Source organism: Mustela nivalis, assembly GCF_964662115.1.
Source record: "Mustela nivalis genome assembly, chromosome: 20".
Lineage (NCBI taxonomy): Eukaryota > Metazoa > Chordata > Mammalia > Carnivora > Mustelidae > Mustela > Mustela nivalis.
In genome coordinates, this window is record NC_139039.1 from 35,088,946 (window position 1) to 35,233,124 (window position 144,179).

General features: G+C 46.0%; 4 protein-coding genes across 4 annotated transcripts; 2 read left to right on the forward strand and 2 right to left on the reverse strand.

The window, feature by feature from the left end:
* Positions 1-18,039: 18,039 nt before the first annotated feature.
* Positions 18,040-19,614, forward strand: LOC309855508 (ubiquitin carboxyl-terminal hydrolase 17-like protein 6; the record flags this gene model as incomplete). The annotated part of the gene is made up of 1 exon (XM_082715867.1): positions 18,040-19,614. One exon carries the CDS (start codon positions 18,040-18,042, stop codon positions 19,612-19,614), a length of 1,575 nt encoding a protein of 524 aa, XP_082571993.1.
* Positions 19,615-26,619: 7,005 nt separating this feature from the next.
* Positions 26,620-77,302, reverse strand: LOC309855509 (ubiquitin carboxyl-terminal hydrolase 17-like protein 17; the record flags this gene model as incomplete). Its single annotated transcript, XM_082715868.1, has 9 exons — positions 26,620-26,712; positions 28,192-28,297; positions 28,743-28,942; positions 44,073-44,178; positions 44,624-44,823; positions 60,001-60,106; positions 60,533-60,732; positions 73,422-74,760; positions 77,271-77,302. The coding sequence occupies 9 exons, from the start codon at positions 77,300-77,302 to the stop codon at positions 26,620-26,622; spliced, it is 2,382 nt and encodes a 793-aa protein (XP_082571994.1).
* A 5,220-nt stretch (positions 77,303-82,522) lies between these two features.
* Positions 82,523-86,047, reverse strand: LOC309855510 (beta-defensin 13-like; the record flags this gene model as incomplete). Its single annotated transcript, XM_082715869.1, has 2 exons — positions 82,523-82,665; positions 85,978-86,047. The coding sequence occupies 2 exons, from the start codon at positions 86,045-86,047 to the stop codon at positions 82,523-82,525; spliced, it is 213 nt and encodes a 70-aa protein (XP_082571995.1).
* Positions 86,048-100,956: 14,909 nt separating this feature from the next.
* LOC309855511 (beta-defensin 15-like) lies at positions 100,957-105,520 on the forward strand (the record flags this gene model as incomplete). Its single annotated transcript, XM_082715870.1, has 2 exons — positions 100,957-100,969; positions 105,369-105,520. The coding sequence occupies 2 exons, from the start codon at positions 100,957-100,959 to the stop codon at positions 105,518-105,520; spliced, it is 165 nt and encodes a 54-aa protein (XP_082571996.1).
* Between the last annotated feature and the right edge of the window lie 38,659 nt (positions 105,521-144,179).

A 144,179-nucleotide genomic window follows, 5' to 3' on the forward strand; every position in this document is an offset into this window, starting at 1 on the left:
TTTCATCCTGTGACGTTCATCTTATCCCCATGCTAGGTGCTGTAAGAGAAGATACCACACATGGAATATACCTTAGTGCTGCTAAGATATATCCCAGCTTCATGGTAATCAACCACATTAAAAGGCATGGAGCATAGAAACTTTAATTCAACAGTAAAATGATTATAACTGCTCATTTTAATGTCAAAGAAACCCAACCCAGTGGCAGTAAGGTTAAATAAATCGCATTATCAAGCTATCACCAGATGGGGGCAATCAGAAGGTTTAAATACAGTCTTTTTTTTTTAAATTTATTTTTTATTTATTTTCAGCACAACAATATTCATTATTTTTGCCCCACCCCCTGTGCTCCATGCAATCTGTGCCCTCGATAATACCCACCACCTGGTACCCCAACCTCTTACCCCCTGCACCTTCAAAACCCTCAGATTATTTTTCAGAGTCCATAGTCTCTCATGGTTCACCTACCCTCCCCTACATTCTTTTAGTTAAGTTAGAAGAAGCAACTTCATTCTCTTTTCATTTCTCTTTCCCTTACTTTATTTTTCTTTTATTTTCCTTTCTTTTCTTTCCTTTCTTTTTTCTTTCTTCTGTTTAAGGTTAATTTTATTATATGCATGTTAATTTCAGAGTTTTGATAAGTATAGTCTAGTTACGTAAGATGTTAACACTGGAGAAAACTGAGTGACAGGTTTGCAATTCTAAATGCAAAACGACTATACCAGGCGTCTGGGTGGCTCGGTGGGTTAAATCCAAAACGACTACAAAATAAAAATTAGAAAATAGTCTTTATACAAAACATACATCTGACAATATGGACAGTTATGAATTATGGGCTATTCTCTTGCTGAGGGATGTTTTCTTTTTTTTTTTTTTAATTATGTTCAGTTAGCCAGTACATCCGACTTTTCAATATCAGTACATCCGACTTTTCAATATCAGTATAGATGATATTATTCCCAGAATTGTGAAATAGGACCCAGTGAGAACACTTGACTCTCATGAAGACCCTTTTGAGAAAAGAGGGAAATAGGTTTCCAGCTTTGCTGAGATTATAACTGTTAAATCAAATGTATCCAATGTGATAATTTGATAGATGTATACGTTGGGAAGTGATCACCACACTCAAATGCATGAACACATCCATCACCTTACATCGCCTAACACACCTCTGTGTGTGTGTGCCCGCACATGCACTGAGAAATCTTCACAAATTATACCTTAAAAGATGAAAAAACAATGGAACTATTAATAATTTTAAAAGGTCCAAAATTAGTATATGCAAATTTTAATTATAAAGAGAGTGAAAGGTATGTTATCCTCTGCCAAGCCCCATGCCGGTATATAGTTTATTATAATTGGAGTGTGGCCCTGAGGCACTGGTGCCACTGTGGCCAAATAGAAACAAAAGGCCAAGGTGTTGTTTGAGGCCAGGTGGGGAATAAGAGAATTGGGATAGGATGGGAATATGGGTGGGGCTGGGATCATGCTGATGGTCATGGGCTGGGGCTATGGCAAGGCCCCCATGAGAATGGGTGAGGCCAGGTGGAGGTTTGAAGGAGACTAATCAAGAAGAAAAGAGAAAAAAACCCAAATAAATAAAATCATGAATGAAAGGGGAGAGATCACAACCAACACCAAAGGAATACAAACAATTCTAAGAACATATTATGAGCAACTCTACGCCAACAAAGTTGACAATCTGGAAGAAATGGATGCATTCCTAGAGACATAGAAACTACCACACATGAACCAGGAAGAAATACAAAATCTGAACAGGCCCATGACCAGTAAGGAGATTAAAATAATCTCCTCAGTAATCTCCAAACAAACAAAAGCCCAGGCCCAAATTTTCCCAGGGAAATTCTACCAAACATTTAAAGAAGAATTAATTCCTATTCTCCTGAAACTGTTCCAAAAAATAGGAATGGAAGGAAGACTTCCAAACTCATTTTATGAGGCCAGCATCACTTTGATCCCAAAACAAGACAAGGATCCCATCAAAAAAGAGAATTACAAACCAATATCCCTGATGAACACAGATGTGAAATTCTCACCAAAATACTAGCCAATAGGATCCAACAGTCCATTAAAAGGATTATTCACCAGCACCATCTTCCTAGGAACATCACCAAAGGCAAGGGAAGCAAGGGCAAAAATGAACTATTGGGATTTCATCAAGATCAAAAGCATCTGCACAGCAAAGGAAACAGTGAACAAAATCAAAAGACAACTGACAGAATGGGAGAAGATATTTGCAAACGACATATGAGATAAAGGACTAGTGTCCAAAATCTATAAAGAACTTAGCAAACTCAACACCCAAAGAACAAATAATCCAATCAAGAAATGGGCAGAGGGGGCACCTGGGTGGCTCAGTGAGTTAAAGCCTCTGCCTTCAGCTCAGGTCATGATCCCAGGGTCCTGGGATCGAGCCCTGCATCGGGATCTCTGCTCAGAGGGGAGCCTGCTTTCTCCTCTCTCTGCCTCTGCCTGCCTCTCTGCCTACTTGTCTGTCAAATAAGTAAATAAAATCTTAAAAAAAAAAAAAAAGAAATGGGGAGGACATGAATAGACATTTCTATAAAGAAGCCTTCCAGGTGGCCAACAGACACATGAAAAAGTGCTCCACATCTCTTGGCATCAGGGAAGTACAACTTGAAAGCCCGATGAGATACCAAATCACACCCCTCAGAATGGCTAATTTTAACCAGTCAGGAAATGACAGATGCTGGCGAGGGTTCGGAGAAAGGGGAACCCTCCTACACTGTTGGTGGGAATGCGAGCTGGTGCAACCACTCTGGAAAACAGCATGGAGATTCCTCAAAAAGTTGAAAATAGAGCTACCCTATGACCCAGCAATTGCACTACTGGGTATTTACCCTAAAGATACAAACACAGTGATCCGAAGGGGCACGTGCACCCAAATGTTCATAGCAGCAATGTCCACAATAGCCAAACTATGGAAAGAACCTAGATGTCCATCAACAGATGAATGGATAAAGAAGAGGTGGTATATTTATACAATGGAATACTATGCAGTCATCAATAGAAATAAAATCTTGCCATTTGCGACGATGTGGTTGGAACTAGAGGGTATTGTGCTTAGCGAAATAAGTCAATCGGAGAAAGACAACTATCATATGATCTCCCTGATATGAGGAAGTGGAGATGCTACGTGGGGGGTTTGGAGGGTAGGAAGAGAATAAATGAAACGAGATGGGATTGGGAGGGAAGCAAACCATGAGAGACTTTTAATCTCACAAAACAAACTGAGGGTTCCTGGGGGGAGGGGGGTCGGGAGAGGGTGGTGGGGTTATGGACATTGGGGAGGGTATGTGCTATGGTGAGTGCTGTGAAGTGTGTAAACCTGGCGATTCACAGACCTGTACCCCTGGGGCTAATAATACACTATATATTTATAAAAAAAATTTAAAAATTAAAAAAAGAATCAAAAAGGAGGAGATAAAAAGACTTAGAGCTACACGGGTCCACATGGGGACTGGTCAGCACCCACGAATTAGGTCCCAACACAAAAGTCCAAAGAAGCCAGTTCCAGAAAGACATGGAGCAAAGGATGGCATTGCTCTGAATATCCAAGCACAGGCAAAATCCCAAGGACAGAAAGGAGAACTGGGAGGGCAACAGGTACAGTGAAGGGACCCTGGAAATATGTCCTGGATCCAGAGTTTCAGTTGGGAAAGTGAGGCGCTTGGACATGGAGGACACTGATGGGTCCACAACAGCGTTAATGTACTTGATGCCAGGAGAAAAGATGCCTCATAGGATCCGAACAGGAAAGTCTAGCTGAGGAGAGGAATAGGTATCCATGGGTACTGGACTCTTGATTTCAGCTCAGGACATGATCAGGCCCTGATCTGGAGCTGCACTGGACCTGGAGCCTATCTAAGATTTTCTCTCTGCCTCTGTCCCTCCTCCCCCAACCCATGCTTTCATTCTTTCTCTCTCTCTCTTTTTCTCTCTCTCTCTGGCTCTATAAAAAAGAAAAGAAAAGAAAAGAATAGAAAAAGATGGGGTCCCTGATCAAAGGAATGAGACTGATACAAAGCGAAGGTTAAGCAAAGCTTTATTTTTACACCTGGCATCAGAAATCAGATTGACTGGTCAGGGCTGCCTCGGAAGAGAGCGACCCCGCCCTGATCTTACAAGCTAGTTGTAGAGGGCATAACCGCAGACCTCAAGGTATGTGGCTTCTATTGTTAGGGGTTTATTCCCAGAATCGATTGCCAGAATCAATACGGAACCCATATCAGGAACTGCTGGGCTGTTTATTCCCCAAATGAAGTCCGTGGATGTAAACAACAATATGGCTACCTAGGCAATATGGAGTCGCTCTGGCTAAGCAGGCCCTAATAGTTAAACAGGTTGTAATATTAAATCGGCCCTAAGAGAGAAAAAAAGAAACAGGCAGACATTCAAAGCTTTGTTATTTGTACAAAATGTATGTATTCTGAAAAGCATATGCACACATACATATGGACTATAATGCATGAAAATGCTGGACAAGAAGGGATACTTCACTGGGTCCCGCCTACTGACAGGAAAGAGGATTGGATTGGTGGGTGTCAAGTGCCTGAAAGGTCACGTGATGTTGGGCCAGTAGAAAAGTCAGGGAGGGGAGGGAAGTGGCCATTTCTGACCATTCCTCGGGCACGCTGGACACAGAGGCTCCTCCAGCAGAGTCCCTCTGCAACCTTTTAAGCCTCTACTGGGAGACAGGAGGAGCACCGCTGCATTTCAGGTGGGTTTTGGGACAACTGGGTCCTCAGTTCAGCTGTCAGAGAAATGAGACAGGGAGGAAATTATGGAGGGATGTAGCTTACTTCATTGGGTTAAGCGCACTTTCATTGGAAAGCATTTTCTGAGAGGAGAGACTGGTCAAAAGCAGTCCTCGTGATTCCCTGAGGTTGTAATTCTAAGGGAAATTTGCCCCACAGTCTGAGGGGTGCGGGATCGTGGAAGTGCTGGGACAAAATCCTGTTCCATTTGGCTGTGGGCACTGAAAGCCTAAAGAAGGAACTTGTTCCCAAGATGTGGAAACATCCTCATTCCCAATGGATTAGAAGTTAGTTAAGAAAGGGACTCTGAGAAGAGAATATTAAAAAAGAGGTTACAGGGGTGCCTGGGGGCTCAGTGGTTAAGCTTCTGCCCTCGGCTCAGGTCATGATCCCAGGGCTCTGGGATCGAGCCTTGCATCAGGCTGTCTTCTTCTCCCTCTCTCTCTGCTTGTGTTCCCTCTCTCGCTGTGTCTCTCAAGAAGAGATTACAGAAACCCAGATGGGCAGCTTCCAATCTAGTAGAGGAGAAAGTAGGCTTTGTAAAATGACTTTGTAGTTGAAAATGGCTTCCTGGTGCGTCAAATGCGAAATACAGATTTTGAGAGGAAAGCATAGGTTCTTTCCCATTTTCAACTCTGTGTACCCCATGTTGTATTGCCATAGCATGGATTCTTGTGTGTTCATTGGGGCAGTGGCTGGTGCCACTGGATATGAGTTGAGGCCAGTTGGAGCATGAGAGGAAATGGAAGGCATGGGAGTCTGGGTGGGGCAGGGTAAGGATGAAGAAGAGCATACAGGTGGGGCAGTGGCAGGGGTCCCATGATACTGGGTGTGGCCAGGAGGAGGCTGGAGGAAGCTCTGGTAAGACTGAAAGTTGCCAGGCTGGGACTGGACCATGGCCTTAGAAAGGTCCATTCAAAATCCATTCTCTGTGCAAGACACACCAATCTTAGAGATGGGATCCGTGATCAAAGGAGCAAGACTGATACACAGTGAAGGTTAAGCAGAATTTTATTTTGCACCAAGTATTGAGAATTAAACCGACCGGTCAGGGCCGTCTCTTATGGAGACAGCGACCTCTTCCCAGCTTCACCGACTAACTTTTATAGAGCACAGGTGGCCAAGGAGATCGTAACCCACACAGAAAGTTGCGTAGTCGGGTTAGGCCACACACAGTTGGCCAATTGAATTACAATTTACCCTATAGCAGCTCTTTGAACTGGTCTAGCATTCTGGTCAGAACTGGCGCTCAAGTTTGGTGACCAAAGGGCAGGGTTTACATTCTTTGTTAGTTAGGGAGGTTGAGTTTCAGTTGAGTGCCCCTTATTGATGTTCCGGGAACTCTGAGTCATTAATTTTTTTTTGGTAAACAACAAAATGGCCGCTCGACCAATATGGAGTCTCTTCGGCCAATGGGGCCCCAACACTTGGAGTGGGAAACTGCCCAGAGGGCCAAAATGGAGGCCCTCCCCTTGGGCTAGTGGTGGTGGTACTTGTTGGACTGTTTTGGAAGAAAGATGCTCTCTTGCATTCCAGTCAGGAAGGCCCAGGTGATAGGAATCCAGCCTTCTATCCTCCACTCTCTTTAAAGAATCCCTAGGACAGGGGCACCTACGTGGCTCGTTTTCTTAAGTGGCTGACACTTCATTTCAGATCACTTCTTGATCTCGGGGTTCTGGGATCTGGCCCCACACTGGGCTCCAGGCTCAGGCTCAGAGATTCTATCTCTCCCTCTCCCTCTGCTCTCTCTCTCTCTCTCATTCAAAACAAAACAAAACAAAATGAAGCAGTCGTAGCCTCCAGTGTGTAATTTTCTTAGAGTAAAGAAGTATTCTGAAAAGATGATATGTGTATGACATGATATTACCATGCCTGAAAATGCTCTGCAAGAAGGCATTGTTGATTGGGTCTGCCCTATTAACAAGAAAGACGACCTTGGGGCTATAGAAAAGTCAGGGAGGGAAGGAAGTTGCCCTTTCTGACCATTCCTTTGGCATGTTAGACACGCAGTCTCCTCCAGTGGAATCTGTCTAGTACCTTCCTGAGCCTCTAATGAGAGACAGGAGGAGCACCATTGCATTTCTGGTGGGTTTTTGGACAGCTGCATCCTTATCTTAGGAGCTAGAGAAATAGGACAGTGAGGAAATTATGGGGTGATGTGCCTTTTCTCAATGCGCTAAAGACTGGTTCCATATTCTGGAATATTCAGAATATGAAACCATATTCTGAGAAGAGAGACTGATCAAAGGCATGACTGCCAATGCTCTTGACTCCCTGAGGTTCCACTTCCAAAGGAACTGACCCCAATAGTCTGATTGGAGTGGGCTCATGGAGGTGTTGTGACAGAATCTTGGTCCGTTTCTCTGTGGGACTGGGAGCCTAAAGAAGTCACAGGTTCAGGGCACCTGGCTGGCTGAGTTGGTTGTCTGACTTTGTCTCAGGTCATGATTCCAGGGTCCTATAATGGAGCCCCTCATTTGGCTCCCTGCTCAGCAGGTAGTCTGCTTGTCCTTCTGCCCTTACCCTACCTCGAGCTTTCTCTCTCTGTCTGTCTTAATAAAAAAAATATTAAAAATGAAAAAGAAGTCCCAGGTTCACATGAAGTTAAAAGCTATTCATTTCCCAAGGATTAGAAGAGAGTTAAGAATGGGGCACTAAAAGAAAACATGATATCAAAGAGTTGAGACCCTTAGATGGGCCACTTCCCTCATTCCATCAAGAGAAGTGATGTTTTTCCAAGGGATCTTATAGTTGAAAATGGCTTCCTCCGGTGTCAGTGGGGAAATGGAGAGTTTGGAGAGGAAAGGACACCTGCTTTTCCATTTTCAACTCTGAGTGTCCCATGGAGTATTGTCATAGCGTTGATTCTTGTGTAAATCAGGGGCAGTCCTGTCCCTGGTTTTGCTTCCAGAGTGCATTGTGAGAGAATTCACAAGCACCTCTCTGGTAAGTCATTCAAGGCAACTTCACCTGCGTTTCCTAAGGGCACCATCCTGGGGGTGGGTAGGCAGGAGAGTGTGGAGGACAGGAAGGGAGGAGAGGTCACAGGGTGACAACTGTGTTTGATCTGGTGGTCCTGAGGCCCCCTCATACCTACTTGGAGAAGAAGGGACAGGAAAGAGGGTTGCATCTCTGTGAATACGACTGTCCTTTTTTTTTTTTTTTTGACTCAGGAATTCCAGACACCCATCCCCGAGGCAGGCCGGCCAACTGCCATGTCCCTTAAGGAAGTAGGACAGATGGCGGGCAGACAGACCCAGCTTGAGCCCTACAGACCCTTGAAAGCCCAGAAAGGGAAGAGGCCACCGAGGGCATCCTTAGCACCCAGGGCTCCTGGGCCAGAGGAGGAGGATCCCAGGGTAAGCAGAGGCCGGCATGTGCTGTGAGGAGGGGGTCTGCCCTGACTGTGGAGACAGGCTTGGCACATGGAGAGTTCTGTGTCCATAACTCAGTTGTCCTTTCCTGGGCCAGGACCACCTGCCCTGGAGTCTCGTCACCAGACATAGTGGAGCATTCAGACACAGCGAGGGTCTACCTCAGGAGTGTACGGGCTCCGGTCCAGGCTGGTGTTTGTCCACGTCTCTCCAGAGGGCTCCTTCAGTTCAGCCTGACTCTTGCAATCCCTCCTCCATGTCCCTCCTGGAGAGGCTGGGGAAGCATCCCACGGTCTTCGGAAGGCTGGCACCTCACAAGCCGAGGTGATGCCCCCTGTCCAAAACCACTGATCCTTCTTTCTTCGTCCCCAGGTGAAGTGCAGGGACTGTGGATCTTTTGGGCACAAGGCATCCAGCAGCAGGTGCCCCATGAAGCACTGGGGCAGGGCCCTCGACCTCCAGGCCTTGGGCTCCAGGAAGCTGAAGGAGAACATAGAACCACGCAGTCAGCAGGACCAGCAGAACCCCGGGCCCTTGAAGGAGGCTGAGAGGGAGAAGGGAGAGGGACCAAGGTGAGGAACGTGGCTTGCTCCTGTCCCCAATCCCAGGGCTGATGTCTAAGGACACTGTGTCTCTGCCCCTGGACACTGTGTGCTGTGCTGTCCTCACGCACAGACAGGGCTGGGGAGGCCGACAAAGGAGCTGTCCATCCTCCAGGGTCCACACTTAGGCTACTGAGCTGCCCTTGCTGAATCGGCGAGAGTGTGTGAGTGGTGGGGTGGGTGTCCCCTTCCCAGGGGACATATGGGAACCTGGCTAATGCCAAGCAGACTTGCCAGAGCCCCCAAATGCTAGTAGCTCCTAGGCAAACCTGGAGGGCTCCCTGGAGGGCTTTCGGGAGTAGGGGGAAGAATGGCAGGGGAGGGAAAGGACGCTGCTGTCTGAGGCCTCAGGCTTGTGTCCCAGTTTGAAGACGTGAAACTGAGTTTCTTCCACTTCCCACGCTTTGTTGTGCAGGCCAGCCCGCCAGAGGGAGGCCCTGCTGCAGAGATTCCCCAGGCGACCCCAAGGCGGGCAGAAGCAAACCTGGAAGGATTGCACAGAATCCTGCAGCTACGTGAGGGTGAGTGTCCCCTGCGTCCTGGCTCCTGTTCTGTCTGGTGGACCCTGATGGGCTTCGTTACCTTCCTGGGTGAGGACCGTAGCCAGGTTCCCATATGTCCCCTGGTAAGGGGACACCCACCCCACTTCCGTTCTGAGCCGTGTGAGCTCAGGGGGGCATCCTCCTCCCCCATTTCCCTTGCTGTCCAACATGGTGCCTTATTCCAGGGATGTGTGTGCACAGTGGGTGTGTGGGAGGGAAAGCACTGGAGGACACTCTTCTCACACATAGAACCCTCGATGGAAGAGCAGGGAACTTTGCTTTGGGACACATTCTCCCACATCGTCCATCAAATCTCAGTAGCCTCTGCAGTGGCTCCACAGCGGCAGGATTCCTGTGCTCTCCGGAGCCCAGTAGATGGTCCGCTGGAGGAACCGTAGATGTTTTTGCGGAAGCGTTCTCGGTTCATTCCGGATAGAAAAATCGTGTCCAGGAGATCCTGTCGAGTATTTATTCCTGACCACCCCTGAGCTGTGGTCCCACCTCCTGTGTACACAGAACCTTTCCTGTCATCCACTGCTGAACTGAACATACTAAGGTCTTGGGGTTTTGTGAGTTTCTTGGTTTTCCTTCGTGGCGATGTTGTCTTGGTGGTGAGGGAAAACTAATGCGCATTTCCGTGTGTTCCTTTTCCCACAGCGTCCACACACACCGATGACGGTCTATACCACCAAGAGAGCGTCTGTCCTGGAGCCTCCCCTCCCATGGGAGCCGTCTACCCAAACCGCTGACATGAGAGTCGGGTACCACTCAGCTGCTCTCCTCAGAAGCCCTTCAGGGAGCGTCTTCCCCCCTGGTGCACGACATGAGGCACAGAGAGTGGTGACGCCTGACAGACCCCTGGCATGCCAACCCTATGCCAAGGAGGGTGGCCCGGTTGTCCATCTGTCAGGAAAGAGGCCCCGAGGAGAATCCCCTGAAGTTCCCCAGGCTGTGTCCAAGGTAGATGGCGTGCACCATGTCCAGGCACCAGCCAAGGTTCCTGAGGAGAATGCACGTCCTAACGCAAGCCACGGTATGGTTCAGAATTTCCAAAACTACCTCAAGACAGCAGGCAAGAGAGGCGTCCAGATCTCTCTAGAGACGGGCCTGAACCCCCGAAAGAAAGCACGCTGGAGCCCCTTCCAGCACCACCACAAGAGCATACAGGAAAGCCATCTGGGGGCTTCGGAGAGTCTGTGTCCTCCTGCAAAGAGAAGTGCATGTGGACCCCCTGCGGCACCCCTACTGACCGGGAAGACACCTGCCCCAGTGCAAGTCATCGACCTGCAGCCTGCACACCCCCGACCTCTCCTGGAAACGGTCCAGGCATGCATCGAAACCCCACGTCCACATTCCAAGCCCGCCCCTGGCACGCCTCTGAGAATGGTCTTCACGAGATTGGACAAAGCCTGCTGGAGCTCCAGGTTCCTAACACCTCCCTTGCTCCATCCCGCTGAGAAGTCAGCCCCTTCGGGTCAGGGCCCTGCTGTCATTCAGAAATCCCAGGGATCCTTTGGTCACGTCCCTGTGAGTGTCCTCCATGAGGACCTGCAGGTGTCCTCGTCCTCGGAAGACAGTGATAGAGAGTGAGACAGCGCATGGCCTCAGAGACTTGTCCTCCAGCCCAGGGGATCCCGAGGAGGTGTCTGTTGAATGGAGGACAAGTCATAGTCCTGGGCTGATGTGTGGAATCAGCACTTCCTCAGCTGCAGTGGATAGAAATGGAGGAGTCTTCATCATGTTGGGTATCCTGCTTTTGGGGAGCGTGCACATGCAAACCGAACACACACACACACACACACACACACACTCATCATGTAAATAGATGTGACCTTTCACAAGGTGCTTACCCACTGGGATGTCAAGCTTGCTTTACTTAAAGACATTCTCTATGAAATTGAGTGAAATGATGCTGATAAATGGTAAATACAAATGTAAATTTAACCTAGGACCTAAACCTGTATTTGGTTTACAAATATCTGAATTGGGAGATTCTGGGTGAAGGCCCCACCTGCAAAGGGTGCTCTGCAAAGAGTGACACAGTGTTTTCTCCGGAGATGAGATTTTCTTGACTCTGTGATGTGATTATTGTGGAAATTGTCCTGGGGAATATTTGACCTGGTCTGCTTCTTTTCATGATCAAATATTATTCCAAAATTGTGTGTAGCTGATGTACCCTTAATAAATTTTCCCCAGCTATGACTTAGTGTGCATGTTTTTTTTTTCCCTTTAGCATTTCAGATCCTTTCTGTAACGCTTTTAATTCCTCAAAGCTTGATTACCTAAGAGGAAAGAGGATGTTGGTAGGATCTAGGGCTTCTTAGACACTGAGGATCGCAGGCACACCCTGCTCTCCTGCATGAATGGATGCCTAGAGCACATAGCTCCCCTTGCTTCCTGTGCATGTGCCACATGCACTGCATGAGGCCTCAGTCCCACTTTAGTGTCTCATGGGATCAGGCGGTCAGTTTTCCTGTATTCATATTCTGGCTTCACCCTTGCGGTAATGGAGACTATTGCCGCCTTTCTGAAGCCTGGACATTGGGATTTACTGCCCTTCAGATGATTTCCCAAGGCAAGAACATTTGACACTCGGGTAGGTGGTGGTCCAAATATCACCAGTCCCAGGCTCTGTTTCCTCTCTCCCTCAGGAGAATCTCTGATGAGGAACAAGGGAAAAACCCCACAGATCTGTAGAGAGATTTCTTTCTTGGGAAGAGCCACTGAGTGCTCCTGCGTCCCTACAGAGCACCTGTTTGGGGAATGCTGCCCCCTCTCTCTGCAGATCTCTGCAGTTGGAATGCAGGGGAACTACTGGTTGAGCACACAATGTTTGACACACTGGTATGGGATTTGGAAATACCAGCAGGGTGCCCTCACGCGAAGTCGTCCTGGAGTCATTTTGGTGGCAGGGATAGTAGGATTGTCATTAATGCAATTGAAAGGCAGTGTATCCTTTTTTTGACATTTAATAGATTTTTTGCCTATACGACATCATGTGCATGGGTTTTATTTCCTAGCATTGAAGATGCTTTAGATATTTATTTTATTTCCTTACAGATTAATTATCTCAGAGGAGAATGATAGGATCTAGCCGTTCTTAGACATTCAGAATCTCAGGCATTATCGGCTCTCGTGCCTAAATACATAATAAATTGCATATTAAATTGCATATTAAAAATATTCCCATGAACACCCTGTATGTCTCACTGTGTAAGGCATGCAGCTTGCATTTCACTTTGGCCCATATTGGGATTAGTTATCGAGTTTTAATATATCTGTATGCTGGACTTCTACTTGAAGAAATGGACATGTTGTTGTCTTTCTGAGACATGAGCATTTGGATGTACTGTCCTGCAGGTGACTTTGTAAAGCAAAAATGTTTGACAGTCTGGACAAGTGGTGGTCAAAATTCGACCTTAGTCCCAAGTTATGGTTCTTTTCTCACCCAGGTAATACCCAAAGCTCACAGAGGGAATTTCGTAAGAAGAACAAATGAGTGCTCCTTCCTCCCTGCAGAGCATCTGTTTGGGAATGCTTCCTTCTCTCTCTGGAGCTCCCTGTAGTTGGAGTGCCGGGGGTACTGGTTGAGCACACAAAGTCATTAAAAGTAAGAGAGAAGAACAGAAGCCATGCGGTGGGACTCCCCCACACCCTCTGTAACTCCCATCCATGCATTCTTTGTATGGGAGGCTGCTCCCTTCTCCCCTAGGTTCCTGAACGGTGTCTTGCCCACTGCCCCATTAGTGTCTTATGCCTTCTGACAAAAACACAGTAAAAGAGTTCTTTATGTAATATTGATTTTGTATGTCATCTTGTCACTGTTTATTTTTTATTTTATTTTTCTTGTTTTATGCCTATGTTTTACAAAGTTAACCTCACTGACATTTTATAATGTACTTATTCTGTATTTATAATGTATTGATTATTAACCATAATCAATTTTGTAAGTTTCCTCAAAGGGATTGATATATACACAATGCCTAATATCTTCTGTAAGACACTATGAAAGATCAACCATTATGACAAAGATATTTTGAGTTTACGATGCTCATAGAAGCTGTTAGACAATATTAATATCTTATTTAATATCATACACTAGACAAGGAAACATTCAGGGGAGCAAGAAATCTCATGGCACTCCTAATTTCTGTCCAACTCGGGGAGTCATATTTGGAATGATGAAACTGAATGTAGAAAACTTTTCTTGCTTGAATTTTTTGAAGACAAAATGATGCATTATATGATAACTGAAACTTTTGTTTTTTGAAAAAAGGATGTTCTAGCATAGCCGATCATTTTGTTATCCTGAGTAATCCACACACGTTAAAGAAACTAATCTCACATCAAAAACCTATGAAGTACTGAGACACCTGGGTGGCTCAGTGGGTTAAAACCTCTGCCTTCAGCTCAGGTCATGATTCCAGGGTCCTGGGATCGAGCCCAGCATCGGGCTCTCTGCTAAGCAGAGAGTTTGCTTCCCCCGACACCCCCTCGCCCCAGCCTGCCTCTCTGCCTGCTTGTGATCTCTGTCTGTCAAATAAATAAATAAAATCAAAAAAACAAAAACAAAAAACCTTACGAAGTACTATATGCTGACTAACTGAATATATTTTATTTTATTAATTTTTAAAAATTTTTAAATTTCTTTTCAGCATAACAGTATTCATTGTTTTTGCACCACACCCAGTGCTCCATGCAATCCGTGCCCTCTCTAATACCCTCCACCTGGTTCCCCCAACCTCCAACCCCCCACCCCTTCAAAACACTCAGATTGTTTTTCAGAGTCCATAGTCTCTCATGGTTCACCTCCCCTCCCAATTTCCCTCAACTCCCTTCTCCTCTCCATCTCCCTACGTCATCCATGCTATATGTTATGTTCCACAACTAAGTGAAACCATATGATAAATGACTCTCTCTGCTTGACTTATTTCACTCAGCATCATCTCTTCCAGTCCCATCCATGTTGCTACAAAAGTTGGGTATTCATCCTTTCTGATGGAGGCATCATACTGCATAGTGTATATGGACCACATCTTCCTTATCCATTCGTCCGTTGAAGGGCATCTTAGTTCTTTCCACAGTTTGACGACCGTGGCCATTGCTGCTATAAGCATTGGGGTACAGATGGCTCTTCTTTTCACGACATCTGTATCTTTGGGGTAAATACCCAGGAGTGCAATGGCAGGCTCATAGGGATGCTCTATTTTTAATTTCTTGAGGAATCTCCACACTGTTTTCTAAAGTGGCTGCACCAACTTGCATTCCCACCAACAGTGGAAGAGGGTTCCCCTTTCTCCACATCCTCTTCAACACATGTTGTTTCCTGTCTTGCTAATTTTGGCCATTCTAACTGGGGTAAGGTGGAATCTCAATGTGGTTTTAATTTGAATCTCCCTGATGGCTAGTGATGATGAATATTTTTTCATGTGTCTGATAGCCATTTGTATGTCTTCATTGGTGAAGTGTCTGTTCATATCTTCTGCCCATTTTTTTATATGGTTGTCTGTTCTGTGTGTGTTGAGTTTCAGGAGTTCCTTATAGATCCTGGATATCATATTAAAAAAAAAAGAAATTAACCTCTTGTCCTTTTCTTTAAATGTAAATAAAATATATATTATTGGCTACAAAATTGAAGGAGTAGGAAAAAATTCTGGAAAACCATTTGTCTTTTTTTTTTTTTTAAATTTTAAAGATTTTTTTAAAAAGATTTAAAGGCCTGGACAGTCAGCAGATGAATTCTCTGGTGGGGTGTGTGGAGGTCAATGCCCAGTCTCTGACCAGGGATCCTCTGGGCACTTGTTCTGTTTGTCATGAGGACAGACTGAAGACTTTGTGTAACCTCCCAGAACAGAGCCCTGAGGGTTTTCCTGGGAGTCTGACTACGCCAACCCAGGATGGAGTTCTATGCAGACCTCATTAATGGTGACAGGATACAGAATTAGGATTCCGGGCTCTATTATATATGGCAGGATGTGAGCTTGGCATTGATTTCGCAATAGGGTACTTGGCTTGAACCTCGGGGCTGGCGCCAGCACCAAGGCAAGATCCCATGGTGGCACCTGGAGGTTTATCCTGTGATGCACCTGTGATCAGATCTGTGGTCAGATCCTGCGATCAGATTTGTGGTGAGCTTTACAATGAGCATACATCCTTGCCACAGTCCGTGAACATAGGCTGAGGGATTCCCCGACTTCCCTTCCCTGGCTTGTGTTTTGTCCGACAGGTGAAAACAAGGTCAGTACTCTTCAGAGGGAACAGTCCAGGGCACGTGTATCTCATGGCAGTTTGGAACCCAGGCAGAAGAGTTGTGGACTCTGAAAAACAATCTGAGGGTTTTGAAGGGGTGGGGGGGTTGGAGGTTGGGGGAACCAGGTGGAGGGTATTAGAGAGGGCACGGATTGCATGGAGCACTGGGTGTGGTGCAAAAACAATGAATACTGTTATGCTGAAAAGAAATTAAAAAATTTTTAAAAATTAAAAAAAAAAATAAAATAAAATATATTCAGTTAGTCAGCATATAGTACTTCGTAAGGTTTTAGCCAGCCATGCCGTACTGGCTACCCGCAGACCTCGTCCATGCCGTAGGGCTCCACTGCTGGGAAGTGTATGCAAGTTCCTTAGTTCACGCATGGCCTGACCTTATTGGCTCGGCTTTCTAGATCATAGGCTGCCTGTTTTGGCCTATGGGGTAGTTTTCTCAGTAAAAACCTAGGGCTCAGAGTCTGAGATACTGAGGAAGATGGTCCTGGTACCTTGTCATTTGACAAGGAATTTGAGGACTCTGTACCTGAATCTCCCACCTCCTTAGGTTTGTCGTAGTCATAGTGACAGTCCTAAGAGTTTTAATAGCATTCAAGTTGTTGTGATCATCCTCTGGTCATTACATTGCTGTTGATTATTACTTTGATTGTTATGTTTCTTATATGGATTGTTCACAGGTAGTTGTTACAAACCATTGAGTACAGGTCCCATTCATGAGGGGTGTCTGGATTTTGGAGACCATTTCTGATGGTTAGGAAAGACCCTCACACACTGAGGCTACAGTTCTCCTGCTCCACTGCTTGATCTCCTCTCATGTTCCTCTTGACATGTTCATGTCCACTTCCTGGAGCACATACACACCCATGCTGGCAGGGAAGCCATGTGGATAATGTCCCCAGGTTGGCCGAGCCTGGAAACATATACATGTTCCCTGCAGATATCAGACCCATATCCTGTACAGCTGGAAGAAGCAGGCAGGCCTCCTTGGCTCACTAGAGCTAGGACAATCTTTCTAATGCCACTTGGGTGCCCTGGAACGGCTCTTGCCATCCTACAATCCTGGAAAACATATTACCGATTGCCTGAGCAACCTCAAAATTCTCTCTTAGCTCAGAGCTCAGGGTCCAGGAGTACTAACATTAGAGTCACAGGGAGGGTATCCTAGGTCCCAGGACCTTCTGTGATTATTCATTGTCCCCCTTAGGGCCCTAGGAAATGCCTGGGCTGCAGCTGCAAGGCATGGCAATGCAGACCAGCCAGCCTGAGCACCTGCACAATGTCAAGTCTCATTGGGAGCCTAGGAAAAGCTTCTATTGACCAGCGTGGCCCCCTGTTGATTGGAGAACGCCATGCAGGACTCCCTCTTCTGACCTCCCCTGTGGATTGCAAAGCCAGGTGTGTGGACTTCCTCAGGTGGGTGTGGACCACACAGCAGAAAGTCATCCAGGAGGTGTTTACCGCTGTCTTGTAGGGAACTGAATGGATGCTTCTGGGTGCTTTCACAATATCCATTTCAAACTGTGTATGTGTGTGTGCCAATGTATCTATGTCTGTTAGTGTGTGTGTATCTGTGTGAATGCTTATGTAAATCCAGAGAGAGAAGGTTGAATACCAAGATTCCTTCAGGCTGAGCTATATTTATTGATTTTCCTGTGGCTTTTTCCCTTATGTAATTCCCAGAGGTAAAGCATAATAGTTCGTAAAATGAGCACTGGAGATTTGATAGGTACTCATATAGGGATGGAGCTTAAGGGGGAAAAAAAGCGCGTTTTCCAAAGAAGCACGAAGCCAGCCACAGGATCTATCGTTACACTTTCTGGGCCACCTCTAGACAGACTAACACATTTATAAAGGTCTCCATGATCCCTGAATGCGTGAATCATATTAGAGAGTGTGATGGAATTTAGAGGCAAAACATCTGCCAGTAAACATTCTAAAAACAGGATGATTCTACATATATTCTGGCTGGTGGGGAGGACTGTCTTCCTGTGCAATCCCTGAGCTCCTTTGGGAAAATGATGCTCCCTATCTTAGAAAACTAATGTCTCACACTTCTCAGCCCACTTGATATTACTGGGAAAGCGAAGTATGTATTCATAAAGGGTTTCCTCTGAACTCGGAAACTCTCAAGAAAATCTGCCCAGAAGGCTGTGATGGAAGGTAGGGAGGTAGAGAAAGGGCTGAAATGTGTGTCTGTCCTTTGCAGGAGGGAGGGGAAAGAGGTGGGCTGGCCTGATGCATTTCTCTCTGCCTAAGGAGAGTGACCACACCCTAAATCCCTTATTCCAGCCAAGTGATTGGATAATCTTGTGCCTAATCTAATCATGTGGGTGGAGAGAGACTTAAAAAGCTGAGAAGAGGGCCATACTTGTCATTGGGAGAGTGGCTCAGTGAGAGAAGCATCCTTCTGCACCAGAGGCTCCACACTGGGAATCTCCTGAACACTGTTTCTGGGGACATGGAAGCTGCTGCTCTCCACCGCCAAGAAGACTCTCAGTTCAAGTTCTTTCCAAAACTCAAATCGTGCCGGTCAAATGTAGGTGGTGCTGAAGTCCAGGGGGGCCCCCTTCTGCCTGAGAAGCCATCACCATCATCTCACAGACTCTGCTACCTGACTAATGGGTTGGCTCCCACAAAGAAACTCGTCACTTGGAAGGGACCTTCTGTGGTCGGGGCTGGGCTTCAGAACCTGGGGAACACCTGCTATGTGAACGCGGTCCTGCAGTGTCTCACATACACACCGCCCCTTGCCAGCTCTGTGTTGTCCCAGCAGCACAAGAAAACCTGTGGGAAGCGGACATTCTGCATGCTGTGTGCTCTGCAGACTCATGTGACGCGGGCCCTTGGCCATCCTGGAGATGTGATCCGTCCCCTGCCAGCACTGTTCGCTGCCTTCCACACACACAAGCAGGAAGACGCCCATGAATTTCTGATGTTCACTCTGGGTGCAATGCAGCAAGCATGCTTGCCTGAGGACAAGTCTTCAGACCGTCACTCTGAGGACACCACCCTCATCCGTCAAATCTTTGGGGGGTACTGGAGGTCTCAAATCCAGTGTCTTCACTGCCAAGGCATCTCAAGCACTTTGGACCCTTACCTGGACATTAGCCTGGACATTGTGGCCGCTCAGACTGTGAGCCAAGCTTTGGAGCAGTTGGTGAAACCCGAAAAGTTGGAGGGTGAAAATGCCTATCATTGCAGTACTTGTCTAGGGAAGGTGCCTGCTTCCAAGACATTGGCTTTGCACACTCCCTCGAAGGTCCTTATCCTGGTGTTGAAACGATTCTCACATTTCACAGGCACCAAAATGGCTAAGGAAGTACCGTATCCTGAGTGCCTTGACTTGCAACCCTACCTGTGTGAGCAGAGGGCAGGACCGCTGGTTTACGTCCTCTATGCCGTGCTGGTTCATGCTGGGTGGAGTTGTCACAGTGGACATTACTTCTGTTTCATAAAAACTGGAAATGGCCAGTGGTATAAAATGGACGATGCTAAGGTCACCGCCTGTGATGTGACTTGTGCACTGAGCCAACATGCCTATGTCCTCTTTTACATCCGGAAGACTGACCTGGAAAGAGAACTTGTGAGGGAGTCACTAGGGGAGGGAGCCACGTCCCCTGAGGCTGACCCCACAGGCTTGGTTGGGTTCCAAAGGGAGCCGGAAGCAGACTCCAGCATCAAAGCTCCTGAATTAGAGGATCATGTGGAAGAGACACCAGTGCCACAAATCACATTAGACCAGTGGAGAGTCCTCCAAGAGCGCAGCCGACCTAAGGCTGAATTCAATGTCAGGAAAGTAGAATTTGCTCTTCCCGAGCACGCAGTCATAATTCACCAGTCCAAATACGAGATGATAAAGAATGATCCTGAACAAAACATCAACCCACTCTATACTTTAGCTAAGAACATCGCTCATCAGGGGGCAGGGGACATGGGCAAAGTCCCTTGTCTGGCAGGGAGAGCTAGGGCTTCTAAGAAGAAGAGCAGGAAGGGGCGGAGGTGTAGGGAAGAAGTCCAGAAGTCTCAATACTAACTTGGAAACACATGGCCCCTTCCCCCCCACACACACTTACACACACTCATTTACTCAGTCACCTACCTTGAACTATTCCTGTACAGAAAGTATGCTGTGTGGTGTAGGTGTGTGTGTTCTGCACATGTGGAGAGACCATATCTGGGTGTATTCATGGGATATGGCATTCAGCTTGAACGGGAGGATACTGAGCCTTAAACCTAGCTTGTTATGAGGATATCATTGGAGAGGTTTGGGTTTATTACTGTGTCTGGTTGAACCCTCTGCTCCATCAGCCTTGGGGAGACATGGGAGCACCTCGAAGACTGAAGTGTGAGCAGTCACGGATGATGGTGGAAAAAGTGCCGAGAGCCTGGACTTGGTGTGACCATGCTTGTCTGTCATGGCCCCATCATCCCATTGCTTATTTTCTTTTTATATTGAGAGAATGTATGCCCACACATTTGCATGGGTGGAGGCTAGGTACATATGTGTGTGGAAATATATGAAATGCAACACGCAACCCTAGTACATCTGCACAAAGAAATGACAAATGACCGTGAAATGGATGACTACAGCTACACATGGCAGCAGACAGACTTCAGGAAGTTATTGTTGTTGCAAGGTAATGAGCAGAATGAAAACAATAATTGATTAACGTGCAGAGACTTTAGATGCGCAAAATACATACTGTGAAAAGTCAACACATATGTACATGAACATTTGGTGGTTGGTTGGAAATGGTAAAAGGCAATTAAACGCTTATTTTTCAGGAGATAACTGCATCCAGCTTGATTGGATCATGTTGATTAAATTAGGTTCCCATCAGATTGAGACAGGAAAGATGGCTGGCAAGGACCCTTCTCCCATGGGGAATTGCTTAGCATCCTGGTCCAGAATACTTTGCTACGATCACCTTATGTGACAATCTCCTGACCTGGAGTTGGAGGATGAACTCGTATGACAGACGGGGTCACCCAAACAAAGTCCATAGGACTTGAATACTCCCCACAACCTAAAACACAATAACACTGGGCTCCAAGAATTGTAATCCATGTAGATGTGGGAACACTGGTGTCTTTCAGTGAACAAGTTTTAAGACTTATTTATGTATTTGAGAGAGAGAGCGCACACATGGGAGTGGGGGAGAAGGACAGGGGAACAGGGAGAGGATCTCAAGCAGACCCCATGGTGAGTGAGGGTCAAACACAGGGCCCCACCCCACAACCCTGAGATCAACGTGTTTTTGGTTGGTTTTCTTTACTTTTATGCCGTCAAGAAGAACAGCACAGCGAGGCTATCATCTGGACACGATCTGGGACACTCCAAGTGAGAGAGCAGCAACATTGGAAGGAACTAGCAGAATCTGGTTCCTCTCTGAGGGTGAGTCTTTTCCTCATCCACTGCTCTTTCTCTCCTCTTTCTTAGCCTGAGTGTCTTCACTCCTGTGCCCTTATGGTGTGAGGAATTTCTTAAAATTCCATTCTGTCCATGAGCTTCCTGCCTTTATGTGTACCCTTCAGGAACCACTTTTCCTTCAGTTCTTTGCTTGTGTATGATCACTGGAGTCTGAAACAAAAGATGCTAGAAGGACCACATGGAAGTGATTTACTTAGATGTCTCCAAAAGGGAGATGCCATCATGCAACAATATCTATTATATCACAAAGATGCCTTTCACAAAGTGTGCATCTCACACACTAACCATAAAACTATCTGAGGACAGCATTAGCTCTGTCCACTCCCAGAGAAGAGAATGAAGTTGCATCTTCTAACTTAACTAAAAGACTGTAGGGGAGGGTAGGTGAACCATGAGAGACTATGGACTCTGAAAAATAATCTGTGGGTTTTGTAGGGGCAGGGGGTAAGAGGTTGGGGTACTAGGTGGTGGGTATTATCGAGGGCACAGACTGCATGGAGCACAGGGGTTGGGGCAAAAATAATGAATATTGTTGTGCTGAAAATAAATAAAAAATATATTAAAAAAAAAAAAAGACTGTATTTAAACCTTCTGATTGCCCCCATCTGGTGATAGCATGATAATGCGATTTATTTAACATTACTGCCACTGGGTTGGGTTTCTTTGCACATTAAAATGAGCAGTTATAATCATTTTACTGTTGAATTAAAGTTTCTATGCTCCATGCCTTTTACTGAGGTTGATTACCATGAAGCTGGGATATATCTTAGCAGCACTGAGGTATATTCCATGTGTGGTATCTTCTCTTACAGCACCTAGCATGGGGATAAGATGAACCTCACAGGATGAAAGCTGTCCTAGAAGCTGTTTCCACAACTCTTCTGCCTGGGTTCCAAACTGCCATGAGATACACGTGCCCTGGACTGTTCCCTCTGAAGAGTACTGACCTTGTTTTCACCTGTCAGACAAAACACAAGCCAGGGAAGGGAAGTCGGGGAATCCTTCAGCCTATGTTCACGGACTGTGGCAAGGATGTATGCTCATTGTAAAGCTCACCACAAATCTGATCGCAGGATCTGACCACAGATCTGATCACAGGTGCATCACAGGATAAACCTCCAGGTGCCACCATGGGATCTTGCCTTGGTGCAGGCCCCAGCCCCGAGGTTCAAGCCAAGTACCCTATTGCGAAATCAATGCCAAGCTCACATCCTGCCATATATAATAGAGCCCGGAATCCTAATTCTGTATCCTGTCACCAGAAATGAGGTCTGCATAGATCTCCATCCTGGGTTGGCGTAGTCAGACTCCCAGGAAAACTTTCAGGGCTCTGTTCTGGAAGGTTACACAAAGTCTTCAGTCTGTCCTCATGACAAACAGACCAAGTGCCCAGAGGATCCCTGGTCAGAGACTGGGCATTGATCTCCACCCACCCCACCAGAGAATACATCTGCTGACTGTCCAGGCCTTTAAGTCTTTTAAAAAAAATCTTTAAAATTTAAAAAAAAAAAAAGACAAAGGTTTTCCAGAATGTTTTCCTACTCCATCAATTTTGTAGCCAATAATATATATTTCATTTACATTTAAAGAAAAGGACAAGAGGTTAATTTCTTTTTTTTTTAAAATATGATATCCAGGATCTATAAAGAACTCCTGAAACTCAACACACACAGAACAGACAATCATATAAAAACATGGGCAGAAGATATGAACAGACACTTCGCCAATGAAGACATACAAATGGCTATCAGACACAAGAAAAAATATTCATCATCACTAGCCATCAGGGACATTCAAATTAAAACCACATTGAGATTCCACCTTACACCAGTTAGAATGGCCAAAATTAGCAAGACAGGAAACAACATGTGTGGAAGAGGATGTGGAGAAAGGGGAACCCTCTTCCACTGTTGGTGGGAATGCAAGTTGGTGCAGCCACTTTGGAAAACAGTGTGGAGATTCCTCAAGAAATTAAAAATAGAGCATCCCTATGAGCCTGCCATTGCACTCCTGGGTATTTACCCCAAAGATACAGATGTCGTGAAAAGAAGGGCCATCTGTACCCCAATGATTATAGCATCAATGGCCACGGTGGCCAAACTGTGGAAAGAACCAAGATGCCCTTCAACGGACGAATGGATAAGGAAGATGTGGTCCATATATACTATGGAGTATGATACCTCCATCAGAAAGGATGAATACCCAACTTTTGTAGCAACATGGATGGGACTGGAATGAATGATGCTGAGTGAAATAAGTCAAGCAGAGGAGTCAGTTATCATATGCTTTCACTTATTTGTGGAGCATAACAAATAGCATGGAGGACTTAGGGAGATGGAGAGGAGAAGGGAGTTGAGGGAAATTGGGAGGGGAGGTGAATCATGAGAGACTATGGACTCTGAAAAACAATCTGAGGGGTTTTGAAGGGGTGGGGGGTTGGAGGTTGGGGGAACCAGGTGGAGGGTATTAGAGAGGGCACGGATTGCATGGAGCACTGGGTGTGGTGCAAAAACAATGAATACTGTTATGCTGAAAAGAAATAAAAAATTTTTAAAAATTAAAAAAAAAATAAAATATATTCAGTTAGTCAGCATATAGTACTTCGTAAGGTTTTTTGTTTTTTTTTTGGTTATTTTTAGATTTTATTTATTTATTTGACAGACAGAGATCACAAGCAGGCAGAGAGGCAGGCTGGGGGCGAGGGGGTGGTGGGGGAAGCAAACTCTCCGCTGAGCAGAGAGCCCGATGCAGGGCTCGATCCCAGGACCCTGGAATCATGACCTGAGCTGAAGGCAGAGGTTTTATCCCACTGAGCCACCCAGGTGTCTCAGTACTTCATAGGTTTTTGATGTGAGATTAGTTTCTTTAACGTGTGTGGATTACTCAGGATAACAAAATGATCGGCTATGCTAGAACATCCTTGTTTCAAAAAACAAAAGTTTCAGTTATCATATAATGCATCATTTTGTCTTCAAAAAATTCAAGCAAGAAAAGTTTTCTACATTCAGTTTCATCATTCCAAATATGACTCCCCGAGTTGGACAGAAATTAGGAGTGCCATGAGATTTCTTGTTCCCCTTAGTGTTTCCTTGTCTAGTGTATGATATTAAATAAGATATTAATATTGTCTAACAGCTTCTATGAGCATCGTAAACTCAAAATATCTTTGTCATAATGGTTGATCTTTCATAGTGTCTTACAGAAGATATTAGGCATTGTGTATATATCAATCCCTTTGAGGAAACTTACAAAATTGATTATGGTTAATAATCAATACATTCTAAATACAGAGTAAGTACATTATAAAATGTCAGTGAGGTTAACTTTGTAAAACATAGGCATAAAACAAGAACAATAAAATAAAAAATAAACAGTGACAAGATGACATATAAAATCAATATTACATAAAGAACTCTTTTACTGTGTTTTTGTCAGAAGGCATAAGACACTAATGGGGCAGTGGGCAAGACACCGTTCAGGAACCTAGGGGAGAAGGGAGCAGCCTCCCATACAAAGAATGCATGGATGGGAGTTACAGAGGGTGTGGGGGAGTCCCACCGCATGGCTTCTGTTCTTCTCTCTTACTTTTAATGACTTTGTGTGCTCAACCAGTACCCCCGGCACTCCAACTACAGGGAGCTCCAGAGAGAGAAGGAAGCATTCCCAAACAGATGCTCTGCAGGGAGGAAGGAGCACTCATTTGTTCTTCTTACGAAATTCCCTCTGTGAGCTTTGGGTATTACCTGGGTGAGAAAAGAACCATAACTTGGGACTAAGGTCGTATTTTGACCACCACTTGTCCAGACTGTCAAACATTTTTGCTTTACAAAGTCACCTGCAGGACTGTACATCGAAATGCTCATGTCTCAGAAAGACAACAACATGTCCATTTCTTCAAGTAGAAGTCCAGCATACAGATATATTAAAACTCGATAACTAATCCCAATATGGGCCAAAGTGAAATGCAAGCTGCATGCCTTACACAGTGAGACATACAGGGTGTTCATGGGAATATTTTTAATATGCATTTTAATATGCAATTTATTATGTATTTAGGTACGAGAGCTATAATGCCTGAGATTCTGAATGTCAAAGAACTGCTAGATCCTATCATTCTCCTCTGAGATAATTAATCTGTAAGGAAATAAAATAAATATCTAAAGCATCTTCAATGCTAGGAAATAAAACCCATGCACATGATGTCGTAAAGGCAAAAATTCTATTAAATGTCAAAAAAAGGATACACTGCCTTTCAATTGCATTAATGACAATCCTACTATCCCTGCCACCAAAATGACTCCAGGACGACTCCGCGTGAGGGCACCGTGCTGGTATTTCCAAATCCCATACCAGTGTGTCGAACATTGTGTGCTCAACCAGTAGTTGCCCTGCATTCCAACTGCAGAGATCTGCAGAGAGAGGGGGCAGCATTCCCCAAACAGGTGCTCTGTAGGGACGCAGGAGCACTCCGTGGCTCTTCCCAAGAAAGAAATCTCTCTACAGATCTGTGGGGTTTTTCCCTTGTTCCTCATCAGAGATTCTCCTGAGGGAGAGAGGAAACGGAGCCTGGGACTGGTGATATTTGGACCAACACCTACCTGAGTGTCAAATGTTCTTGCCTTGGGAAATCATCTGGAGGGCAGTAAATCCCAATGTCCAGGCTTCAGAAAGGGGGCAATAGTCTCCATTACCGCAAGGGGGATGCCAGAATATAAATACAGGAAAACTGACCGCCTGATCCCATGAGACACTAAAGTGGGACTGAGGCCTCATGCAGTGCATGTGGCACTGCACAGGGAGTAAGGGGAGCTATGTGCTCTAGGCATCCATTCATGCAGGAGAGCAGGGTGTGCCTGCGATCCTCAGTGTCTAAGAAGCCCTAGATCCTACCAACGTCCTCTTTCCTCTTAGGTAATCAAGCTTTGAGGAATTAAAAGCGTTACAGAAAGGATCTGAAATGCTAAGGGGAAAAAAAAAACATGCACACTAAGTCATAGCTGGGGAAAATTTATTAAGGGTACATCAGCTACACACAATTTTGGGATAACATTTGATCATGAAAAGAAGCAGACCAGGTCAAATATTCCCCAGGATAATTTCCACAAAAATCACATCATAGAGTCAAGAAAATCTCATCTCCGGAGAAAACACTGTGTCACTCTTTGCAGAGCACCCTTTGCAGGTGGGGCCTTCTCCCAGAAGCCCCCAATTCAGATATTTGTAAACCAAATACAGGTTTAGGTCCTAGGTTAAATTTACATTTGTATTTACCATTTATCAGCATCATTTCACTCAATTTCATAGAGAATGTCTTTAAGTAAAGCAAGCTTGACATCCCAGTGGGTAAGTACCTTTTGAAAGGTCACATCTATTTACATGATGAGTGTGTGTGTGTGTGTGTGTGTGTGTGTGTGTTCGGTTTGCATGTGCACGCTCCCCAAAAGCAGGATACCCAACATGATGAAGACTCCTCCATTTCTATCCACTGAAGCTGAGGAAGTGCTGATTCCACACATCAGCCCAGGACTATGACTTGTCCTCCATTCAACAGACACCTCCTCGGGATCCCCTGGGCTGGAGGACAAGTCTCTGAGGCCATGCGCTGTCTCACTCTCTATCACTGTCTTCCGAGGACGAGGACACCTGCAGGTCCTCATGGAGGACACTCACAGGGACGTGACCAAAGAATCCCTGGGATTTCTGAATGACAGGAGGGCCCTGACCCGGAGGGGCTGACTTCTCAGCGGGATGGAGCAAGGGAGGTGTTAGGAACCTGGAGCTCCAGCAGGCTTTGTCCAATCTCGTGAAGACCATTCTCAGAGGCGTGCCAGGGGCGGGCTTGGAATGTGGACGTGGGGTTTCGATGCATGCCTGGACCGTTTCCAGGAGAGGTCGGGGGTGTGCAGGCTGCAGGTCGATGACTTGCACTGGGGCAGGTGTCTTCCCGGTCAGTAGGGGTGCCGCAGGGGGTCCACATGCACTTCTCTTTGCAGGAGGACACAGACTCTCCGAAGCCCCCAGATGGCTTTCCTGTATGCTCTTGTGGTGGTGCTGGAAGGGGCTCCAGCGTGCTTTCTTTCGGGGGTTCAGGCCCATCTCTAGAGAGATCTGGACGCCTCTCTTGCCTGCTGTCTTGAGATAGTTTTGGAAATTCTGAACCATACCGTGGCTTGCGTTAGGACGTGCATTCTCCTCAGGAACCTTGGCTGGTGCCCGGACATGGTGCACGCCATCTACCTTGGACACAGCCTGGGGAACTTCAGGGGAGTCTCCTCGGGGCCTCTTTCCTGACAGATGGACAACCGGGCCACCCTCCTTGGCAAAGGGTTGGCATGCCAGGGGTCTGTCAGGCGTCACCACTCTCTGTGCCTCATGTTGTGCACCAGGGGGGAGGACGCTCCCTGAAGGGCTTCTGAGGAGAGCAGCTGAGTGGTACCCGACTCTCATGTCAGCGGTTTGGGTCGGCGGCTCCCATGGGAGGGGAGGCTCCAGGACAGACGCTCTCTTGGTGGTATAGACGGGCATCGGTGTGTGTGGACGCTGTGGGAAAAGGAACACACGGAAATGCGCATTAGTTTTCCCTCACCACCAAGACAACATCGCCACGAAGGAAAACCAAGAAACTCACAAAACCCCAACACCTTAGTATGTTCAGTTCAGCAGTGGATGACAGGAAAGGTTCTGTGTACACAGGAGGTGGGACCACAGCTCAGGGGTGGTCAGGAATAAATACTCGACAGGATCTCCTGGACACCCTTTTTCTATCGGGGACGAACCGAGAAAGCTTCTGCAAAAACATCTACGGTTCGTCCAGCGGACCATCTACTGGGCTCCGGAGAGCACAGGAATCCTGCCGCTGTGGAGCCACTGCAGAGGCTACTGAGATTTGATGGACGATGTGGGAGAATGTGTCCCAAAGCAAAGTTCCCTGCTCTTCCATCGAGGGTTCTATGTGTGAGAAGAGTGTCCAGCAGTGCTTTCCCTCCCACGCACCCACTGTGCACACACATCCCTGGAATAAGGCACCATGTTGGGCAGCAAGGGAAATGGGGGAGGAGGATGCCCCCCTGAGCTCACACGGCTCAGAACGGAAGTGGGGTCAGTCCTCACCCAGGAAGGCAACGAAGCCCATCAGGGTCCACCAGACAGAACAGGAGCCAGGAAGCAGGGGACACTCACCCTCACGTAGCTGCAGGATTCTGTGCAATCCTTCCAGGTTTGCTTCTGCCCGCCTTGGAGTCGCCTGGGGAATCTCTGGAGCAGGGCCTCCCTCTGGCGGGCTTGCCTGCACAACAAAGCGTGGGAAGTGGAAGAAACTCAGTTTCACGTCTTCAAACTGGGACACAAGCCTGAGGCCTCAGACAGCAGCGTCCTTTCCCTCCCCTGCCATTCTTCCCCCTACTCCCGAAAGCCCTCCAGGGAGCCCTCCAGGTTTGCCTAGGAGCTACTAGCATTTGGGGGCTCTGGCAAGTCTGCTTGGCATTAGCCAGGTTCCCATATGTCCCCTAGTAAGGGGACACCCACCCCACCACTCACACACTCTCGCCGATTCAGCAAGGGCAGCTCAGTAGCCTAAGTGTGGACCCTGGAGGATGGACAGCTCCTTTGTCGGCCTCCCCAGCCCTGTCTGTGCGTGAGGACAGCACAGCACACAGTGTCCAGGGGCAGAGACACAGTGCCCTTAGACGTCAGCCCTGGGATTGGGGACAGGAGCAAGCCACGTTCCTCACCTTGGTCCCTCTCCCTTCTCCCTCTCAGCCTGCTTCAGGGGCCCGGGGTTCTGCTGGTCCTGCTGACTGCGTGGTTCTATGTTCTCCTTCAGCTTCCTGGAGCCCAAGGCCTGGAGGTCGAGGGCCCTGCCCCAGTGCTTCATGGGGCACCTGCTGCTGGATGCCTTGTGCCCAAAAGATCCACAGTCCCTGCACTTCACCTGGGGACGAAGAAAGAAGGATCAGTGGTTTTGGACAGGGGGCATCACCTCGGCTTGTGAGGTGCCAGCCTTCCGAAGACCGTGGGATGCTTCCCCAGCCTCTCCAGGAGGGACATGGAGGAGGGATTGCAAGAGTCAGGCTGAACTGAAGGAGCCCTCTGGAGAGACGTGGACAAACACCAGCCTGGACCGGAGCCCGTACACTCCTGAGGTAGACCCTCGCTGTGTCTGAATGCTCCACTATGTCTGGTGACGAGACTCCAGGGCAGGTGGTCCTGGCCCAGGAAAGGACAACTGAGTTATGGACACAGAACTCTCCATGTGCCAAGCCTGTCTCCACAGTCAGGGCAGACCCCCTCCTCACAGCACATGCCGGCCTCTGCTTACCCTGGGATCCTCCTCCTCTGGCCCAGGAGCCCTGGGTGCTAAGGATGCCCTCGGTGGCCTCTTCCCTTTCTGGGCTTTCAAGGGTCTGTAGGGCTCAAGCTGGGTCTGTCTGCCCGCCATGTGTCCTACTTCCTTAAGGGACATGGCAGTTGGCCGGCCTGCCTCGGGGATGGGTGTCTGGAATTCCTGAGTCAAAAAAAAAAAAAGGACAGTTGTATTCACAGAGATGCAACCCTCTTTCCTGTCCCTTCTTCTCCAAGTAGGTATGAGGGGGCCTCAGGACCACCAGATCAAACACAGTTGTCACCCTGTGACCTCTCCTCCCTTCCTGTCCTCCACACTCTCCTGCCTACCCACCCCCAGGATGGTGCCCTTAGAAAGCGCAGGTGAAGTTGCCTTGAATGACTTACCAGAGAGGTGCTTGTGAATTCTCTCACAATGCACTCTGGAAGCAAAACCAGGGACAGGACTGCCCCTGATTTACACAAGAATCAACGCTATGACAATACTCCATGGGACACTCAGAGTTGAAAATGGAAAAGCAGGTATCCTTTTCTCTCCAAACTCTCCATTTCCCCACTGACACCGGAGGAAGCCATTTTAGACTATAAGATCCCTTGGAAAAACATCACTTCTCTTGATGGAATGAGGGAAGTGGCCCATCTAAGGGTCTCAACTCTTTGATATCATGTTTTCTTTTCAGTGCCCCATTCTTAACTCTCTTCTAATCCTTGGGAAATGACTAGCTTTTAACTTCATGTGAACCTGGGACTTCTTTTTCATTTTTAATATTTTTTTTATTAAGACAGACAGAGAGAGAAAGCTCGAGGTAGGGTAAGGGCAGAAGGACAAGCAGACTACCTGCTGAGCAGGGAGCCAAATGAGGGGCTCCATTATAGGACCCTGGAATCATGACCTGAGACAAAGTCAGACAACCAACTCAGCCAGCCAGGTGCCCTGAACCTGTGACTTCTTTAGGCTCCCAGTCCCACAGAGAAACGGACCAAGATTCTGTCACAACACCTCCATGAGCCCACTCCAATCAGACTATTGGGGTCAGTTCCTTTGGAAGTGGAACCTCAGGGAGTCAAGAGCATTGGCAGTCATGCCTTTGATTAGTCTCTCTTCTCAGAATATGGTTTCATATTCTGAATATTCCAGAATATGGAACCAGTCTTTCGCGCATTGAGAAAAGGCACATCACCCCATAATTTCCTCACTGTCCTATTTCTCTAGCTCCTAAGATAAGGATGCAGCTGTCCAAAAACCCACCAGAAATGCAATGGTGCTCCTCCTGTCTCTCATTAGAGGCTCAGGAAGGTACTAGACAGACTCCACTGGAGGAGACTGCGTGTCTAACATGCCAAAGGAATGGTCAGAAAGGGCCACTTCCTTCCCTCCCTGACTTTCCTATAACCCCGAGGTCGTCTTTCTTGTTAATAGGGCAGACCCAATCAACAATGCCTTCTTGCGGAGCATTTTCAGGCATGGTAATATCATGTCACACACATATCATCTTTTCAGAATACTTCTTTTCTCTAAGAAAATAACAAACTGGAAGCTACGACTGCTTCATTTTGTTTTGTTTTGTTTTGAATGAGAGAGAGAGAGAGAGCAGAGGGAGAGGGAGCGATAGAATCTCTGAGCCTGAGCCTGGAGCCCAGTGTGGGGCCAGATCCCAGAACCCCGAGATCAAGAAGTGATCTGAAATGAAGTGTCAGACACTTAAGAAAATGAGCCACGTAGGTGCCCCTGTCCTAGGGATTCTTTAAAGAGAATGGAGGATAGAAGGCTGGATTCCTATCACCTGGGCCTTCCTGACTGGAATGCAAGAGAGCATCTTTCTTCCAAAACAGGCCAACAAGTACCACCAACACTAGCCCAAGGGGCCTCCATTTCCAATCCTTTTGGCCCTCTGGGCAGTTTCCCACTCCAAGTGTTGGGGCCCCCTTGGTCTAAGAGACTCCATATTGGTTGAGCGGCCATTTTGTTGTTTACCAAAAAAAAATTAGTGACTCAGAGTTCCCGGAACATCAATAAGGGGCACTCAACTGAAACTCAACCTCCCTAACTAACAAAGAATGTAAACCCTGCCCTTTGGTCACCAAACTTGAGCGCCAGTTCTGACCAGAATGCTAGACCCGTTCAAAGAGCTGCTATAGGGTAAATTGTAATTCAATTGGCCACCTGTGTGTGGCCTAACCTGACTACGCAACTTTCTGTGTGGGTTACGATCTCCTTGGCCACCTGTGCTCTATAAAAGTTAGTCTGTGAAGCTGGGAAGAGGTCGCTGTCTCCATAAGAGACGGCCCTGACCGTTCGGTTTAATTCCCCATACTTGGTGCAAAATAAAATTCTGCTTAACCTTCACTTTGTATCAGTCTTGCTCCTTTGATCATGGATCCCATCTCTAAGATTGGTGTGTCTTGCACAGAGAATGGATTTTGAATGGACCTTTAAAGGCCATGGTTCAGTCCCAGACTGGCAACTTTCAGTCTTACCAGAGCTTCCTAGCAGCCTCCTCCTGGCCACACCCAGTCTCATGGGACCCCTGCCACTGCCCCACCTGTATGCTCTTCTTCATCCTTACCCTGCCCCACCCAGACTCCCATGCCTTCCATTTCCTCTCATGCTCCAACTGGCCTCAACTCATATCTAGTAGCACCAGCCACTGCCCCAATGAACACACAAGAATCCATGCTATGGCAATACAACATGGGGTACACAGAGTTGAAAATGGGAAAGAACCTATGCTTTCCTCTCAAAATCTGTATTTCACATTTGACGCACCAGGAAGCCATTTTCAACTACAAAGTCATTTTACAAAGCCTACTTTCTCCTCTACTAGATTGGAAGCTGCCCATCTGGGTTTCTGTAATCTCTTCTTGAGAGACACAGCGAGAGAGGGAACACAAGCAGAGAGAGAGGGAGAAGAAGACAGCCTGATGCAAGGCTCGATCCCAGAGCCCTGGGATCATGACCTGAGCCGAGGGCAGAGGCTTAACAACTGAGCCCCCAGGCACCCCTGTAACCTCTTTTTTAATATTCTCTTCTCAGAGTCCCTTTCTTAACTAACTTCTAATCCATTGGAAATGAGGATCTTTCCACATCTTGGGAACAAGTTCCTTCTTTAGGCTTTCAGTGCCCACAGCCAAATGGAACAGGATTTTGTCCCAGCACTTCCACGATCCCGCACCCCTCAGACTGTGGGGCAAATTTCCCTTAGAATTACAACCTCAGGGAATCACGAGGACTGCTTTTGACCAGTCTCTCCTCTCAGAAAATGCTTTCCAATGAAAGTGTGCTTAACCCAATGAAGTAAGCTACATCCCTCCATAATTTCCTCCCTGTCTCATTTCTCTGACAGCTGAACTGAGGACCCAGTTGTCCCAAAACCCACCTGAAATGCAGCGGTGCTCCTCCTGTCTCCCAGTAGAGGCTTAAAAGGTTGCAGAGGGACTCTGCTGGAGGAGCCTCTGTGTCCAGCGTGCCCGAGGAATGGTCAGAAATGGCCACTTCCCTCCCCTCCCTGACTTTTCTACTGGCCCAACGTCACGTGACCTTTCAGGCACTTGACACCCACCAATCCAATCCTCTTTCCTGTCAGTAGGCGGGACCCAGTGAAGTATCCCTTCTTGTCCAGCATTTTCATGCATTATAGTCCATATGTATGTGTGCATATGCTTTTCAGAATACATACATTTTGTACAAATAACAAAGCTTTGAATGTCTGCCTGTTTCTTTTTTTCTCTCTTAGGGCAGATTTAATATTACAACCTGTTTAACTATTAGGGCCTGCTTAGCCAGAGTGACTCCATATTGCCTAGGTAGCCATATTGTTGTTTACATCCACGGACTTCATTTGGGGAATAAACAGCCCAGCAGTTCCTGATATGGGTTCCGTATTGATTCTGGCAATCGATTCTGGGAATAAACCCCTAACAATAGAAGCCACATACCTTGAGGTCTGCGGTTATGCCCTCTACAACTAGCTTGTAAGATCAGGGCGGGGTCGCTCTCTTCTGAGGCAGCCCTGACCAGTCAATCTGATTTCTGATGCCAGGTGTAAAAATAAAGCTTTGCTTAACCTTCGCTTTGTATCAGTCTCATTCCTTTGATCAGGGACCCCATCTTTTTCTATTCTTTTCTTTTCTTTTCTTTTTTATAGAGCCAGAGAGAGAGAAAAAAAGAGAGAGAGAGAAAGAATGAAAGCACGGGTTGGGGGAGGAGGGACAGAGGCAGAGAGAAAATCTTAGATAGGCTCCAGGTCCAGTGCAGCTCCAGATCAGGGCCTGATCATGTCCTGAGTTGAAATCAAGAGTCCAGTACCCATGGATACCTATTCCTCTCCTCAGCTAGAATTTCCTGTTCGGATCCTATGAGGCATCTTTTCTCCTGGCATCAAGTACATTAACGCTGTTGTGGACCCATCAGTGTCCTCCATGTCCAAGCGCCTCACTTTCCCAACTGAAACTCTGGATCCAGGACATATTTCCAGGGTCCCTTCACTGTACCTGTTGCCCTCCCAGTTCTCCTTTCTGTCCTTGGGATTTTGCCTGTGCTTGGATATTCAGAGTAATGCCATCCTTTGCTTTATGTCTTTCTGGAACTGGCTTCTTTGGACTTTTGTGTTGGGACCTAATTCGTGGGTGCTGACCAGTCCCCATGTGGACCCGTGTAGCTCTAAGTCTTTTTATCTCCTCCTTTTTGATTCCTTTTTTAATTTTTAATTTTTTTTATAAATATATAGTGTATTATTAGCCCCAGGGGTACAGGTCTGTGAATCGCCAGGTTTACACACTTCACAGCACTCACCATAGCACATACCCTCCCCAATGTCCATAACCCCACCACCCTCTCCCGACCCCCCTCCCCCCAGGAACCCTCAGTTTGTTTTGTGAGATTAAAAGTCTTTCATGGTTTGCTTCCCTCCCAATCCCATCTTGTTTCATTTATTCTCTTCCTACCCTCCAAACCCCCCACGTAGCATCTCCACTTCCTCATATCAGGGAGATCATATGATAGTTGTCTTTCTCCGATTGACTTATTTCGCTAAGCACAATACCCTCTAGTTCCAACCACATCGTCGCAAATGGCATGATTTTATTTCTATTGATGACTGCATAGTATTCCATTGTATAAATATACCACCTCTTCTTTCTCCATTCATCTGTTGATGGACATCTAGGTTCTTTCCATAGTTTGGCTATCGTGGACATTGCTGCTATAAACATTTGGGTGCACGTGCCCCTTCGGATCACTGTGTTTGTATCTTTAGGGTAAATACCCAGTAGTGCAATTGCTGGGTCATAGGGTAGCTCTATTTTCAACTTTTTGAGGAACCTCCATGCTGTTTTCCAGAGTGGTTGCACCAGCTCGCATTCCCACCAACAGTGTAGGAGGGTTCCCCTTTCTCCGAACCCTCGCCAGCATTTGTCATTTCCTGACTGGTTAAAATTAGCCATTATGAGGGGTGTCATTTGGTATCTCATTGTGGTTGCAAGTTGTACTTCCCTCATGCCGAGTGATGTGGAGCACTTTTTCATGTGTCTGTGGGCCACCTGGATGGCTTCTTTGCAGAAATGTCTATTCATGTCCTCCCCGTTTCTTTTTTTTTTTTTAAGATTTTATATACTTATTTGACAGACAAGTAGGCAGAGAGGCAGGCAGAGACAGAGAGAGGAGAAAGCAGGCTCCCCTCTGAGCAGAGATCCCGATGCAGGGCTCGATCCCAGGACCCTGGGATCATGACCTGAGCTGAAGGCAGAAGCTTTAACTCACTGAGCCACCCAGGTGCCCCCTCTGCCCATTTCTTGATTGGATTATTTGTTCTTTGGGTGTTGAGTTTGCTAAGTTCTTTATAGATTTTGGACACTAGTCCTTTATCTCATATGTCGTTTGCAAATATCTTCTCCCATTCTGTCAGTTGTCTTTTGATTTTGTTCACTGTTTCCTTTGCTGTGCAGAAGCTTTTGATCTTGATGAAATCCCAATAGTTCATTTTTGCCCTTGCTTCCCTTGCCTTTGGTGATGTTCCTAGGAAGATGGTGCTGGTGAATAATACTTTTAATGGACTGTTGGATCCTATTGGCTAGTATTTTGGTGAGAATTTCACATCTGTGTTCATCAGGGATATTGGTTTGTAATTCTCTTTTTTGATGGGATCCTTGTCTTGTTTTGGGATCAAAGTGATGCTGGCCTCATAAAATGAGTTTGGAAGTCTTCCTTCCATTCCTATTTTTTGGAACAGTTTCAGGAGAATAGGAATTAATTCTTCTTTAAATGTTTGGTAGAATTTCCCTGGGAAAATTTGGGCCTGGGCTTTTGTTTGTTTGGAGATTACTGGGGAGATTATTTTAATCTCCTTACTGGTCATGGGCCTGTTCAGATTTTGTATTTATTCCTGGTTCATGTGTGGTAGTTTCTATGTCTCTAGGAATGCATCCATTTCTTCCAGATTGTCAACTTTGTTGGCGTAGAGTTGCTCATAATATGTTCTTAGAATTGTTTGTATTCCTTTGGTGTTGGTTGTGATCTCTCCCCTTTCATTCATGATTTTATTTATTTGGGTTTTTTTCTCTTTTCTTCTTGATTAGTCTCCTTCAAACCTCCACCTGGCCTCACCCATTCTCATGGGGGCCTTGCCATAGCCCCAGCCCATGACCATCAGCATGATCCCAGCCCCACCCATATTCCCATCCTATCCCAATTCTCTTATTCCCCACCTGGCCTCAAACAACACCTTGGCCCTTTGTTTGTTCTATTTGGCCACAGTGGCACCAGTGCCTCAGGGCCACACTCCAATTATAATAAACTATATACCGGCATGGGGCTTGGCAGAGGATAACATACCTTTCACTCTCTTTATAATTAAAATTTGCATATACTAATTTTGGACCTTTTAAAATTATTAATATTTCCATTGATTTTTCATCTTTTAAGGTATAATTTGTGAAGATTTCTCAGTGCATGTGCGGGCACACACACACAGAGGTGCGTTAGGCAATGTAAGGTGATGGATGTGTTCATTCATTTGAGTGTGGTGATCACTTCCCAACATATACATCTATCAAATTATCACATTGGATACATTTGATTTATCAGTTATAATCTCAGCAAAGCTGGAAACCTATTTCCTTTAATTTTGCAAAAATGTTAAATAAAGGTATAAGGGGGAAACGCATTCTTGCATTATAGATACATGATGTTCGTGATGTAGTCTTAAATCCACTGCTGTTTTATTTTAATTGAATATTTAATGATTTGGTCCATGAATCCCTAAGGATGGTTGGGCTTTACATTGTTCTTCCCCCATTCCTTCAAGTGCATTTCAGACTCTCCTCCCTCTTTTCTCAAAGGGTCTTCATGTGAGTCAAGTGTTCTCACTGGGTCCTGTTTCACAATTCTGGGAATAATATCATCTATACTGATATTGAAAAGTCGGATGTACTGATATTAAAAAATAGAATGTACTGGCTAACTGAACATAATTAAAAAAAAAAAAAAAGAAAACATCCCTCAGCAAGAGAATAGCCCATAATTCATAACTGTCCATATTGTCAGATGTATGATTTGTATAAAGACTATTTTCTAACTTTTATTTTGTAGTTTTTGGATTTAACCCACCGAGCCACCCAGACGCCTGGTATAGTCGTTTTGCATTTAGAGTTGCAAACCTGTCACTCAGTTTTCTCCCGTGTTAACATCTTACGTAACTAGATTATACTTATCAAAACTTTGAAATTAACATGCATATAATAAAATTAAACTTAAACAGAAGAAAGAAAAAAAGAAAGGAAAGAAAAGAAAGGAAAATAAAAGAAAAATAAAGTAAGGAAAAGAGAAATGAAAAGAGAATGAAGTTGCTTCTTCTAACTTAACTAAAAGACTGTAGGGGAGGGTAGGTGAACCATGAGAGACTATGGACTCTGAAAATAATCTGAGGGTTTTGAAGGGGCAGGGGGTAAGAGGTTGGGGTACCAGGTGGTGGGTATTATCGAGGGCACAGATTGCATGGAGCACAGGGGGTGGGGCAAAAATAATGAATATTGTTGTGCTGAAAATAAATAAAAAATAAATAAATTTAAAAAAAAAGACTGTATTTAAACCTTCTGATTGCCCCCATCTGGTGATAGCTTGATAATGCGATTTATTTAACCTTACTGCCACTGGTTTGGGTTTCTTTGCAAATTAAAATGAGCAGTTATAATCATTTTACTGTTGAATTAAAGTTTCTATGCTCCATGCCTTTTAATGTGGTTGATTACCATGAAGCTGGGATATATCTTAGCAGCACTGAGGTATATGCCATGTGTGGTATCTTCTCTTACAGCACCTAGCATGGGGATAAGATGAACCTCACAGGATGAAAGCTGTCCTAGAAGCTGTTTCCACAACTCTTCTGCCTGGGTTCCAAACTGTCATGAGATACACGTGCCCTGGACTGTTCCCTCTGAAGAGTACTGACCTTGTTTTCACCTGTCGGACAAAACACAAGCCAGGGAAGGGAAGTCGGGGAATCCCTCAGCCTATGTTCACGGACTGTGGCAAGGACGTATGCTCATTGTAAAGCTCACCACAAATCTGATCGCAGGATCTGACCACAGATCTGATCACAAGTGCATCACAGGATAAACCTCCAGGTGCCACCATGGGATCTTGCCTTGGTGCTGGCGCCAGCCCCGAGGTTCAAGCCAAGTACCCTATTGCGAAATCAATGCCAAGCTCACATCCTGCCATATATAATAGAGCCCAGAATCCTAATTCTGTATCCTGTCACCATTAATGAGGTCTGCATAGAACTCCATCCTGGGTTGGCGTAGTCAGACTCCCAGGAAAACCCTCAGGGCTCTGTTCTGGGAGGTTACACAAAGTCTTCAGTCTGTCCTCATGACAAACAGAACAAGTGCCCAGAGGATCCCTGGTCAGAGACTGGGCATTGACCTCCACACACCCCACCAGAGAATTCATCTGCTGACTGTCCAGGCCTTTAAATCTTTTTTAAAAAATCTTTAAAATTAAAAAAAAAAAAAAAAGACAAATGGTTTTCCAGAATTTTTTCCTACTCCATCAATTTTGTAGCCAATAATATATATTTTATTTACATTTAAAGAAAAGGACAAGAGGTTAATTTCTTTTTTTTTTTAATATGATATCCAGGATCTATAAGGAACTCCTGAAACTCAACACACACAGAACAGACAATCATATAAAAAAATGGGCAGAAGATATGAACAGACACTTCGCCAATGAAGACATACAAATGGCTATCAGACACAAGAAAAAATATTCATCATCACTAGCCATCAGGGACATTCAAATTAAAACCACATTGAGATTCCACCTACCCCAGTTAGAATGGCCAAAATTAGCAAGACAGGAAACAACATGTGTTGAAGAGGATGTGGAGAAAGGGGAACCCTCTTCCACTGTTGGTGGGAATGCAAGTTGGTGCAGCCACTTTAGAAAACAGTGTGGAGATTCCTCAAGAAATTAAAAATAGAGCATCCCTATGAGCCTGCCATTGCACTCCTGGGTATTTACTCCAAAGATACAGATGTCGTGAAAAGAAGGGCCATCTGTACCCCAATGTTTATAGCAGCAATGGCCACGGTCGTCAAACTGTGGAAAGAACTAAGATGCCCTTCAACGGACGAATGGATAAGGAAGATGTGGTCCATATACACTATGGAGTATGATGCCTCCATCAGAAAGATTGAATACCCAACTTTTGTAGCAACATGGATGGGACTGGAAGAGATGATGCTGAGTGAAATAAGTCAAGCAGAGAGAGTCAGTTATCATATGGTTTCACTTATTTGTGGAACATAACATATAGCATGGATGACGTAGGGAGATGGAGAGGAGAAGGGAGTTGAGGGAAATTGGGAGGGGAGGTGAACCATGAGAGTCTATGGACTCTGAAAAACAATCTGATTGTTTTGAAGGGGTGGGGGGTTGGGCGCTGGGTGAACCAGGTGGAGGATATTAGAGAGGGCACGGATTGCATGGAGCACTGGGTGTGGTTCAAAAACAATGAATACTGTTATGCTGAAAAGAAATGAAAAAATTTTAAAAAATTAAAAAAAATAAAATAAAATATATTCAGTTAGTCAGCATATAGTACTTCGTAAGGTTTTTTTTTTTGTTTTTGTTTTTTAGATTTTATTTATTTATTTGACAGACAGAGATCACAAGCAGGCAGAGAGGCAGGCTGGGGCGAGGGGGTGGCGGGGGAAGCAAACTCTCCGCTTAGCAGAGAGCCCGATGCTGGGCTCGATCCCAGGACCCTGGAATCATGACCTGAGCTGAAGGCAGAGGTTTTAACCCACTGAGCCACCCAGGTGTCTCAGTACTTCATAGGTTTTTGATGTGAGATTAGTTTCTTTAACGTGTGTGGATTACTCAGGATAACAAAATGATCGGCTATGCTAGAACATCCTTGTTTCAAAAAACAAAAGTTTCAGTTATCATATAATGCATCATTTTGTCTTCAAAAAATTCAAGCAAGAAAAGTTTTCTACATTCAGTTTCATCATTCCAAATATGACTCCCCGAGTTGGACAGAAATTAGGAGTGCCATGAGATTTCTTGCTCCCCTGAATGTTTCCTTGTCTAGTGTATGATATTAAATAAGATATTAATATTGTCTAACAGCTTCTATGAGCATCGTAAACTCAAAATATCTTTGTCATAATGGTTGATCTTTCATAGTGTCTTACAGAAGATATTAGGCATTGTGTATATATCAATCCCTTTGAGGAAACTTACAAAATTGATTATGGTTAATAATCAATACATTATAAATACAGAATAAGTACATTATAAAATGTCAGTGAGGTTAACTTTGTAAAACATAGGCATAAAACAAGAAAAATAAAATAAAAAATAAACAGTGACAAGATGACATATAAAATCAATATTACATAAAGAACTCTTTTACTGTGTTTTTGTCAGAAGGCATAAGACACTAATGGGGCAGTGGGCAAGACACCGTTCAGGAACCTAGGGGAGAAGGGAGCAGCCTCCCATACAAAGAATGCATGGATGGGAGTTACAGAGGGTGTGGGGGAGTCCCACCGCATGGCTTCTGTTCTTCTCTCTTACTTTTAATGACTTTGTGTGCTCAACCAGTACCTCCGGCACTCCAACTACAGGGAGCTCCAGAGAGAGAAGGAAGCATTCCCAAACAGATGCTCTGCAGGGAGGAAGGAGCACTCATTTGTTCTTCTTACGAAATTCCCTCTGTGAGCTTTGGGTATTACCTGGGTGAGAAAAGAACCATAACTTGGGACTAAGGTCGAATTTTGACCACCACTTGTCCAGACTGTCAAACATTTTTGCTTTACAAAGTCACCTGCAGGGCAGTACATCCAAATGCTCATGTCTCAGAAAGACAACAACATGTCCATTTCTTCAAGTAGAAGTCCAGCATACAGATATATTAAAACTCGATAACTAATCCCAATATGGGCCAAAGTGAAATGCAAGCTGCATGCCTTACACAGTGAGACATACAAGGTGTTCATGGGAATATTTTTAATATGCAATTTAATATGCAATTTATTATGTATTTAGGCACGAGAGCTGATAATGCCTGAGATTCTGAATGTCAAAGAACTGCTAGATCCCATCATTCTCCTCTGAGATAATTAATCTGTAAGGAAATAAAATAAATATCTAAAGCATCTTCAATGCTAGGAAATAAAACCCATGCACATGATGTCGTATAGGCAAAAATCTATTAAATGTCAAAAAAAGGATACACTGCCTTTCAATTGCATTAATGACAATCCTACTATCCCTGCCACCAAAATGACTCCAGGACGACTCCGCGTGAGGGCACCCTGCTGGTATTTCCAAATCCCATACCAGCGTGTCGAACATTGTGTGCTCAACCAGTAGTTTCCCTGCATTCCAACTGCAGAGATCTGCAGAGAGAGGGGGCAGCATTCCCCAAACAGGTGCTCTGTAGGGACGCAGGAGCACTCAGTGGCTCTTCCCAAGAAAGAAATCTCTCTACAGATCTGTGGGGTTTTTCCCTTGTTCCTCATCAGAGATTCTCCTGAGGGAGAGAGGAAACAGAGCCTGGGACTGGTGATATTTGGACCACCACCTACCCGAGTGTCAAATGTTCTTGCCTTGGGAAATCATCTGGAGGGCAGTAAATCCCAATGTCCAGGCTTCAGAAAGGGGGCAATAGTATCCATTACCGCAAGGGGGATGCCAGAATATGAATACAGGAAAACTGACCGCCTGATCCCATGAGACACTAAAGTGGGACTGAGGCCTCATGCAGTGCATGTGGCACATGCACAGGAAGCAAGGGGAGCTATGTGCTCTAGGCATCCATTCATGCAGGAGAGCAGGGTGTGCCTGGGATCCTCAGTGTCTAAGAAGCCCTAGATCCTACCAACGTCCTCTTTCCTCTTAGGTAATCAAGCTTTGAGGAATTAAAAGCGTTACAGAAAGGATCTGAAATGCTAAAGGGGAAAAAAAAACATGCACACTAAGTCATAGCTGGGGAAAATTTATTAAGGGTACATCAGCTACACACAATTTTGGAATAACATTTGATCATGAAAAGAAGCAGACCAGGTCAAATATTCCCCAGGACAATTTCTAAAAAAATCACATCACAGAGTCAAGAAAATCTCATCTCCGGAGAAAACACTGTGTCACTCTTTGCAGAGCACCCTTTGCAGGTGGGGCCTTCTTCCAGAAGCTCCCAATTCAGATATTTGTAAACCAAATACAGGTTTAGGTCCTAGGTTAAATTTACATTTGTATTTACCATTTATCAGCATCATTTCACTCAATTTCATAGAGAATGTCTTTAAGTAAAGCGAGCTTGACATCCCAGTGGGTAAGCACCTTGTGAAAGGTCACATCTATTTACATGATGATTGTGTGTGTGTGTGTGTGTGTGTGTGTGTGTGTGTTCGGTTTGCATGTGCACGCTCCCCAAAAGCAGGATACCCAACATGATGAAGACTCCTCCATTTCTATCCACTGCAGCTGAGGAAGTGCTGATTCCACATATCAGCCCAGGACTATGACTTGTCCTCCATTCCACAGACACCTCCTCTGGATCCCCTGGGCTGGAGGACAAGTCTCTGAGGCCATGCGCTGTCTCACTCTCTATCACTGTCTTCCGAGGACGAGGACACCTGCAGGTCCTCATGGAGGACACTCACAGGGACGTGACCAAAGAAACCCTGGGATTTCTGAATGACAGGAGGGCCCTGACCCGGAGGGGCTGACTTCTCAGCGGGATGGAGCAAGGGAGGTGTTAGGAACCTGGAGCTCCAGCAGGCTTTGTCCAATCTCGTGAAGACCATTCTCAGAGGCGTGCCAGGGGCGGGCTTGGAATGTGGACGTGGGGTTTCGATGCATGCCTGGACCGTTTCCAGGAGAGGTCGGGGGTGTGCAGGCTGCAGGTCGATGACTTGCACTGGGGCAGGTGTCTTCCCGGTCAGTAGGGGTGCCGCAGGGGGTCCACATGCACTTCTCTTTGCAGGAGGACACAGACTCTCCGAAGCCCCCAGATGGCTTTCCTGTATGCTCTTGTGGTGGTGCTGGAAGGGGCTCCAGCGTGCTTTCTTTCGGGGGTTCAGGCCCGTCTCTAGAGAGATCTGGACGCCTCTCTTGCCTGCTGTCTTGAGGTAGTTTTGGAAATTCTGAACCATACCGTGGCTTGCGTTAGGACGTGCATTCTCCTCAGGAACCTTGGCTGGTGCCTGGACATGGTGCACGCCATCTACCTTGGACACAGCCTGGGGAACTTCAGGGGAGTCTCCTCGGGGCCTCTTTCCTGACAGATGGACAACCGGGCCAGCCTCCTTGGCATAGGGTTGGCATGCCAGGGGTCTGTCAGGCGTCACCACTCTCTGTGCCTCATGTCGTGCACCAGGGGGGAAGACGCTCCCTGAAGGGCTTCTGAGGAGAGCAGCTGAGTGGTACCCGACTCTCATGTCAGCGGTTTGGGTCGGTGGCTCCCATGGGAGGGGAGGCTCCAGGACAGACGCTCTCTTGGTGGTATAGACGGGCATCGGTGTGTGTGGACGCTGTGGGAAAAGGAACACACGGAAATGCGCATTAGTTTTCCCTCACCACCAAGACAACATTGCCACGAAGGAAAACCAAGAAACTCACAAAACCCCAAGACCTTAGTATGTTCAGTTCAGCAGTGGATGACAGGAAAGGTTCTGTGTACACAGGAGGTGGGACCACAGCTCAGGGGTGGTCAGGAATAAATACTTGACAGGATCCCCTGGACACGATTTTTCTATCCGGAATGAACCGAGAACGCTTCTGCAAAAACGTCTACGGTTCCTCCAGCGGACCATCTACTGGGCTCCGGAGAGCACAGGAATCCTGCCGCTGTGGAGCCACTGCAGAGGCTACTGAGATTTGATGGACGATGTGGGAGAATGTGTCGCAAAGCAAAGTTCCCTGCTCTTCCATCGAGGGTTCTATGTGTGAGAAGAGTGTCCAGCAGTGCTTTCCCTCCCACACACCCACTGTGCACACACACCCTGGAATAAGGCACCATGTTGGACAGCAAGGGAAATGGGGGAGGAGGATGCCCCCCTGAGCTCACACGGCTCAGAACGGAAGTGGGGTGGGTGTCCCCTTACCAGGGGACATATGGGAACCTGGCTACGGTCCTCACCCAGGAAGGCAACGAAGCCCATCAGGGTCCACCAGACAGAACAGGAGCCAGGAAGCAGGGGACACTCACCCTCACGTAGCTGCAGGATTCTGTGCAATCCTTCCAGGTTTGCTTCTGCCCGCCTTGGGGTCGCCTGGGGAATCTCTGCAGCAGGGCCTCCCTCTGGCGGGCTGGCCTGCACAACAAAGCGTGGGAAGTGGAAGAAACTCAGTTTCATGTCTTCAAACTGGGACACAAGCCTGAGGCCTCAGACAGCAGCGTCCTTTCCCTCCCCTGCCATTCTTCCCCCTACTCCCGAAAGCCCTCCAGGGAGCCCTCCAGGTTTGCCTGGGAGCTACTAGCATTTGGAGGCTCTGGCAAGTCTGCTTGGCATTGGCCAGGTTCCCATATGTCCCCTGGGAAGGGGACACCCACCCCACCACTCACACACTCTCGCCGATTCAGCAAGGGCAGCTCAGTAGCCTAAGTGTGGACCCTGGAGGATGGACAGCTCCTTTGTCGGCCTCCCCAGCCCTGTCTGTGCGTGAGGACAGCACAGCACACAGTGTCCAGGGGCAGCGACACAGTGTCCTTCGACGTCAGCCCTGGGATTGGGGACAGGAGCACGCCACGTTCCTCACCTTGGTCCCTCTCCCTTCTGCCTCTCAGCCTGCTTCAGGGGCCCGGGGTTCTGCTGGTCCTGCTGACTGCGTGGTTCTATGTTCTCCTTCAGCTTCCTGGAGCCCAAGGCCTGGAGGTCGAGGGCCCTGCCCCAGTGCTTCATGGGGCACCTGCTGCTGGATGCCTTGTGCCCAAAAGATCCACAGTCCCTGCACTTCACCTGGGGACGAAGAAAGAAGGATCAGTGGTTTTGGACAGGGGGCATCACCTCGGCTTGTGAGGTGCCAGCCTTCCGAAGACCGTGGGATGCTTCCCCAGCCTCTCCAGGAGGGACATGGAGGAGGGATTGCAAGAGTCAGGCTGAACTGAAGGAGCCCTCTGGAGAGACGTGGACAAACACCAGCCTGGACCGGAGCCCGTACACTCCTGAGGTAGACCCTCGCTGTGTCTGAATGCTCCACTATGTCTGGTGACGAGACTCCAGGGCAGGTGGTCCTGGCCCAGGAAAGGACAACTGAGTTATGGACACAGAACTCTCCATGTGCCAAGCCTGTCTCCACAGTCAGGTCAGACCCCCACCTCACAGCACATGCCGGCCTCTGCTTACCCTGGGATCCTCCTCCTCTGGCCCAGGAGCCCTGGGTGCTAAGGATGCCCTCGGTGGCCTCTTCCCTTTCTGGGCTTTCAAGGGTCTGTAGGGCTCAAGCTGGGTCTGTCTGCCCGCCATCTGTCCTACTTCCTTAAGGGACATGGCAGTTGGCCGGCCTGCCTCGGGGATGGGTGTCTGGATTTCCTGAGTCAAAAGAAAAAAAAAGGACAGTCGTATTCACAGATGCAAGCCTCTTTCCTGTCCCTTCTTCTCCAAGTAGGTATGAGGGGGCCTCAGGACCACCAGATCAAACACAGTTGTCACCCTGTGACCTCTCCTCCTTTCCTGTCCTCCACACTCTCCTGCCTACCCACCCCCAGGATGGTGCCCTTAGGAAACGCAGGTGAAGTTGCCTTGAATGACTTACCAGAGAGGTGCTTGTGAATTCTCTCACAATGCACTCTGGAAGCAAAACCAGGGACAGGACTGCCCCTGATTTACACAAGAATCAACGCTATGACAATACTCCATGGGACACTCAGAGTTGAAAATGGAAAAGCAGGTATCCTTTCCTCTCCAAACTCTCCATTTCCCCGCTGACACCGGAGGAAGCCATTTTCAACTATAAGATCCCTTGGAAAAACATCACTTCTCTTGATGGAATGAGGGAAGTGGCCCATCTAAGGGTCTCAACTCTTTGATATCATGTTTTCTTTTCAGTGCCCCATTCTTAACTCTCTTCTAATCCTTGGGAAATGACTAGCTTTTAACTTCATGTGAACCTGGGACTTCTTTTTCATTTTTAATATTTTTTTTATTAAGACAGACAGAGAGAGAAAGCTCGAGGTAGGGTAAGGGCAGAAGGATAAGCAGACTACCTGCTGAGCAGGGAGCCAAATGAGGGGCTCCATTATAGGACCCTGGAATCATGACCTGAGACAAAGACAGACAACCAACTCAGCCAGCCAGGTGCCCTGAACCTGTGACTTCTTTAGGCTCCCAGTCCCACAGAGAAACGGACCAAGATTCTGTCACAACACCTCCATGAGCCCACTCCAATCAGACTATTGGGGTCAGTTCCTTTGGAAGTGGAACCTCAGGGAGTCAAGAGCATTGGCAGTCATGCCTTTGATTAGTCTCTCTTCTCAGAATATGGTTTCATATTCTGAATATTCCAGAATATGGAACCAGTCTTTAGCGCATTGAGAAAAGGCACATCACCCCATAATTTCCTCACTGTCCTATTTCTCTAGCTCCTAAGATAAGGATGCAGCTGTCCAAAAACCCACCAGAAATGCAATGGTGCTCCTCCTGTCTCTCATTAGAGGCTCAGGAAGGTACTAGACAGACTCCACTGGAGGAGACTGCGTGTCTAACATGCCAAAGGAATGGTCAGAAAGGGCCACTTCCTTCCCTCCCTGACTTTCCTATAACCCCGAGGTCGTCTTTCTTGTTAATAGGGCAGACCCAATCAACAATGCCTTCTTGCGGAGCATTTTCAGGCATGGTAATATCATGTCACACACATATCATCTTTTCAGAATACTTCTTTTCTCTAAGAAAATAACACACTGGAGGCTACGACTGCTTCCTTTTGTTTTGTTTTGTTTTGAATGAGAGAGAGAGAGAGAGCAGAGGGAGAGGGAGAGATAGAATCTCTGAGCCTGAGCCTGGAGCCCAGTGTGGGGCCAGATCCCAGAACCCCGAGATCAAGAAGTGATCTGAAATGAAGTGTCAGACACTTAAGAAAATGAGCCACGTAGGTGCCCCTGTCCTAGGGATTCTTTAAAGAGAATGGAGGATAGAAGGCTGGATTCCTATCACCTGGGCCTTCCTGACTGGAATGCAAGAGAGCATCTTTCTTCCAAAACAGGGCAACAAGTACCACCAACACTAGCCCAAGGGGCCTCCATTTCCAATCCTTTTGGCCCTCTGGGCAGTTTCCCACTCCAAGTGTTGGGGCCCCCTTGGTCTAAGAGACTCCATATTGGTTGAGCGGCCATTTTGTTGTTTACCAAAAAAAAAAATTAATGACTCAGAGTTCCCGGAACATCAATAAGGGGCACTCAACTGAAACTCAATCTCCCTAACTAACAAAGAAAGTAAACCCTGCCCTTTGGTCACCAAACTTGAGCGCCAGTTCTGACCAGAATGCTAGACCCGTTCAAAGAGCTGCTATAGGGTAAATTGTAATTCAATTGGCCACCTGTGTGTGGCCTAACCTGACTACGCAACTTTCTGTGTGTGTTACGATCTCCTTGGCCACCTGTGCTCTATAAAAGTTAGTCTGTGAAGCTGGGAAGAGGTCGCTGTCTCCATAAGAGACGGCCCTGACCCGTCGGTTTAATTCTCCATACTTGGTGCAAAATAAAATTCTGCTTAACCTTCACTTTGTATCAGTCTTGCTCCTTTGATCATGGATCCCATCTCTAAGATTGGTGTGTCTTGCACAGAGAATGGATTTTGAATGGACCTTTAAAGGCCATGGTTCAGTCCCAGACTGGCAACTTTCAGTCTTACCAGAGCTTCCTAGCAGCCTCCTCCTGGCCACACCCAGTCTCATGGGACCCCTGCCACTGCCCCACCTGTATGCTCTTCTTCATCCTTACCCTGCCCCACCCAAACTCCCATGCCTTCCATTTCCTCTCATGCTCCAACTGGCCTCAACTCATATCTAGTGGCACCAGCCACTGCCCCAATGAACACACAAGAAACCATGCTATGGCAATACAACATGGGGTACACAGAGTTGAAAATGGGAAAGAACCTATGCTTTCCTCTCAAAATCTGTATTTCGCATTTGACGCACCAGGAAGCCATTTTCAACTACAAAGTCATTTTACAAAGCCTACTTTCTCCTCTACTAGATTGGAAGCTGCCCATCTGGGTTTCTGTAATCTCTTCTTGAGAGACACAGCGAGAGAGGGAACACAAGCAGAGAGAGAGGGAGAAGAAGAAAGCCTGATGCAAGGCTCGATCCCAGAGCCCTGGGATCATGACCTGAGCCGAGGGCAGAGGCTTAACAACTGAGCCCCCAGGCACCCCTGTAATCTCTTTTTTAATATTCTCTTCTCAGAGTCCCTTTCTTAACTAACTTCTAATCCATTGGAAATGAGGATCTTTCCACATCTTGGGAACAAGTTCCTTCTTTAGGCTTTCAGTGCCCACAGCCAAATGGAACAGGATTTTGTCCCAGCACTTCCACGATCCCGCACCCCTCAGACTGTGGGGCAAATTTCCCTTAGAATTACAACCTCAGGGAATCACGAGGACTGCTTTTGACCAGTCTCTCCTCTCAGAAAATGCTTTCCAATGAAAGTGTGCTTAACCCAATGAAGTAAGCTACATCCCTCCATAATTTCCTCCCTGTCTCATTTCTCTGACAGCTGAACTGAGGACCCAGTTGTCCCAAAACCCACCTGAAATGCAGCGGTGCTCCTCCTGTCTCCCAGTAGAGGCTTAAAAGGTTGCAGAGGGACTCTGCTGGAGGAGCCTCTGTGTCCAGCGTGCCCGAGGAATGGTCAGAAATGGCCACACCCTCCCTCCCTGACTTTTCTACTGGCCCAACGTCACGTGACCTTTCAGGCACTTGACACCCACCAATCCAATCCTCTTTCCTGTCAGTAGGCGGGACCCAGTGAAGTATCCCTTCTTGTCCAGCATTTTCATGCATTATAGTCCATATGTATGTGTGCATATGCTTTTCAGAATACATACATTTTGTACAAATAACAAAGCTTTGAATGTCTGCCTGTTTCTTTTTTTCTCTCTTAGGGCCGATTTAATATTACAACCTGTTTAACTATTAGGGCCTGCTTAGCCAGAGTGACTCCATATTGCCTAGGTAGCCATATTGTTGTTTACATCCACGGACTTCATTCGGGGAATAAACAGTTCAGCAGTTCCTGACATGGGTTCCGAATTGATTCTGGGAATCGATTCTGGGAATAAACCACTAACAATAGAAGCCACATACCTTGAGGTCTGCGGTTATGCCCTCTAAAACTAGCTTGTAAGATGAGGGCGGGGTCGCTCTCTTCCGAGGCAGCCCTGACCAGTCAATCTGATTTCTGATGCCAGGTGTAAAAATAAAGCTTTGCTTAACCTTCGCTTTGTATCAGTCTCATTCCTTTGATCAGGGACCCCATCCTTTTCTATTCTTTTCTTTTCTTTTCTTTTCTTTTCTTTTCTTTTCTTTTCTTTTCTTTTCTTTTCTCTTTTTTAGAGCCAGAGAGAGAGAGAAAAAGAGAGAGAGAGAAAGAATGAAAGCACGGGTTGGGGGAGGAGGGACAGAGGCAGAGAGAAAATCTTAGATAGGCTCCAGGTCCAGTGCAGCTCCAGATTAGGGCCTGATCATGTCCTGAGCTGAAATCAAGAGTCCAGTACCCATGGATACCTATTCCTCTCCTCAGCTAGAATTTCCTGTTCGGATCCTATGAGGCATCTTTTCTCCTGGCATCAAGTACATTAACGCTGTTGTGGACCCATCAGTGTCCTCCATGTCCAAGCGCCTCACTTTCCCAACTGAAACTCTGGATCCAGGACATATTTCCAGGGTCCCTTCACTGTACCTGTTGCCCTCCCAGTTCTCCTTTCTGTCCTTGGGATTTTGCCTGTGCTTGGATATTCAGAGTAATGCCATCCTTTGCTCCATGTATTTCTGAAACTGGCTTCTTTGGACTTTTGTGTTGGGACCTAATTCGTGGGTGCTGACCAGTCCCCATGTGGACCCGTGTAGCTCTAAGTCTTTTTATCTCCTCCTTTTTGATTCTTTTTTTAATTTTTTAAATTTTTTTATAAATATATAGTGTATTATTAGCCCCAGGGATACAGGTCTGTGAATCGCCAGGTTTACACACTTCACAGCACTCACCATAGCACATACCCTCCCCAATGTTCATAACTTCACCACCCTCTCCCTCCCCCCCTCCCCCCAGGAACCCTCAGTTTATTTTGTGAGATTAAAAGTCTCTCATGGTTTGCTTCCCTCCCAATCCCATCTCGTTTCATTTATTCTCTTCCTACCCTCCAAACCCCCCACGTAGCATCTCCACTTCCTCATATCAGGGAGATCATATGATAGTTGTCTTTCTCCGATTGACTTATTTCGCTAAGCACAATACCCTCTAGTTCCAACCATATCGTCGCAAATGGCAAGATGTTATTTCTATTGATGACTGCATAGTATTCCATTGTATAAATATACCACCTCTTCTTTCTCCATTCATCTGTTGATGGACATCTAGGTTCTTTCCATAGTTTGGCTATTGTGGACATTGCTGCTATAAACATTTGGGTGCATGTGCCCCTTCGGATCACTGTGTTTGTATCTTTAGGGTAAATACCCAGTAGTGCAATTGCTGGGTCATAGGGTAGCTCTATTTTCAACTTTTTGAGGAATCTCCATGCTGTTTTCCTGAGTGGTTGCACCAGCTCGCATTCCCACCAACAGTGTAGGAGGGTTCCCCTTTCTCCGAACCCTCGCCAGCATCTGTCATTTCCTGACTGGTTAAAATTAGCCATTCTGAGGGGTGTGATTTGGTATCTCATCGTGGTTTCAAGTTGTACTTCCCTGATGCCAAGAGATGTGGAGCACTTTTTCATGTGTCTGTTGGCCACCTGGATGGCTTCTTTGCAGAAATGTCTATTCATGTCCTCCCCATTTCTTTTTTTTTTTTGTTTAAGATTTTATTTACTTATTTGACAGACAAGTAGGCAGAGAGGCAGGCAGAGACAGAGAGAGGAGAAAGCAGGCTCCCCTCTGAGCAGAGATCCCGATGCAGGGCTCGATCCCAGGACCCTGGGATCATGACCTCAGCTGAAGGCAGAGGCTTTAACTCACTGAGCCACCCAGGTGCCCCCTCTGCCCATTTCTTGATTGGATTATTTGTTCTTTGGGTGTTGAGTTTGCTAAGTTCTTTATAGATTTTGGACACTAGTCCTTTATCTGATATGTCGTTTGCAAATATCTTCTCCCATTCTGTCAGTTGTCTTTTGATTTTGTTCACTGTTTCCTTTGCTGTGCAAAAGCTTTTGATCTTGATGAAATCCCAATAGTTCATTTTTGCCCTTGCTTCCCTTGCCTTTGGTGATGTTCCTAGGAAGATGGTGCTGGTGAATAATCCTTTTAATGGACTGTTGGATCCTATTGGCTAGTATTTTGGTGAGAATTTCACATCTGTGTTCATCAGGGATATTGGTTTGTAATTCTCTTTTTTGATGGGATCCTTGTCTTGTTTTGGGATCAAAGTGATGCTGGCCTCATAAAATGAGTTTGGAAGTCTTCCTTCCATTCCTATTTTTTGGAACAGTTTCAGGAGAATAGGAATTAATTCTTCTTTAAATGTTTGGTAGAATTTCCCTGGGAAAATTTGGGCCTGGGCTTTTGTTTGTTTGGAGATTACTGAGGAGATTATTTTAATCTCCTTACTGGTCATGGGCCTGTTCAGATTTTGTATTTCTTCCTGGTTCATGTGTGGTAGTTTCTATGTCTCTAGGAATGCATCCATTTCTTCCAGATTGTCAAATTTGTTGGCGTAGAGTTGCTCATAATATGTTCTTAGAATTGTTTGTATTCCTTTGGTGTTGGTTGTGATCTCTCCCCTTTCATTCATGATTTTATTTATTTGGGTTTTTTTCTCTTTTCTTCTTGATTAGTCTCCTTCAAACCTCCACCTGGCCTCACCCATTCTCATGGGGGCCTTGCCATAGCCCCAGCCCATGACCATCAGCATGATCCCAGCCCCACCCATATTCCCATCCTATCCCAATTCTCTTATTCCCCACCTGGCCTCAAACAACACCTTGGCCCTTTGTTCTATTTGGCCACAGTGGCACCAGTGCCTCAGGGCCACACTCCAATTATAATAAACTATATACCGGCATGGGGCTTGGCAGAGGATAACATACCTTTCACTCTCTTTATAATTAAAATTTGCATATACTAATTTTGGACCTTTTAAAATTATTAATAGTTCCATTGTTTTTTCATCTTTTAAGGTATAATTTGTGAAGATTTCTCAGTGCATGTGCGGGCACACACACACAGAGGTGCGTTAGGCAATGTAAGGTGATGGATGTGTTCATGCATTTGAGTGTGGTGATCACTTCCCAACGTATACATCTATCAAATTATCACATTGGATACATTTGATTTATCAGTTATAATCTCAGCAAAGCTGGAAACCTATTTCCTTTAATTTTGCAAAAATGTTAAATAAAGGTATAAGGGGGAAACGCATTCTTGCATTACAGATACATGATGTTCGTGATGTAGTCTTAAAGCCACTGCTGTTTTATTTTAATTGAATATTTAATGATTTGGTCCATGAATCCCTAAGGATGGTTGGGCTGTACATTGTTCTTCCCCCACTCCTTCAAGTGCATTTCAGACTCTCCTCCCTCTTTTCTCAAAAGGGTCTTCATGTGTGTCAAGTGTTCTCACTGGGTCCTGTTTCACAATTCTGGGAATAATATTATCTATACTGATATTGAAAAGTCGGATGTACTATTATTGAAAAGTCGGATGTACTGGCTAACTGAACATAATTAAAAAAAAAAAAGAAAGAAAACATCCCTCAGCAAGAGAATAGCCCATAATTCATAACTGTCCATATTGTCAGATGTATGTTTTGTATAAAGACTATTTTCTAACTTTTATTTTGTAGTCGTTTTGGATTTAACCCACCGAGCCACCCAGACGTCTGGTGTAGTCGTTTTGCATTTAGAGTTCCAAACCTGTCACTCAGTTTTCTCCAGTGTTAACATCTTACGTAACTAGATTATACTTATCAAAACTCTGAAATTAACATGCATATAACAAAATTAACCTTAAACAGAAGAAAGAAAAAAAGAAAGGAGAGAAAAGGAAAGAAAAGAAAGGAAAATAAAAGAAAAATAAAGTAAGGAAAAGAGAAATGAAAAGAGAATGAAGTTGCTTCTTCTAACTTAACTAAAAGACTGTAGGGGAGGGTAGGTGAACCATGAGAGACTATGGACTCTGAAAAATAATCTGAGGGTTTTGAAGGGGCAGGGGTTACGAGGTTGGGGTACCAGGTGATGGGTATTATCGAGGGCACAGATTGCATGGAGCACAGGGGATGGTGCAAAAATAATGAATATTGTTGTGCTGAAAATAAATAAAAAATAAATAAATAAATAAAAGACTGTATTTAAACCTTCTGATTGCCCCCATCTGGTGATAGCTTGATAATGCGATTTATTTAACCTTACTGCCACTGGGTTGGGTTTCTTTGCACATTAAAATGAGCAGTTATAATCATTTTACTGTTGAATTAAGGTTTCTATGCTCCATGCCTTTTAATGTGGTTGATTATCATGAAGCTGGGATATATCTTAGCAGCACTGAGGTATATTCCATGTGTGGTATCTTCTCTTACAGCACCTAGCATGGGGATAAGATGAACCTCACAGGATGAAAGCTGTCCTAGAAGCTGTTTCCACAACTCTTCTGCCTGGGTTCCAAACTGCCATGAGATACACGTGCCCTGGACTGTTCCCTCTGAAGAGTACTGACCTTGTTCTCACCTGTCGGACAAAACACAAGCCAGGGAAGGGAAGTCGGGGAATCCCTCAGCCTATGTTCACGGACTGTGGCAAGGATGTATGCTCATTGTAAAGCTCACCACAAATCTGATCGCAGGATCTGACCACAGATCTGATCACAGGTGCATCACAGGATAAACCTCCAGGTGCCACCATGGGATCTTGCCTTGGTGCTGGCCCCAGCCCCGAGGTTCAAGCCAAGTACCCTATTGCGAAATCAATGCCAAGCTCACATCCTGCCATATATAATAGAGCCCGGAATCCTAATTCTGTATCCTGTCACCATTAATGAGGTCTGCATAGAACTCCATCCTGTGTTGGCGTAGTCAGACTCCCAGGAAAACCCTCAGGGCTCTGTTCTGGGAGGTTACACAAAGTCTTCAGTCTGTCCTCATGACAAACAGACCAAGTGCCCAGAGGATCCCTGGTCAGAGACTGGGCATTGACCTCCACCCACCCCACCAGAGAATTCATCTGCTGACTGTCCAGGCCTTTAAGTCTTTTACAAAAAATCTTTAAAATCTTAAAAAAAAAAAAAGACAAATGGTTTTCCAGAATGTTTTCCTACTCCATCAATTTTGTAGCCAATAATATATATTTCATTTACATTTAAAGAAAAGGACAAGAGGTTAATTTCTTTTTTTTTAAATATGATATCCAGGATCTATAAAGCACTCCTGAAACTCAACACACACAGAACAGACAATCATATAAAAAAAATAGGCAGAAGATATGAACAGACACTTCTCCAATGAAGACATACAAATGGCTATCAGACACAAGAAAAAGTGTTCATCATCACTAGCCATCAGAGAGATTCAAATTAAAACCACATTGAGATTCCACCTTACACCAGTTAGAATGGCCAAAATTAGCAAGACAGGAAACAACATGTGTTGAAGAGGATGTGGAGAAAGGGGAACCCTCTTCCACTGTTGGTGGGAATGCAAGTTGGTGCAGCCACTTTGGAAAACAGTGTGGAGATTCCTCAAGAAATTAAAAATAGAGCATCCCTATGAGCCTGCCATTGCACTCCTGGGTATTTACCCCAAAGATACAGATGTCCTGAAAAGAAGGGCCATCTGTACCCCAATGTTTATAGCAGCAATGTCCATGGTGGCCAAACTGTGGAAAGAACTAAGATGCCCTTCAACGGACGAATGGATAAGGAAGATGTGGTCCATATACACTATGCAGTATGATACCTCCATCAGAAAGGATGAATACCCAACTTTTGTAGCAACATGGATGGGACTGGAAGAGATGATGCTGAGTGAAGTAAGTCAAGCAGAGAGAGTCAGTTATCATATGGTTTCACTAATTTGTGGAGCATAACAAATAGCATGGAGGACATGGGGCGATGGAGAGGAGAAGGGAGTTGAGGGAAATTGGGAGGGGAGGTGAACCATGAGAGACTATGGATTCTGAAAAACAATCTGAGGGGTTTTGAAGGGGTGGGGGGTTGGAGGTTGGGGGAACCAGGTGGAGGGTATTAGAGAGGGCACGGATTGCATGGAGCACTGGGTGTGGTGCAAAAACAATGAATACTGTTATGCTGAAAAGAAATAAAAAAATTTTAAAAATTAAAAAAAAATAAAATAAAATATATTCAGTTAGTCAGCATATAGTACTTCGTAAGGTTTTTTGTCTTTTTGTTTTTTTTTAGATTTTATTTATTTATTTGACAGACAGAGATCACAAGCAGGCAGAAAGGCAGGCTGGGGGCGGGGGCGTGGCGGGGGAAGCAAACTCTCCGCTGAGCAGAGAGCCCGATGCAGGGCTCGATCCCAGGACCCTGGAATCATGACCTGAGCTGAAGGCAGAGGTTTTATCCCACTGAGCCACCCAGGTGTCTCTCAGTACTTCATAGGTTTTTGATGTGAGATTAGTCTCTTTAACGTGTGTGGATTACTCAGGATAACAAAATGATCGGCTATGCTAGAACATCCTTGTTTCAAAAAACGAAAGTTTCAGTTATCATATAATGCATCATTTTGTCTTCAAAAAATTCAAGCAAGAAATTTTTCTACATTCAGTTTCATCATTCCAAATATGACTCCCCGAGTTGGACAGAAATTAGGAGTGCCATGAGATTTCTTGTTCCCCTTAATGTTTCCTTGTCTAGTGTATGATATTAAATAAGATATTAATATTGTCTAACAGCTTCTATGAGCATCGTAAACTCAAAATATCTTTGTCATAATGGTTGATCTTTCATAGTGTCTTACAGAAGATATTAGGCATTGTGTATATATCAATCCCTTTGAGGAAACTTACAAAATTGATTATGGTTAATAATCAATACATTATAAATACAGAATAAGTACATTATAAAATGTCAGTGAGGTTAACTTTGTAAAACATAGGCATAAAACAAGAAAAATAAAATAAAAAATAAACAGTGACAAGATGACATATAAAATCAATAGTACATAAAGAACTCTTTTACTGTGTTTTTGTCAGAAGGCATAAGACACTAATGGGGCAGTGGGCAAGACACCGTTCAGGAACCTAGGGGAGAAGGGAGCAGCCTCCCATACAAAGAATGCATGGATGGGAGTTACAGAGGGTGTGGGGGAGTCCCACCGCATGGCTTCTGTTCTTCTCTCTTACTTTTAATGACTTTGTGTGCTCAACCAGTACCTCCGGCACTCCAACTACAGGGAGCTCCAGAGAGAGAAGGAAGCATTCCCAAACAGATGCTCTGCAGGGAGGAAGGAGCACTCATTTGTTCTTCTTAAGAAATTCCCTCTGTGAGCTTTGGGTATTACCTGGGTGAGAAAAGAACCATAACTTGGGACTAAGGTCGAATTTTGACCACCACTTGTCCAGACTGTCAAACATTTTTGCTTTACAAAATCACCTGCAGGGCAGTACATCCAAATGCTCATGTCTCAGAAAGACAACAAAATGTCCATTTCTTCAAGTAGAAGTCCAGCATACAGATATATTAAAACTCGATAACTAATCCCAATATGGGCCAAAGTGAAATGCAAGCTGCATGCCTTACACAGTGAGACATACAGGGTGTTCATGGGAATATTTTTAATATGCATTTTAATATGCAATTTATTATGTATTTAGGTACGAGAGCCAATAATGCCTGAGATTCTGAATGTCAAAGAACTGCTAGATCCTATCATTCTCCTCTGAGATAATTAATCTGTAAGGAAATAAAATAAATATCTAAAGCATCTTCAATGCTAGGAAATAAAACCCATGCACATGATGTCGTATAGGCAAATATTCTATTAAATGTCAAAAAAAGGATACACTGCCTTTCAATTGCATTAATGACAATCCTACTATCCCTGCCACCAAAATGACTCCAGGACGACTCCGCGTGAGGGCACCCTGCTGGTATTTCCAAATCCCATACCAGCGTGTCGAACATTGTGTGCTCAACCAGTAGTTTCCCTGCATTCCAACTGCAGAGATCTGCAGAGAGAGGGGGCAGCATTCCCCAAACAGGTGCTCTGTAGGGACGCAGGAGCACTCCGTGGCTCTTCCCAAGAAAGAAATCTCTCTACAGATCTGTGAGGTTTTTCCCTTGTTCCTCATCAGAGATTCTCCTGAGGGAGAGAGGAAACGGAGCCTGGGACTGGTGATATTTGGACCACCACCTACCCGAGTGTCAAATGTTCTTGCCTTGGGAAATCATCTGGAGGGCAGTAAATCCCAATGTCCAGGCTTCAGAAAGGGGGCAATAGTCTCCATTACCGCAAGGGTGATGCCAGAATATGAATACAGGAAAACTGACCGCCTGATCCCATGAGACACTAAAGTGGGACTGAGGCCTCATGCAGTGCATGTGGCACATGCACAGGGAGCAAGGGGAGCTATGTGCTCTAGGCATCCATTCATGCAGGAGAGCAGGGTGTGCCTGCGATCCTCAGTGTCTAAGAAGCCCTAGATCCTACCAACGTCCTCTTTCTTCTTAGGTAATCAAGCTTTGAGGAATTAAAAGCGTTACAGAAAGGATCTGAAATGCTAAGGGAAAAAAAAAAACATGCACACTAAGTCATAGCTGGGGAAAATTTATTAAGGGTACATCAGCTACACACAATTTTGGAATAACATTTGATCATGAAAAGAAGCAGACCAGGTCAAATATTCCCCAGGACAATTTCCACAAAAATCACATCACAGAGTCAAGAAAATCTCATCTCCCGAGAAAACACTGTGTCACTCTTTGCAGAGCACCCTTTGCAGGTGGGGCCTTCTCCCAGAAGCTCCCAATTCAGATATTTGTAAACCAAATACAGGTTTAGGTCCTAGGTTAAATTTACATTTGTATTTACCATTTATCAGCATCATTTCACTCAATTTCATAGAGAATGTCTTTAAGTAAAGCAAGCTTGACATCCCAGTGGGTAAGTACCTTTTGAAAGGTCACATCTATTTACATGATGAGTGTGTGTGTGTGTGTGTGTGTGTGTGTTCGGTTTGCATGTGCACACTCCCCAAAAGCAGGATACCCAACATGATGAAGACTCCTCCATTTCTATCCACTGCAGCTGAGGAAGTGCTGATTCCACACATCAGCCTAGGACTATGACTTGTCCTCCATTCAACAGACACCTCCTCGGGATCCCCTGGGCTGGAGGACAAGTCTCTGAGGCCATGCGCTGTCTCACTCTCTATCACTGTCTTCAGAGGACGAGGACACCTGCAGGTCCTCATGGAGGACACTCACAGGGACGTGACCAAAGAATCCCTGGGATTTCTGAATGACAGGAGGGCCCTGACCCGGAGGGGCTGACTTCTCAGCGGGATGGAGCAAGGGAGGTGTTAGGAACCTGGAGCTCCAGCAGGCTTTGTCCAATCTCGTGAAGACCATTCTCAGAGGCGTGCCAGGGGCGGGCTTGGAATGTGGACGTGGGGTTTCGATGCATGCCTGGACCGTTTCCAGGAAAGGTCGGGGGTGTGCAGGCTGCAGGTCGATGACTTGCACTGGGGCACGTGTCTTCCCGGTCAGTAGGCGTACCGCAGGGGGTCCACATGCACTTCTCTTTGCAGGAGGACACAGACTCTCCGAAGCCCCCAGATGGCTTTCCTGTATGCTCTTGTGGTGGTGCTGGAAGGGGCTCCAGCATGCTTTCTTTCGGGGGTTCAGGCCCGTCTCTAGAGAGATCTGGACACCTCTCTTGCCTGCTGTCTTGAGGTAGTTTTGTAAAGTCTGAAACATACCGTGGCTTGCGTTAGGACGTGCATTCTCCTCAGGAACCTTGGCTGGTGCCTGGACATGGTGCACGCCATCTACCTTGGACACAGCCTGGGGAACTTCAAGGGAGTCTCCTCGGGGCCTCTTTCCTGACAGATGGACAACCGGGCCACCCTCCTTGGCATAGGGTTGGTATGCCAGGGGTCTGTCAGGCGTCACCACTCTCCGTGCCTCATGTCGTGCACCAGGGGGGAAGACGCTCCCTGAAGGGCTTCTGAGGAGAGCAGCTGAGTGGTACCCGACTCTCATGTCAGCGGTTTGGGTCAGTGGCTCCCATGGGAGGGGAGGCTCCAGGACAGACGCTCTCTTGGTGGTATAGACGGGCATCGGTGTGTGTGGACGCTGTGGGAAAAGGAACACACGGAAATGCGCATTAGTTTTTCCTCACCGCCAAGAAAACATTGCCACGAAGGAAAACCAAGAAACTCACAAAACCCCAAGACCTTAGTATGTTCAGTTCAGCAGTGGATGACAGGAAAGGTTCTGTGTACACAGGAGGTGGGATCACAGCTCAGGGGTGGTCAGGAATAAATACTCGACAGGATCTCCTGGACACCCTTTTTCTATCGGGGACGAACCGAGAACGCTTCTGCAAAAACATCTACGGTTCCTCCAGCGGACCATCTACTGGGCTCCGGAGAGCACAGGAATCCTGCCGCTGTGGAGCCACTGCAGAGGCTACTGAGATTTGATGGACGATGTGGGAGAATGTGTCGCAAAGCAAAGTTCCCTGCTCTTCCATCGAGGGTTCTATGTGTGAGAAGAGTGTCCAGCAGTGCTTTCCCTCCCACACACCCACTGTGCACACACATCCCTGGAATAAGGCACCATGTTGGACAGCAAGGGAAATGGGGGAGGAGGATGCCCCCCTGAGCTCACACGGCTCAGAACGGAAGTGGGGTGGGTGTCCCCTTACCAGGGGACATATGGGAACCTGGCTACGGTCCTCACCCAGGAAGGCAACGAAGCCCATCAGGGTCCCCAGACAGAACAGGAGCCAGGAAGCAGGGGACACTCACCCTCACGTAGCTGCAGGATTCTGTGCAATCCTTCCAGGTTTGCTTCTGCCCGCCTTGGGGTCGCCTGGGGAATCTCTGCAGCAGGGCCTCCCTCTGGCGGGCTGGCCTGCACAACAAAGCGTGGGAAGTGGAAGAAACTCAGTTTCATGTCTTCAAACTGGGACACAAGCCTGAGGCCTCAGACAGCAGCGTCCTTTCCCTCCCCTGCCATTCTTCCCCCTACTCCCGAAAGCCCTCCAGGGAGCCCTCCAGGTTTGCCTAGGAGCTACTAGCATTTGGGGGCTCTGGCAAGTCTGCTTGGCATTAGCCAGGTTCCCATATGTCCCCTGGGAAGGGGACACCCACCCCACCACTCACACACTCTCGCCGATTCAGCAAGGGCAGCTCAGTAGCCTAAGTGTGGACCCTGGAGGATGGACAGCTCCTTTGTCGGCCTCCCCAGCCCTGTCTGTGCGTGAGGACAGGAGCAGCGACACAGTGTCCTTCGACGTCAGCCCTGGGATTGGGGACAGGAGCACGCCACGTTCCTCACCTTGGTCCCTCTCCCTTCTGCCTCTCAGCCTGCTTCAAGGGCCCGGGGTTCTGCTGGTCCTGCTGACTGCGTGGTTCTATGTTCTCCTTCAGCTTCCTGGAGCCCAAGGCCTGGAGGTCGAGGGCCCTGCCCCAGTGCTTCATGGGGCACCTGCTGCTGGATGCCTTGTGCCCAAAAGATCCACAGTCCCTGCACTTCACCTGGGGACGAAGAAAGAAGGATCAGTGGTTTTGGACAGGGGGCATCACCTCGGCTTGTGAGGTGCCAGCCTTCCGAAGACCGTGGGATGCTTCCCCAGCCTCTCCAGGAGGGCCATGGAGGAGGGATTGCAAGAGTCAGGCTGAACTGAAGGAGCCCTCAGGAGAGACGTGGACAAACACCAGCCTGGACCGGAGCCCGTACACTCCTGAGGTAGACCCTCGCTGTGTCTGAATGCTCCACTATGTCTGGTGACGAGACTCCAGGGCAGGTGGTCCTGGCCCAGGAAAGGACAACTGAGTTATGGACACAGAACTCTCCATGTGCCAAGCCTGTCTCCACAGTCAGGGCAGACCCCCTCCTCACAGCACATGCCGGCCTCTGCTTACCCTGGGATCCTCCTCCTCTGGCCCAGGAGCCCTGGGTGCTAAGGATGCCCTCGGTGGCCTCTTCCCTTTCTGGGCTTTCAAGGGTCTGTAGGGCTCAAGCTGGGTCTGTCTGCCCGCCATCTGTCCTACTTCCTTAAGGGACATGGCAGTTGGCCGGCCTGCCTCGGGGATGGGTGTCTGGAATTCCTGAGTCAAAAAAAAAAAAAAGGACAGTCGTATTCACAGATGCAAGCCTCTTTCCTGTCCCTTCTTCTCCAAGTAGGTATGAGGGGGCCTCAGGACCACCAGATCAAACACAGTTGTCACCCTGTGACCTCTCCTCCCTTCCTGTCCTCCACACTCTCCTGCCTATCCACCCCCAGGATGGTGCCCTTAGAAAGCGCAGGTGAAGTTGCCTTGAATGACTTACCAGAGAGGTGCTTGTGAATTCTCTCACAATGCACTCTGGAAGCAAAACCAGGGACAGGACTGCCCCTGATTTACACAAGAATCAACGCTATGACAATACTCCATGGGACACTCAGAGTTCAAAATGGAAAAGCAGGTATCCTTTCCTCTCCAAACTCTCCATTTCCCCACTGACACCGGAGGAAGCCATTTTAGACTATAAGATCCCTTGGAAAAACATCACTTCTCTTGATGGAATGAGGGAAGTGGCCCATCTAAGGGTCTCAACTCTTTGATATCATGTTTTCTTTTCAGTGCCCCATTCTTAACTCTCTTCTAATCCTTGGGAAATGACTAGCTTTTAACTTCATGTGAACCTGGGACTTCTTTTTCATTTTTAATATTTTTTTTATTAAGACAGACAGAGAGAGAAAGCTCGAGGTAGGGTAAGGGCAGAAGGACAAGCAGACTACCTGCTGAGCAGGGAGCCAAATGAGGGGCTCCATTATAGGACCCTGGAATCATGACCTGAGACAAAGTCAGACAACCAACTCAGCCAGCCAGGTGCCCTGAACCTGTGACTTCTTTAGGCTCCCAGTCCCACAGAGAAACGGACCAAGATTCTGTCACAACACCTCCATGAGCCCACTCCAATCAGACTATTGGGGTCAGTTCCTTTGGAAGTGGAACCTCAGGGAGTCAAGAGCATTGGCAGTCATGCCTTTGATTAGTCTCTCTTCTCAGAATATGGTTTCATATTCTGAATATTCCAGAATATGGAACCAGTCTTTAGCGCATTGAGAAAAGGCACATCACCCCATAATTTCCTCACTGTCCTATTTCTCTAGCTCCTAAGATAAGGATGCAGCTGTCCAAAAACCCACCAGAAATGCAATGGTGCTCCTCCTGTCTCTCATTAGAGGCTCAGGAAGGTACTAGACAGACTCCACTGGAGGAGACTGCATGTCTAACATGCCAAAGGAATGGTCAGAAAGGGCCACTTCCTTCCCTCCCTGACTTTCTTATAACCCCGAGGTCGTCTTTCTTGTTAATAGGGCAGACCCAATCAACAATGCCTTCTTGCGGAGCATTTTCAGGCATGGTAATATCATGTCACACACATATCATCTTTTCAGAATACTTCTTTTCTCTAAGAAAATTACACACTGGAGGCTACGACTGCTTCATTTTGTTTTGTTTTGTTTTGTTTTGAATGAGAGAGAGAGAGAGAGCAGAGGGAGAGGGAGAGATAGAATCTCTGAGCCTGAGCCTGGAGCCCAGTGTGGGGCCAGATCCCTGAACCCCGAGATCAAGAAGTGATCTGAAATGAAGTGTCAGACACTTAAGAAAATGAGCCACGTAGGTGCCCCTGTCCTAGGGATTCTTTAAAGAGAATGGAGGATAGAAGGCTGGATTCCTATCACCTGGGCCTTCCTGACTGGAATGCAAGAGAGCATCTTTCTTCCAAAACAGGCCAACAAGTACCACCAACACTAGCCCAAGGGGCCTCCATTTCCAATCCTTTTGGCCCTCTGGGAAGTTTCCCACTCCAAGTGTTGGGGCCCCCTTGGTCTAAGAGACTCCATATTGGTTGAGCGGCCATTTTGTTGTTTACCAAAAAAAAATTAGTGACTCAGAGTTCCCGGAACATCAAAAAGGGGCACTCAACTGAAACTCAACCTCCCTAACTAACAAAGAATGTAAACCCTGCCCTTTGGTCACCAAACTTGAGCGCCAGTTCTGACCAGAATGCTAGACCCGTTCAAAGAGCTGCTATAGGGTAAATTGTAATTCAATTGGCCACCTGTGTGTGGCCTAACCTGACTACGCAACTTTCTGTGTGTGTTAGGATCTCCTTGGCCACCTGTGCTCTATAAAAGTTAGTCTGTGAAGCTGGGAAGAGGTCGCTGTCTCCATAAGAGACGGCCCTGACCGGTCGGTTTAATTCTTGATACTTGGTGCAAAATAAAATTCTGCTTAACCTTCACTTTGTATCAGTCTTGCTCCTTTGATCATGGATCCCATCTCTAAGATTGGTGTGTCTTGCACAGAGAATGGATTTTGAATGGACCTTTAAAGGCCATGGTTCAGTCCCAGCCTGGCAACTTTCAGTCTTACCAGAGCTTCCTCCAGCCTCCTCCTGGCCACACCCAGTCTCATGGGACCCCTGCCACTGCCCCACCTGTATGCTCTTCTTCATCCTTACCCTGCCCCACCCAGACTCCCATGCCTTCCATTTCCTCTCATGCTCCAACTGGCCTCAACTCATATCTAGTAGCACCAGCCACTGCCCCAATGAACACACAAGAATCCATGCTATGGCAATACAACATGGGGTACACAGAGTTGAAAATGGGAAAGAACCTATGCTTTCCTCTCAAAATCTGTATTTCGCATTTGACGCACCAGGAAGCCATTTTCAACTACAAAGTCATTTTACAAAGCCTACTTTCTCCTCTACTAGATTGGAAGCTGCCCATCTGGGTTTCTGTAATCTCTTCTTGAGAGACACAGCGAGAGAGGGAACACAAGCAGAGAGAGAGGGAGAAGAAGACAGCCTGATGCAAGGCTCGATCCCAGAGCCCTGGGATCATGACCTGAGCCGAGGGCAGAGGCTTAACAACTGAGCCCCCAGGCACCCCTGTAACCTCTTTTTTAATATTCTCTTCTCAGAGTCCCTTTCTTAACTATCTTCTAATCCATTGGAAATGAGGATCTTTCCACATCTTGGGAACAAGTTCCTTCTTTAGGCTTTCAGTGCCCACAGCCAAATGGAACAGGATTTTGTCCCAGCACTTCCACGATCCCGCACCCCTCAGACTGTGGGGCAAATTTCCCTTAGAATTACAACCTCAGGGAATCACGAGGACTGCTTTTGACCAGTCTCTCCTCTCAGAAAATGCTTTCCAATGAAAGTGCGCTTAACCCAATGAAGTAAGCTACATCCCTCCATAATTTCCTCCCTGTCTCATTTCTCTGACAGCTGAACTGAGGACCCAGTTGTCCCAAAACCCACCTGAAATGCAGCGGTGCTCCTCCTGTCTCCCAGTAGAGGCTTAAAAGGTTGCAGAGGGACTCTGCTGGAGGAGCCTCTGTGTCCAGCGTGCCCGAGGAATGGTCAGAAATGGCCACTTCCCTCCCCTCCCTGACTTTTCTACTGGCCCAACATCACGTGACCTTTCAGGCACTTGACACCCACCAATCCAATCCTCTTTCCTGTCAGTAGGCGGGACCCAGTGAAGTATCCCTTCTTGTCCAGCATTTTCATGCATTATAGTCCATATGTATGTGTGGATATGCTTTTCAGAATACATACATTTTGTACAAATAACAAAGCTTTGAATGTCTGCCTGTTTCTTTTTTTCTCTCTTAGGGCCGATTTAATATTACAACCTGTTTAACTATTAGGGCCTGCTTAGCCAGAGCGACTCCATATTGCCTAGGTAGCCATATTGTTGTTTACATCCACGGACTTCATTCGGGGAATAAACAGCCCAGCAGTTCCTGATATGGGTTCCGTATTGATTCTGGCAATCGATTCTGGGAATAAACCCCTAACAATAGAAGCCACATACCTTGAGGTCTGCGGTTATGCCCTCTACAACTAGCTTGTAAGATCAGGGCGGGGTCGCTCTCTTCCGAGGCAGCCCTGACCAGTCAATCTGATTTCTGATGCCAGGTGTAAAAATAAAGCTTTGCTTAACCTTCGCTTTGTATCAGTCTCATTCCTTTGATCAGGGACCCCATCTTTTTCTATTCTTTTCTTTTCTTTTCTTTTTTATAGAGCCAGAGAGAGAGAGAAAAAGAGAGAGAGAGAAAGAATGAAAGCACGGGTTGGGGGAGGAGGGACAGAGGCAGAGAGAAAATCTTAGATAGGCTCCAGGTCCAGTGCAGCTCCAGATCAGGGCCTGATCATGTCCTGAGCTGAAATCAAGAGTCCAGTACCCATGGATACCTATTCCTCTCCTCAGCTAGAATTTCCTGTTCGGATCCTATGAGGCATCTTTTCTCCTGGCATCAAGTACATTAACGCTGTTGTGGACCCATCAGTGTCCTCCATGTCCAAGCGCCTCACTTTCCCAACTGAAACTCTGGATCCAGGACATATTTCCAGGGTCCCTTCACTGTACCTGTTGCCCTCCCAGTTCTCCTTTCTGTCCTTGGGATTTTGCCTGTGCTTGGATATTCAGAGCAATGCCATCCTTTGCTCCATGTCTTTCTGGAACTGGCTTCTTTGGACTTTTGTGTTGGGACCTAATTCGTGGGTGCTGACCAGTCCCCATGTGGACCCGTGTAGCTCTAAGTCTTTTTATCTCCTCCTTTTTGATTCTTTTTTTAATTTTTAAATTTTTTTTTATAAATATATAGTGTATTATTAGCCCCAGGGGTACAGGTCTGTGAATCGCCAGGTTTACACACTTCACAGCACTCACCATAGCACATACCCTCCCCAATGTCCATAACCCCACCACCCTCTCCCGACCCCCCTCCCCCCAGGAACCCTCAGTTTGTTTTGTGAGATTAAAAGTCTCTCATGGTTTGCTTCCCTCCCAATCCCATCTCGTTTCATTTATTCTCTTCCTACCCTCCAAACCCCCCACATAGCATCTCCACTTCCTCATATCAGGGAGATCATATGATAGTTGTCTTTCTCCGATTGACTTATTTCGCTAAGCACAATACCCTGTAGTTCCAACCATATCGTCGCAAATGGCAAGATGTTATTTCTATTGATGACTGCATAGTATTCCATTGTATAAATATACCACCTCTTCTTTCTCCATTCATCTGTTGATGGACATCTAGGTTCTTTCCATAGTTTGGCTATTGTGGACATTGCTGCTATAAACATTTGGGTGCATGTGCCCCTTCGGATCACTGTGTTTGTATCTTTAGGGTAAATACCCAGTAGTGCAATTGCTGGGTCATAGGGTAGCTCTATTTTCAACTTTTTGAGGAATCTCCATGCTGTTTTCCTGAGTGGTTGCACCAGCTCGCATTCCCACCAACAGTGTAGGAGGGTTCCCCTTTCTCCGAACCCTCACCAGCATCTGTCATTTCCTGACTGGTTAAAATTAGCCATTCTGAGTGGTGTGATTTGGTATCTCATCGTGGTTTCAAGTTGTACTTCCCTGATGCCGAGTGATGTGGAGCACTTTTTCATGTGTCTGTTGGCCACCTGGATGGCTTCTTTGCAGAAATGTCTATTCATGTCCTCCCCATTTCTTTTTTTTTTGTTTAAGATTTTATTTACTTATTTGACAGACAAGTAGGCAGAGAGGCAGGCAGAGGCAGAGAGAGGAGAAAGCAGGCTCCCCTCTGAGCAGAGATCCCGATGCAGGGCTGGATCCCAGGACCCTGGGATCATGACCTGAGCTGAAGGCAGAGGCTTTAACTCACTGAGCCACCCAGGTGCCCTCTCTACCCATTTCTTGATTGGATTATTTGTTCTTTGGGTGTTGAGTTTGCTAAGTTCTTTATAGATTTTGGACACTAGTCCTTTATCTCATATGTCGTTTGCAAATATCTTCTCCCATTCTGTCAGTTGTCTTTTGATTTTGTTCACTGTTTCCTTTGCTGTGCAAAAGCTTTTGATCTTGATGAAATCCCAATAGTTTATTTTTGCCCTTGCTTCCCTTGCCTTTGGTGATGTTCCTAGGAAGATGGTGCTGGTGAATAATCCTTTTAATGGACTGTTGGATCCTATTGGCTAGTATTTTGGTGAGAATTTCACATCTGTGTTCATCAGGGATATTGGTTTGTAATTCTCTTTTTTGATGGGATCCTTGTCTTGTTTGGGGATCAAAGTGATGCTGGCCTCATAAAATGAGTTTGGAAGTCTTCCTTCCATTCCTATTTTTTGGAACAGTTTCAGGAGAATAGGAATTAATTCTTCTTTAAATGTTTGGTAGAATTTCCCTGGGAAAATTTGGGCCTGGGCTTTTGTTTGTTTGGAGATTACTGAGGAGATTATTTTAATCTCCTTACTGGTCATGGGCCTGTTCAGATTTTGTATTTCTTCCTGGTTCATGTGTGGTAGTTTCTATGTCTCTAGGAATGCATCCATTTCTTCCAGATTGTCAACTTTGTTGGCGTAGAGTTGCTCATAATATGTTCTTAGAATTGTTTGTATTTTTTTGGTGTTGGTTGTGATCTCTCCCCTTTCATTCATGATTTTATTTATTTGGGTTTTTTTCTCTTTTCTTCTTGATTAGTCTCCTTCAAACCTCCACCTGGCCTCACCCATTCTCATGGGGGCCTTGCCATAGCCCCAGCCCATGACCATCAGCATGATCCCAGCCCCACCCATATTCCCATCCTATCCCAATTCTCTTATTCCCCACCTGGCCTCAAACAACACCTTGGCCCTTTGTTCTATTTGGCCACAGTGGCACCAGTGCCTCAGGGCCACACTCCAATTATAATAAACTATATACTAGCATGGGGCTTGGCAGAGGATAACATAACTTTCACTCTCTTTATAATTAAAATTTGCATATACTAATTTTGGACCTTTTAAAATTATTAATATTTCCATTGATTTTTCATCTTTTAAGGTATAATTTGTGAAGATTTCTCAGTGCATGTGCGGGCACACACACACAGAGGTGCTTTAGGCGATGTAAGGTGATGGATGTGTTCATGCATTTGAGTGTGGTGATCACTTCCCAACGTATACATCTATCAAATTATCACATTGGATACATTTGATTTATCAGTTATAATCTCAGCAAAGCTGGAAACCTATTTCCTTTAATTTTGCAAAAATGTTAAATAAAGGTATAAGGGGGAAACGCATTCTTGCATTACAGATACATGATGTTCGTGATGTAGTCTTAAATCCACTGCTGTTTTATTTTAATTGAATATTTAATGATTTGGTCCATGAATCCCTAAGGATGGTTGGGCTGTACATTGTTCTTCCCCCACTCCTTCAAGTGCATTTCAGACTCTCCTCCCTCTTTTCTCAAAGGGTCTTCATGTGAGTCAAGTGTTCTCACTGGGTCCTGTTTCACAATTCTGGGAATAATATCATCTATACTGATATTGAAAAGTCGGATGTACTGATATTGAAAAGTCGGATGTACTGGCTAACTGAACATAATTAAAAAAAAAAAAAGAAAACATCCCTCAGCAAGAGAATAGCCCATAATTCATAACTGTCCATATTGTCAGATGTATGTTTTGTATAAAGACTATTTTCTAACTTTTATTTTGTAGTCGTTTTGGATTTAACCCACCGAGCCACCCAGACGTCTGGTGTAGTCGTTTTGCATTTAGAGTTCCAAACCTGTCACTCAGTTTTCTCCAGTGTTAACATCTTACGTAACTAGATTATACTTATCAAAACTTTGAAATTAACATGCATATAATAAAATTAAACTTAAACAGAAGAAAGAAAACAAGAAAGGAGAGAAAAGGAAAGAAAAGAAAGGAAAATAAAAGAAAAATAAAGTAAGGAAAAGAGAAATGAAAAGAGAATGAAGTTGCTTCTTCTAACTTACTAAAAGACTGTAGGGGAGGGTAGGTGAACCATGAGAGACTATGGACTCTGAAAAATAATCTGAGGGTTTTGAAGGGGCAGGGGGTAAGAGGTTGGGGTACCAGGTGGTGGGTATTATCGAGGGCACAGATTGCATGGAGCACAGGGGGTGGGGCAAAAATAATGAATATTGTTGTGCTGAAAATAAATAAAAAATAAATAAATTTTAAAAATAAGACTGTATTTAAACCTTCTGATTGCCCCCATCTGGTGATAGCTTGATAATGCGATTTATTTAACCTTACTGCCACTGGGTTGGGTTTCTTTGCAAATTAAAATGAGCAGTTATAATCATTTTACTGTTGAATTAAAGTTTCTATGCTCCATGCCTTTTAATGTGGTTGATTACCATGAAGCTGGGATATATCTTAGCAGCACTGAGGTATATGCCATGTGTGGTATCTTTTCTTACAGCACGTAGCATGGGGATAAGATGAACCTCACAGGATGAAAGCTGTCCTAGAAGCTGTTTCCACAACTCTTCTGCCTGGGTTCCAAACTGCCATGAGATACACTTGCCCTGGACTGTTCCCTCTGAAGAGTACTGACCTTGTTCTCACCTGTCGGACAAAACACAAGCCAGGGAAGGGAAGTCGGGGAATCCCTCAGCCTATGTTCACGGACTGTGGCAAGGATGTATGCTCATTGTAAAGCTCACCACAAATCTGATCGCAGGATCTGACCACAGATCTGATCACAGGTGCATCACAGGATAAACCTCCAGGTGCCACCATGGGATCTTGCCTTGGTGCTGGCCCCAGCCCCGAGGTTCAAGCCAAGTACCCTATTGCGAAATCAATGCCAAGCTCACATCCTGCCATATATAATAGAGCCCGGAATCCTAATTCTGTATCCTGTCACCAGAAATGAGGTCTGCATAGAACTCCATCCTGGGTTGGCTTAGTCAGACTCCCAGGAAAACCCTCAGGGCTCTGTTCTGGGAGGTTACACAAAGTCTTCAGTCTGTCCTCATGACAAACAGACCAAGTGCCCAGAGGATCCCTGGTCAGAGACTGGGCATTGACCTCCACCCACCCCACCAGAGAATTCATCTGCTGACTGTCCAGGCCTTTAAATCATTTTTAAAAAATCTTTAAAATCTTAAAAAAAAAAAAAGACAAATGGTTTTCCAGAATGTTTTCCTACTCCATCAATTTTGTAGCCAATAATATATATTTCATTTACATTTAAAGAAAAGGAAAAGAGGTTAATTTCTTTTTTTTTAATATGATATCCAGGATCTATAAAGAACTCCTGAAACTCAACACACACAGAACAGACAATCATATAAAAACATGGGCAGAAGATATGATCAGACACTTCTCCAATGAAGACATACAAATGGCTATCAGACACAAGAAAAAATATTCATCATCACTAGCCATCAGGGAGATTCAAATTAAAACCACATTGAGATTCCACCTTACCCCAGTTAGAATGGCCAAAATTAGCAAGACAGGAAACAACATGTGTTGAAGAGGATGTGGAGAAAGGGGAACCCTCTTCCACTATTGGTGGGAATGCAAGTTGGTGCAGCCACTTTGGAAAACAGTGTGGAGATTCCTCAAGAAATTAAAAATAGAGCATCCCTATGAGCCTGCCATTGCACTCCTGGGTATTTACCCCAAAGATACAGATGTCGTGAAAAGAAGGGCCATCTGTACCCCAATGCTTATAGCAGCAATGGCCACGATCATCAAACTGTGGAAAGAACTAAGATGCCCTTCAACGGACGAATGGATAAGGAAGATGTGGTCCATATACACTATGGAGTATGATGCCTCCATCAGAAAGGATGAATACCCAACTTTTGTAGCAACATGGATGGGACTGGAAGAGATGATGCTGAGTGAAATAAGTCAAGCAGAGAGAATCAGTTATCATATGGTTTCACTTATTTGTGGAGCATAACAAATAGCATGGAGGACGTAGGGAGATGGAGAGGAGAAGGGAGTTGAGGGAAATTGGGAGGGAAGGTGAACCATGAGAGACTATGCTGTACTCATCAGATTTCAGGTGTTGGCCAGCTTCTAGGACAGCTTTCATCCTGTGAGGTTCATCTTATCCCCATGCTAGGTGCTGTAAGAGAAGACACCACACACGTGGTAAGATACACCTTAGTGCTGCTAAGATATATCCCAGCTTCATGGTAATCAACCACATTAAAAGGCATGGAGCATAGAAACTTTAATTCAACAGTAAAATGATTATAACTGCTCATTTTAATGTGCAAAGAAACCCAACCCAGTGGTAGTAAGGTTAAATAAATCGCATTATCAAGCTATCACCAGATGGGGGCAATCAGAACGTTTAAATACAGTCTTTTTTTTTTAAATTTATTTTTATTTATATTCAGCATAACAATATTCATTATTTTTGCCCCACACCCAGTGCTCCATGCAATCTGTGCCCTCGATAATACCCACCACCTGGTACCCCAACCTCTTACCCCCTGCCCCTACAAAACCCTCAGATTATTTTTCAGAGTCCATAGTCTCTCATGGTTCACCTACCCTCCCCTACAGTCTTTTAGTTAAGTTAGAAGAAGCTACTTCATTCTCTTTTCTGGGAGTGGACAGAGCTAATGCTGTCCTCAGATATTTTTATGGTTAGTGTGTGAGATGCACACTTTGTGAAAGGCATCTTTGTGAAATAATAGATATTGATGCATGATGGCATTTCCCTTTTGGAGTCATCTAAGTAAATCACTTCCATGTGGTCCTTCTAGCATCTTTTGGCTCAGACTCCAGTGATCATACACAAGCAAAGAACTGAAGGAAAAGTGGTTCCTGAAGGGTACACATAAAGGCAGGAAGCTCATGGACAGAATGGAATTTTAAGAAATTCCTCACACCATAAGGGCACAGGAGTGAAGACACTCAGGCTAAGAAAGAGGAGAGAAAGAGCAGTGGATGAGGAAAAGACTCACCCTCAGAGAGGAACCAGATTCTGCTAGTTCCTTCCAATGTTGCTGCTCTCTCACTTGGAGTGTCCCAGATCGTGTCCAGATGACAGCCTCGCTGTGCTGTTCTTCTTGACGGCATAAAAGTAAAGAAAACCAACCAAAAACATGTTGATCTCAGGGTTGTGGGGTGGGGCCCTGTGTTTGACCCTCACTCACCATGGGGTCTGCTTGAGATCCTCTCCCTGTTCCCCTGTCCTTCTCCCCCACTCCCATGTGTGCGCTCTCTCTCTCAAATACATAAATAAGTCTTAAAACTTGTTCACTGAAAGACACCAGTGTTCCCACATCTACATGGATTACAATTCTTGGAGCCCAGTGTTATTGTGTTTTAGGTTGTGTGGAGTATTCAAGTCCTATGGACTTTGTTTGTGTCATACGAGTTCATCCTCCAACTCCAGGTCAGGAGATTGTCACATAAGGTGATCGTAGCAAAGTATTCTGGACCAGGATGCTAAGCAATTCCCCATGGGAGAAGGGTCCTTGCCAGCCATCTTTCCTGTCTCAATCTGATGGGAACCTAATTTAATCAACATGATCCAATCAAGCTGGATGCAGTTATCTCCTGAAAAATAAGCGTTTAATTGCCTTTTACCATTTCCAACCAACCACCAAATGTTCATGTACATATGTGTTGACTTTTCACAGTATGTATTTTGCGCATCTAAAGTCTCTGCACGTTAATCAATTATTGTTTTCATTCTGCTCATTACCTTGCAACAACAATAACTTCCTGAAGTCTGTCTGCTGCCATGTGTAGCTGTAGTCATCCATTTCACGGTCATTTGTCATTTCTTTGTGCAGATGTACTAGGGTTGCGTGTTGCATTTCATATATTTCCACACACATATGTACCTAGCCTCCACCCATGCAAATGTGTGGGCATACATTCTCTCAATATAAAAAGAAAATAAGCAATGGGATGATGGGGCCATGACAGACAAGCATGGTCACACCAAGTCCAGGCTCTCGGCACTTTTTCCACCATCATCCGTGACTGCTCACACTTCAGTCTTCGAGGTGCTCCCATGTCTCCCCAAGGCTGATGGAGCAGAGGGTTCAACCAGACACAGTAATAAACCCAAACCTCTCCAATGATATCCTCATAACAAGCTAGGTTTAAGGCTCAGTATCCTCCCGTTCAAGCTGAATGCCATATCCCATGAATACACCCAGATATGGTCTCTCCACATGTGCAGAACACACACACCTACACCACACAGCATACTTTCTGTACAGGAATAGTTCAAGGTAGGTGACTGAGTAAATGAGTGTGTGTAAGTGTGTGTGGGGGGGAAGGGGCCATGTGTTTCCAAGTTAGTATTGAGACTTCTGGACTTCTTCCCTACACCTCCGCCCCTTCCTGCTCTTCTTCTTAGAAGCCCTAGCTCTCCCTGCCAGACAAGGGACTTTGCCCATGTCCCCTGCCCCCTGATGAGCGATGTTCTTAGCTAAAGTATAGAGTGGGTTGATGTTTTGTTCAGGATCATTCTTTATCATCTCGTATTTGGACTGGTGAATTATGACTGCGTGCTCGGGAAGAGCAAATTCTACTTTCCTGACATTGAATTCAGCCTTAGGTCGGCTGCGCTCTTGGAGGACTCTCCACTGGTCTAATGTGATTTGTGGCACTGGTGTCTCTTCCACATGATCCTCTAATTCAGGAGCTTTGATGCTGGAGTCTGCTTCCGGCTCCCTTTGGAACCCAACCAAGCCTGTGGGGTCAGCCTCAGGGGACGTGGCTCCCTCCCCTAGTGACTCCCTCACAAGTTCTCTTTCCAGGTCAGTCTTCCGGATGTAAAAGAGGACATAGGCATGTTGGCTCAGTGCACAAGTCACATCACAGGCGGTGACCTTAGCATCGTCCATTTTATACCACTGGCCATTTCCAGTTTTTATGAAACAGAAGTAATGTCCACTGTGACAACTCCACCCAGCATGAACCAGCACGGCATAGAGGACGTAAACCAGCGGTCCTGCCCTCTGCTCACACAGGTAGGGTTGCAAGTCAAGGCACTCAGGATACGGTACTTCCTTAGCCATTTTGGTGCCTGTGAAATGTGAGAATCGTTTCAACACCAGGATAAGGACCTTCGAGGGAGTGTGCAAAGCCAATGTCTTGGAAGCAGGCACCTTCCCTAGACAAGTACTGCAATGATAGGCATTTTCACCCTCCAACTTTTCGGGTTTCACCAACTGCTCCAAAGCTTGGCTCACAGTCTGAGTGGCCACAATGTCCAGGCTAATGTCCAGGTAAGGGTCCAAAGTGCTTGAGATGCCTTGGCAGTGAAGACACTGGATTTGAGACCTCCAGTACCCCCCAAAGATTTGACGGATGAGGGTGGTGTCCTCAGAGTGACGGTCTGAAGACTTGTCCTCAGGCAAGCATGCTTGCTGCATTGCACCCAGAGTGAACATCAGAAATTCATGGGCGTCTTCCTGCTTGTGTGTGTGGAAGGCAGCGAACAGTGCTGGCAGGGGACGGATCACATCTCCAGGATGGCCAAGGGCCCGCGTCACATGAGTCTGCAGAGCACACAGCATGCAGAATGTCCGCTTCCCACAGGTTTTCTTGTGCTGCTGGGACAACACAGAGCTGGCAAGGGGCGGTGTGTATGTGAGACACTGCAGGACCGCGTTCACATAGCAGGTGTTCCCCAGGTTCTGAAGCCCAGCCCCGACCACAGAAGGTCCCTTCCAACTGACGAGTTTCTTTGTGGGAGCCAAACCATTAGTCAGGTAGCAGAGTCTGTGAGATGATGGTGATGGCTTCTCAGGCAGAAGGGGTCCCCCCTGGACTTCAGCACCACCTACATTTGACCGGCACGATTTGAGTTTTGGAAAGAACTTGAACTGAGAGTCTTCTTGGCGGTGGAGAGCAGCAGCTTCCATGTCCCCAGAAACAGTGTTCACGAGATTCCCCCGTGTGGAGCCTCTGGTGCAGAAGGATGCTTCTCTCACTGAGCCACTCTCCCAATGACAAGTATGGCCCTCTTCTCAGCTTTTTAAGTCTCTCTCCACCCACATGATTAGATTAGGCACAAGATTATCCAATCACTTGGCTGGAATAAGGGATTTAGGGTGTGGTCACTCTCCTTAGGCAGAGAGAAATGCATCAGGCCAGCCCACCTCTTTCCCCTCCCTCCCCCAAAGGACAGACACGCGTTTCAGCCCTTTCTCTACCTCCCTACCTTCCATCACAGCCTTCTGGGCAGATTTTCTTGAGAGTTTCCAAGTTCAGAGGAAACCCTTTATGAATACATACTTCGCTTTCCCAGTAATATCAAGTGGGCTGAGAAGTGTGAGACATTAGTTTTCTAAGATAGGGAGCATCATTTTCCCAAAGGAGCTCAGGGATTGCACAGGAAGACAGTCCTCCCCACCAGCCAGAATATATGTAGAATCATCCTGTTTTTAGAATGTTTACTGGTAGATGTTTTGCCTCTAAATTCCATCACACTCTCTAATATGATTCACGCATTCAGGGATCATGGAGACCTTTATAAATGTGTTAGTCTGTCTAGAGGTGGCCCAGAAAGTGTAATGATAGATCCTGTGGCTGGCTTCATGCTTCTTTGGAAAACGCGCTTTTTTTTCCCCCTTAAGCTCCATCCCTATATGAGTACCTATCAAATATCCAGTGCTCATTTTACGAACTATTATGCTTTACCTCTGGGAATTACATAAGGGATAAAGCCACAGGAAAATCAATAAATATAGCTCAGCCTGAAGGAATCTTGGTATTCAACCTTCTCTCTCTGGATTTACATAAGCATTCACACAGATACACACACTCTAACAGACATAGATACATTTGCACACACACATACACAGTTTGAAATGGATATTGTGAAAGCACCCAGAAGCATCCATTCAGTTCCCTACAAGACAGCGGTAAACACCTCCTGGATGACTTTCTGCTGTGTGGTCCACACCCACCTGAGGAAGTCCACACACCTGGCTTTGCAATCCACAGGGGAGGTCAGAAGAGGGAGTCCTGCATGGCGTTCTCCAATCAACAGGGGGCCACGCTGGTCAATAGAAGCTTTTCCTAGGCTCCCAATGAGACTTGACATTGTGCAGGTGCTCAGGCTGGCTGGTCTGCATTGCCATGCCTTGCAGCTGCAGCCCAGGCATTTCCTAGGGCCCTAAGGGGGACAATGAATAATCACAGAAGGTCCTGGGACCTAGGATACCCTCCCTGTGACTCTAATGTTAGTACTCCTGGACCCTGAGCTCTGAGCTAAGAGAGAATTTTGAGGTTGCTCAGGCAATCGGTAATATGTTTTCCAGGATTGTAGGATGGCAAGAGCCGTTCCAGGGCACCCAAGTGGCATTAGAAAGATTGTCCTAGGCGCCTGGGTGGCTCAGTGGGTTAAGCCGCTGCCTTCGGCTCAGGTCATGGTCTCAGGGTCCTGGGATCGAGTCCCACATCGGGCTCTCTGCTCAGCGGAGAGCCTCCTTCCCTCTCTCTCTCTCTGCCTGCCTCTCCATCTACTTGTGATTTCTCTCTGTCAAATAAATAAATAAAATCTTTAAAAAAAAAAAAAAAAAAAAAAAAAAAAAGAAAGATTGTCCTAGCTCTAGTGAGCCAAGGAGGCCTGCCTGCTTCTTCCAGCTGTACAGGATATGGGTCTGATATCTGCAGGGAACATGTATATGTTTCCAGGCTCGGCCAACCTGGGGACATTATCCACATGGCTTCCCTGCCAGCATGGGTGTGTATGTGCTCCAGGAAGTGGACATGAACATGTCAAGAGGAACATGAGAGGAGATCAAGCAGTGGAGCAGGAGAACTGTAGCCTCAGTGTGTGAGGGTCTTTCCTAACCATCAGAAATGGTCTCCAAAATCCAGACACCCCTCATGAATGGGACCTGTACTCAATGGTTTGTAACAACTACCTGTGAACAATCCATATAAGAAACATAACAATCAAAGTAATAATCAACAGCAATGTAATGACCAGAGGATGATCACAACAACTTGAATGCTATTAAAACTCTTAGGACTGTCACTATGACTACGACAAACCTAAGGAGGTGGGAGATTCAGGTACAGAGTCCTCAAATTCCTTGTCAAATGACAAGGTACCAGGACCATCTTCCTCAGTATCTCAGACTCTGAGCCCTAGGTTTTTACTGAGAAAACTACCCCATAGGCCAAAACAGGCAGCCTATGATCTAGAAAGCCGAGCCAATAAGGTCAGGCCATGCGTGAACTAAGGAACTTGCATACACTTCCCAGCAGTGGAGCCCTACGGCATGGACGTGGTCTGCGGGTAGCCAGCCATGCCGTACTCATCAGATTTCAGGTGTTGGCCAGCCCAGGTGCCATGCGAAGAAGGCAGGAGCCAGACCCACAACTGGCATCTACAAACCATGCCTGGGACTCCCACTAAACCCCAAGTATTTTCTTAGCCTTAGCATCCCCATTACCCTTCTGCCACCTCTTCCCTCAGACCCCTGGGGGCAAGGTAGCCAAATGTGCATGTGGAGGCTCTGGGCTGTTGGAGTGTGAGATTGTCAACGAGACCAGCAGGGGGTGACAAAGGCCAGCATGGGAGCCTTACACTGCTTTTGGGAGGACCAGGAGAGTGCTCAAGTTGTTGGAGTAGGTGGGCCATCACCATCCTGTGCCTTCCAGAGCAATACCAGCCTTGTTTTGGAACAAGGAGGGAACTTTATCTTCTTTTATGATGTTCAGTTAGCCAGCATGTAGTAGATCATAACTTTTTGTCATAGTGTTCAACAATTCATTATTTGTGTGTAACACCCAGTGCTCATCCTAACACGTGCCCTCCTTCATGCCCATCATCCATTACTCCATGCCTCCACCGCCCTCCCCTCTGAAAACCTCACTTTGTTTTCTGGAGTCCAGAATCTCTCATGGTTTGTCTCCGTCCCTGATTTCTTCCCAGCTTTTCTTCCCTTCCCGTGTGGTCCTCCGTGCTATTCCTAATGTTCCACATAGGCATGGAACCATATAATTGACTCTCTCTGCTTGACTTATTTCACTCAGCCTAATCCACTCCAATTCCATCCACATTGAAGCAAATGGTGGATAATCATCCTTTCTGATGGCTGAGTAATGAGGGGTCTTTAAACATTTCTAGGGACTGTCCATCTGTCTGCAATGTGTGGTACTCAGAAACACCAGCACCACCTTCAGCATTCTTCTCCCTCCCATTTTGACTTACTGCCACTAATAATATGACACTATTGTTACCCCTAGGTCTACTTACTGCATTTCAGCAAACCCTAAGGCTTTTGTTCCTCAAGACAAATGAATAAATATCCTGCTTCAAGTGTAATAATATTGCTTATGCCTCCTTGAATATACTTGGCCAGGAGTTTTAGAGACTGCTGTTCTCTTTAATACTTTCAGTCATTTCCTTGGTCAAATGTGGGGAGTCTGGTGCAGGCTGTGGTTGGGCATGTCTGGGCAGGATGGTTAAGACCATTAGTCCCTGTTTCTATCCTGAGTGGAGAAGGGCATGTTTGATTCTGGAGTCAGCTGGGATCTCAGGAGGAATCCATCTGAGGAGACGAGGGTTGAAAGGGAACCGAGAGGGAGAGCCAAGGGTGGAATAAAGCCATACAGACAGAGTCAAGCCCCAAAGATCAGCTGTATGGAGCCAGTTCACTTGGACTCAGTTACCCTTACCAGTAGGACCTTATCATCTCCCTCTTCCTGGGTCTGAGAGCCTTATTATGGCTCTATTGTGCCATTATCTGAGAGTCACTGACTCTTGGAAAACATAAGCAGAGGGGGTTTGGAGACAAAAAAAATTTGAGAAAAATGCCCCCCATTTCTGTTACTCAGATCCTGTTCAGCTCCAGTGACCTGGAAAGACTCTGACTGCACTCTATCTAAGTCTGTCTTTACCAGTCGTAGGATGTGGGGCACATTCAGGGGTCAGGACATTACGGTTCTCTCAAACTTTGACTTTCCCACGCAGCCCCTTCTCACTGTGTCGGCAGTGGGGATTTTGTCTTGTGTGTATGATTCTCTCAAGAGCTCAGATTCTCAAACTGACCAAGTCTTAAATAAATTTGTTTTGTTACCCAGGGAGACTTGGTTTGAAAAGAATAGAATGACAAAGGAAGATGACAGTGGTTCTCATGGGTGAAGTGTCCATACAGACAGGTGGAAAATGGATTCATTTCAGTCCGCAGCTCACCAGGACCAGTGGGATGGCTCTGTTTGTATAAAGAGGATATTTCAATACCTCCTGAGGGTATCTAGGGACAGAGGTATCCCATGAGACCAGAATGGTCTTCAAGGGAGGACAGAGAGTCCTTGTTATTTTTGGAGGCTCCTAGAAGTGGGCAGTTTTGAGTGGAAAGAATCGTCAAATGGGAACATAAGCTACCTACATATTGATAATAGAATGGAACAACAATCTTTCTGTTCAGTTAAAGTGATTTAGACTAGGAACAAAGTATTTTGTCTATGAACTTGTTCCAGACTCCACTAACTGCAGTTATACTCAGTCATCTTGTTTTGAGCTCCCATAGGCCTCCCATCAGGCTGTGGAACCTGCCACATTGTATGTTAGCTGGCTGGACATATATCTGTCTTCCTGCTAGAGTCTGAGCTTCTAGAGCACCTGGATGACTCAGTGGGTTTAGCATCTGCCTTCAGCTCAGGTCATGATCCCGGGGTCCTGGGATGGAGCCCCCTGTGAGGCTCACTGCTCGTCAGGGAGTCTGCTTTTCCTTTCCTCTCTCTCGCTCCTCCCAACTCATACATGCTCTCTCTCCTGCTCTCTCTCTTAAATCAATCAATCAGTCTTTAAAATCTGCGCTTCTGCTCCCTGAGTTGAGCAAGAAGATGAGCCATTTGTTCCTCTCAGTATCTTCTTTTCAAAAAGTACAGGGCAGTGAAATACCACAGAGCCTAAAGGCAGGACTTCAGGACTTGAGTTCTGAAGCTCCAACCTGTCTTCTAACTGGAGCTTTGGGACATAGGACCTGGTCACATATGAATCTCAGATGCTCTGGTCAATGATCTGTAGCTTCCAAACAGCACTATGGAGGAGATTTGGTTGGAAAAGTGGTTTTAAAAACTCAGATTCTTAATGAAGTGTTCCCAATATGAAAGTGTTAGAGTAGGAGACAGACTGCTGACTTTCAAAAATATTCTTGGTGACTAGAATCAATTTGGTTCTGGAAACATTGACTTTTATTATTTTTTAAAGATTTTATTTATTTGAGAGAGAGAGCATATGAGTGGAGTAAGGGGCAGAGGGAGAAGCAGACTCCCCGCTGAGCAGGAGTCCGATGCAGAGCTTCCTCCCAGGACCCTGGGATCATGACCTGAGCTGAAGGCAGATGCTTAACCAACTGAGTCACCCAGGTGACCTGACTTAAATTATTTTTAAGCCCATTTCTAATTTTAATGTTCTAAAAACATCTGTAAATCTGAGTGTGACACTTCTGCTTCGTTTTTAGGGTTGAACAACACACATGGTGTGTGTATGTGTGTGGATGTGAAATTTGGAACAAAGCCCAACCCCAATTCCAGGTAAATGGGAACAATGTTAGTGAGGAGAAAGAAGGGAAGAAAAGTTATAGCACAATTTTCACGTACTAGTGAGTAGTCTATGTGGATTTATGCAATGAGGGAATTGTGTGATTTGTGAGGGAGAGTAAGGCTGAGCAAACCATTATTAACTTGAGTGTCTAAGTAAAAGGGAGAAATATCTACTAAGATCTGGAATAGTAAATGAAGGTCAGTTTTGGAAAGAAAGGAATAAATTACAGTAAACACAAGTCACTTTTAGGTGTCTATCAGAAGTCCAGTTAGGAAGACCAATGCCTTATAAAACTTTAGCAAGAAGTTAAAGTTGGAAATACAGTGTAGGATTTTTATCAGACAGGGCCCACGTAGGTCAACAGAAATTATACTGGGTATTTAGAAAGAAGGCATGGTGATCAAGACATGCCAAGAGGTCACTGGTCTCCTTGTAAAGAGAAATTCCAGCAGCAAAAAGGTGGCAAAGGATGATGTTTCTGTAAGTTGAGAAGAAAAGAGATACATTATACATACTCCAGTTCATTTGGCCAAAAAAGAAGGAAAGAATAAAGGGAGGAAAAACGGGAAGAGACCTAATTACATTTAGATTCTCAAAGGCAGTTATTTTATCTGAGACTGTGGGTAAGAAACTTCTTGGGAAAGCCTAGGACCTGAGACCCTTGCAATAGCTAGCATCATCTGCTTGCTTCACTCTTATATGGTTTTCAGAATAAAAAATTTGGCCCATTAACCATAAAGATAAATAATAGCACCAGAACACTTTTTTGAAACACATTTTTATTTCTTATTGTACAGGCTTTTACAAATTGTCTTATCCTAGGAAATTGTGTTTTATTTTGTTCTCTCTTATTTACACCTCTACAGGAAGTGGGCTTAATTGAATAGGTAATGAAATTCTCCAGAGCAGACCAAAGGGACTGTGTTTCTTCTGTTCTGGAAGGGTGTGCTGTAAATCGAAGATGAAAATGGCCTGTGAAATATATCTTGCTCTACCTCAAAACTGGGCCTCTGAATTTTGGCAAGTCAGGGCAGAGGCAAACCTATGTGTCCTTACCTGAAAAGCAAGGATTGCAAGGTCACAGGAGGGATTTTGGAAAGTATGTAATTTTCCTGCAGCTGGTTTCCACTTCTTTCTCCACCCAACTGTTTACTGGAGCTGCTAAGAAGTGTTCCATCTTCAGACTTCAGCCCTTGGCCAGCACACCATTCTGTGGACATGCTAACAACATAAGACCCAAAAACCAGAAGTCTGAACATGGTTGCGACTAAGCCAGCAACAGTGAGATCTTCTTGGGCCTATATCTCCTTCTCTGTAATGAAGGTGTGGAGTTAAACTTATCTCTAGGGACCTTGTGCTTGGAAAGTCCATGAATGACACATTCTCATTGCAAGTGGCCAGAATGAAGATGCTCTCAATCTTGGGCCACCTTAAACTTTGACGCGGGCCAGCTTCATTGTGACACTTGATGTCCGGGATTGGACAAGGATTGGGGGTCATTCTAATTGTCTGTGAAGGAGCTGGAGAAGTCCATGCTGACAGTATGGCTAAGGCAGTGATGATTCGTGTCCAGCATATGGGCCATTTACTATGTGGTTGACTATCCTCTTACTTCAGACACCAGAGTCTGAACAGCAGAAAGGCCCAGGGTCACACTTCTGTCTGAAGCCAGGACTTTAGAACTTCTTTCAAGCACAGTCCCACCTTTCCATTGTACCTGTTTAATCTGTTCACTTGCTCACTCACTATGCCAGCAAGTGGGGATAGCCAAGGTAAACCCCACACAGTTTGTTTCCTTGGGGATCTCCTGGATTAGAGAAGACATTTCTCTTTAGCGTCAGAAGCTGGACTGACAGCTTCATTCAAATAATGTCAAGTTTGAAGGTCAAGAGAGAAAATCCAGACGGGTTTGCTGCATGGAGCTCACAGCCAGAGGATCTTTGCCTCTTACTTTTTGTAGCTGCTGCTTGGCTTTTACTTGTTTCCCTTTTTTTTGCAGCAAAGTGGTGTCAGTTCAGCTCGACAGCCCCCAATCTTAACTTCGAAGGAGAGGCACTCGACTTCACAGCGCCCATTCATTTTCTTACACTGTACCTGTCTGTATATTCCTCCGTGGGCTAAGTGAAGAAAGCAGGGCTTCAGTTACCCAGTCACTGGTGACCAGAAAGCGACACAACATCACCCAGGCCAAACTCACAGCTCCTCATTACCAAATCTCCTGCAGACACAGAGTACACACCTAGAGATCAGAAAAAGCACATGCCACCTGAATAGTGGTGTGGGAGCTCAGATTCTCTGCTCCCACCAGATTCTCTGATGCAGTGTTCTTACTTGGTATTCAATTTCTTCTACCACAGTCATTTCTAGAATATATAGAAGTAGAGAACTTTTTCTTGGGATGGAGGAAGTGTACTTTTTAATTCCAATAAACAGTCCTTTCCAATTTGTGATTTTTTTCACATCTCCAAATTAATAGTCTCAGATATATAACAAAAGGTAAAGACAATACTATTGACACGGTAGGCAGGTCAATGATAGCCTACATGGACTGCGGTGTGGTTGTTGAGTTTCACAAATTTAAGTGTGAAGATAAAAGAAATGTGGTACTGGTCCACTTTGTAAACATATCAATGGGATAGGCAACAGGTTTTCCTTCAGAACAAGGACTAAGCTGAAAAGATCAAAAATTTTTTTAGAAGAATGATTGAAAAAAAGTTTTTGGCAATATGTGTTCTCGGGACAAATAATAGAAAAAAAAGGAATCAGTTCTCAAAAGGAAGTGATTACTCTCAAAAGGAAATTATTCTCGGAAAGTACAGCTTTGGGGTGGGGGAGAAGAATACATATGATTGTCATATATCTGAGAAACTGCTGTGCTGAAGAGACACTGTTCATGCCCCAGTTAGGACTCAGACCAATGGAAAGGAATCACATAACTTTAGATTTCTGCTCAAATTAAGGGGAATTTTTTAATAGCCCAAAGTTGAACTTGGGTCACTGAATAGGTCACTGAGCTTCATCAGGCAACTGGGCAATCAATTGATGTGTAATACCTATAAAGTGTTTAAATATTGGGGCAGATACCAAGAATGGGAGTGATGATAAAAAACAATGACAAGCAAACAAAAGTAACAGCAAACTTTCTCAGGATGTGCCTGGCTTTGTTTAAGCAGTACATAAGCAGAGGGATTGTTAAAATTTCCCCAATCAGTAATTTTCTTTTCAGATAATGGATAACACATGGAGACTCAGGAAAATGTATCACTCCCTGGTCCTGTGTCTCTGCACGGCCCCATGGATAAGTTTGGATGAATGGAACAGGAATGGAATGATATAGCTACTTCTATGCAATCTTTTTAATCGTGCCCTTTAATTACTTTTCAGCCCTTTCTTTTAGAGCATCTTTAGAATCAGATAAAACAGTCACATGTTTAGGATGCAAAGTTAACCTTCCTCCCTAGTCTCAACATGACTTGATGGAGAAGGACATTCTTTCTACCCACAATAGTCAACTTACTTGTCTTTGGACTTTTCCTTAAGAGAAAAATAAATTGTGTTTTTTTTCATTGACTCTCTTTTTAAGTGTCTTTGTTAAAATAAGTTTGACTTTACTCTAATTAATGCAACAAGTGTCTTCATCTTTCAAACGATTTTATTATTATTACCATTTATAGAAAGGAAATTGAAGCACAAGAGTTGACAGAACTTAAAAGGATGGCAACTGAGATCCAACCTCACATGTTTTGGCATAATAGTCAGTGTTCATTACCTCTTGTATTGATCATTAAACTCACTTCCAGCTCTGAGATTTTCTGTGGTTATTGTGATCATGGTGGTCCTAATCTGAGCCCACACTGTGCTTATTATTAGGACTCAAATGTGCCTGAGTGAGTTTGGGAACAGGAGTCCTTAGCAAATCAGAGACCTGATGAATGGGGATGGAGAAGACGGCTTAAAATGTGTTTCTCCACTGGAATCCATTGTCTGACCTCTGAGAAAAGAGACTGGGGCAGAAGCTAAGAAACTGATTTGATAAATGAGCCTTTGAAACACAAGGACTTTTGTTTGTGTCTGCTTTCAAAAGTGCAATATGAATGCCACCTCTCAGAAAGCCCCGCCTGATCCCACAGTTGGAACCAAGCTTCGATCTCCATGGCTTCTCTTTATACTCTGCATCTTTTATGGTGTTTATGGGAACTGTTCTGTGCATCTTCCCATCTCTTCCATTCACTTATATACACATTTGAAATGTATCAAATGCATATTTACTATTCTGGGCAACCTATTTTTTTTAACCAATACAGAAATAATAAAATCATAAACTTCAAGCAAATTAAGGGTAAAGACCATGCTCTGATTATATTTTTGACCTTCCACTTTACCTACTTTTGCTATCATGCCCAAACAATTTCTCATTAAGTGGTAGGAACACACTTCATATCTATTGGCTTGGTAGGCCTACTGAAGCCTGATTGTATAGAAATAAGTGTAGAAATTCAGGAACCATGAAGAAGTAAAGTGCTTCATGATACATGGGGAACCCCCATTAGAAACAGCTTCATAACAGAAAGAATGAAGCATAGTTGAGAAGGGATGAATATAAAAGTTTCTTAGGGGGACACCTGGATGTTTCCATTGGTTGGATATCTGACTCTAGATTTTGGTTTAGGTCATGATCTCAGGTTCACAGGATGAAGCCCCACATTGGGCTCTGTGCTCTTTGGGGAGTCTGCTTAAGATTCTCTTTCTCTCTCCTTCTGCCCCTCCCCCAGCTCTTTCTCTCTAAAATAAATAAATAAATCTTTTTAAAAATTTTCTTAGGGATAAAGTGTTGGCTGTACTGAGCAAAAAGAGAACATTTCAAAGCCCTCAAAGATCGAAAAGCAAACTAACTAAGTCCCTAGTTGTTTAAATGATAAAATTTTCCGTAAGTATGGGAGAACTAGAAAGAAATTCTGAATAATCAAAGATTAGGAGATTTGGACCAACTAGTAAGACATACCAAAATAGACCAAGAACCTCTTATCATGAGTTTAGTCTCATTCAGGCTACAAAAGCTATAATTCTCTAAATTAACAAGTGTGTTTGGAATTTGCCTCTGAAACATTCTCTCATTTTGAGCAATCACTTTGGCATATGCTGAAGCTGTGTTGAAGAATACAGAAGGAAAGAGATCTGAATGCAAAGAGAAGTCTAAACCCTAGGTAGAACATTTAGGGAAATTAACCAGATACTCTTCTGGGTGGAGCTACTCTGGCTCCGTGTGGTCCCATTGTTTTGGGTCTCAGCTCCAGAAAAGATTTCCAGTAACTGCCCCGTCCTGGGACCATTTTAGAACACAGGGATGAGTCATGCACTTTTCTAAAACCTGAGATTTCTTCTCAAAAGACAAATTGTCATCCTTACATCTATTAGGATTTCCCTCTTACCTGAGAAAATGTGAACAAGGAGAATGAGAGCAGCAGAAATTAAGGAAAAGATTCTCATGGCTCCAGACATCAGTGGAGAAAGGGTACAGTTGCTGGAATCTAGCACTCTTATAAAGGGAAGTTGATTAAAACAAGTTCTATGGCTCTGAAAGGGCTGGAAGTCAACTTGGGGTTTAGTGTTCATTAAGAAGAAACTATTATTCATCCTCCACTGAGTAATGTGTGGGTTGCTGGATCAGATATTATCCCAATGATGTTTACGGGGGAGTAGGGCAGACAGCTTGTTCTCCTGATTGTATTCCTCGATTCTATGTCTCTGCCTCCATGTCTGTTTTTCTCTGAAGCCCCATTTTGGGTACCTCCACTTCCAGAAGGTCTATAACTCCCATTCCTCTTCTTCTCTAAGATGATATGTGCAAGCTGGTCTCTTCTAAGACTCACTTGGCAGTTGTTAATGGGTGCCTGGTATAATGGCTTTTCAAAAATTAGAGTATATGAACATTTTTTACCTGTCCAATGTGACTGCAAACAAGCTCCACAGAAGAAAATGACTCTCCTTCTTCCTTTTCCTTCCATTGATTACTTGTGATACTGCTTTGCAGTAGTAGATGTTCAAAATACACGGGTTCTTTGACTTATTAATTGATAATTGCCTAGTTAGAGGAACTTAGGAAACAATTGATATGGAAATTGTTATTAAATGCTCAAAGTTTTTATATTTGAAGGATATTAATATTAAGGATAATGGCATTATGACTAAAAGTGACCATATCTCATATGTTACGGGAATAGCTTTCATTCAAATATGGGTTGGGGAACTGTTTATGTTTATTTATGTTACTAAGAAATTTGAATTTTATTCTAAAATCAAAGTGAAGCTATTGAAGGATTTTAAGTAGGGGGTTATTTGAAAGATTAAAACTCAAACAAGGAGTTCCATTTCAAATAAAGCAAAGCAAAGTGAGCTCCTAACAGGTGGACCCTCCCACTGGTAACGAGTAAAACTTTGGGGGAAGAAATTACCTGAAGAATATGAAAGCTGAAACAAATAAGAGAATATTTTATTTTTCAAAGATTTTATTTATTTATTTAACAGAGATCACAAGTAGGCAGAGAGGTGGGCAGAGAAAGAGGGGGAAGCAGGCTCCCAGGTGAGCAGAGAGCCCGATGTAGGGCTTGGTCCCAGGACCCTGAGATCATGACCTGAGCTGAAAGCAGAGGCTTAACCCACTGAGCCACCCAGGCGCCCCACAAGAATATTTTAGAAAAAAGTCAAAATGGAAAAATAAAACAGCACAGAGTATGTTCTCTCTGGTTGCAATGTGGCATGGAAACCTTAACTCAAAACAAACAAACAAAAATAGCTATCCTCTTTCTAAACTAAGAACATAAGGTCAGAGCCAAGGGAGACTGCACCTGTTGAAAATGAAGACCCAGAGAAGGGAGCTTAGGTTCTATGTGTAAACTCTGCCCATGACTTTAGCTAACCCTTGAGCCATGCTTGAACCTAGTTAAGGTAAAACAAAATGACAAACACACAAACACCACTGAGATTTGAACTGCTACACTACAGACAAGGTAATATTTGCAAATTGAGTTTAATAAAGTCGCTTTCCTGTTAGAACAAAAACATCAGGGCACCTGGGTGGCTCAGTCAGTTAAACATCTGCCTTCAGCTCAGGTCATGATCCTGAGGCCTTCGGATCAAGTCTCACATGGGGCTCCCTGCTCAGCAGGGAGTCTGCTTCTCTGACTCCCTCTGCTCCTTCCCTCTGCTTGTTCTCTCTCTCCCTCTCTCTCTCTTTCAAACAAATAAATAAATCTCTCTTTTTCAAAATTTTATTTATTTATTTGCCAGAGAGAGAGAGAGAGAGAGCACAGGCAGACAGAGTGGCAGAGGGATAAGCAGGCCCCCTGTGGAGCAAGGAGCCTGATGCGGGACTTGATCCCAGGATACTGGGATCATGACCTGAGCCGAAGGCAGCTGCTTAACTAACTGAGCCACCCAGGCGTCCCTAAATAAAATCTCTTTTTAAAAAATCTTTAAAAAATTTTTTTTAAAAAAGAGAGATTTTATTTATTTATTTGACAGAGAGAAACACAGAGAGAAAGGGAACACAGCAGAGAGAGTGGGAGAGGGAGAAGCAGGCTTCCCGCTGAGCAGGGAGCCCAATGCGGGGCTCCATCCCAGGACCCTGGGATCATGACCTGAGCCAAAGGCAGATGCTTAATGACTGAGCCACCCAGACACCCCTAAAATCTTTTTTAAAAAAACAACTTTTACAACATCAACATTCTTCTGAGGATGCAGCAACATCACATTTCCTCTTCAACATTCAGAGTGGCCAGGACATCAATGATGTTGAAGTAATCAGACAAGGACTTTAATATACCTATTTCAATCAATTTTAAACATGAAAGATCTCATTAAAGAACAGAAAATATAAAGATACTTTGATACTAGAAAATACAATATCTGAAAAAAATTAACTGAATAGATTTGATAACATAGACAATGTGACAGGATCATGAGTCACTGAATCACTAAAAATTATGAGATCTGTAGAGAGAAAAAAGATTGAGAAATACAGGCCTTTGAGGGCCCGATGGATAATATCAAATACAGGTAATTGAAGTCTCAGAATAAGGAGAGAAACATAATGGGGTAAAAGTAGTTCAAGGAAATAAAGGCTGAAAACTCCTAAATTTGGTGAAAGACAAATTGACCAAACCAGGAAGTCTGCAAATTGCAAAGGATATAAATACCATGCTTAGGCACATTATGGTCAAACTTCTGAAACCCAGAAAAGGGAAAAAATCGTGAAAGCATCCAGAGAAGAATAACAGGGAAACAATGATTGAGTTATCATTGGCTTCTGCTCAGAAACAAAAGAGGTCAGGAGACTGTTGATGCATCTTGCAGCGCAGAAGGAAAACAGGCACAACGCTGTGGGCTCCAAACTCCATCTGCAGGAAAAAGTCCTTTATAAAAGAGTAACAGGTGATTGGCATTAAGGAGGGCAGGTGTGGTGACGCGTACTGGGTGTTAATATGCAACTAATGAATCGGTGAACACTCCATCAAAAACCAATGATGTACTAGTACATATAGGCTGGTTGAACATAATAAAAGAAGAAAAAGGGAAGATAGACTAAACATTTTTTCAGGGCAAAGAAAATGAAAAGAATTTTTTCTCTAGCAGAGATTCCCTATAGGAATACTGTAAAAGGAAATTCTGTAAAAAACAAAAACAAAGGGAAATGCTGAAAGAAAATTTGATTTTCAAGAAGAATGAAACACATCAGAAATGATAAATACCAGAGTGAGTATTTAAAAAGGACCTTGTGGGGTGCCTGGGTGGCTCAGTGGTTTGGGCTGCTGCCTTTGGCTCGGGTCATGATCTCAGGGTCCTGGGATCGAGCCCCGCATCGGGCTCCCTGCTCCGCAGGAAGCCTGCTTCCCTCTCTCTCTCTCTCTCTGCCTGCCTCTCTGCCTACTTGTGATCTCCGTCTTTCAAATAAATAAATAAAATCTTTTAAAAAAAATAAAATAAAAATAAAAAGGACCTTGTCTTTTAATGTATTTGAAATGTATGTGATGTCTTTTTTTTTTTTTAAAGATTTTATTATTTGTTTGACACAAAGAGATCACAAGTAAGCAGAGAGAGAGAGAGAGAGAGAGAGGGGAGGAAGCAGGCTCCCTCCTGAGCAGAGAGCCTGATGCAGGACTCAATCCCAGGACCCTGAGATCATGACCTGAGCTGAAGGCAGCGGCTTAACCCACTGAGCCATCCAGGCGCCCCGTATGTGATGTCTTAATGCAAAAACTGTAACATTGCCTTGTGGGTAATAATGTATGTGGTTGTGATACATACAGAAAATACAGTAAAAAGGACTATTATGAGAATGGGGAGAAATACATCTACCTATACAATTATAAGGCTTCCAAACTTTAAATAAGGTAGATTAATATCAACTCTAATTAGATAAAAAAAAGTTAAGGATGTCTATTGATATCCCCATTAAAGGCACTAATCATAATAAACACATTACAATGGTAGTTTTGACACAAATATCCCAATAATCTGAAGAAGACAAGAGATAGAGAACAAAGGAAAAACTCAGGGAGAACAAACACACCAGAAATAGTGAATTGATAGACCAACATCTAACTAATCTATCATTATTTATGTAAAAATATCAAGGGACTGAACATTCTCCTTAAAAGGTAGAGATAATCAGATAAATTAAGCAGGAAGACAAAAACATGTGTTATCTATAAAGGAACTAACTCTGCAAGCATTTTTTTTTCTTTTGAAGTAATTATAGACTCATAATAAGTTGCAACAATGGAACAGAGAGGTCTTGTGAACCCATTACCTAGCCTACTCCAAGGGGAACATTGCCCATTATTGTGAATTGTCAAAGCTAGGAAATAAATTGGCCGAGTAAAATCAGACCACAGATTATAAGGAAAGCACTGTAAATATAAAGAAGCACAGAAAGATTGAAAGTAAATGAATGGAAAAACATAAACTATGAAAATATCAAAAGTAAGGAGGCTGGAGTAGCAATATTCATTGCAGATAAAAAAAGTATATTATCAAATAGAAAGTGGGATGTTGGGTAACATGTTTACACATTAACTGATTGAATTAAAGGACAAAACAGGTCTATACTCAAAGTACAAGATTTTTTTTAAAAAAGTTTTATTTTATTTTTTTGACAGAGAGAGAGATCACAAGTAGGCAGTAGGCAGGCAGAGAGAGAGGAGGAAGCAGGCTTCCCGCTGAGCAGAGAGCCCGATGCGGGGCTCGATCCCAGAACCCTGGGATCATGACCTGAGCCGAAGGCAGAGGCTTAACCCACTGAGCCACCCAGGCGCCCCCTCAAAGTAGAAGATTTTGATTTCACTCTTCTCAGCAAAGGGTAGAACCAAAAGTAGTAAACACGTTTGACTTACTTAAACACGTTGACTGACTTGATATTTACAGTCAACATAGCATAAAGCAACAGCAAAATACACATACACATTTTTCCAGTACATACAATACATTCATCCAAATGGATCACACGCTAGGCCATAAAACATTTATATTTTTGTGGAATTTTTGATTTCTCCCTTCAGTGTTTCAGGTCTCTCTTTTCATGTATTTTGTGGTTCTGGTGAGGTTTATACACACTTAACACGGTCACGTCTCCTTGAGGGGTTGATGCGCCCATCACTGTACAATGTTCTCTTGTCTCTAGCTCTGTGTTCTCTCATTCTGCTTTTGACCTCTTCATTTCCTGGAATCTAAAGTGTGTCTCTGGCACACAGCATATAGTTGGAGCTTTTTTAAAAAAGAACTCCAGTCTGCGAGGCTCTCATGGGAGTGTTAAATCCATTTGTGCTTAATGCCATAATTGATGAGGTAGGATTTACATCTGCCATTTGCTATTTGTTTTCTTATTTATTTATCTAGAAAGACAGAGTTTGGGGTGGGGAGAGAGGCAGAGAGGGAGAGAGAGAATCCCAAGCAAGCTCCACATCAAGCGTGGAGCCCGATGTGGGGCTCGATCTCATGACCCTGAGATCATGACCGGAGCTGAAATCAAGAGTCAGATGCTGAACCGTCTAAACCACCTAGCTGCCCCCCTGCTGTTTGTTTTCTAAATGTTATTTCTTTCCCTCCCACTCCTGCCTTACTGTCTTCTTTTGTGTTAAATAGATGTTTTTTTGAGGAACCATTTGAATTCCTTTGTCATTTATGGTGCTATGTATGTTTGAGTTCTATTATAAATGACTTGGGGGGTTGCAGTCCGTTTTAAACAATCTAGTTTGGATTAATACTAACTCCATTCCAATGGTGAACAAAACGTCACACCGTATAGCTTGGTTTTTCTCCTCTTTCTTTTCTGCTGTTAGGAAGAAGTTAGAGTTTTGAAGTACAAGAGACATTCTGGCTGGCCTTGAAGGAGAAAGCTGCCGGTTTATGGAAAGAGCCACAGGGCAGGGAATGCAGGGCAGCCCTGGACAGCCCCCAGCTCCCAGCCTGCAGGGACACAGCTGCCCACCACAGGCCTACAATGGCAAGTGACAGAACTTTTCTGACAGCCCTGGGGGGGGGTGTGGGGGGGTTGGAACAAGGGGATCTCTTGCCTCAGATTAGATCAAAGTCCCCGATGACCCCATGCCGCTAGTCCCAGGGTAGGGGAAACCCTGAGTTGGGGTCCAGCTCCACCATGCCTAGACTTGGGACCGACAGAAGTGTGAGAGAATGTATGGCGTTTTAAGCAGTTAATTTTGTGGTACTTTGTGACACAGTGACAGAAACAAGTGCAAGAGTATTCCAAGGTAGAGCTCCCTTTGGGGAACACAGTGGTATGTTCTTTTGAGACTCCTGTGTGGTCCACAGCATTGCACAATTTCCTAAATGGTTGATGTTCTTTCCGGACCGTCTTAGAACTCTCCCTCTGCCTCTCACCTCCCAGGGCTGTATCCTAAAACCACTTACGGCTGAGTCCCTTTGTTTCAGCAGGCCACAGTATTTGGAAATTTTCCCTGTAGGATGGTTTCAGCCCAGTGACCTTGTGTAGCATTCTCTTGGTCTGTGGGAGTCATGCCTCTTTTGCTCTGCCTAATACGGTAAGCAGAGCCACTCCGAGGCTGGCCTTTCCGTCCTGCCACTGTGAAAGGCTGCAACCACAAGCTCTTCGCCGCCATATATTTTCAGGTGTGAGCACCACAGGGCAGTGTGTTTGGTTTCCCAAGTACCTCTTGAAATGAAGCCCATTTCATAAGGATTGATGTGAAAGGGTTATTTTCCTCACCTGTCCCCCTTGAGAGCCAGGGTCAGGTCCCAATCACAGCACACCAAGCCGTTCTCCAAAGAAATCTGTCCCCTGCCTTCTCTTGCTTTCTCTTATTTTCTCAAGGCACAGGAACAAGACTAAGTGTTTCAGAGCACATCCTGTGGTCAAACGTCTTTGCTGTTCCTGCCTCTGGGGTCCAGTACTTCAGTGGGGAATGTGGGAGAAAATGATACTCAAGGTTTTGTCCTCTGCCATTTGGTACTTCAGCCCAAATGGATCGGTCTTGCTCTACAGGTTCTGCCGTTCCCTTTCAGTTATGGGGAGGGAGTTCTGAAACAGAACCGCAGATGAAGAAGGGATAATACACAGTTAACATAGTCAGACCAGAGCCACAGTTTCAAAATGATGGAGGACAAGTCATGCTACACAGGAGCAGTTATGTAGACTAGAGCGGAGATACTTCAGGGAAAAACCAGCCGTATCAGTCTCCTTTCCTTCTGACCATTTCCCTCTGACCCTTCCACCATGTAGAAGAGTTTCCCTTCAGAACACCCAGTGGACTGATATCAGAGATCTCCATGAGTTACTGTGGAAATAAACAAACCGTTCATCTGAAGAGACCATGGGCAGCCACTTGCACCCTGAAAGTGCTGAATTAATAAGAAATTTGTATGAGTTTAGACTTTATTATTTTATAGGGAGGATTGAGGGTCTCGGGAAGAAGGGGTGTGGATGAAAATTTCCTAAAAAGAAGCCAACTGAAGAAGAGAGGAGAGAGCAAGAGAATGAGAGGAAGGGTAATTCGTGAGTCGGCGATCATCTATGGGATTCTGTACAAGGTTATGAGGAAGGGAATATCAGGGTGTAGCCACTGGTCCACCTCTCTGCATGACTCTGAGACATGCACTTGAATCCTTCCATAAAGGAGACATCAGTTGGATTCCAGGGTGTTTTCAATTTGGGAAATCACAGAATGGGGTGTTTGGAATGAGCAGTAAGTATTTGGTCTCATGGTCCTCTGTAAACCCTCAACAGCACTCTCACTGTGGAGAACTGAGCAGGAGTACCGCCCCCCGCAGGTGATAACTGCAGATTCTTTTGTTGTTCCACTGCCCACTTCTCTGAGTTAATCCCTGTGAAAATGAGGGAAACACTCTCCGGTTGGCAAAGGGGATGACTCAGATCCCTTTTGGAGGATAACTGATCCCATCTAAATCAGTCTGACAGTAGAGCCGATGGAGAAGCCCAATCAGTCAGGCTCCAGGCATGAAAACAGCTCCCACACAGGGTGGTTTGATAGAGATGATTTAACATGGAGAGGACGTGATAAAGTGTTGGAAGAGCTGGGCATGCAAAGGGGAGCAATGGGGCAGCCCCAGGGTTAGCCCTAGCTGGAAGCCCCCACTGCCCAGTGGCTGGGGGGAAAGCGGGAGACCATGGTGTGACCCAGAAGCTAGGACTGGCCACAGGGGCTGTGTCTGCAGCAGCAGGACAGAGGGAGAAGCCAGGACCCAGAAGCAGGGACTTTGTTATTGGAGATGGAGCTACTGCCGGAGCAGAGGGTAGGGGAGAGAACCTGGGGCTCTACCTTCCTCCCATCTATCCTCCCACCACGCGCTGACATTGATAGAAGCCAGCTGGCCGCCACCAGGCGCGGAGAATGTAGTTTGCAGAGAGTAGTGCCAGTGACACAGAGCAGAGCAGGGAAGGACAGGGAGTGTGTCTGAGCGTGAAACAAGAAATGGTACAACGCTAACTCAGATGTGAAGCTAAATAACGCCAACCTGCCATGTGAAAACTGAGTGATCAGATTTGAGGAGCTGCTCATAGGATGAATAATGTTGACCTTTATTGTGTGAAGCTACAAATTTTATTTCATAAGGTAGAAGTTATACAGTCAACCATGTTGAGCATTTTAAATTAATCTCTGACATTTTCACTTACTGGCAAGAAGAGAAGTACAAAGTTGGTGCCATGGACATTAACTGAGTAGGTACAAGTTGCTTAAAAAATACACCATAAGTACTAGAATCAATGACTGACAGTGTGTTGGATAGTATATGGATAATTTCTTGTATGCTATAGAACTGTAATTCTATTAACACAGATGCAGATCCCATTTCTGTTTATCTTTTTGGTTAAAATTATTACATATAGATGGAAACAAAAGAACACGATAGGGGTGATCACACCTTTTCTTGGCTCGCAGGCTATGACCTTGAAGAAATGAAAGTTTCTCTGACTCTCAAATACAAATGGAAATAATATTCTTCAAATACAAATGGAGATAGTAAAATCATAAGGTGACCTTGAGCCATATGAAGGAAGTGTAGGGGAAAGATTTGAAAGCCATAAGGGAGTCTACCATTACCTAGTTGTCGTAACTGATTAGGCTACTAGCTACACACTCAGATCTTGATTTTTTAAGGATTATCTTAAAATACAAGCAAAGAAACAAAACAAAGGGAGAGAGACATGAGAATGATTCTGAGGCTCACTCACAGTGTGATGTGGGTAAGGCTCACAACTTCTCTTGTCTTCCCTTGAATACCAAGTCCCCCTTGGAAGGCCAGAAGAGTGCTGACCTGCTTCAGTTGATCTTCGGTCGGCAACAGAAGAAGTTCATCCTGCATTGTCCAATAACCTTCTCGTCCTCGGTACACATCCTCCTGCATGTTCCCCGGCCCAGCCAGCACCGCTCACAAGGAGCAAACTCACCTAGGCTGACAAAGGACAGCTGAGACATCTTTCCAGGGACTCCCCAGAGGTGGGGAGGAAGTCAGAAGCCATCAAAAAAAGGTGAGGGTTTGTATGACTTTAAAGAGTATTTCTAAAGAACCAGCCCTGATTTTTCAAAGAGCTCTGCTTTATTTGGGTTGGAGGGGGGCAAGAGTTAACGTTGAAGCAAGAGATAGGCACCATCTCTGTTCTCCATGCCTTGCATGGGTCAAAAGTACTGTAGAACAATAAAAATACATTCCTGATACTTCTGCGAAGATTACAGGTTGAAGGTGGAAAGGCCACCTTGTGGTTTAGAAAGGTCCTCAAAGGTAGAGGTAAAGTTAGATAAAGTTAGAGGTAAAATCAGTGCTGGTTTGAGTCTGGTAATGGTGGTATGTCCTCAGTAAACTGCCTGGTCTTAACTTTCTCATTTGTCATATCAACATTCTAGAAACACTTGTCTACACTGTAAATTTCTCTAGTGGTCAAATGAAGTAGTTTATGTGAGAACATTCTGCCAAACACTATGTCTTCCATTAGCTACTTTTGTTGTTGTTAACTTTAAACAGAAGGTTTTTTATAGGACTGACCACAAAAAATTTTCCAGGATAAATTTCATGGACCAGGTAGGTAGGGCCTTTGCCAGCCAAGAATCTATTTGCTGATCTGGTTCTCCAGGGGCAACATTTGTGTTGTGACCCCTTATTCTCTTTCTGATTAACCACCCTCTTCTCAAGAGTCTCAGAACTACGTGGAAGCTTACAGGTTGGTCTCCTCCTGCAACCATTCACTGAGCTCCTTGACAGCCCATTTGCCCATCCCCAGTGACTATTTCAGCCCTTATGCTCCCTGTCTCACCATCTGCTCCTCCCTCTCACATCATTGCTCAGTAATGAGCCCAGAGTTGGTCCCTTCCTTGGATGCATTCCATACCCCTGATGCTGGATCTCCTGAAGTTGCCCACCTAACTTCTGAACACTAACCCGGACATCTTTGTGTTCATGCTGATTGCTGTTTGCATTGTGCGGAAGCTTGCTGGGGCAGTGGGGGCAGCCGTGGCTGCCAGTTGCTTCTGTGAAGTCACCATTAGAGGTAGTCTTTGCTCTGGTAAGCCCAGGTCCTCATCACCTGCCTCTTGTGCTTGATGTCATGCACTCATCACATGTTGTGTTAAGAGTCATGATCCTGAAACAAAGTCCCTGATGACTTGTATTCCAACCTGCTTTGATGAGAGGTGAGGACAGATGCAAGATAACATTCTACTGAAGATGCCTTTCTGCTAGCAGCATTTTATACCAAACTGCCTGATAACATTTATAAAGAAGAACCAATGCTTACTACCCACCCATGCCCCATGACAGTCTAGCCCTACAGTACAATTCAGTGGCTCTGAGGCATTTCTGATCAATCAGCATATGCAGCCTTGGAACCAGATAGGATATGAATTATGTTGTAATTCTAATCTGACCTACTCTTGTGCATGCCAGGGATTATCTCTAGATGCCCATTTGCTGCTGAATTAGAACATGCATTCTCCCACCCATCACCCTGAGGACCCTCCCTCTCTGGATGCGATTTTATTCAGGGTTTCTATGCAATGGACAGGGTGATTCTTTGTGATGGAATCTGCTCTTTGCAGGCCGTGGACGGTCTGATAGTTCAGTGCTACAGTTTCGTTGAGAATTTTGTATGCCACCTCTGCTTAAAGGTACTGGTGGGGGATGCCTGGGTGGCTCAGTCATTGGGTGTCTGCCTTCGGCTTGGATCATGATCTGTTTGCAATTACCCAGGGGTATTTCTTTCAGTTCTGTTTATAATATGCTTTCTTCCTGCAGGACATGAGTGTACAAACAGAGGTTGGGGGTTCTCCACTCTTCACAGCTCTTCTGTGATGGTGACGAGATTTCACTTTATTTGATCCTTCCTAGATTAGTACCATAGTTTGGAACACACTTTGCTGGGTTTGGGAGCAGAGCCTATAAGAGACAGATGAGGATGTTCTCTAAGTAGTCAGTGCTCATTGGCTGGTACAAGCATATCTTCTAATCTTGCTTTTATGAACACCATGAGCTAACGACACTAGCCACCAGGTCCAAATCCTTATGGCCAAAATTCCATTGCAGTAACAGATATTTCTCTGTGAGATGAAAATCCAAGTAAGAGAAGACAGACACAGACATCTGGGATTTCAGGCAACTCTATTCTCACTATCATTTCCATCACTCCTTGTCGCCGGAAGTCAGAGGGAGCTGACAGCCAAAGGACCTAAAAGTAGAAATTATGCACAAGGGATTCAACTTACCTCCTGGAAGTGGCTCAGAATACTCCAGTCCTGCCTGGCACCCTAAATTCAAAGCAACACATTTTGGATATTAAAATCAGTGCAGGAAATAATGTTGTATAAAACAGTATTTCCAGCTCCACCCATCTGCTGTCAAAGGACAGCATTTTACAGAGACCGTATCTTTGCGCTACTTCTGAAGATCAGCCCTCCCAGTAACTAGTAAGAAGTTTTAAAAAGGCGGGGGAGGGTAGTGGTTTGCTTAGAAAATGCTGCTGCAGAGTCAAGAAGATCCCATGAGATGCTCAGAGGGGAGCCGACCATTCCTCTCAATTTTATGATGGTCTATGGAAGAGCCTTAGGCTTTATGATCTGCGCCCTTCACCATCCCAGCCTTTTGCCATTACCTGATAGAAACTGAACCAAAATGAAAAAGGCAAAGACAAAAGAAGACATCTCTCTCCTTAGGGTAATCTCTGAGGGATGGCTCTTCAGAGCAGAGGTTTGGGGCCTCTCTGAGAAGACAGGAGGCTCACTTATATTTGCAAGTAATGGGGAATGCTCTTGGTCAGTGAAGTGAATCAATAAAGAAAGCACATTTATATGCTCCATTTCCCAGGATCAAGGACGGATCTGATGGACAATAACCCTTGGTCTTCATAAAGACTTGTATTCTGGGAGCTCCAGACAGGGTAGTGCAAGGAACTCGAGGTCAGGGGCTGGAAAACCAGGGGCCACCTCAATCCTCCTGCCCCAGCAAGTAGGAGCCTGCTACTCCCTTTCTCTCGCAGAATTTACCCTTCTCTTCCATTGAATAAGGAACCACTACAGTTGCTGAGACACAACGAGTTCTTCAGCCAGCCTCTCAGGATTGGCGTCAAGCTCTGGTGATTATGGGGATGTGTTTGGAACACAGGGAAGGCCTGGAAGGAGGCCTGGTGCCCTCTAAGAGCCCAAGAAGCAGGCTCTGTTCCTTCCCAGGATCTCATTTGTACTACCTGTCAATGTCCCCAGTAGCAAGGGGATGGGTGTCATTTCGCCAAGTGAGCTTTGAATCCCTGATCCTGTAACAATGTCGCCTAGCAGCCAAAGGCATAATTACTATATCCTTTTCACTCATCAAGAACATGGGCATCAAAATCAACACTTATATCACCAAATAAGTTCTGTCCTATTGCTTGTGCTTACGGAAGGCTCTGTTCTTCACTTTGGGAAGGCAATAGGAACACTGAACCAGGCAGACTACAGTCAGGTCGGTTTAGCATGTACGTGACCCGGGCAGGTTGCTTACTTGGTTAAACCTGTTTCTAAGTCTTAATATGGAGATGTAATAAAGATACATCATAGGATATTTAAATGGACTCACTGAACTGAGCATCAAGGGGCTATCAGATCCCAGGCTTGGACTGAGTCCAGATGTACCTAGCAATGGGATGGAGGTGTCTCAGGGCTAACAGTGCCATGGTGTAGGCAGGGAATCTTGGCAGGAGGAGGCCTCTCCCCAGCCCCGAATTCAATATCAATTGCCTCCGGGCACAGACACTGAGATATCCTTGGAGAGCTGGTCACCATGGGTGACCATGGGTAGGAGTGGAAAACTCATGGAGGAAACACACCTGGCTTGACTCTCTCTTCAGTAAGGCATGGAGGTCCTGCAGCAGGTGCCTTGGGAGGGCAACCCAGCAGACGCTGGACCATACAGAGATATGCAGTGTCAATGAGCAGATCCCCGGGCACCAGTGAGGGTCTGTAAGTGTCCTGCAAGTACCCTTGTGCCTGAGGAACTGTGATATTAAATAGCAAAGAAAAATATCTATGACAATAAAGAATATGTGGTATATATATATATATATATATATATATATATTGGAATACTATGCAGCCATCAAAAGAAATGATGTCTTGCCATTTGTGATGACATGGATAGAACTAGAGCGTATTATGCTTAGCAAAATAAGTCAATCAGAGAAAGATAACTATCATATGATCTCCCTGATATGAGGAAGTGGAGATGCAACATGGGTGGTTTGGTGGGTAGGAAAAGAATAAATGAAACAAGATGGTATTAGGAGGGAAACAAACCATAAGAGACTCTTAATCTTACAAAACAAACTGAGGATTGCTGTGGGGAGGAGGGTCGGAAGAGGGTGGTGGGGTTATGGACATTGGGGAGGGTATGTGCTGTGAGAAAGGTGCTATGGTGAGTGCTGTGAAGTGTGTAAACCTGGCGATTCACAGACCTGTACCCCTGAGGCTAATAATATATTATATGTTCACAAAAAATATATATAAAAGGAAAAAAAATCATAAGAGAAAAAAAATCTATGACAGAGAAACTAAGTGCTCTAATGGCACCTTTTTCCTGTTTCCTGAACATGGCGTCTTGTATTTTTATGATGTGCTTGGGCCAGCATGTTATATAGCTGGTCCTGACCTGAAGTGAATGTCTAAATAAGAAGATTCTTGCAGTTCTCAAATTAGAGGGTTGGTCCTTGTCATAGGGATCTCAAGACCTCTTTGCTACATCAGTGGGCCAGTGAGGTGGTCCCTTTGTATAGTGGTCCCTATGGTGATCACGTCTATAGCTCAAAGCGCCCTGCTCCAAGCTCAAATTCTTCCATACCTGAGTGCTTCAAGTATGGTGCAACTAAACATTTGCTTAGCCATTTAAAGCCCTCCTGCTTTGTGTGCCCTCCCCCCAAAGTGCCCAACACCTGCTAACATAGACAAGACAAAGGCCATAGCATTAAGACTCCAAATTTTCAGTGCCCCCCTGAGAGCTGTGATCCCAAGACTCCCCACCTTGCTGCTGAGACGTATCATCTAGACATGTGAGCCTTTCTCTGGTGCCCCTCCCCTCTGGGAGTTCCCTTCCCCTTTCAGGGGATGCATCGTGCTGCCATCCCTGGCAGGGCGTTCCCCCATGCAACCCTGTCCAGGTGCCACCTGATGCCACCTCTCTTCCTTGAGCAGCCCCCACACCCTGGAACTCATCACACTCCAGACCTTAGAATTCACCCACTCCGAGATGTCTGTCCTCTCCACAGTGAGGTGTGAGCAGGCTGGCTCTTAGCCCTTAGGAGAGGGCGTTGGCTCTTCGGAGTGCTCAGACAAGATTGCATATGCCATGGCTGAACAGCTGTGTCCTCCTGACATTCATGTGGAAACCTTATCCCTGCAGGGATGGGATTTGGAGGTGAGCCTTTGGAATGTGATTAGGTTAAGAGCCCTCATGAATGGGATTATTGCCTAATAAAAGGAATGCCAGAGAGCTCCCTGTCCCCATCCTCCAAGGGAGGACACAGCGAGAAGTCATCTGTAGCTCAGAAGAGGGTCCTCACCAGCACCTGATCATGCTGGCGCTCAGTCTTATATCTCCAGCCTCCAGAACTATGAGAAATGAATATTTGTTGTTTATAAACCACTGCATCTGTGGTATTTTGTGATGGCAGCTCAAAGGGACTGAGACATCATCTGAGTTTAGAGGACAAGCCATGTGAAATCCTACCACCACATGGAGTTCTCATCACCTTAGTAACGTTCGATTGTGTCAAAGGGTCCAACTAGGATTCCCTTAAGTTTGGAACCTTCACTTCCTGATGAAACAGACCAGCCTTAAGAAGCAGAGATAAATGACCTAATGGGGTAATAAAGAAGACCGATGAGGCTGTGGGTGTCACTTTAAGATGTTTGGAAGTTTGTCTTTTCTTATGGATTTGAATTATTTTAATCGAAAAAATAAAATAATTTTAATTGTGGATTGGAAGGGAATAGAGAAAAGCTAAAAATGTGTCCTTTTCCTCAGAGTTATTTATGTATTTGATCATTTGCTGAGATCAGTGCGGCACAAGGCAGGACATGGACGGTTTGTCCAGATCTCACACAAAAACCGTGTTTTCAATAACACAACAAGCATCTGTTGCTTTTCTAGAGTTTATGATTATTTTAACAAATGCTTCTGAGGTATTTCAACTTTGAGTAGCAATAATAATGCAGAATGATCATGAGGGAGGCTCGTCTCCCCAGTGTTGCATTAAAGAGAGGTATTCCACCAGAGGGAAGAATTAAAGTGGATAATTCAGGATGTTCTCTCCACCTACTTAGTTGATTTACTGCAGATTAGGAAAAAAAAGAGGTAATAAAATTAGTGGGAGTCTGTGACATTCAGAGTATATAGCTATTTGATATATATATATACACACACATATATAGTCATAATCAAATATCGCATAAGCTCAGAACTGTCTGGGGAGCTGTTTGAGGATAAAATAAGATAATGTGTGAAACACTAAGTGTGTAGCACTTATTTTTAAGATTTATTTATTTATCTGAGAGAGAATGAGGGAGAGAGAGATGGGGGGTAGAGGGAGAGGAAAGAGAAAGAATCATACGCAGGCTCCCCACTGAGCGCAGGGCCTGACACGGGGCTGGAGCCCGGGACCCTGAGATCATGGCCTGAGCCAAAATCAAGAACCACTCACCCAGCTCAACTAAAAAATAATAATAATAATAAAAACACAACCTTCAGTAGAACAACTTGCCAAATGTACACAGCTCCTGCATATCAGAGCTGGAATTCAGACCCCACTGACTGCGTTATGATGTTATAGACTTACTCTCCTTTTACATATGAGTGAACCGAAGCTATGAAGGAGCATAGGCAGGACTAGAAACCCAAACTGCCAGGTAGCAGACCATTGGTTCCCACTTGGTGCCTCTATCTATCTGTCCTTGGTCACCAATGCACCCTCTGCTCTGTTTTTGCTTCTTCCCCATTGTCCTTCTTGGGAACTTTCCAGAATCAGAAAAACAATGAGCTGCAGACTGCCACCCACTGAGATGTGTGGGCTCTCCTCAGGGGAGCATGGACAGGCCCTCGTTTCTGACATGCCTCGTCGATCAAGATGTTTTTTGGTTTAGAGAAACATATAAATGTGGGTGTTTTGCTGTTTTCAAAATTTTTATCATGGACCCTGTGCTGATCTTTCAAGCTCCTGCGAGTCATGAGGACATTCCTCTTTGTCTTTGCTCTTCTCTTCCTTCTGGTCCCAGGTAAAATCAATGTCTTTGCAGGAAAGGTTATAGAGGTGGTGGCCTAGAGACAGGGTCTGCTCAGTGAGCACCTGGTGTGCTCAGCCCGGTGAACCTGCCAGGGAACGTTTGCTACAGGAGGTGCTCTCCCCTAACGCCTTTTCTGTAAATCTCTTTCGTTTTTCATCATTGTCTAGGATGGGCTATCACAGGGTTGAAGAAAGAAAGATATGCCAGGAAAGATGCCCTTTGGTCCCTAGGGCCAAGCTCATTAACAAAAACAAAAACTGGGGGAAAAATATAAAAACAAGTATAGGTGTCAGTGGATCTTAAAAAAAAAAAAAAATTGTGGGGCACCTGGGTGGCTCAGTGGGTTAAAGTCTCTGCTTTCAGCTCAGGTCAGCAAGGAGCCTGCTTCCCCCTCTCTCTCTGCCTGCCTCTCTGCCTACTTGTGATCTCTGTCTGTCAAATAAGTAAATAAAACCTTTAAAAAAAATAATTGTGATAGAGATGGGACAGGTAAGGAAAAGAGCCAGAAAAAGGAGTACTGGACAAGGAAAGGGATGGAGGTCCGTCCGACACTGCGGTCGGTCGTGCCAGGCATGGCCCAGGTCAGACAGTACCCTGAAACTGTCACCCCTTCGCCACACTCCATGAGACTGGGTCCTGTGAAAGCTGCCTCAGACCAAAGTGCAAGGACTTTTCCAATGCCAAGTCCTTTAAGGAAACTCTGTTCTATTTTTTTTTTTTTTTTAAGTAGGCCAATGCTGGGCTTGAACTCAGGACCCTGAGATCCAGACCTGAGGTGAGATCAAGAGTCAATTGCTTGACTGACTGAACCACTAGGCACCCCAGCTCTGTCCTTCTTCTAATGTAGTGATGTTCAGAGCAACTCCTTCAGCCTGGAAGGCCTGTTTTACATATATTTTTCAGATATATAGGCCGCCTCACGGAGTCCTACAGATAAGCGGGAATGAAGTCAGGACCTGAGAGTCCGCATCAGGTCTCTCATCACACTCTTCTGCTCCTAGGAGCCATCAATGGCTCCCGTCAGATTAAAGTCCAAGACCAGACTCATCCCAGTTTCCAGATAGCCAAAGAAAGGGCTTTTTTAGAACCTACAATGAGTCCAAGTTGGTGCCAGATGCCACTGATGTCCCGTTAGGAGGCTCGGAATCCTCACACCTGCTGCATATGCGGCTGGTCTTTTTTGCAATAAGATTGTGTGAGTAGATTCTGTGCCAGAACAGGGATCCAAGACCTACGGTGATCTGTTCACTCCACTAGCCTCGAGGTACACATTGGACAGTGACCAAGACCCTCTTTTCAGACCAGTCAGACTTCTTATATACTTAGTCAACATAATATGGGAACATGTAATATGAAATTATCTAATAAAATCAAATGGAGCTGACCTCTTACTGTGTCAAATGCGCACACACACAGAGTTCCCCTGACCTCTAGATGGGTACCCGTGATGATCCATTGGAAGACTTGTACACACAGGTGCTCCCTCCCTTCCTGGAGGCTTTCTGGTTTTGGACCCATGCTGTCAATTGGATGTAGTACAAGAGTGAGGTTCAGCACCTACAGCCTGGGATGACCTTACAACAGTAGGAGGGCAGCTAGGGGCCCCTGCAGTGGGAGACACAGTTCCCTGAGCTTTGAAACATTGGAGTACGTGTACTTACGAATTCAGTGCTGATGCTGGAAATGATTAAGCACATGCTGGTACCACTCCACCCGGTTTTAGTTTTACACATACAGGGATCAGCCACCTCTGTATGTTGGCCTCAGTTTCAATTTGCGGACATCTGACGCTGTCCTTACATATCATTATGCATGTATGTACGTACATACCTTAGGTTAAACTCTAAAGTATTATTTCTGATAAGATGCGCGTCTCTCTTTCACCTGAAGTGGGCTTGTCTTATGATTGCTGCTGCTAGAGTGCTACGGCCAGCGCTGGTATTCTGTGCAGGATAGACACGAGGAGTCTTGGAGAGCAGCTCCCAGCATCCGCCCTTGCCTGCTCTTGAATACATTTTGCAAACTGTGGAAAAGAAATTGGATTGAGCCATTCTAAGCAATCTTTTTCCTGCCACCCACAACAGTGAATGTTTCCATTTCTTTACATTTATCCTTGTTAACTCTGGTCTTGCACCATCTCCGCAGCCTCAGACCTGCCCTGCTCTCACCAGGGAGCACTTTGACAGTGAGCTGGGGAGCTACTTACCCTGGAGGGGTTTACAGGAACAAGGTGATCATGACCCCAATAGTTTCTGGTAAAAGAACAAAAGCTTCTGCTTCTCAAAGCCCCCATACAGCCTAACCCCAAATGCCAGAACACGAATCTGTTCTTCCTGGTCTTTAATCCACCTATGACAAAAAAAAAAAACAGAAAAATCAAAGAGAAAATAGTTCCCTACTATCTCATCTACTGGCAATGGGAGACACTATGTCAGCTTGTAAAGAAGTCTTTACTAACTGGTTACTTGACCATACCTGGTAACTGGACATATCTGAGAAGAGAATTAATCCAGGTGGCCCTTTCCTTTATATAGCCAGGAATTCATTTTTTGATGAGAAATGCTTCAAGTTTCGTGGGAGATGTGTGAATTCTTGTCTGAAAAATGAAGAACTTGTCGCTCTCTGCCAGAAGTCTCTGAAATGCTGCCTGACACGCCAGCCATGCTTGAAGAGTAAAGATGATTGAACCTGAACACTCTGGCTTTCCAGAGCCACAAAAATGACCTAGTTTTGTCTTCTCTTCAGTGAGGGGACATCTCAATAAAAATAAATGATCATCTTCTATCAACCTGTCAATTGTTTCACTTAGAACAGGGAACTGTGACTAGTTAACTTTGGTGGTGCCTGCCTACCAGCTTCTTTTCCTATAATTTTTTGGTAAAGGGATTTTCCCCAAACCATCTGATATTTCTTTTTAAAGGGGTCTGGTAAAAACTCTAAGTCAACAAACCTCTAGCTTTCCCTACGGTGTCAGCGCCAACCACTTGTTGAGATAGATGACAGATAAGTGGATGGTAGAGAAAGGGACATATATTAGTATGGGTATTTATATTAATGACAGGTAGATAGCAGATAGATTTACTTATTGAGGACTCTCATGTGTCATACACACATCTAAATTAATGGTCTTGACCCCATGGCTTTAATTGGAGACAGTTAAATACTCCCTATAGATTCATCCCCTATCCGTAAGTCTGGAATCAAATTTACTGATGGGCAGAGGGACTGTAGGTAGCTATAGTAGTTCTGATGACCCGGGTCCTGGTCCCAGATTGATTGTCTATGATTTATCAAATTACTCCCTGACTCTAAGCATTCATATTACCTGCTTCAATTAAGAATTCCTGGTCATGTTCCCAAGGCCTAAGATCCAGCCCTGGTTCCCTGCTGGATCAGAAATCTTGCCTTATTTCCCTTTTGATTCTTCAAGGTCAATGTATTTAATCCTGTTGGAATCAACAATCTTTTTAAAAATTGTTTATTGTGTTATGTTAATCACCATAGAGTATGTTATTAGGTTTCAATGTAGTGTTCCAAGATTCATTGTTAACAATCCTTTTAAATGACCCTTTTCTGTTTTGAAGTATTTATAGAGTCATGTACAGGTGTAAAACTTAATATAGATACATCTCTACCTTTTAATGCGGTTTTCCCAATAGCACAACCAGAGAATAATATGACCACCACATACTCACATGATACAAAGCAAATGCATCACCACAAAGACCCCCGCCATGTTGTCCATTCAGAGCCACACCCTCTTCCCTCCGGCCTCCACCTCCACCTTAACTCCTGGTAGGGCTGATCTGTCTCCCACTTTACAACTTGTCCCTTCAGGAATGGAATCCCTTCAAATAAATGGAATCATGCAGAGGTAGCTTCTGGGGACTGGCTTTTTTACTCGCTGTAGTTCTCTGGAGATTCTGCAAGGTTGTGTATCTTAGGGCGTCTTCCTCTTTGTGGTTGTGGGGTGGCCACAGTATGGGGGTAGCACAGTTTAACGATTCGCCTGTCGGAGGACAGCTGGCTCTTTCCCAGGTTGGTGCTATTACACGTAAAGTTGCTGTCAACATTTATGTCTTTTAGTTTTTAAAAAAACTTTATTTATTTATTAGAGAGAGAGAGCGAGAGAGCAAACAAGGGAACGAGCACAGGGAGAGGCAGAGGCAGAGACAGAAGCAGACTCTCTGCTCAATCAGAGCCTAAGGCACATGTTTAACTCACTGAGCCACCCAGGTGCCCCAACATTAACGTCTGTAGGTTCTTCTTCCTTTCTCTGAGATACGTGTCCTGACATGCACTGCCCGGTCCTATGGTTGCGAGTTTCGTTTTTAGGAGAGAACTCCAACAGGCTTCTTGAGCAGCTGCACTCTTTGAAGCTCCCACCAGGAATGTAAGCGCGGCCTGGCTTGTTCTCACTGTGGCCGACATCCACTGCACAGAATTGTCACTTATTTATTTATTTATTTTTTAATTTTTGCCATTCAGGTAAGTGTGTGTGATTTTAATGTGAATTTCTCTAAAATCTAATGATGTCTCCCACCATAAACTGTGCTAGGCTTTGTACCTGTAGCAGCTGAAACCAAATTCCCAAACCTCTGCAAAGCCCCCACCCCGGTGCAGCCTGGACCCCTGTCCCCAGAGTTCTCTTGAGACCCCGCCCTGAACCTGAACCTGCACCTGCTGAGTGCAGGAGGCACCTGTCTGTAGAACCATCTCAAACACAGCTCTCGGCAGGGGGGCTCTTTGGATCCCCCTCTGGTCTCCCTCCACCAGGACCATGTGTCCAGCATCTCCTGGTCTTGCTGTGAAATGCTGCCTGCTGGGCTGGTGAGGAGGCTGTAGCTCTGACGGCTACTGTGAGCTGCAGAGATCACTCCCCTGGACTGTGAGTCTCTAAACTCGTATCTCCCACTTACTGCTCTAGGCCAGGGGCCAAGAGGGCAGGGGTGTATCTCTTCTCCTCCATTCCATTCTGCTCTCCCCTGCTCTTGTTGCGTCTGCTTCATTCTCATTCACTCTGTCTAACCATGCACTCAACAGGCATTGGTTATTCAGCACAGGTCGGGCCCTGGGTCCTGGGTGAGCCTGTACTGGTGAGTGGAACCTAACACTATCTTCGACCTGAGGAGCTTAGAATTCAGTCGGGAAGACCAAGTTATTAAAAACGTATGAAACTACAACTTGGGAAAAATGTGATGAAAGAACAACAACAACAAAATTGTGTAGTGCGGACAACAGTTCCGGATGCTTCCAGGGAGGGATTGCCCGGCGTCGTGACACTGAGCTCAGGGAGGTCATTCCTGGACAGAGTAGAGGAGTGTTTTAGGGCAAGTGAAGGCATCCAGAGCCAAGCACTGGGCCCTGCAGGGAGGCCCTGCCTCCTGGGTGGGCTGAGGCCCGGGGTCCTGCCCCAGGTAGAAGGGGCCCCGGGGTCAGGGCACAGCAGCTTTGTAGCCCATGGTAAGGGGTTGACTTGGATTCAACCAAAAAGTATTAACAAACTGTTGAAGGGATTTTGAGAGGTGGTGTGATGAACGCCAACTAACTTTTTTTGGGTTTTTGCTTTGTTATGTTTTGTTTTCTCTTGTTTTGTTTTAGTTGTGCTGGAAGAGAATCAGACGGTGGAGTCCACCAGTGAAGAACACAGAGGGAGGGGGTGGTTGGGAAAACCACCCGCGGGGGCCTGTTTCCCCAGGTGCCCCCCACCCCCCGGCATTCTCTTTCGCTGTTTCAGCCACTCTCCCTCAAAACCACTGCTAAAGTCCTGCCTCCCCGTCCTTGGGGCACAATTAATCACACTGACTTGTTCTGTTATTTAGTGAGAAGTGAGTTTGACATCTACAAGATCTGCGGTTACGGGACGGCCCGCTGCCGGAGCAGGTGTAAAGCCGAGGAATTCCAAATCGGAGCGTGCCCCAGTGCCCATCCATGCTGTTTGAAAAAGCGAACCCTCTGAGTCCGTGGCGCCCTGAAGCCCAGTGCTGCCTGGTCCCCAGAGCCGCTGATGGAGGGACCTGGAAGCCTTCCCATCCCGAGGCCTCACAGCTAGAATCCGCCCAGCGGCAGCCACTAGCCCGATTACCGAGACTTCGCTGAGCGCCGTGGCTCAGTGCAGAGCCCATGTAGGAGCCCCGAGAGGACGTTCTGTGGTGGGGAGAAGGGAGGACAGCTATGTGGGTTACGTGAGAGTCTCGACGCCTTCACAGCCGGACCAAAAATACGTCTCACCGGCCACAAGCCTAAGGGAACATCTTTTTATGTTTTTGGCCTGAATGGTATCAATTAATCTTGATAGCATTAGTTTTCTGATCAGAAATTTTGCTCTGCAGTCATATATATCTTTTGTTCATCAAAATAGGGCAATAAATCAATATTGAGTGCATTTCCTTTGGCATACGCTGTAATTCAAAGCCCAGATTTCCTCGGAGCAAAACAAAAGAGATGCCATGCGACGACCCACGTGGCTCCGTAGAGGGTCACCTCCCGCAGACGGTGCGCAGATCAGCTCGGTGCGCAGATCAGCTCGGTGCGTAGATCAGCTCGGTGTGCAGATCAGCTCGGTGCAGACTCAGGTCCTGAGATCTGGTGAAGAAAGCGGAGTCATACAGCCTTGGACCTGCTGTTCCTGTCCAAACTTTCTTTCGGGGTGACCCAATGATTTATGGGGAAAAGCTTCTCTCTCTATAAAAGTAGCCCAGCTAATAAATGACAAAAAATGATAAAGTAAGGAGAATATCACTATTTTCTAAACCCTCAGACATAATGATCAAGCCCATGAGCGTCAACAGCCCCACTCAAACAAACAAGGACAACCCCCTGAGGTCACGGCCTGCCTCCGGGTGGACGGACACAAAGTCACCCGGGAGCTGTTACGCTGTGGCCTTTTTACTCAAACGGTAAACTGGACCTTCACATAACTGTCACCCAGCCTCAACGTATGGCTAATCTCGTTTCACTTCTTGATGAACTCCCCTTCCCGGATTATTTCCGAGAAGATTCAACGTGCCTTGTCGCCTCTCTGAAAATACTTTGGAATATATAATTCAGAGCAAATAACTCTTAAAAAGTATGCACACACACACACACACACACACACACATATTTGTGTATATATAAAACCACAGTGCTAGGACCATACTTAGAAAAAAAATCAAAACAAATCCCTTACTATAATCAAATAGTCGATCAGTGTTCAAATGATCCTGGTTGTTTCATAAATGTTTTTTTCAAAACTGGTTTCTCAGACTCAGGATCCCAGAAGTCCACCCATGTGCCGTGTTTGATGGCCGGCCTCCGAGGCCTCTTCTGTGGGTGGCATCCTATACCTGCCGTCTCCCCTGTAAACTATTGCATTGAAAATCCAGTGCAGATGTGAGCCTTTGATTTCAGCTGTGACCAGGGGAGGGGGGAGCCTGGGCAGCAGCCCCCCGAGGAGGCAGCAGCCCAGATACCAGGATACTGAACATGTTTTAGGACAACCTAACGTCGATTTTAAGTTGTCCTACGTTGGTGTCGCCCTTTGGGATTCTCACATTGTGTATTTTACAAGGTGCTTCCATGTGCCTAATCTGTTTTGATCCCCACAACATGCTTGTGAGACAAGAGGCGTCACCCTGACCTTTTTTAGGTGTGGAAACAAAGGTGCAGAGAGGCGAGTGCCTTTCCCAGTAGGTCAGGATACTAGGCAGGACCAGACATCTTCCCCACACCTCGGGTTCAAATCTGAGACAGCCAGCCATGGTGAGCTCGAATCCCAGCCCCTCGGGATGGTTTCTACCTTGATCCCAATCCTTAGAAATAAATACAAGCACAATCATGAGCCCAGCTTTGGGGCTGGAATATGAAAGTAACATGGCTTACAGGTGAAGGTATAAGAACATCTTTCTTTGAAGTTAGGCTCTCAGCAACTTCCCACGCCCTGCTTGACCGTGTCATTTCTTCCAGCCTCCAGCTGTCAGCCTCTGGAGGCTTCTGTGATTAGCAACCCTTATCAGGGACCCACCGACCCCCACCTCTACCAGGATCCCAAAGGCCCTCTTTGAACTGAAGATTTCCGAAAGCCTAAAAATCAAGAATGTGAATGATCTTGTGCTAGCACCTCTGTGCTCCACAATATTGAATTTTCCTCCGGACCTGGAGGAGAGGCTGCAGCACGATGACCCCGGGACCCTGGGCACACGTTAGTAGCTCCAAACCTCTACTTCACCGTTGCTTCCCAGATGCCCAAGGCCCTGCTGGGGCCACTGCTGCCTTCTTCGTCTGTTTCCAGCTCCCTCCAGGTAGAATATAATTATTTTCACTTACACAAGTGATCTTAGACATTTTCTTTGGACCAAAATGTGCCTACAAATGAGACACATGTGACAAGGACCACCTTTTCCAAACACCACGGAGGCCATATTGAATTTTTGGTGGTTATAACACTCTTGAACCAAAGCCCACATTTCTCTGGTTGCGTCCAAGACAGACTGCCTGGGGTACGTGTGCCCGAGATAATGCAGCTACATAAAGCTCATCCCTGCTAAGAAGAAGAAGATGAGGGGCTCCTGGGTGGCTCAAGGTCTGCCTTCGGCTCAGGTCCTGATCCTGGGGTCCTGGGATTGAGTCCCGTGGCAGGTTTCCTGCTCACCAGGGAATCTGATTCTCCTTCTCCCTGTGCCTGCCACTCTGCCTACTTGTGCGTTCTCGCTCTCTGTCAAATAAATAAATAAAATCTTTAAAAAGAAAAAGAAGAAGACGGGGAAGTGGAGGGAAGAGAAGAAGAAGAGCCGTTTGCTCGTTTAGTACCAAAAGAGAAGACTCGGCCTCAATAATAGATATTTTTTAGGCATAACTGAATTGGACCCGATGGCAGCAATACCCGGGCGTCCGAGGAAAAGACAGAAGGGAAAGGAGGGAGAAACATGAAGCAGAGTCAGATGAATTAAGTTCACAAGAGATGAAAGAGAAGTGGGGGGATGGGGAGGACGTGCCGAGAAACGGGGGAGAGACGGGTCGGGCAGAGAGAGCAGAAAGGAAACCTGGAGTGACTTGGAAACTCCGGGAAGTGACAGTTGTGCGAGCCAGGTCATCCCTGACGTGTCCGATGTCTTCCTGCATGATATTTTACCCCAAAATAAATGCGTCCAGAAGACAGGACTGAAGCCTTATAGGGGACAAACATGTGTTATCACAGCAGCGGGGGGTCGGACAGTTGTGGAGGGAATTGGTGCTTTTTTTGGTTAATGGCGTTGAAGTCGGCCCCTCTCTTTCTCTCTTTCCTCTTCCTACTCCTCTTCTCTGGCTCAGACATTGCTTACTCACCAAACCCACCCAGGGCTTTCAGTCACGAGATTTACGTCCTGGGGAAGGTGGCTCAGATGTTTGTTCCGCTAGCTAGTAGTGGGAGAATAATGTGTCCACGTGGGTCCTCTGTGACCCAGAGATTATTCCGGAATGCCTCTCTGGCCCTGCGGCAGGCCCCTCCCTGCAGCGTGGGGCTATAAAGGGAGCCCAGCTCTCTGCCCACCAGCACCTTCCCAGTGGGCAGCCTCCTCGGTGACATGAAGCCATTTTTCTCTGCGTTCGTCAGCCTTCTCCTTGTGGCCCTGATGTTTCCAGGTAAACCAGAAACGTGACCCGGTCCTGGAGCCAGGGTGTCTCCACAATGGCCCGTGTCCAGGCTGGGCATCTGGGCTGGGCAGTGAGGTACTAAGCCCCATGAGTGCATTTCCTGGCGGGGTTTTGGGGCAGGGGTCTCTGGGCTGGGTGTGTAAGGGACACTTTGAATATGCTGATGGCCCTGGCTCCCCAGGAGACAGGTCCCAACCCCGACTACACTTTCTTATCCTGTTAATATTCACCCACTCCTTGTAAAGAGGGACAGCCTGTATCACAAAGCACTTTGGATGTCAGGGAGTCTCAGCTTCCAGGAAGCACTCAGGCTCCACTGCCCACCCTTCTTGGTCAGCACTCACCTCCCTCTGTCTTTCCTTCCCTCCCTTCCTCCTCTCTCTCTCTCTCTCTCTGTCACACACACACACACACACACACACACACACACTCAACACACAAATAACACTTGCCCTCCTTCCAACCCACCCCACGCCATTCTCCAGTTCCTCTTTTTCTTTACAGCTGCATGGAGGTATAATTATTACATAAGAAATGGTCGTATTTAATGTGTACAGTTTGACGAGTTTGGACGTTTGCAAACAACCATGGTCCCGTGGCCACAGCCAAGGGCATAGGCACATGCAACACCTCCCAACGTTTCCTCGTGTCGCTTTGTGGTGGTGTTCTGTGTGTGGGTGGTAGGAACACTTAGCAAAAGAACTAGCCTCTTCCCAAACCTTGACGTGCACGCCGCCGCACAGTTACGGGCAGACACCGTGCTTGAGAGCACGTCTCTAGAATGCAGCGGGTTGCAGCTCCGAGACTTTATACCCACTGAGCAGCCACCTCTGTAACCTCCGCTCCCCCTCCACGTTCACTCGCCCCCTGCAGGGATGCCCCCCAGCCTCAGGGGTCTGCTCAAGAGAGAGCTCTAAAAATACCCTGCTGTGGATTTACTGTGAGACAGGACGGTCCAGAGCCGGAAGTGTTCACCACCCAGACGCCGAGGGCCTGAGAGCACTGAGGGAATCCGGGGAAGAGTCTCCTGGACAAGAGAAGATCGGGTCTCCCTTGCCACACCACCAAGAAAAACGCTATCTCTTACCACGCACTCCCCCTTTTCCGGGTAAGTGGGGGGGAAAAAAAAGTGTGACCAGTGCCTCCACTCTGGAAGTGTTTAGTGAAAACAGATGGGGGAGGTGTCTGCACAGGTGGGGGAGGGCTGAGCAGCGGTTGCGTTAAGGACGGGCTGTGTTTATGAAGACAGCAGGTAGACGGCTGGAGCTGCCCGCCTGTCAGAAGGGTCACGGGGGCTGACATCCCCCGCCGACAGACAACTGAGGGTCCTGTGAGACCCAGGAGTGTGAGGGACAAAGAGGCAGAAGTATTGAAGGACTTCTGCAACCCCTGACTTCAAGCCCGCCCCGGAGAGAGAGAGAAGATGATACCGAACAAGACGGCCTCCTCCTGCCATGTTGGAGTCCCGCTCCTTGGGCCTCCAAGAATTTGCTGAATACTTGCTATGTGTTGGGTGAGCAATGGGCGCCCTGGAATGCCCCAGAGAAAGGTGCAGAAGATGGGCCACAGGGATGAGAAAGCCAAGGAGACCTCAGCCGCGTCTCAGGTTAGTCCTGAACACCCATGTGGAGCCAGCTGCCAGTCCGTAAGAACCTACGGGAGACAGTCATTTCCAAGACGTTTTCTTAATCCCAAACTCATTCCTGACCTTGAAAAAGGGAACAAGAGGCTGGTCGCTCAGTGGGCAAGAGCAGGGAACACACACGAGGGCGTTGGCAAAGGGAAGCCCCTAATTCAGATCCTGCCATGTTATCCATCCCATGTCCTCTCCTCACTCCGATCCCTTTGGAGGTGACCCATTCAGACTCGCTACTCTGCTTCTCCTCCCAAGGAAAGGGAAAAAGAAAACACCATGATCACAACAGTATAAACAATACAGGGCATGTGTCAATTATTCTAACAGCAAATCTATGAGACGGCATTATCCTTCCCATTTGATTCACGAGGGAGCTGAGATTTAAAATTAGTCCTTCGATTCAGGACACACACTGAGGGTTACAGAAAGGGGGTGGGGAGGACGGGGTCACCGGGCGATGGGCATGAAGGAGGGTACGTGATGTGATGAACACTGGGTGTTGTACGCAAGTAATGAATTATTGAACACTACATCTGAAACTAATGATGTACTATATGTTCGCTAATTGAACATGGTGATTTAAAAATAAATACAATATAATAAAGTGCAATAACTTGTCCGAGATTGTGCAACTGGTGAATGCTAGTCAAGAGTGGAGCCTTCAAGAACGTAAGTCAAACTTCCAATGTTATCCTCCGATAAATGTCCCAGTGTACTTCTTTTTTTAAAAAAGATTTTATTTATTTATTTATTTGACAGAGATCACAAGTAGGCAGAGAGGCAGGCAGACAGAGAGGAGGAAGCAGGTTCCCTACTGAGCAGAGAGCCCGATGTGGGGCTCGATCCCAGGACCCTGAGATCATGACCTGAGCTGAAGGCAGAGGCTTAAACCACTGAGCCACCCAGGCACTCCCCAGTGTACTTCTTTTAAAAACATATCCATTTCCCTCTTCTCTCCAATACCCTGTAATCATTTCCTGCCTCAGTTTCTCAGAGTGCATCCCTCACTCCTGAATTTTTACTTGCCTTCCCACTTGTGAGGCTGGGTGTGCAGCCTCCTTGTGTGTCCTCAAGCCCAGTGCCACACCCAGAATGCAATACTGACCCCCTCCACCTCATTCCCCAACTCAGAGAAGAAGCAATTAAAGAGAGAGAATGTCCTACAAAATGACTATTTCTGCAAAACAAATTTTTTTAAAGATTTAATTAATATATTTGACAGACAGAGATCACAAGTAGGCAGAGAGGCAGGCAGAGAGATGTGGGGGGGAGCAGGCACTCCGCTGAGCAGAGAGCCCGATGCGGGACCTGATCCCAGGACCCTGGGATCATGACCTGAGCCGAAGGCAGAGGCTTTGACCCACTGAACCACTCAGGCGCCCTGCAATACAATTTTCTTAAACATTTTTATTTTTATACTGGTTTTCTACTTCCTACTTGATTTGAGTGTACTGGAAAAGTATTTATTATGAAGAGAATTCTCTCTCTTAATTGTTCCTTCTCCTGAATTGAGGAAAAAGTCTAATTACCTCCTCTACTGGCAAAATACTTTGATCTGTGTTTAGAAACACAGTATCCCAAAAGAATACATCCTAAAATACTTAGCCAGCTGTAAAAGACTATGTCAATCTGGCATCAAGCTGTGCTATCCACATTTCTCACCGTTACCTGTCATTGCTGCGGCTTACCTGGAGAACTTACTGTGTGTCTCCTGCTGTATGGGGCTACAGCGGAGTTCGTCTTCTCTGTCTCCCAAACCTACAGGTGGGAGTTGCTCTGGTGAGCTCCATGACCTGCGGTGCAGAGAGGAGATGGGTCCTTCTTTGCTTGGTATAGGGTCTCAGTTATGCTAGATGAATAAATTCTTGAAATCCACTCTACAAATGCGTACCTATGGTTGACATTTTGGGTTGTGTATTCAAAAATATGTTTAGAAGTTAGATCTTGTGTTAAGTGCTCTTACCACAAGGAAAACAAAAATAAAACAATAGAAACAAAGGGACATAAGGAAATTTTGTAGGTGATAAATAAGTTTACTACCCTGACGGTGGTGATGGTATCATGGGGCTATGAGATTGTCCAAACTCATCAAGCTATTCTCAGTCAATCTGTGCAGGCTTTGTATATCTACGTGTATATATAGGGAAGGATGACTACTAGCTAAAAATGAAGTGGTAAGAAAATAATTTTAATTAATCAGTAGATTCATCGATCTAGGCAGATTTGCGATGCACACCCGTGAAACAGATTAGGGCAGGAAGAGGATACCATTTCTTCACATTTAATCCGGCTGAAGGTCACATCTCAGGTCGGTGATGGAGATTACGATGACCAAAGCAGCCTCAGCTTGAGTCGATCAGAAGGCTTCCCCAGCCTTGGTCCTTCCGTGTTTTATCAACTGTCTTCATAATATATAATTTAAGATAAGAATTCTTGATTAATAATCTCAGTGCTTGAATTGTGGAGTGAGGTACCAATGTCACACTGCTCAGATAAACTGACACGTCTTTGAGGCATCAAATAACCTTCCAGGTGCTCCCTTAGAATGAGGGGAAAAAAGAAATTTTTTGACTCTTTACAATATGTCCTCAGCTCCCTGTCATCTCCCTTACAGGGATGGCTCAGCCCCAGCCCTCCTGGGAGGACCATCCCACTCACGCCAGTGTTAGGTCGTGCTGTGTCATCCCCTCACAGAGCCCGGATGGGTCCCCTTACACAGCATCCCAAACTGGCTTATGAGGAACTTTAATATTTTAGCACATCTATTACTGTTTCTTTTCCCAACTGCCTCAGAATTGGCAGCTGGTTTTTGGGGGGGAGAATAAAGGTGACTTTTAAGCTAGAGTCAAGGATCTTATTTTTCTGCTATCAGGATGGCCGCAGGGAAATGTGAATGCTCACTTATAACCTCCTCCACCATATCCCTTTGGGCTAAAATAACCCCCCTCCGATTCTTGAGATGGTCTCAAGACGCTAATGTCGGATATTTCTTTATACAGAACCTGAACCGAATTTCAAAGTTGTCGACTGCAAGAAAAGTGAAGGCTATTGTCAAGAATTTTGTAACTATATGGAAACACAAGTTGGCTACTGCTTTACAAAGAAATATGCCTGCTGTTTGCATCAGAACTGAGGTTGTCGACACAGAAGCCAAATCTTGGCCCACCTGCCTAATCTCTAGGGACCATAGCACCGACCCAGACACAGGTGTCTTTGGAGAAGAGGCTGAGCATGAATTTGCAGGGTGCTATCATTTGATCAGGACAGTCTAGACATCTTGTAGTAGCAAAACAACAGAAAACCAGCTCTGTCTGGCTATAGAGAAAATGACTTAGCCTGAGACAGATTAAAGCTTCAAAAATCACATAGCCTTTAATGTAATAAACTTTCACAGGAAAACATTCAAGTGTTTCCTTCTGTGTTTGAAAAATATTTTGAGTACCTATTTCCTTCCCTAGGCACTGAGAAATGTAACAAATTGAAAACATAAATATGTAGTGGGGGGGGGGGGCGAATACCCAGGGAAATAAAAACAATAAAATGCCACACATTTTATAACACACATATATCCAAGGCAGTAAGTGGAACAGAGGAATACAAGAGATGTAAGAAAGGATTCCTGGGGAAATGTGAGCAGGGTTTTGGAGGATGAATAGGAGTGTGTGCATTGAAAGAAAGAGATGAGATTTGTAGGCAAAGGATACGATTTGCAGAAAGGCACGGAGGAGACGTGAAAGAATGGGTTTTCCGAGCAAATGGTGAGTTCCATGTCCCTGCAAAAGTGGGAGATTAACTCCAAGTGTCCAATGAGGAGGATGTAGGAAAATGGTGTGAAGTTGTGAAGAAAACACATATTGTGCTAAAGGGTTCAGGCTGCTAAGCAAAAGGAGCTTATCAGGTACTCCAGGGGAGTGACATCGTCATATTTTCAATGTAAAATGTTCCTTCTAATGACACGACTAGGGATGGATTGGAAATGGGTGAGACCAGAGGCAGAAACACAGGTAAGAGCCAACAGTAATGGGGCAAGTCCAGGGATAGCCATTGGGTGACTAAGGTGGAGATCATAGGGATAATAGGGGAGAAGCACTGGGGTGGGGGGACAGCAAAGACGAGGAGGTCACAGTTTTGGTGATGAAGAAGAAGGAAGGACATGGGGCAGAAAAGAACTGTGTTAACTGATGCAACACACACGTGGCGAGGACAAGCGGAAGGGACCAGATTGGTTCTGGACACACCGCACTGGAAGGGCTGGGGTATTCACGGTGTCCAGTGGGGACTTGAAGGGACTGACGAGGACTCCAGGAGAGATGGGGAGACAAGAAATCAGAGTGGAAAACTTGCAACCTCTAGTGTCCAGGCAGCTTTCAGGGCCACAGAGGGACCACGCTGGGCGATGCTGATGGTTCGGGGAGGCACAGAACACGGGGAGCCACTGCGGGACGCCGTAGGGTTCTGCGAAGGCATGTGAAGAGCATGAAGCAGCATCCACCCAGGAGATGAGCAGGGCAGGGGTGGTGGAATGGAGGGAGGGTAGTCCAGGAAGGGAAGGTAGTCCAGGAAGGGTCGAGGAGGGGATAAGGCAGAAGCAGAAAACTCGTTTGAAGGGCTCTTGCAGCAATCCAGGTGAGAGAGGAGAGTGGCCGGGCCATAGAGGTGATAAGTCATCACATTCTGCATAAGGTGAGGTAGGAGCCAACGCCAGATTTGGGGCATGAAAGCAAGAGGGGAGGCAGGGGCGACAGCTGCTCCTAGCAGAAAGCCCCAGATCCATAGCATGGCCTCCTAAGTCCAGTGTACTCCGGTGATCCCTCTCCTCTGACGCTGAGTCCTGGGCACGGTGGCTTTTCATTTCTCAAGTGCCACATGATCTCCCCCGCCACCCTTTGAATCCTCCTGCACGGCCACGGTCCCTTCATCTGATCTACTGAACTTCCGAGGGAGGTTAAAGCACTAGACTCTGGAGTAGCCCCCCAAGACCGGGTAGACCCCACCATTGCCCTCGCTGTCCTTATCAGGACCACAGGGAGGTAATGGCAGGACTGTCACGTGTCTAATGCCCAGACGGTGAACGGCTTACCATAAGCAGAGAGAGCCCAACAGACCCTTCACTGCCATGCTGCCATGCTCGGCACGTCTCATACGTCATACCTGCTCGAAATTGTTGTGAGTGAGTGTAAGAATGAAGACGGAGAGTCACTGGGGCAGAGGGCACTCGGGGAGAGGTCTCAGGCCCTGTGCTGTCCTGCAGTCTTCACGGGAGTCTGCTGTGTCTCACAGTCCTCGTGAGTGGTCCTGGCTTGGCTCATCGGACAAGGAACTGTTTTCCATCCAGAGACGTTAGATGCCATATTTACACATCCTACCACTTCCAAGTCTCCGTGCCAGGCTTTGTCTTCGTGTTTCTAATCAGGTGCTGGGGAGGACTGCAGTAGGGATGCATTTTCCGTGACTAGAATGGAAATCTTGCAGCACTGCAGGAACTGTCCTGAGGATGGTAGGAGCAAATACCCCAGACAGAGTCACTCTTTGTAATAAGGGCCAACTAGGTAGGCCTTCCTGCCACCATCTACCCAAGAGCTAATAATCCAAGAAATTTCTGATTTTACTCAGATCTTGAAGGACAAAGAGGATATCCAGCAACATTTGTTTTTCTAAAAGTAACCCACCAACAAAAGTCAATCAGGATAAGCAGGCCCCAGGCCCTCCTGTGATTTTCAATATTGTAGGCTGGAGGACAACAGGAGACAGGCCTCCACACACAAGAACACTTGTGGGAAACAGAAATGAGGATAGAGAATACTTGACTCCTCGTCAGTAAGACAGCAGCGCTGAAGGAGGTGGGCGCTGGGGGTCGGGACCATGGTGGCTCTGCCGGGGGAGAGGACCCGTAGAGCAGGGTGCCCACCCTCCTGCAGCTGTGGGAAGAGGGGCTCACTGGGCTCTTGTTGGAGTGGAGCTTCTTCACTGGACAGAACAGGAAATGGAGCCCCAGACAGTGAGACTGCCCTCTGGTCTGCCCCTTTTCTCAAAAGAGGGATCATCCAATGGTCCGTCCTAACCAGCCGGCTTCCCAAACCTCCTGAGCCATGAGAACTAAGACAGGGGAGGCGTCGTAGAGCAAGACAGGTGGGGGGACATCATCCATTTCCTTCCCTGCTTCATGTGTCTGTTTCAGAATCTCCCTTCTATTAACCAAACTCGACCACGTTTCACTTCATTACACGTATTCCAAGGACCAAAGAACAATTTAGGGAAACTCTGCTCAGCAGTCACCAGGAAAATGGCATGTTAACTGTAACTTTCACTTTTGACTTAAAACAACATCAATGAGGGGCCCTGGGTGGCTTAATCAATGAAGGCTCCAACTCTTGATTTGGGCTCAGGTCATGATCCTGGGGTTCCAGGATCGAGTCCAGCATGGGGCTCCCCATTCAGGAGGGACTATGCTTCTTTCCCTTTACCCTACCTATTCAAGTTCACACGTGCCCTTTCCCTCTCTCTGCAATAAATAAACCTTTTTTAAAAAAATGACATCTATGAGATCCCTATACAAAAGTGTATGTCATTTCATCTTTTGATTTTACTGGGTGTATAATATTCCATTGTATGGAGGCACCATACTTACTAGACTCTTCGTTCTGACATTACACACAACAATGTTACAAGCATCTCAGCCCAGTTGTCTTTAAGAGATTGTGTTCCGTACTGAGAACTGGCAGGGTTAGTTTGGAGAGTGTTTGTGTTTAAAATCTTCGTATGTAGGGGCGCCTGGGTGGCTCAGTGGTTTGGGCTGCTGCCTTTGGCTCGGGTCATGATCTCAGGGTCCTGGGATCGAGCCACGCATCGGGCTCCCTGCTCCGCAGGAAGCCTGCTTCCCTCTCTCTCTCTCTCTGCCTGCCTCTCTGCCTACTTGTGATCTCCGTCTTTCAAATAAATAAATAAAATCTTAAAAAAAAAAAAATCTTCGTATGTACAAATAGCCCTTTAAGGAATGAATATCTATTCATATTCCCATTAGCAATGTATTAAAATACCTGTTTTTCCACACTCTTTGATATTATTTTGATATTATCAAAAGTTAACTAATTCTTTTCACTCTGATGGGTGAAAAACAAGAGACTCAGTTCTGGAATCAGGCGAACTCTGATTACTGTGTAGTTGTACATTTTTTCATTTGTTTATTGGTCATGTTTTCTTTTTTGTATGTGTTAATAATTTTGCTGGGTTAGAACTTCATTCTTAACTACCAATACATGCTCTTCTCGTAGGTGAGATACTTAACCATACATATTCTTTGCTTCCTTACTTTGCTTCTCTCTTTCTGGAATACCAACGGCTTAAACCCTGGTTCACCTGGGACCATCTTCCCCACCTACCATCTTTTGCCCATAATTTCCATGCCTGCCCATTTTTGCTCTCAACTTCCAATTTGTAGTAATTATTATTATTATTATTTTAGATCACCAATCTCTCCTTTGGTAGTGCCTTCCATTTTTCACCATATAGGGATTTTTCATGTTCGGATATTAGATTTTCATTTATTTTTAAATACTCATGTTTTTGCAAGTAATCCTGTCTCTCAAATTATGCCTTTCTCATAGGATCCTGTTGTCATCTTCTTGATCAAACTGTATCTTCTCAAATCTCAGCAAGAATACATACATATTAACTCTAAAAAAAAAAAAAAATCCTCTGCATTTTCTCCATCAAAATGGCACCAATTCCAGTCCCGTTTAGTCTCTCCTACTTTGTTAAAATGCTCCTTCTTCTTAAACTGAGTCATTTCCCACCATCTGCTAACCCCTACTCTCCCAACAGACCAGCAATAGAGGGCTCCTTGGTGAAGTAAGAAGGGTGGGATGTTCCACGGACAGAACCCTCTGCTGTTTATCTTAGAATTTTGTGTTAAGCAGCCCTAATCAAAAGCAGCTTCAGGGATATCTTTATAGATCCATAGTAAAGAAATAGTTTCACTATTCTTAAAAATATTACTGTTTTTAAATTAAAAAAATTTAAATTTAAAAAATTTAAAAATACTTTACTATTCTTAAAAAGAGTTTTACTATTACTATACTCAATAATTTACTATGAGACATGCGTATGTGGTGATTATTTTTAGACTCAAGGTAACTATTCATAAACTGTTCATAACTCATGTTACAAACTTTTGAGCCCATCATTCTCTCTACATCTTTCTTTAGCTTTCATGAGTTGCAAATTCTCTCTACTCATCACACGGAAAAACATTTTTTTCCTTTCCTTTCTTTTTTTGGTATCTATATGAGATGGTGGATATTAACTGAACCTGTGGTAATCATTTTGTGATAGATTCATGCAGGTCAAATCATTACACTGTTCGCCTTAAACTTATACTGTGCTGTATGTCAATTATATCCCAATAAAACTGGAAAAAAAGAGAAAAAAAATCATCATTTCTGATGTTAATTATATATCAAAAAATCAAAAAAATAAAGGAGATGCTATGTTCTAAAAAAAATAAATCTTCTGTGCTTTTGTTACGTATGGGTATCTATCTAGGTTATTATCAAGCTTCTTCAGCTCATAAAGAAAAAAACTAGGTGCATAGATAGACCTCTCTCCAGAATTCTGCCTTTCCAGGCTCCTTTCTGGATGAATGTGTTCCATATTTAATCCACACACAGACATACTCATGCAAGGGTGATACTTAAGGGGTAGTGAAGTCATGGTGAAAACCAGTACTTACATATAAAACCAGGAGCATCGCCAATTTACATAACTTCTCTGATAAGTAGGGTATTTTTTATTACGTATGCAAGAGAGGAAATACTTGTGCTCATTAGCTATTATTCTCCTCAGAAATGATGGATCTTTAGTGGGTACAAAGTTACGGTTATGCAAGATGAGTAAGTTCTAGTGATACAACATTGTGTCTATGGTTGAAATACTGTGTAATCACACACTTATTACACAGGGTAAATCTCATATTAAGGGTTCTTACCTCACTTTTAAAAAAAGGATGGGTAATTGTCCGCATGAGATAACAAAAATATTTGGAGAAACTTTTTGAAATAAATATAAATGTTCAAACTAGAATAATCAGCAAACTATGGTATATCTACTTAAAGGGATATTATATATCCCTTAGGTATAATAAACAGAAAAACAAATAAAAACCACAAAAATGCATAAGATAAAGATTTCAAGATAACTTTTTCTTACAAAGTACAAGATACAAATTTTCATATTTCTGATGTAAAATTAAAAGTATGTCCAAGAGCAAAAAAAAAATAAAATGGATTTTGCACTCCAATGTTTAGATTATTGACAATTTTAAGTTATTTTATCTTTGAAAATACCCTGTCAAGTTATTGCATAACTCTCGGGATGCCTGGGTGGCTCAGTCAGTTAAGCATCTGTCTTTGGCTCAGATCATGATCCCAGGGTCCTGGAATCTAGTCTGGCATTGGTCTCGTTGCTCAGTGGGGAGCCTACTTCTCTCTTTGCTGCTCCCCATGCTTGTGGTCTCTCTCTCTCTCTGTGTGACAAATAAATAAGTAAAGTCTTTTAAAAACATCATTGCGTGACTTTTAAATTTTAAATATACATTTAGAAAGATAAAATAAATGTGCTTAAGTATATATATGTATGTATGTATATATAAACAAAGATGTGCTTTGATTGTAGGCAGACTTTGCACCAGGAAAGTCCTAAATCTAGCATAAGAAAGAACTTCTGGGTATTAAGACTATGAAACATTAAAGCACATTCCGCAGAGAGATTCTGGAACCAACTTTGGGATGCATAAGAATCAGATAACAACTGATGTTTTTCTACCACCTACGGTCCTGCTTAGAGACAAGAGAATGAACACTGTGGGCTCTCCAGGCAAGTTCCAAGTCAGCAGCTCTGTTGATTACACTCGTGTTGTTCTTTTCATAGAAGCCTGCCTCGTGCAGGACCCTGAGGAAGGCAAGGCTTTATGGACACCTGCTGTACCCCTGGTAGGAATTGCTAGCCCTTGAGCTAGCAATTGCTTAGGTCATTACAGCCGCGCCTGGCTGCCCCCATCTGCGCTCTCCACGCCCACCTTGCACACACAGTGTCCTGCCTCCCACTGCACCCCAGACCTTCTGTGAGCTTTGATCCCTGTGACCCATCCATCCCCCGGAGCACCCCTTCATCAGGGAATCTATTTTCTCCTCAAAGCCCTAGTTCTGCTGGGGTGGGCGCTGGGTGGGCAGGCTCCGTCAACCAAATCCAATGACTTGGCATCCTATGACTTTAATAACAGTCATGCTGAGTTTTTTCTACCTGTCCACACATGTGGTGGTCACCATAGCCTGCAGGCTTGGACTGACTCAGATTACCTCTTGGGTCAGAGGAAATTACCTTACTGGACCCAGGGAGTCCCCTCGTCATTAAGAACAAAAATTAAAATTAGTATGTCCAAATAAAGGGAAACTGAGACCATTAACACAGTGCTTGCCTCTTTCCTGATAGACCCAAAAAATTCCCAAGTGTCAGATGACTAGCATTAGCTTTGTCCATGTGGACAGCGGGGATCAAGATCAACCCTGGTTGCAGGGAAAGGACGTCGAGCCCAGTTAGGAGGCAGAGGGATCTGATTAACTGTCTCTGTGGGTCTAAGTGCATCAGTGGATGCTGTGGTTAAGCATGGGCTTTTGGGAGAGCAGGAAAGCATCAGTCTGTTCTCTCCTGCCTACTTCCTACGGATCCCTTCTGTGATTTGCCTCCACTCTGCTCAGAGCATTCCTTGCTACCCCCTACCTCTCTATCCAAGGCCCTTACAATGGGCCAGTTGTTGTTCCTGTTTCACTGTAGACAAATTAAGGGCAGAGATCTAAGTGATCCAACCCAAATCAGATAGGGTATCAGATGACATAACCAGGACACTAACCCAACTCAATTCAAGGCAGAAAAGTCCGAGTATGGGCTTTTTCATCCTACACGACTCTGATGTTTCTGAGAAACACATATATGTTTCTCAGAATATTTCCTGGCCACAACCTCAGAGAGATGGACCCTGGCCAGGACGGGGGCTCAACCTCCTGGGGAAGGCACTGTCCCTGCAGGAGGGCATGTGACTCTGTGAGTTCCAGATGCCACTAGATGTGGGTGTGTGAGCAGAGGAATCAGCCCTCACCAGGAATGCTGATGCGTGGTCCTGGCCCCGACTCTAGCAATAACTGTGTTGTGGCTTTTTGTGACTCCTTGTGAGCACAGTAGGAAAACATGTCCTTCTCAACCTAAGCTCTTCATGACAATCAGTGAGTCGTATTTGTAAGAACAAAAATGAAAATTAGTCTGTCCAAAATGAAGGGAAACTGAGAGCTATTCATGTAAGTGTCCCAAGCACAGCCCTCAGTGGACTAAGGTGTGCCCACTGGAGCTTGGCGCTCTCTCCTGTGATGACTTACACTGAGCCTTTACTTTGTACTTTTTTTTCCTTATGCTTTGTGTTGATTTGAATTCAATCTTTTCTGGAAAACATACAAATTCATTCAACCGCTATCCATTGAGCTCCTATCGTGTGACAAGCACTATTCTAGGTCCTAAAGATAAAGAGCCAACCACAGAAACCTCTGCCTGAATGGAGCTTACATTCTCATGGGGCAAATAAGTAAGAGGAAAGAGTAAATACCTTCACTCACCATTTATTTGAGAGCAGTGGAGCCTTATCTCAGCCTTATCACCTGGTTGGCAGATGGGTGGGATTCTCGGCCAAATGCTAACCATCTGGTACTCATTTAGTGAAATGGTGAGACTAAAATTGGAAATAAAAACTTCTTGGGTCATGGGGCAGCAACACCACTCGGCTTTGTTGTTGTTGTTGTTGTTGTTATTATTATTATTTCTAATGGACTTCCTTGTGCCTGGGAAATGGTGTCTCTGTGATTCGAATTGCATTTTCCTGATGACTACTGATGTTGAACACCTTCTGTGTGTCTTTTGGCTATTTGCATTTCTTCCGTGGAGAAATGTTTATTCAAGTCCTCTGCCCATTTTTAAATTAGGCTGTTTATCTAATTATTGGTGAATTATATCAAAGTTTTTAAAAAAAATATAAAAATCTTTTGCCACTCTAAAATATTTTCAAACCCAGGGACATCTCTCATCTCTCCTTATGCCATCTTTCTTTGTATGACTATAATGCACACCAGAATAATTATCTTCCATGTTGGGACAAACAGAGCTTAAGTTCCTTTCAACCCTGTAATTATAAGAACCAATGACTGCATGACTAGATTAATGAGGTTGTTCAATGAGCTCAGTTTCCTAGTTTGTCTTCTGTTGGGATGTCATGTCTAATTCAACACTATTCACAAAATTCTTCCCTAGCAGTTATATCGGAGTCTGTGACTTGGAAATAGTAGATCTGTGGGTAAAGAAAGAAGTGGGTGATAAATTCTAATATGGCTCATGTATTTTTCTCCTAGGTGACCTACCTTCCCAACATAGCTCATAAAATTTCCAAACTATACAGAAAACAATTTCTAAACTCTAATCTCACAACTACTTGTATGCTGGATGGACTACTAGAAAAAAAAAAATACCATGCACATTTACCTTAAATCTTTTCCAAATCAGGTTAGTCTAGCTGGCAAGAAAGAATACCAGATATGAAACGTGCTTCTTCTGGTTTCACCTACCAAGGCGACTTTTAACAAACGACCCATACATCTGGGTATATACATGCTAGAATTTGTACTGGACAGTAATTCTTGCATCTCCTAGCTATACATTCTCCATCCATGTGGGTGGATTCAGAATTATAATCATTCTTTGGAAGTCATGAGCCTAGGATGTATTCTTGACATGGAAGGCAGTTTTCTCAAGGATCGAATCGGGATTCTTATGCTTTTTTCACAATGGGAACATCTGGAGATCTTTTCCAGAGAAAAAAAATTTCAAATTTTAACAGAGTTCTTATATATTGTTTGACCCCCACACATACACATCTTGATATCTTTTTTATGATTGCTTCGTTCATAGTTACTGATAGGGTGACCTTTTTTTGGCAAAGAGAGAAAAGCAGCATTTAGTTTCCAAACAGTTTTTCCTTAACCCCTATTTTCACATTTTTAAAAAGATTCTTTTAAATTAATTAATTTGTGTATTTATTTTGAAAGGGAGAGAGTGAGTGAGTGCCAGGGTTGGGGCAGAAGGGGAGGGAGAAGAAGAAGGGGAGAATCCTAAGCAGACTCCGCACTGAATGAGGAGCCTGATCCGGGGCTCAATCCCATGACCCTGAGATCATGACCTGAGCCAAAAACAAGATCAAACGCTTAACTGACTGAGCCACCCAGGGGCTCTCTGAACTCCTATTTTCATAGATATTTTTACAAGATACAGAAAGTCCAGTGAATCAGGCTATCCTTCATTAGGACCCACTGTCTTTGCTTCATCTTTTAGCCCTGGAATGTCCAAAGTGAATTTCAGGCCCTCATCTCTTCTGGCCACCTGCATTGATCACCTAGGTCTTTGCTCACCTCCAGAAGTCTGAGGCCACCACTTGACTTCTCATTGAAATCCCTTGTCTGTGTAAGATGCATGGTCAGATATGGTTGTGGATGGAGTGAATCAGGTAGAAGACCACCTAAAAGAACTCATATGCAGCTGTTATAAAAAATGAAGATACTCTCCATGCACCAGTTAATACGTCTCCAAGATACATCATGAAAAAAAGGCAAGTCCAGAGTAAGAAGTATAGTCTGTCACCATGTATACAGAAAGGGGCATAGAGATTCAACTCTGTGTATGCAGAGATGGAAAACGTCTGGAAGGATGGATGAGAAACCAGCAACAGGTGTCAAAGAAGGCCTGGAGAACGAGATGGAAGACGGCGTGTGGCCAGTACGGCAGAATGAGCAGCCGTAGCAACTGGGCATTTTCGCATTATCTGTTACATACAGCTGTGTGGCAAGCTGTCCTTCCAGACCCAGGTCTAATGCCCTCCTCCTTACAAGGGTGTCCCCTGAGGCGGGCTCCATCCTGCAGCCCAGCACCCTGTAGAGCCTTCCCCTTGTCTCCCCTATGCTGCCCCCTCTTTCACTCAAGACAATTTTGTTGAATGAGAGAAGACTCTACCTTCTTCCACCAAAGTAGACAACTTCCTGATTTTTAATACATAAATTAGATTTGCCACATTTAAAAATATAATGCAGTGTGTTGTGTCTGGCTTTTTCCCATGCAGGATGTCTGTGCGGCATATCTGTGCTGTAACCATCTGTGGTGATGGCTGTTTGATGTTTGCTGCTGTGGGGGGATGCCTTATTGGTTTTATTACTGGGTGGAATGTGCTACGTGGTTTGTGGTCTGCTGATGGCCATCATGAAGGAGGCTATAACAACATTCTTGGGCATGTCTCTTAGTGCACAGGGGCCTATGTCCATTGGGTATACACCTGGAAGTGTATTTCTGTGACCAATTCATGTGTTCCTACAGTCCAACCAACTGAGCCACCCAGGTGTCCCTGTTCCTACAGTCCAAACAAAAGCTTCCTGAGGGCCCATGGCTCTCTCCCAGTACAGCACCTATTGTAAGGAGCCCCTCACAGCTGTTGGTTCTCTTTCTGGGGCAACCTTGGTGTACCCAGCTGTCGGTGAAGCCCTGCTTCTCCCAATACCAAGAAGTCTGTCTATTTTTAGGCAGAAAGGAAGAGTATCTAGTACCTTCTGCCCACAGTCTTACTCAGTAGACCAGATAAATGTGCTCATTCCTGATCAGTGTTCCCAAAAACCTATAAATGTCCCATTTTTGTGTCTTGGCTACTCCACTCCACTGTTTTGTTGGCTTGGTTTTTCTGCACAGGAGGGCTGGGAGAGCCGGAGGGAACCTTGAACCATGAAGGGCCTCTTACTTTTCAGTGTCCTCTTCTGTCTGGTCCAAGTGAACTCAGGTAAATATCTCCTGGCTGGTGCAGAAACCTACTGGAGGTGACCAGAGCAGGTAGGGCAGGAACCCCAGGGACGATGCCCGCGTGGAGGGCTGGGGTGTCTGTCTACTGGTAATGGTGCTGGTGGACCCCTCTGCAGCTCAGCTCAGGACTATTTGGATCTTCTTGGGAAGAGTTTTTTAGAAAGTGAAATATGAGTTATTGGGGTCATCTAACACAGACAAAGGCTCTGATACACATAGGAAACACTCACTACAGTCTGAGAAAAGTTCCCAGGAGGAAATGACAGTCCCATGAATGTCAGCGCTGGAAGGGATGATGGGTCATCCATGGCGGCCCTGTGCTGTACCGGGAGAGGACACTGAGCTCCTGGAGAGCAACAGCAGTGAGTGACTTCTATCTAGGACAGCATTCCTCCAGCGCCCCCCACCCCAGGGGGTTAGTTCTACAGGAGAACGCTGAGGCATCACAGGTTAAACAAACTCTCCAAGGAGAGAGAATTAGCTCCTGGAGGAGGTAAGACTAGAGTGCAGATCCCCAGGTCCCTAGGCTTGTGGTACTTCTACCTTCATTGCTGTGGGGCCCGTGTCTTCATGTGGCTGTCTCCCCCACAAGCCACAGCAGAGGCAATACAGGATCCCAGGGTAGGCCCCAGCTGTTGCGAGATCTTGCACAGGGTTGTTTTTTAAATTGTGCAAGTCCAAGGCTCCTGAGTGGCTCAGTCGGTAAAGCGTCTGCTTTCGGCTCAGGTCATGATCTCAGGGTCCTGAAATCAGGCTCTGTGTTGGGCTCCCTGTTTGCAGGCAACCTGCTTCTACCTCTCCCTCTGCCTCTCCCCCTGCTGTGGTCTCTCTTTCTCTCTACCAAACAAATAAATAGAGCCTTTAAAAATAAAATAAAATAAATCGTGCAAGACCAACACTGTGGACATTTTGTGGTTTTTGTTGGTTTTCGTGGTCATTGTAGGTGACATTTGCGGACCTGACATCAGAACTGTCATTCAACCATCTCATTCCCAAATAGGGAGTGCTTTTTTTTTTTTTTTAAGATAGAATTGACAAAGGACTTTATACTAGATTCAGATAAACAGCATAGTGATCCTGTATTCATATGTATTGTGAAATGACCACCACAAGACACCTAGTCAACGTTTGTCACCATACATAATTACACTTTTTTTTCCTTGTGACAAATGGAAAACACTTTCCATATTGGGGGGTTGTCCTTGACCTCCAAGTTCACAAGTCATGGTGAAGAAAAAGGTTTTCTTTTCCTCTTTTCATTGTAAGACATGAAACTAAAAATGGGACCGCCAGCTGAGAATCAGAACTATTTCGTTTTTTTAGAGACGGAGACCACCTCTCCCTCATTCCTCTCTGTTCTCTGAAACGTCTTGGCTTTCCTCTAATTCACTAACTCCTGTCTGTCACCAGGAAGCTTGAGAATCCTGATGTAATAATTTAGGATGAAATCTATACCCTTCTGGAAACAATTTTTATTTTTTTGGAGAAATCTCACTTACACTCTTTTTAAAAAAATTTATTCTGTTATTTTAGTCACCATACAGTACATCATTATTTTTTGATGGAGTGTTCCATGACTTATTGTTGGTGTAGAACATTTGAGGTGTAGGTTATTGTTCCTGTTTTAAAGCTAAGAAACCAAACCTCAGTTAAACTGGACTTAGTCCAAAGACATGGAACTTTGGAGGAATATAGTAAATATTCAGAGCTGTGGGCCAGGGTCATCTTTTTCTCTCTCTACCATTTGAACTCAATAGCAACTCTATTATATTGTATCAACAGGGGATATTCCACCTGGAATCAGAGATGTTATCTGCCTTACGGAACATGGAACCTGCAGACTTTTCTTCTGCCATTTTGGTGAGAAAAAGGCGGAAATATGCTCCAACCCCTGGAATAGGTGCTGCCTGCCAGCTACTGAGGCAGAAAGAAAAAACAAACCAGAGACGTACAGCAAAAACTAAGGCAAAACGGATAAAGCTGAGACCTAACATGTAAGCTTCTGGAAGGCAGGAGGGCTCTGAAGCATCCCAAGGACGTGGAAGGACGTGTGGCTCATCGTAGGTGTTCAATAAACGTTTGTTGAATGAATCCAGCAGCAAGGGTGAAGGTCTGATGAAAAAATTTTCCTAAAAGCTTGCTTACTTGACCTCTTCTGTTTTTGTTTTTGTTTTTGTTTTTCTTAAAGAGTCTCAGAAATGTGTAATAGCCTACCTCCTTTGCCTTTGCCTGTTCCTGAGAGTGTGTCTCACTGACCCACAGACAGGGGTGGCCTAGACACCAAGCAACCAGAATGATCTCATCTACAGAGGGACAGAAATGCAGTCAGTCAGTCTTCTGGCCCCTTTCCCACCAACGTATGAAACCATCACTAGTTTCTGATGTAAGGTTCAGTGATTCATTAGTTACGTATAACACGCAGTGCTCACCACATCACGCACCCTCCTTCATGCCCAGCTGAACCCCCCCCCGCCCCCACTCTGTAACCCTCGGTTTGTTTCCCCGCATCCAGAGTCTCTCCGGTTTGTCGCCCTCTGATTTCTAGTGGAAGCCAGGTCTGGTCTGGGGTGCCTGCTCAGTGAGGTAAGCAGCTGACTCTTGATTTCAGCTCAGGTCATGCATGATCTTCGGGTCTTGAGATCAAACCCCACATCGGCTCCTCGCTCAGCATGGAGTCTACTTGTCTACTTGTCCCTCTCCCTCCCCCTCTGCACATGCATTTTCTCTCTCTCTCTCTCTCTCAACTAAATAAATAAATAAATATTTTTTGAAAAGAGGGGCACCTGGGTGGCTCAGTCGTTGAAGCATCTGCCTTGGGCTTAGATCATGATCCCGGGGTCCTGGGATCGAGCCCCACATATGGCTCCCTGTCAGCGGGGAGCCTGCTTCTCTCCGTCTCTGTGCTCGCACCGTCTCTCTCTCTCTCAGGTAAATAAATAAAATCTTAAAGAAAGAAATAGAGAAAAAGAAATCAGGCCTGGTGTGGCTTTCAATGGGGGAAATGTTATCTTTCTTGAATGGGCAATGTGGATGTGAGGAGGAAAACCTACAGCATTGCCCGGCACAAAGCTGGCCCCTGGGGTGTTCGCTGGGGCTCAGAGGGACAGACTTGAGGTGAAGGTAAGGAGGACCAGGAAGAGGGTCGGGTGTCCAGGATGTCCGCAGTGACCTCCTTTCGCTTTCCTCTCTCCTGGGAAGGAACCAGATGGGACCCTGCCCAGATGTCTAGATGCGCCCAGGGACCTGGATTCGGGTTCTTGCTTGCCTCTCTGAAATACTGAACAAATTACTTCATATCCGTGATAATTTTTGAAATTATCCCGTTGTACATGGTCTTACAAAGCCCTAGTATGTTTCTAAGTTGAAGTAAAAACTCCAATTGTTACTTCCCAAAGCCAGAGCCTACCTTGGCGGGCCCACAGCGGGTCGGTACCAGAACCTACCTCGAGAGGGCGCGTTGCTGCCTTCGGAGCGCGCAAACCTGATCTTCCAACGCGGCGTGGAGAGAGAGGCTCAGGTTTGCTGAATGAAGCCGCTGGCGGAGTCAGTTCTGGGCTGAGAACAAAGGGAGCCTGAATTAGCAACCCTTCCAGCCTGCATTTCTTGGCGTTAGATAAATTATAGTGTCTTATTCATTTCTGCCCCACGATAGGTTTGTGGGAATTAACTGAATGGATCAGGATAGGTACGAAGGTGTCAACCGCGCAGCTCTTCTTTGGTGGGGGGAGGCAGGTGGCAGCAGAACGATGAATAATGACAGCAGAGCCTGCTGGCTTCCTGCTGTAGCTGGTCTGCTGGCGTTTTGACCCCCAGCAGTGACCAGCGCTGAGCAGCCTCTGCTGTCAGGAAGCAGCAGAAAGGTGGGGGGGGGGGGCGGCTCAGAAGAGCCTCCCCAGGTTCTAACCTCAGTCTGCCACTGAGCTGTGCTCCCTGACTGCCTCCCCCAGGGATTTACAGGCGAGACTCGGGTAGGATTATAAATCTCATAAAAATGGTTGAGGGCACTGCCTCCTGCCTTTGGGTCCCAGATCTGTCTCAACCTGGGGACTTACGAGGACAACCTCATCCTTGTTCTCAGACATGTGCATCACACAGTTAGGGGCAGCTGGGAGGAGGTGTGGGCAGACGTGCAGCAGTGGCAAGCCTTTTCTCTTGGTGGAACCGGAGTTGGGAGCAAGAACCCTCCACTGATCCAAGGAGGGGCTGAGTTTCCTGATGGCTGGGGGCCCCAGGCAGCCAGCTGGAGGCAGAGGGGCCAGGCTGTGGCCGACAGGATCCAGTGTTGTATACCTGGCAAGTCTGTACATCTTCCCCATAGCTCCTTTTTCTAAGACAAGTATCATCTTCCCCACTGAACCTCTCCAAGACTCAGCCGCCTCTTTGAGATGACTTAGTACATAACTAGGGATGACAGAATGTTCCTTCCCTGCAATCATATGGGTTGGAATGTCCCCTCCAGTGGAACCTTCCCTGACCCCCTGCCCTGAATTTCTGTAGGCAGAATCAATGGCTGCACCCCTCATGCCTTCCTCTTCGGGGCTCTGCCTCTGTGATGCAGTTATCCAGCCATTATCCATTGCCATGCCTACCTCTCCTGCTAAACTAGGTGATCCTTCACTCAGTTCTGGGCCTCACGCCTATTTAAACGATTAGTGACCAGCCAAGCTCAATGTGAAAAGGGTGAAGAAATGAATCAGTTAATCCACGTCTCAAGCACAGGTCTTCAGTCCACTGGCACCGTCGTTACTGATCTTCACATAGAACACGGGGATGCCAGGGAACCCGGACACCCCCTGAAGCCTGCAGCCCTGTCTCTTTCGTCACTGCTGGTCAGGGAGTGGGACAGAGTCCTTGCTAGCCCTGCCCTGTTATACAGCCTCACAACTGAGCTCAGAGCCGGCTCCTTTTCAGGGGGGTTAGTGGCTCCCCTGTGGGCAGTAGGGGGCGCAGAACATGGGCTGGAGATGCCGTAGGGAGTCCTCCGGGATCCTGAGTCCCCAGAAGGAGCATTTGCCTGCTGTCCCCTGCCTCTCGGCCATAGAATCTTAGACAAAAAAGGGAGCTGAGAGACCATTTGATAAAAACCATGTCCTCCGAAAGACAGCAGGCCGTCACAGGAAGACTCTGGAAGAAGCAATCAAAACGGCCGAGCTGGGTTTAGCTTGCAGTTCAAGACGGCCATGTAAGAAGCCTCTGAATGCACTTCCTCCGGGGAACACCCCAAATTAGTGTCGGGACCAGAACAGATCTCTCTGCCTGGGGCACAGGGGAAAAGCCACGGTTTAAAAGAGCCACCAGCATGTGAAAGAGCACAAGAGCTCAGCCAAGCAGTGTGGATACGCTGCGGAGAAAGGTGAGAAGCCTGTCCTCTCGCTGCCTCTGAAGGTGAGATGTCACCACCAGATCCTGCGCCCGGACAGCCTCGGGCAGGGGCAGACAAGCACGCTAATGTCACTGCCATGTCTCTCGGGCCAAACCCTGCATCCTCACGCCGGGCAGAGTCGGGCTCCCACAGACTGACTGTCTACCATCTAAATAGCACCTGTCTGCTGAGGCAGCGCACCAGTACAGGGACGGAATGGGTTTATTACAAACCAAACAAGAACACCCTTCAAAAGAGTCCTTTTGGAAAGCCACAGGCCATCCACATAAACAATAATGCTGCAATCGCTCGACATATTAAAATTCCTCCTTCGGAACTGTCTTGGCAATCCTCTTCCATAAAAACTCAGAAAGAATCTAGTTCAGCACCACTGTAAACTTCACCAGCCAAAGAAACCAAAAGCCCCAGGAGGTCAGAAATCCGCCCATGGTCGGGGGGCGACCTCCCTCACTCGGGGGAGAAGGAAGCCTCAGCCAGACGCAGGAACCGTGAAGAGCGGCCACGTCTGCAATGCAGGGTGTCCTCATCGTGGCTGGATGCCAGATGGACCTGCGCTTTGCAACCGTCCCCCTCGCTGGAAGGCAGGCCGGTGGTGCCCCACTGACGGGTTATTCCCCAGGTGACTCCACGGGAGACAGGCATGTCTCCTCTGCAGAGAAGCACCTGTCTGCCAAAGTCTGAGAACTCAGGCGGGGAGGGGCCTGGCTGGGAGCAGCTGATGCCCACGGTCACCCAGAGGGAGGCCCCAGGGAGGGTTCAGAGAGCATCAGCTTGGGGCCCAGGGATGTATGACTCTGGCTGGGTCTGCTTGCGTCCAGGTCCAGAAGAATTCACATGCTAAATGCCAAGGGACACAGGTGGTTTTCGGGGTATCCCTGCCGGCGTCACCTGTCAGCTCCTTGGCAAGAGCTCCAGGGTGAGGGGCCTCATGAGCTCCTGTCTCGGTTCATCTCAGGAGCAGGTCTGAGTGTGCTCATAACACAGGTGCAACGTGTAAGGCTCAGAGCAGGGAAGCAGCTTACCCGGAGCCACACAGCGCTCAGGGGGGGCAGGCCTGTCTGGATCTGCCAGGAAGCCAGCACAATGGAGTATATTATTTTGAGGTTTCAGAGGCTGGGCTGAGGTCATGTAGGCAGGTGATATTTAGATGGTAGACATTGACGACAAGTCCACGGTGGGCCCTCTCCCCTCCACCTCGTTCCCGCCTCCTACCAAATCTAGAGGAAGCAGCGTCCACACCGCGTCCCGTCCAGCTCTCTCTAACTTCACGAGTACTGACGTGAGGATCGGCGTGATCTTGGCAGTGATCGTAAAAGAGCATGAGCTGCGAGTGGCCTTTTCTACCACACCCACGATCCGCACTGAGGTGTGTGTCACTGTCCGGATTTGAGGAGGGGTGAACTAACACTCGCAGAGCAAAGAGACCTGCCCGAGACCACACAGCTAGTGAAGCAGCAGGAAGGGGTGTGTATTCCACACAGCTAACGAGCTGCAGAAGAGAGCCTGGGCTCTCCTCTCTTGCCATTTGGGTGTCTGTGCGGAAGGTGTCTGGGGTTCTGCCGAGGCTCCTGGAACCCCAGACATGGGCAGGGTAGGAAGCGAGTTCTGGGCTTTCTACTCCCTGTCCCGGTTCCCGCGAACAGGCTTCTTCCTTCCACCCGAGCACCCAAGGACACTTGGAATCTGTTTGCATTTCTCCACTTGGAAGCCTGAAAAGAACAAGAGACGTGGAGACTCTGGCTGGAGGCTGTTGTAGAAGCCCACTGCGGCCTTCCCTTACCCCCGGAGCTGTCTGCGGTGTAGACGTCGCCTCTGCAGCTCGGGCAGTGGAGGGGGAGGGGTGGTTGCGAACATAAGAACCACCCGCCAGGGTGTCCGAGGCAGGGCTGAGCTCTCCGGCCATGGCCACGGCCATGGGGTGGGTCGGCGCGGCAGGTGCATAGAGGGCAAAGAAGGAAGATGCTCACATGGTGGAGCCGGGTGAGCTGGCTCCGGGCCCCGGGGAGAATGGGGCCTCCTACAGGGTGGAGGTCGGCTCCCAAACCACAGGGAACACGGTGACAGGAAATGACGAGTACAGGAGTGAGTGTCCAGGGAGCACGGGGAGGAAGGGAAGCGGAAGAAACGAAGGAAGGAAGTCAGTGAATCCTCCTCATGGTGTCTGCAAGGGTGATCAGACCCGCTCTTACTAGAATGTAGGGAGGCTCAGAAACTGTCCCCACTCCCGCATCCCGCTGGCCCCACCCCTGCAGCCCAGGTGGGTCAGCAGCTACCAATGAGACCATCAGACTCTCCCCGGCGTGGCCCAGGGTGGGCGCTCGCACCTAGAGGCAGGAATGTGGCCGGAGCTGAAGTCCCCTGCAAGGAAGGCTTCTCAGCCTGGCCGTGCCTCTGCATCCTTCTCGCTGTGTGAGGAGCTCTCTCTCTACACAAGCCCCTCTGCGGGAGCAAAGCCAGCCGAGGCCAGAACGACTGGGAGGAAAGGCAGGAGGGCAACTGAGGCACGGTGGAGGCGCTCACACCCACGGGGTGAGGGAGCGGAGGCCCAGCCCTTTCCCAGCAGACCCGGCCGTGCGGGAGGCAGCCCAGTGCTCCCTGGGATTCTTGCCTGCCTGCCCCACGGAGAGCAGAGTCACAGTGACTCACAGAACTGGGTGTTCAGGGTGATGCCCGATGCTGGGTGTGGCACCTGCCACAGGTGTGCATGACCGAAGGAACTGGAAAAGCTGCACTTTTCACTTGATCGTTGTCACTGTCTTGCCACAGGGAGGAACCCGGAGGAGCACAGACGGTGAGGTCTGTCCCTAAGCCAGGGGAGTGTCCTCGCTCTTTAGAAATCATCTTCCTCTAGAGCTGTGGTTCATGATGCCTCATGCCTCTCATGCCTCGTTGGCAGCTTTTCACACTTCCTCATTATGCCCCAGGCACCACCTGTAGGGATCTGATGGGCTCCTTGGTTGTTTCTGGGAAGGTACCAAGGGAAGCTATTGTGCGTTCCAAGCTGAGAACCATGGCCGAGTCCTCCCAGCTGTGGCCCCCGCTGCCCGACCTCCACGCAGCAGATGATGTCCCCTTCCCCAACGGTCCTGCAAACTCCCTATCACTCTTGAAAGGGACCTTGCAGGGACAGAATATTTTACTGATGTTTCTGGACACCTTATCAAAAGAAGGGTAAAAACCTAAAGTCTGGCAAATTAATGTATTCCCCACGTTCTAGAAGGAAATTCCCTTCGCTTAGATCCTTTAGAAAGCTGTGTCCTGGAGTGTTCTTCCCATTCCAGCCTTAGTCTCCTGCGCCCGGATTGCCCTTCTTCAGTCCAGCCCCATGCTCTCCCCCAGCCCCGCTATGGTGAGGGGTGTTCCTCTTCCCTCCCCCGCCTCTTTCCATTCACTCGAACAAGCTGGAGTGGCCCTTTGGGCGGCAGCGGGACAACCAGGGGTGTCTGGGGACACTCACGGCCCGGGGGAACGTTAAGCTGGGAGCGGCTGGGCTTTCTAAGGATGGTGTGGGTGGTCCCACGCCTCCGGCTGGCCTCGTGAGTGACTGTAAGGGGCGCGCGCCCAGCTCTCTCTCCAGCTCCTGACCGTGTTCGAGCGGCGCCTCCCCAGGACAGGCACTGGGTTTTGAAGACAACAGGCTTCACTCAGAGGGAGGAAGGGAACAGTTCCCTGATTGCTAAGATGTTTCTCACTTCCGGGAGAGGCAGGACACCATTGTTCAACGAAGTAACATTTGGTTTCTGTCCTGCTGCTCCTTGAAGCTCCCTGCTTGTTAAGGAGCGCCTCCCCCCCTTCACATCCCAGCGGAGGGGCTGGACTCTTCCAGTTAGGATCCAATCAAATGACCACGTCCTCCTGGAGAAGGTGAGGACGGTGGGGTGGACGGTGGGCTGGGGAAGTTGGGACCTTCGAAGAAGAACAAATAAGAGTGGAGGTAGGAAAACGAACAGCCACCTCGTTTATTTGCCCATGTAGAAGTAAAAATAGAAATTGATGTCGCACACTAGAGAAAGGGGCTTTTCTCTTTGTAGGAGACTGTCTCCAAAGGATGAAAAATACCTGTAACCTTCTCTGAGCTCAGGCTTGTGTGGAAGGAAGGATAGAGCTTGAGGGATTTAAAAAAAAAAAAAAAAATGAAGGTTGGTTCATATCTCTGTTACCTTATTCCCCATGACCTTCAACAGATGTCACTACAGAGCTCTGTGGCTGGGCTTGCTGACGGAAAAGGCTGTGTCTGTCCTGGCCCTGCTTTCCCGAGTGAGCCTTGGAGGCACCTGGTGGCCAGAAGAGGCTGCCTGAAAATCCCCCCCGGCTGGCTACGGAGGGTGGTCCCAGGGGCTGGAACACTGCAGCCAGTCAGGAAGAGACCTCTGGTGTGGAAAGACTCCGAGACTGGACACCGCTGCACCATCCTCAAAGGCGGAGGTAGAGAGACCCCCAGGCAGTGTGCGTGTGCATGGGCACACGTGCACACACGCTCATGCACATGCACACACTCACACACACACACACACACATGGTGATGAAAAACAGAGAACACCGTAAGAGACAGATAAGGACAGACGCAGGAACACAGACAGTGATGACATGAGGCAGAGAGAAAGCAAGAGCAGGGCAGAGAAGGATGGAGCTCAGCCCACAGCAGCGACGCCGAGAGACCAGGAAAAGATACAGATATTTGGGGATGGTTCCAGGGAAAGACAGGCCATTCCAGTTAGACTGAAATATTTGGGTACACATAATAGTTCTTGCTTATTGAGAAAGTGGGCGTAGCTTTGTAGTGGGTCTGCAGGTGGATACTTGGAGCTTCCGCATCTCTCCAAGGAAGAGGTAAATACTCAAAGTCAGTAAAGTGGGACATCTAATAGACACTTCAGGGACCTGAACAAGGCAGCCTGTGACACTGAGCACCCAGTCTCTTGAAGAAAATCTAGTTCCCAAGAGGCTACAGGGAACCAGCTGTACAGAAGCAAATCTCGCCCCTTTGGAATGTAGCACCCCACCCCTTTCATCCTGTCCTGTGAACAAGAGTCTCTTTTGTTCACAGCACTATGAACACAATGGGCGGGTCGTCCCCAATGGTCAGTCTCCAGGAGAATTAAAATCCAGGCCATGATCAAAATTATTTTTCTAAAATATGTACCACTTGTGACAACATGTAGATATTGATGATATTTTTGTTAATCCCACCTAACCCCCAGGTTTTATAGGTTGTCCTCAGCTGGACATGTTCCATGCTGGGTATGCAGGTATGAGCAGGTGTTGTGAACTATGCACGTGTGTACCTAAGTAGCGTGCTAAAGCCAGGATTTGGCCCGAGGCTGAAGAGCTTCCTAAAACAGACATCTTGTGAAATGCTTATAACGAAACACAAGTATGCCCTCAACACAAGATACATTTTGAGTCATGGTAGTTTAAATCGGCATTGCATATATCCCTATCTTAGATAGATTGTGTTTTTCGTGAGCTGATAATGCCTAGCACCCGAAAGAATGAGACTCTAAATGCAGGCAACACAGAAAAAGAGAAACGATGAGTGCAGGGACTGTAGAGGCTGGAGAGGAAGGAGGCGGATGGAGCAATGGAAGGCGGAGCCACAGGGGCTGTGTCCGGGACAGGGTCCATCAGGTGAGGGGCAGGGGCTGTGTCCGGGACAGGGTCCATCAGGTGAGGAGCAGCGAGGACCTGCACCTGGTGGGAAAAGGGAAAGGGTCCGAGCCCTGACAGGTCAGGAGCAGAGAGAATACACGGAAGTGTAGCTTCTCTCTGATCTACGTGAATTCTGTAATTGGGTGTGGGCGAGTGTGCGGGTGTATGTGTGCACAGGTGAGTGCTGAAGTGTGTTTTTCTGTAAAGGTTGTGGGAGGAAGGAGAGGTCTTCCAGATGTGTGGCAGAGAGAAGGAAGAATGCAGGTGTTGTTACAAACCACGTACACCTCCTGTCCAGGCTCGGAGCTGGGGCTTTCCCGACATCCATGCAGCAGAATGTGTGGGTACAGTTCATACGACACAGACAGCATTTCACAAAGGGTCTGGGGAGCCAAAATGGGCCAATTTCCTAGACTGGAACACCTTTGCTCTGTTATAGGAAAGATCCCAAAGCAAGATCAGGCATAACTTAAATGACCCCTGAAAGCCCATCAGAGCCAGGCATTTTGAAGAAGTGAGACAAGCCTGTGAAAGATAGTGAATGGGGTTCTGAGTGGGGGTTTGTATTCTATGTAAAGGGGCAGAGATCTTTGGCTATACCTTGCAATTCCCATGTATGAGTGTGGGCCCTAGTGGTTAAATCGTTACACTTTTCTGAAGAAACCAAAGTTATGGACTTTTATACAGAATCTTTTCTCCTTTAAATGTTGGCAACTGACCGCAAAATAAGTTGGGAGGCTCAGTTTCACCCATGGATTTCCAATTCTTTAGGTGTCGCTGTGACTCCATTCAATGAACTATGAGGATTTAGATTTGTAAGAACCTCAGAAATGCATGACCCCCCTCCCTTGGCAGGCAGAGGGGAAATGGAAGGTCCAGATGGGTAAGCAGCTAACCTACATCCACGTGAACCCTGGCTCCAGAAGACAGGCCTCCAGATGTCTTGTGTTTTACGCTATACCTCACTGTGGTGGTTACCCATGGCCCAACAACAAATGCGGAGTGTCTGTGGGTTTCTGTGGGTTATGGGAACCATGCACAGCTTGGCTGGGTGCTTCTGGATCAAGGCACTCATGATGTTCCGGTCAAGCTGTTAGCCAGGGCTGCAGTTCAACCGAAAGCTCAGCAGAGAACGATGTGCTTTGTGAAGCTCACTCATGCGGTCCTTGGCAGAAGTAGATTCCTTGAAAGCTGTTAGATTAAGGTTCACTTATGTTCCTCACTGGGTTGACCAGAAGTTTCCCTTAGTTCCTTGCCAAATGGGCCTCTCCATAGGGCAGCCGTAAATATGGCATCTGGCTTCCCTTAAAGTCAGCAAGTCAGAGTAGAGGGACACCCCAAATGGAATCCATGGTCTTTTATAACCTAATCCCAGAAGTGGGATTCTATGTGTCGGAAATGTGTCAATGAGGTGAGCCCACAAGGAAAAGGAAGGGATGACACAAGGGCCTGAGCACTAGAATGTGAGGCTCATCAGAAGCCTTTTAGAGGCTGCCTCCTCTCTCCTAGTCTCACAAATGCAAGCCAGGGGTCAGCAAGCCGGGAGGCACTGGCTACAGCCAGCTGTTACCTATTTTTACAAATAAAGGGTTTTTTTTTTTAAGATTTTATTTATTTATTTGACAGACAGAGATCACAAGTAGACAGAGAAGCAGCCAGAGAGAGAGAGAGGAGGAAGCAGGCTCCCCGCTGAGCAGAGAGCCCGGTGCGGGGCTTGATCCCAGGACCCTGGAACCATGACCTGAGCCAAAGGCAGAGGCTTTAACCCACTGAGCCACCCAGGCGCCCCGCAAATAAAGTTTTATTGAAAAAAAGCCACGGCCGTTTGTTGCATTTTGCTTAGGGCCACTTTGGCACACACACACAGAGCTGAGTAGTTGCAACTGTAACTGTATGATCAGCAAAACCTCATTTTCTTTTTACTGTACAGTCCTTCACAGAAAAAAAGTTTCCTGCTTCCTGACGTACGCAACCCAAAAAACTTCTTTTTTTTGAAATGTGGAAGAGGAGGTTGACATAGAGATACAAAATTCATCGTTTGCTTGCATATTTCTTGATGCTCTGGTGTCCTATGTGCCATGGTGGCCCCTTCCATGAGGCACTTATCTGAGAGTTCCCAAAACAGAAACAGCTCTGAGGTCCGGGTTGAGTGGGTGAGATATGGCTTCATGTACCACAGTCCTGTTGCTTTCTTTCCCACCACATGACATCATATACCTTCCCACTGGAAACCCCACTTAGGAAACCGTTGGCCAAAAAATGGGTATGAAGCATAGTTATGTGTAAATGTTGGATCACTAAATTGTGCACCTGAAATTAATATTATCCTGTATGTTAACTAACTGGAATTTAAATAAAAACTAAAACAAACAAATAAAACAATTATCATGACTTGAGGTGGTAAAGTGGCCTAATCCTAATTCAGTGTAACCTGTGAACCTGTCTGGGCTCCAAACTTGAATTTTACCAAGTCACTTCATTCCTCTTAGCCTCAATTTCCTTGTCCTTAAAGCCTAGATTATAATAGTGACCTCACTCCTTTTTGTCACAAAAGTGCACTAAAGTGCCAACTACATGTACGTGTGCTCAGTAGATACTAGCAGTTCCGTAGATGCCAGTCATTGTGTGGGAAGCATCCGAGGCTTTCCCACTGCCCTAGTGCAACAGTAGCTGATAGATTTATTTCAAGTTTCAGTTCTGATTGCGTAAGAGTGGCACATGTCCTGTGTTTTGGGGTACCATGTCTTGCCTTTGGGTACATTCTTCCTCTACCCTAGCCCCCAGCCCACTGATGAGTTCTAAGAGCCACCTACACTCTAAACATCCATCCCAAGGAAGCAGCCAGCAGGCTGTGTAGGCTGTTGGCAGGTGTTGCTGTAGGATGAGTTTTCACTGAGGCTGAGCATGAAATGCAGTTAAAGAATCTGATTAGAGCAAAAATATAAACAGAAAGTAATGCATCATACACATACCATTCCATTTGGAAAGAAAATATTGCTGTGAGATGGGTAGGAGGCTGGTAAGGTAGCCTTACGTATGAACTTTTACGAACTACATCCCTTCTTGATTTTGCCCTCAGGAGTCGGGAGATTCATCTTCTCCTGTGTTCGGTGTGATTTTAGTTTCTGGGAAAGGCACGCAGCATCACATCATTGCTAAGGTTTCAAATTCCTGAACGAGTTTTAGCCTGCTAGAAGGGGACCCATCGTCAGCCTGACTCTGTCTCCAGAGCAGGTCTCCATTCCGTGCCCGGTGGTGTCAGAGCCTTCATTCTCTCTGCTCAGTACTCGGGTAAATGCTGGCACCAGTCACACTTCATTCCATCTGAAAGGGATTTCTTGAGACAGATGCCAGGAAGCAATCAACTGGGGAGCAAGGGGTTGAGAGCATCAGAGGTCACGTGAGCCCAGACCAATCTTTTGAGAAATTTGGTAAAGAATGAAAGAAAAGGGTGATGTCATGGTTTCAGGAGGAAAAAAAAGGGTCAAGTGCAGGTTCATTTTAAATAAAAAATTGAGCATGAATGTGGACTACAGTGAAGGACCCAGTGGGAAAAGGGAGTAGGAGAGGGGTTATGTAATGGTATGTGGCTAAAAAGGCAGAGTTCAAAGAGCATAGAGGAGAGAGGCACAGAAGGAGAAAAACCTCCTCCTGAACAAGAAGAAGAAGCCAGAATAGGTGCAAATAACAAAAATTCGAGGGAGAGTCTGGAACACGGTGACCCACTGGGGAGAGGGTTGGAAACTGTTCCCTTCCAGCCCCATAAGCCGGAGCACTTGGTGAGAAAAGGAATTCATTTTTAGAGCCCTTGTCTAGGTCTTGTACATCTGTCACTCAGATCGTACCCTCTGAACCATCTGGGTATTTTCTTACGCAGAAAGGCCATCATCACGCTATCTCAGCTGCAAAGAGACATACGAGGAAGAGCCGCCCCTCGCCCACCCTCCTTCCTCCCCTGGAAAAGCTGCATTCATCCAGGCGGAGCTCCCCGCAGACAGCTGGCGCAGAACCTGGAGGTGGAATCGCTTTCTTTTATCCTCCGTTGCCTAGTGCTGCGAGACCCACGAGTCCAATCCTGAAGGACTGCCCCCGGCCACAGGCCGCGGTGGGGAGTCCCGGAGTCCGGCTGGATTAGAG